A 126,473-nucleotide genomic window follows, 5' to 3' on the forward strand; every position below is an offset into this window, starting at 1 on the left:
AGCTGCAGAAAAGAGGTTTTTCAGGGAATACCGTTAAATGTTCAGTTTCTATGCCATATGTCAGAACAGGATCCAGCGTGTGGGAGAAGCCAATTGAATCTAATAATAGATTAAATGCAGTGTTGAGGCTGCCATTTTCAGCATCTATGGATGTTAAAATCACTACAATTATTTTATCTGAACTAAGTACTAAATCAGATTAAAACCTCTGAGAAATCAGACAGAAACTCTAAATAAGGGCCAGGTGGACATTAGATAACAACAAATAAAACTGTTTTCTGAGTTTTTCCATTGGGGTGATCAAGGCTAAGAGTCAGGCTTTAATTCAAATGAATTAAAACTCTGACTGGGTCTTTGATTGATTAATAAGCTGGAGTGGAAGACCCAGAGTGAGCGCTTCACCCTTTTCTGGTTGAGGACCATGGTTTCAGACCCCCTGGTGGAGTCCAACTCTCACCTGAGCTGAATGGCTTCTCCAGGTACACAAAACACGTGGTCTTCTTGGGCAAACTTCTGCACACCCTCATACAACAATGAAAGGAATCCAAGTTAAAAATCATGGATTCTTCTTTCCAGCACCATGGCATAGACCTTCCTAGATAGGCTAATGAGTGTGAGCCCCTGAAGTTGGAGCACACCCTCCAGTCCTGTTTCTTGAAAAGGGGGACCACTACCCTGGTCTGCTAATCCAGAGGCTCTGTCCCCGACTTCCACCCAATGCTGCAGAGGTATGTCAACCAATACAGCCATGACAGACACCAACTACCTTGCAGCTACAGTGCTGTACAGCTGCTTTGGCAAGGAGGTGAGGAACACGGTCCACTTGGACTCAGTGTCCCCAGCTTCCCTCAGAATGCTGTCAAAGCTCTGCTGGAGGAGGGAATTGAAGCTCTTGCAGACTGGGGCTTCTGCCAGACACTCAGTGCACCCTCGATATGCCCAATTACAAAATCAATCAGTTTACCTGTGACTTATGGCATCCTGGTGCCAAATGCACATATGAACATTCTTATGTTTGAACATGGTGTTCATCATGGACAAGCTGCCGTTAACAGGTTAGCCTCACGCAATTTATCCAGGACTGCTTGTATGTCTGCTGTGTGTTGTTCCAGTGAAAGTAAGTAGATAATTATGTCCAGCAACAAAAGACAGCTCAGTTTCAGATCGGGCAGGTCATTTCTCCCAGTCATACCCTTCCAGGTCACACTGTTGTTGTCAATGTGAGTGTTGAAGTGTCCTAGCCGGACAATGGAGTCACCAGTAGGTGTACCTTCAATCACTCTGCCCAGGGACTCTAAAGTAGAATTTATGTTTCAGCAGGCATAGCATGTTTGCAGTCCAGTGGCAGTCCAGGAATGGCCCATCTACCTGCAGAAAGCAGGTGGATGGATGTAGTGCACAATGTATGTGGTACAGTTGGTCTGTGGGCCACTCATTCATCATCCACATTCAGTGATGTGAACTTTGGATTTTGGAGGACTGCACAGGACCACATCTGCTGCAGGTGAAAAAACCTCTCCATTTGCTGTCTCAATGGAAATGTGCATGCAGATAGATTCATTTGTGGGACCGCAAATTATGCTTGAGATGGCTGGGTACACTGAATTGTCATCCAACAGGCACATAAGCACAAACAACAGCCAGAACTTGTTCCCCAAGCTGACGGTGCAGGGAAGCAATCCTCTCGTTCCCTGGGGAAAACTGCAGTGTACACATACCAAACCAAAGGGACACAAGTATACCCACCCCCGCCCGCCGTCTCTTACCAAGTGCAATTCCAGATTGGAACAGAGTCCGGCTCCTCTCCAGAAGACTGTTTTGTACTGTGTACTGAGGCGAACCCAAATATATCTACTTCTTGACATCACACACTAACTCTTGCTCCTTCCCACCAGAAAGGTGATGCTACATGTTCCATAACCAGATTCATCAACCAGGCATCAGATCACCAGGACCTCCACACCTGACTGCCACCTGATCCACAAAGCACTGAAACTACAGCCTCTCTTGTGAGTGGTGGGTGCACAGGAGGGTGGGCCCATATAGTACTTTCAGGCTTTCAGGCTAACAGGCACTCTCATGCAAGCTGGAGGGGTCTTTCTGTTTGAAGAGTTCTACCATTGGGGTGGCTGTAGCTCAGTAGGTAGAGCAGGTCACCTACTGATCGGAAGGTCAGCGGTTCGATTCCTGGCTACTCCAGGCTACATGCCAATGTATCCTTGGGCAAGATACTTAACCCCAAGTTGCTCTCCGGCCATCCTGTCGGAGTATGAATGTGTGTGAATGCTAGTTAATTAAAAGCACTTAGCTTAGTATAAACATGGAAGTGCTTGTATGAATGTGAGTGCATGGGTAAATGTAAACATGTTGTGTAAGCGCTTTGAGTGCTCTGACTGAGTAGAAAAGCGCTATATAAGAGCTAGTCCATTTACCATCCCATTCCCATTGAGTGCTGCTCACAGGGAACCACCTGATTGTTGGAGTTTTCTCTCTAATATTGTAAGGTCATAAAGCTCCTTGAGGCCACTGTTATTGTGAGTTGGTACTATTTGTAGTTAATAACAATTAAAAATTGCTAATTAAAAATTAGGAAGATTTGAGTAATTAAAATTGAATAAGAATTGAGTTGATGACTACTTTCTTCTGAAACACTGCCGTATAGTCCTCAAACAAAATTAAGTTTTAATTTCAGTGTATTTATTACTGCATTTCTGATTTAAAAATATATTGAGACTAAACTATTTTGCTGTTTATGTCTAATGTGTGGTGAGAGCCACAGTGGAGTCTTTCCCAGTCACTGCTTCAGCCCAGCTTGTTCAGAGCAGTGCAGCGCTGTGGCTCATTAAACTCCATGTGTTTGTCAAAAGGAAGTAACATTCCTCAGATTCAAAATTGGATGGCTTCACTAAGTCCTGACAGCCCCTGGGGTTCCTGCACATCTATTAGTGCTCAGACTATTACAAATCCCTGCCAGGTGGACACTCCAGCAGCAGTGTAACAGAAGGGAAGTGCACATACTTGATGATCTTGGATAGGGCTGAAAAATATTTTAAACTCAGAATGGTTCGAGGAGTATGTTTGGGTGTAACAGTGGGCTTCCTCCTGCTGTGCTGTGTAACAGGCTTGCTGCTGATGGATCAACAGAGAGATGCAGAGGATGGGCAAGAGCTCAACAAAGCGATTTTGGAAATGCTACATATCAAAAAAGTGTCAGCAAGTCACCATGCTAAACCACATCCTTACATGAGGAAGATCTATCAGAACCTGAGCTCACTGGAGGTTCAGGACTTTGGGAAATCAGATGGAACGCTAGTGAAGGGGTTTCGGAGTGTTGATGGTAAGGATTTCAAATTAATCAGTCTTCTTTTGACAATGTAATCCTGCGAATTTTGCTATAACCATAACTACTTCACACAGTTTCATTAAAAGCTGTATAAACACAGGAAACGATCTGCTGTGAAAGAAGAAAAGTTCTCACATTTTGGTGAGGAGGGTGGTTGGCTGGGTTGACAAAACTTTGTTTGTTTTTTTGTTTCAGAATGAGCCCTCCATAGTTAAATTTCTTTTTTCTCTAACCTTAACTGTGTGTTTATTATTGTAACCAAAGTCCTCTAACCTTAACAAACTACACAATTCAACCTGAACCTAACCTTACATGTAACATAGCATTATATAAGGGTTAGTTTCCAGCTGTGATAGTGAGGCTGATGTCACCAACTACAACAAAGGTGCTTTTCAGCTCTTTGGGGCCTGTTTAACTATGTATATATCTGTTTGCCTGTGGACAGATTTTATCTACATGATAGCATTGCAACTAGGGCTGTGCCTTATCTTATTGTCAGCAATTATACCAGAATTGAAATTTTTGTGTGATATAAAAAGTGTCATATCACAATATTGTTAGTATAGCAATGTCACATTTGCATTCCCTAGTGCACACAACAATGAGATAAGCCCAGGCATGTCTGAGAGTCAGCTAGAGACTGAGGTAGAAGCTATTTTTCTGTTTTATTACGTGACTATATTGTGAAGCTCCTGCAGAGTTCCGTGGCCAAGTTACTTTAGTCATTGGTAGTGTTATAGTTTCACTTAAAATTTCCAGGGAAAACACTACATGGGCTACTTATGTGTTTCCATTTGACTTATGCTTTGTCACTGGATATGATCCCGTCATTATGAACTATAATGCTGCTGCTGTTGGCACCTTGTTCCAGAAGATTCACACTTCAAATTAGGAAGTCTGTCATCATTGATGGTAGTTGATTGGAAAAGGATGCAAAAGGTCCTTCAGTGATTTGAGTGCTGCCTGCAAATGCATCTGTTTTATAAGACTATACACCCTAAGACTGCACAACTAATTGCAACCACACAGGATTCAGTCACAAAACTTTACGTGTTTTCTTGTTCAAACTAAAATGAAGGTTGATTTGACAGGTGCAATTTGATCAATAAGTATTGCCTAAAAAAAGGGGGAGGGGATATTATCTGCCTTGTTTATGCCTTTATGTGTCTTTCTTTTTTCCTTGTAATATATTTGTAACTCTTCATATGAGCTATCTTTATCTGTTGTGCAAACAATATTTTTCATAATGTTTATGGTTTCTAGTTTTAGTACCCTTAAGTCTCTACAATAAATACATTTGATATATAAAATAGGACAGAATGCCATTATTTGTCACTATACAGAATATACCAATTTGTACAATGAGATTGGAGGGCCACTTCTGTTTCAATGCCAAACTGTAGAAAGTCCTCACATAAATTTAAAATAAAATAGAATGTATAAAAATAAAATAAATAGATAAATATACACATATAAACGTGATGTACAGTGGATGAGTATTGCATTTTGGTGAATGAATATTGCACATTATAGGAGTGATAAATATTGCTCAGTATGAATAATATAATATTGCACAGTTACAGTGGGTGAGTGTGAGAGTTCAGGGTGGTGATTGCTCTGGTGAAGAAACTCATATTGAGTCTGTTTGTTCTGGCTTTGATGCTCCTGTAGCTCCTGCCAGAGGGCCGCAGGTCAAAGCCAGGGTGTGAGCTGTCCTTGATGATGTTCCTGGCTCTGCTGATGCAGCGGGAGGTGTAGATGTCCATGAGGGAGGGGAGAGGGCAGCCAACAATTCTTTGTGCTGTCTTGACTACCCTCTGAAGCCTCATCCTGTCTGCCTCAGTGCAGCTGCCGTACCATACTGTGATACAGTACGTCAGCACACTCTCAATGGACGAGCGGTAGAAGGTCAGCATCAGCTTTGAGTCCAAGTTGTTCTTCCTGAGGACCCTCAGGAAGTGAAGTTGCTGCTGAGGTTTCTTGATAATGGCTGTGATGTTATCTGTCCGTGTAGGTTCTCAATCATCCAGGTCATAGTAGTCTCTGGAGCTTGAAAAAAGGTGACTGGACTTCTTTTTGTTTCTTGAAGACGTTTCACCTCTCATCCCAAAGGCTTCTTCAGTTCTCAAACCAAATGGTGGACAGACCCAGGTATTTAAACCCCTGTGGGCGTGGGACCTGGAGGTGGATGTGACTCTCTATTGTTCATTTGCATAATCACATGCAGCAAGGTGTGAAAGTAGGCGTGAGTCATTACAATCAGTGGTTTCAGATGAAACCAATTTGGGACTTCTCTCAATTGTTTCATGTGGCCTATTGAGGTCACACCCCAGTACACTATCTCAGCTGGTGGGCTAGACAATGTGAGGGGGGGTGATGTCTAAACTGCATCATGGAATAGGGCACACAAACTACCAAAGCAAAAATTATCAGCCAGGGTGGACAAGCTCCATGTGAGTCATCAACTAAGTGTATGAATAAGGACTTGTGGTTTGTGGACAAGGATTTAAAGGAGGTGGCAGGCCTTTTCAACCTAACACAGCAACGTGCCTAGGAAAGAGACCTTGTTTGTCACCATCCCAGCCTTGCTTGGCCATGGCAGATGAACCTCATGTGTACAGGGTGGGGCTAGTATTGCGTACAATGCACTTCGCCTTAAAGCTACAATGCGCAGGCATATAGCATAAATCTACATCATTCCTTCACCATAACCCTCAAGTCCTGTAGCGATGAAAAAGGGGCAAAATCGTCAGGTGAAAGATGTCACTGGAAGCTGCAGTCTCAATCCTGCATGCAGGCAGCTCAGGACCATGGGTCTGGCACCAACTTGGAGATGACGACCTCACCTGGTAGCATTCTAGGTGACCAAGCAGCCCTCTTCAGGGACAGCAGTGGTTTCCCTGAAGAGGGGACATAGAAAAGACATAGAAAAGGTGGTCTAACTAAAGTTTATCTCCCATCAACCCAGTTTATCTCCCATCAACCCAGTTAGCTTGCTGCAAGCAACAGGCATCTTTCAATGTGATCAAACAAAAACAGTGAGAAAAAAGTGCTCTGCGCTCTCCTATAAAAGTGGGAAAAGTCTCGTGAGAACCATGCTGGATTCAGTAGACAGCAGTCACCCAGAACATCATTCTGCCCTCATCATGCATGAATTAAAGAGACTTGACATTGATATTGCTGCACTCAGTGAAGTTCACCTGTCAGAGTAAGGTAGCTTGAAAAAAAGCATGGAGCAGGATACACACTCTACTGGTCAGGCAGGCTGAAGATGGCGAGGTGACAGTCAGGAATCAGCTTCATGATCTGAGAATTCATTGCCTACTGGCCACTCAGATCACATGATCTTAATGTGCTGCTGTTACAAGGGAAACATGCCATAGTGTGTACGCCCCCACCCTCCAGGTGGAGCACATAGAAAAAGAAACAACTCGTCATCATGAACACCATTTTCCAACATAAGGACAGGTGGAAAACAACATGGATGCACCCTTGCTCCAGTGCAGAGTGTCACACTAACCATCACCTTGTTCGCTTTAAACTTCACTTCCACTTTAAGTTTAGGGCAAGAGCATCCCGAGAAAGAAAGTTAAGGTTGTTATTCTGCAGTCAGCTGAAATAAACACTAGCTTTCAAGCAATGCTTTCCTGAAGCATTTTGGGGATGCCTTAAGACAGACGTTCTCTAAATATTTACCAAAGTACTGGATTATTTGTTTGAGAAGAATGGTGTCAATCATGAGAGATGAGTATGATCCAAGTTTACGTATTTATTAATAACAAGTTGCCAGGAGACAATCAGTATGTGTATTGGGGGAATGCATAGCATACACATCAATAAGAAAACCTTGCGTTCCTTTTCAGATATCGTGGGACTGAATTGTACAGCAACACCATGTAACCAAAACAGTGCATTAACACAACTGTCTACATCCCCCCTTATAGGCCTAACATGCAACATAAACACAAGTGACTGAAAGTAGATCACGTTGGAACTTGTTGTTAGAACTTGAATTGACAATCAAAGTTGAACATATCAAAATAAAACAGAAGACATTTGAGTTAAAGTGGTGCATAAACATTACAGTGTAGAGCAAAAGCAGCCACTCATTCTAACCAACCACTCAAATTCAGTTCAATAACTATAAACTTCATGAGAACAAAATATAACAGTTGTTTATACCATGTGTGCACATGAACTCACTCATATAATGGTGCCTTAATTGAAATTTTATTTTCAGTCTAGGTACTTTCTGTTTGGCTTGGAGACTCTGCCAAATCTGGTGACATATGTAGATGTGGAAGGCTGAGCCACACTTTCTCCCTGACTCTCATGTAGTACCCTGCTGGGACTCTTTTCTGCAGTAGTTGGTGTTTGACATTGTTCTGGATGTACATGTTCCATGTCAGGGTTCGCCGTTTCAGGTTGGTGTGTATATTGAAGTTGTTTCTGTTCGCTTGCATGTGTGAGTGGCTTCGAGGGTCGCGGAGGTTGTGGTTCCATCACTGGTAGGAGGTGCTTTCTGTTACGTCGGTACTCTCTCCCTTCAAACTCGACTACATATGAACATGGTTCATTGCAACTTCTCCTCATGATGCCCATCCTGTCGTACCCTTTTTCTGTTTGGAGTCTTGATTCGGTAGCAGGGGAAGTAATGGTTTGCTGGCTTACGCAGGCTTAGCAGGTTCAGGTAAAAGTCTGTCCCGTCCCTTTTTGTTGTCTCCAACAGCTTCTTTGCACTCCACATAGCCCTTTCACTGAGGCCGTTGGACTGCGGGTAGTCGGGACTGCTCGTCACATGTGTGAAGTCCCAAGATTTGGTGAAATCACGGAATATCTGACTCATTAACTGAGTGCCGTTGTCTGAATACAGTTTCTGTGGTCTGCCATGAACAGAGAAATGGTGTTTTCATTTGTTAGTTAGACTTACGGAGGACACGTTGCTGAGCTGGTCAACTTCAAACCAGCCTGAGTACAAATACATGAGCACAAGGTAGTGGTGGTTCTCCCATTTGAATATATCTGTGGCAATGACAGACCAGGCAGATCGGGAACTGCGTGTAGTTTTAGTGGTTCTCTTTGTTGGTGTGGTTTCAGTCTGTTACAGATACTGCATGTCTGCATAGCAGTCTCCATATCCTCATTTATTGAAGGCCAGAATGTGCATTCTCTTGCCCTCCTCTTTGTAGCTTCCACACCTGAATGACCCTCGTGTAGCACCTTAATATACTCAGAATGCAGGGAAGTAGGGATGACAGCTCTGTGCCTTCGCATGATGATGTTGTCCTCAACAGCAAGTTCATCGTGGAGACTGAAATATGGTTTGGCCTCTACGGGCACTCTCCCTATGCGCCTGGGTCATCCGTTTTTGATAAACTGAGTAACTGTCCAGAGGACTGGGTCCGTAGCTGTGTGTTCGTGCAGTTCAACAAGCCGCCATGGGGATATCAGCTGCACTGACATCATCTCAAACTCGTGCTTTTCCTCTTTTGAAGGACCGACATCATGACTAGGTGCACGTAAGAGGGTATCAGCCAGGTAGAGGTGTTTCTTCAGGTTGAATTTCTGTAGTGTCAACATCATGCGCTGCAGGCGTGCAGGGATTGCATCAAAGGGCTTGTTGTGGATTGTGACCGAGGGCTGGTGGTCAGTTTCGATCACAACGGGCTTGCCATAGATGTAGTGATAAAATTTGTAACAGGCAAAGACTACTGCCAGCAGCTCCTTTTCAATCTGTGCATACCTCTGTTCTGTCTCAGTCAGTGCGCAGGATGCATAAGCCACTGGCATGCCATTCTGAAGGCAGGTGGCAACTAAACCATGTAGGGATGCATCACAGGTGAGAGTCACAGGTTTTGTGATGTCATAGTAATAGAGCACAGGTGGATTTGTGACACACAACTTGAGTCCTTCGAACGCATCCTGTTGGTGTTGCTTCCAGCTCCAAGCCACATCTTTGTGTAGCAGTTGCCGTGGTGGCTGTGTCAGTTCACTCAGGTCCGGGATGAACTTACCCAGGTAAGTAACCATTCCTAAAAACCATTGCAGGGCTGATTTGTCCTTCGTAGGGGACATTTTATTGATTGCTGCTGTTTTTGTAGGATCAGCTTTGAGGTTTGTCTCAGTGAACACGTGTCCTACGTAGCTCACCTCCCTGAGCCCGAATTTGCATTTATTTTTGTTGAGTCTGAGCTTTATTTTTCTGGCCAGGTCCAGAACCATTTTCAGATTTTTCTCATGTTCTTCTGCATCTCTTCCACCAATAATAATGTTGTCTATGATCATAGCGCATGGGTATCCCGCGAATATTTGTTCCATGGCTCTTTGGAAAACCTCAGAGGCGGTATTGACGCCAAAGGGCATCCTGAAGAATTTGAACCTGCCAAAAGGGGTGGTGAACGTGGTGTGGAGACATGAGATATTGTCCAATTTAATCTGCCAAAATGAACTTTTAGCATCAAGGACGGAGAAGACAGTATCACCTGACATTTGCACTGCCACCTCATCTGCTGTGCGCATAGGGTGATGGGGGCACATTGGTGCCTTGTTTAAGTTTTGCGGGTCTATGCATAAATGAACCTCATCTGTGTCTTTCTTATGCCCGATGGCTTTGTATTTATTGAGGGAGATCAAATTACATTTGGCCCCAGTGTCAACTTTTAATTCGAGGCTCTTGTCATTAATCACGACAGTGCAGTGTCCTTCCCCTTTGTAACAGTCCTCAGTGTGTACAGTGTCAATGTTGTTGTCTTGCTGTATCGACAAGCCCTCGACCGTAAAGTATTGGTGTCAGAATCTGTCTCTGTCGATAGCTGATTCACTTGTCTGCTAGATTTGCAAACTCTTGTAGATCTGCACAGCTTTTTGAAATGGTTATAATTCCCACAGCCGTGACACTGCTGACCGAAGGCTGGGTGGCGTTGGGCAGGGTGTGTACCTCCGCAATAGCTGCAGTTTGAGATTGGTGTACTTTCTGATTTGGCTCTAAATTTCAACTGGCCTTTGGGTTTGTTACTGCGTTTTTCTGCATAGTATCCACACAGTTGTTGCATATTTAGGGGCAGAGAGGGTTTTCGTATGTTGTGTCGGTGAGCTCACTTATTTGGCAGATACGTATAGCCTTGGCTAGTGTGAGGTCAGTTTCTTTGAGTAAGGAACGTCTGACACTGTCATTACATATTCCAACGACCAGTCTGTCTCTAACAAGTTCATCCTGCAATGGGCCAAAATTGCACGTTTTGGCAAGGTTTTTCAGTGTGCTCACGTACGATTCGACTGTCTGCTGGTTTTTGGCATCGAGAATTGAAATTGTGTCTCTCCATTATCACGTTTGTTTCCGGATTACATATTTCTCTAAATTTCCGTAGCAGGCAGATGGGATCCTCCCAGGATTCCGCCTGTGTGATGACATTTTCGCTGTCTGTGACTGCAGGTTCATATGTGAATGACTGCTCGTTTTCTATAGCCTCCGGTCCCGCAAGATTGACGAGTATGTATGCTCTCGTCTTGGCAGGCTTATCACTGTGTGCAGTGGCGATGAATATTTCATATTCATGTTCAAACTTACACCAGTTTTCTGCCACATTCCCGTCAACGACGAGGGGATCAGGACATATGAATCCGTCTGCTGTCTGCCGTCTTCCTGCGATTTATTCACCTCTGTTCCTGGTGCCGAGTTGTATGTGACAGCTCAGTCACAGCAAGGGAAATCCCACTTCTGACACCATGTCAATCATGAGCGATTCGTATGATCCAAGGTTTCGTATTTATTAATAACAAGTTGCCAGCAGACAATCAATAAGTGTCGTGGGGGAATGCATAGCATACACGTCAATGAGAAAACCTCGCGTTTCTTTTCAGATATTGCGGGACTGACTTGTACAGCAACACCATGTAATCAAAACAGTGCATTAACACAACTGTCTACAAATGGGGACTGGTTTGACGAAAACGACCAGGAGATCCAAGCATTTCTGGCAAAGAAGAGGACACTTCATCAGGCCCCCATAGCTCAGTCTTGTTGTCTGCAGAGAAAGGCAGTCTTCCATCTTGCAGCAACCTCTAGCGCAACCTTCAGGAGATTCGGATTCCTGCCCAGAGGACTGAGATCTATGCAGACCTTGGTGACAACAAGGGTTTCTATGAAGCCTTGAAAGTTATTTACGGCCCATCTTACCAAGTCCAGAGCCTGCTGCGTAGTGCATATGGTGGGTTGCTTCCTCCGGACAAGGCTTCTAGTTTGGAAAGGTGGGCAGAACATTTTGTGACTCTCTTCAGTGCCAGTCACTCAGTTCAGGATTTGGCTGTCAACCGTATCCCCCAAATACTTATAAAGACTGAACTTGATAACGCCCCCACCCTAAAGGAAGCCATCTCCCAATTTAAATTGGGCAAAGCAGCAGGAATAGATGGTATAACACCTGAAAATTGGAAGAAAGGCAGGCCAAAGCTATACAAACTCTTTTCTGGTTGTTGGGAGCAAGGCAAGATACCACCAGGCCTACGGAGTGCAGTCATCATTACCCTGTGCAAGAACAAAGGGGAAAAATCTAACTGCTCCAACTATAGGGGAATAACCTTGCTCTCAACTGCCGGTAAAATTCCAGTTCACAGACTGATATTTACCATCGCTGAAGAACATCTACCAGCGAGCCAGTGTGGATTTAGGGCAAACAGGTGCACCACCGATATGGTCTTTGTTTTACGCCAGCTCCAGGAGAAGTGCTGTGAACAAAACAAAGGACCATACATGACTTTTTTAGACCTGACCAAGGCCTTTGATACAGTGAGAAGGCAAGGACTCTGAAAAGCGGCTAGGCTGTCCTCTAAGATTCCTGATCATGATCACCCAATTCCACGAAGACCAGTTTGGTCAGGTCAAGAACAACAGCGACCTCCCTGAGCCCTTTCCCATCAACAATGTTGTCAAACAAGGCTGTGCTTTGGTGCCCAACCTCTTTTCCATCTTTTTCAGCATGATACTCAAGCAGGCTATGGAAGACAATGGAGTAAAAATGGAGTTTCCATACACTGTCATTTGGATGGCTGCTTGTTAAACCTGAGGCACCTACAGGCATATACCAAGACCTCAGAACAGCTATTTCGAGACTTGCTGTTCGCAGAAGATTGCACTGGTGAAGCACTGTTTAGTGGGGTCGCTGCCTTTGAGAACATGAGGATAGCCATCCTGGAGGAGCAGCACAGAAAGCGTAAGGAAAAAAAAGCAGCGCAACACCCCAATCATCCTTTCATCTGTGGACTCTGTGGCTGAGCCTGTCAAGGATAGGACTCGTTAGCCACCAGAGGGCATGTAGCAGACCTGGAAAACATCCTTCTTGGTCTTTGTTAAATGAAGTTTTGACTGATGCATTAAATATTCCTTTACTGGATGAGAAAATCATGCCATGTCATAACTGTCTTATGTCAGATGGAAAACATATCAGAGTCTTAAACAGGCTGCTTTTTTGCTAAATGTGTCTAACAGGGCAGATATGATGCAAACATACAACATCCTTATAAAATGTGATGTAATGCTGTAAATGAACTTTCCTCAATATATATAAAGCATATAAACATCTACAGCAATAATAAGCAACAAACACAGACATGCAGTAGCAATATTAATCCAAACTACACAATGTTTCATATAATGGAAAAAAAAACCTGACAGTTTTTTGCTTGACATTTATTTTCAGAAACATTTTGGTACTGTCGCTCACATATTTTAAGTTTGAATTTATAACTTTTCACTGACCTTTATACTTTTTATTTGAAAGACCAGAGTACTTTTTCTACTATTGAAAACATGCCACTTTGATGACAAAATTATTCTATCTTTACATAAAACAATGGATTTTGGACTATTTTAAACTTTTCTGGCAGTCCTTCACAAAGAGAGAACAGCATGTCTATTCTCCCCCTGTTCTCCTCTCCATCTCTCAGCTGGCACTGGCTGGCTCTGCTTCCCCCTCCTCTTTCTCACACACTGCTGAATTTGTTCTGGTGTATCATCAGGGCTGGAGAGCCTAGGTCCCATCACCTCTGCCTTGAAGACACCTCAGATGATCTGCAGCAGTGGGTTTCTCAGTCTGTCCTGACTCTGGACACAAGCAGTCCGCAGAGAATCAAATGTGTGTTAAGTTATAGGATTTAAACACAATTCAAACTTATAAATTCATGCGCATATTTTGTATTTTTCAGACAGGAAAAAATAAGAGAAAGTGGGAAAAGGGCAGGCCAGCCAAATACACAGTAAAGCAGAGAGGTTACTTTATTATTAACAAGTATTTACAATATGCAGTGTGCTGTGTCTCAGTCAAACAGCCAAAATACTGTCAAAATCCATGGACAGGTATCCTTTATGTGTACAGTCATAACTTTCACTGTCATAGTCCTGTTTTCACCTTGTGAGTGTGTGTGTGTGTGTGTATGTCTGTGTGTGTTCAGACATCCCACAGACATGTTTGAGTCACATATTCGCTCTCCTTTTAGCTATATTGTGCATCTGTTCCACCGATTTTAAAGACAAATATCTACCAGTTTATGGCATTTATATAGCACCTTTCTAGTCTCACTGACCACTCCAAACCACATTTAACCATACATTTATACAGCATTTTATTTTATACACTTGATTTAACATGCATGTCTTTGAAATGTGATTGCTGCCTTAGAGTGGGTTCATCCACTCCCTGCTGCTGCTCCTGCTGGAACAAACCAAAAGCATAAAGTTACTAACCATAAAGGAAAAACAATGAGCTTACAAAGACCTGGCATCTGTCATCACTGCACATAGTAACCTGATCCACTCTTGATATGAAGCCCAATATATTTCACAGAATTCATCAGCTTTAACTTATTTTCGATTTTGAAACACATTTAAAAAGTTTTTTTTTTGTTTTAAAGAAACACACTTAAGGCCTTTTTTTTTATAGGTCACCTGTGCTGTCTTTTTTTTTTTTTTTAGCTTTTGTGTTCCTTTTTTTAAAAATTGTATGTTATAGTCAATTTATTTCTTCAAGTACATGTTGATGATTTAAAAAGATTGATAAATGAAAAGTGATTAATGCAGCTTTGGTACTTAAAATCATCTTTCAAAAATGTAATAGACTACACTGATTTTGCGCCTACGTAAAACCTACAATCAAAAGCATTACTGAAAGCCACGGTGCATTACACAGCTTATATGGAGGAGCAACTGAAGAGGAGCAAAATCCTGCATTCGTGATTCCTTATAACAATCATACTTTGCATCATGCAGGTCCACATCATGCGCCTCAGGGATGGATCTGGTTCAATATCACCAGCTTGAACCCCTTCATGACGGGCGCAGAGCTGGTCCTGTTCAGGAAAGCCCTCCATCCTCAGCCGCTCAGCGTCACTGTCACCCTGCACAGTGTCATTGCTTCACAAGGGCGTCTGAACGAAATTCCTGCCCTTGAGGAGCGACAGCTGGCCCTGGACCAGCGACCGCCATCTGGATATGATGTGTTTGATGTGTCAGCTGTGCTGGCTGTGAAGCCTCTGGAGGTTGTGGGCTTCCAGCTGCGATATACGGACGAGAGTGGGAGTCTGGTCCTTCATGAAGCGCTGACGCAGAGTCTGTACTGTCTGAACAGAGGCTCTCTGAGTGAACCCTTACTGGTGCTTTACCAGGCACACCCTCTTCAGATTTAACTCTCTTTTTAATATCAGTCTAATGTAGTTAGATTTTTTTTTTAAAGTGTTGACTAAATTAAAATGATCAGTTTGACCACTTAAACATTCTATTCTCAAAATTTCAAACATGAATGTATAAGCAAACAGCTGTCTGCTCTATAAAAATGATAAAGTGCTGTAATGTCCTTAGCAGAGAGAATACTCCACCTCTGTGTGTGCTGTAATCCAGGCAGCCCTGCTCTATGTTGGTGTTGCTGATGTGGCCACAAGTGCATGTTAGTGAAGGTGAGACAGGCCATAAAGGCAGAGTTCAGTGATGTGAAGTTGTTATACTTTTTTATTTCTTTTTTTTCATATGCGTTGTCATTCCATTAACCAAGAACATCATCTATCACCGCTGCTCACGTTCCATATTAAATGACTCTCTCTCCTCCTCGACCTCTTCTTAGATGATCCTCTTACTCTGAGATCAGTTCCATCCATTGTTGCTATCAACCCCCCTAAGCCCCTCTTGCTAGCTGTGCACTCTGAACTGACATTTATTGATTAAAATAAACCATTAGCAACATGAGTGAATGACTTTGAGTGGTCAGGTTTAAGAAGTGACATAATATGGTATAGCTGTGCTTCATTTCTGCCCTCTGTGGTTACCATTATGGGTCACGTGTTTAGGGTGAAAACTGTATAAGGTCTTGCCAAAGAACTGATTCATTTGATGAATAGGTTTAGGTCACTGCATTCCAGCCACAAAAAAGTGCAACATAGGAGTCGTAGCGAGTTACTTGTTATTTAAGCCAGTCTCAAGTAACCATCTGAGGAGCAAAATTTTTGCAGTGTTGGGCCTCAGCTGACTTGACCTCCAGGAGACACAGTGATTAACTACAGCAAAACATCAATTACAGTTTTGCTGCACTTTGAAAACTGCTGCACCAAAAAAAAAGAAAGAAAAGAAAGAGAAAAGCTACAGCTTTATCTCGTTTTTCAAGATACACACAACTGTAAACAGTATTCATATGTTGTCATGATAAATAGACTGGTTCTTATATTGTGTTTTCTACTTGAGCACTCAAGTGCTCTATACAACATGCCTTATTCACCCATTCATACAAGCACTTTTTTCTGCCCCTAAGTGCTTTCTAACATTCACACACATTCACACTCCGATGAACCCATCAGAGCGCAACTTGGGGTTCAGTATGTTGCCCAAGGCACGCAAACTGGAGCAGCCAGGGATCGAACCACCCTCCAATTTGCAGACAACCTCCTCTACCTATATGGTGTAACAGTTTATGGTGAACTATACACGGAGCAAGCACAACATTATGACCATATTGTGTTGCTCCCCCTTTTCCTGTCAAAAAAGCCCTGACCCATCAAGGCTTGGACTCCACTAGACCCCTGAAGGTGTGTTGTTGTAGCTGACACCAAGTTCTGTTAAGTCCTGTAAGCTGTGAGGTGGGGCCTCCGTGGATCAGACTTGTTTCTCCAGCACTTCCCACAGATCCCACTGTTGTGCTCCTCAAAGCATTCCTGAACCATTTTTGCTTTGTGGCAGGGCGCATCAGGGAATACAGTTCCCATGAAAGGGTGTAGATGATCTGCAACAATGCTTAGGCAGGTGTTAAACAGATTTCGTAATAAATATGACCAAAGATCAAACCAAAATTCCTTTTTCTACTGTCTAAGAGACAGTTATTTGGTTTGTGCTTCTGATTTTGTGTGTCTTGTCTGAGGGCTAACTTTAATTTTGAATTTGAAAGCTACCTTTTGCTGATGTCATGAGCAACATGTGCAGTATTGATAATCATGCAATAAAAACAGGGTTTTCTCAACTTGTCAATATGTGCGGTTAGCTGATGCCATAAACTCAGTCCAGGTGGGAATCAGAAGAATCAGCACCCAACACAAAACATCACGGATCTGCATACACGTACAGTTAGTGCTTTCACAAATAATATGTGTAGTAAGATGACATCTTGCAAAAAAATAGCCATAGAATAAGCTTTTACAATACAACTGGAGAAACGATTAAACTCCCTGCAGCCAAAGCCAGATTGTAATAAACCAATAGCGATCCCATGCTGACCTCTTTGAAGCCAGTAACACAGACCTAGAGGCCATCACAGCTTTGTTCCATTCAATTAAACCGAGCTTTAAAAAATCTGTAGGTTGTTTGGTGAAAAAGTACAACCATTGCCCAGATTATAAATATTGCTTCTGCACCAGCAGCCCTGGTTAGCATGTGTGTGCCATCTACTGTATGTGTGGTACTTTTCAATAGTCCTGATGCTGTTTGATTTCCTTACTATTCCATCCTCCTCAGTGTTTCTTTCTGTCGTGTTCAGTTAGTTTTCCTTGTCTCTATATTTGTTTATTTTTTGTTTTTTCAGTTTTTTTTTATTTTTTTTTGTTTTGTTAGTTGTCTCCTGTAATTTTGAGTTTACTTCCTGCGATTGGCTTAGTTGTTTAAACCATGCAGGGTCATTTTGACCTCAGAGGACAAAAGGTGTATAGTAATGGGGAGGACATTACGAAGAGTTAAAGGTGTTTTTCAGCCCTGAAGTTTTCATATGTTACCTCCTGCTGTGAAGAAGTCATGAGGTCTCAAAAATGTTAGCAAAATACTTCTAGGGCCTGTTACCTGGAACGTTTTCATGTGACCGAAGTAAAAATGTGCATAGCCTCGTTAAATATACGAGTGACTGTACAAAACAATCAGCTGATTCCGACGGGGTCTCGTGCTCGGCACGGGGCTGATATCACTTGGGATGATCGAATACCGTTCAACAGACGACACCGGAAGTGCCTCAGGATTCCTTGGATGCGATTGGTGGAGCTCCCTGTCTTTGACGTGTTTTTCCAGCCAATCACTGACGGCTACCCGTAGCATCGCCACCGTCTCCTGTAGGCTGAAATTGTCCAGAGAAGCGGAGGATCATTGTATTCCGCGGTGTTGAATTGGAGGTCGTGTTTTGTTTGTTTGTTTGTTTGTTTGTTTGTTTGTTTTAGCGCGGCCTGTGTGTGAGCGCGTCCGTCCTTCCGTCATGCCCCCTGTGCGGATCTGAAGGGGACACTTGAAGCAGTGACATGCATCCCCCGAGCGCCGGACCCGTTCCCTCTCGCACAGCGCAGATCCTGTGAAGCAGGCCGTGTTTTTTTTTTCCGTAGCGAAACGCCGCGCTGATGATGCTCAAACATGTCGGGGAATCATTACAAAGGCCACGAAGTCAGCTGCTGCATCAAATACTTTATTTTCGGATTCAACATCCTGTTTTGGGTAAGAAGCTTTTATTCGTTTAGTTATTATCTGCTCTATTGTGTTAGTATCGCTCCAATAACGAGGAAGGCCTGACTCATCATCATCCTCACTGCTTATTCTGGGTCCTTTATCTGTCAGTTTATATTCATACTCAGCTGTTGGGGTCATATTGTCACTGTGCTGGTCCTGCAATGTCCAGATAAAAGCAGCTGCAGCTTAGTCCACAGCACAAAGCTAATCGGCTTTTTGTAGTCAACTAATGACAGCTGAGCGCCTCAAGCTCCAGGCTTCTGCTGGAGCAGACACATTCATAATACATACACACACAAACACACTGCACACCAACAGTAAAAGCACACTGCTTATAGTTGATGAACGACACAGGCCTAGTGTGTTTTAAAAAGTGAAGGCACTCATGCAGGGTTTGGTGTGCGCCTCAGTTTTGGGGTAAGGGTTCAGTAGGTTTTCAGTAACAGAGCAATCTTAGGGGGCTGTTAGGCTATTGTATGTACCAAATTGTCTTTAAATAGATGCTCCTGTGAGATTCCCATTCTGCTTCCATACGTCTTCTCTTTAATAAGATGTGATTGGTGTTTTGCAGCTGCTGGGGATGGCTTTAGTTGGAATTGGACTGTGGGCGTGGAGTGAGAAGGTGAGTAGGTATTAATGTGTGAAATGTTTTAATTAATTGACATCATTAAAGACCAATATGATTCTAATGCCTCTTCAATTCAGTGTCAAATTTACCGTTATAATTTTCATGTTGCTGCCTCTTCCAATTGAGGCTGCAGTATAATTTGTTATTAACAATGGAATAGGCAAGCCTGTGTGATTCAAAAGGTGTAATAATAAATCCAGTGTAATCTTAAGATTCATTTATTTATTCACCAAAAGCAGGAAGGTGTTGTTTGCAAACATGGAGCCTAATAGCAGGAAAACAAAAGTTGTGGGAATGTGGGACTTAAAATCATAATGAATACATAGATAATGTTTGCTTTCTGTTGCCCCTTTGGTTACCACAAATAACTTTTCCATCCATCCAAGCTGGGTGATATGACTGCAAGTCAAAATCATGATTTAGTCAAATAATGAACAATTCTTCTGTGTGTTCCTACCCTCATAGTTCATTAAGTTTGTACTGTAAATGTCCTCAAATAGATGTTAGATTTATTGTCATTGTGCGCACAAGGCACACAACCAAATGACCGTTCCAGATCACTCATCCAGAGATGAGCATCTGCGGTCACGCAGCCAGAGACCGGCGCTACCGTTAGGCAATGTGGTTTAAGTGTCTTGCCCAAGGACACAACGCAGCGCAGGGACAGGGGCTCAAACTGGCAACCCTCTGGCTGCAAGGCGAGCGCCTACCCACTGCCACTGCAAAGCTGAGATCTTTCTTTTGGTAATATGGTTGCGCTCCAAGTCTTGTAACAAATTGGTGGTATTACCTGTGTTTGTGCAAACTATTTTTTGCACAGTTTTCAGCTGTCCTCTTTTTGTTTGATGTTGTCTTTACTGAAGCCAAGAATGTGCCCCAACAACGGGCACTGCATTTTAATTTGGTACAAACTGCTTAAGTTGCACGGTCAGCTCAGTGTCTGACTTTTCCTCCATGATGTTTCCATGTCACAAACTGGATGGGGCAGAGTCACATGACAAAACACATGTAAACCCTGTAAAACCTGTGTAGTACAAATGAATTCTAAATATAAACAGTTCCTATATCTGGTATAATATTTGCTGCTGCATAGACTGTGTTATCCATCAGTCCACGTAAGGCTTCATATTAAAATGGGATGATTATCTTGTCTGCCAAGCCAGTCATGCAAGATTGTAGACTTTAGTTTTACTTCCTTGTCTCCTCTTTTGTGATTACTTTCAGCTGTGCTCCCTCCTGTTGCCTGTTCCCTCATTATCCCTCTGTGTATTTATTGTCTCAGGCTCTTACTGTGTCTTGTCAGAGTCTTGTTTGACATGGCAGTGTATGTCCCTGTGTATGTCCCCAGCTCCAGTGGTCCAAGCTCCCTGTGTTTCTTTGCTTAGAGTCTTCCCAGTTTAGGTCCCTAGTTGTTTAATTTTTCAGTGTCTATATTGTTTTCCATTCATGTTCCGTGTTTATGCTCTCCAGCCATCAGCCACTAAATAAAGGCTTGTTTTTTGTTACCCCTGTCAGCCTGCTTCTGAGTTCAGCTCTTGGGTCCTCGCTCCTCCCACACTCCATACGGTTAGCTATTGCTGACCTTGACATGACCTTTTCCCTAATGGCCAACTCCAGGAACATCTATGAAAGATCATTTGCCAGAATTTTTCAAAGACTTCATAGTTTCCACATCTTGCTGGAAATCCTCAGCCACTGCAGAAAGCCTGCTTCTCGGCCTAACTGCAGCCTACCTGTACATGGCTGTTACTGCATTATGCTCTTCATAATAGGAAGCATGGATCCTGACGGGAGGAGGCCCCGTGGTAGACCCAGGACACGCTGGAGAGATTGTGTATCTCGGCTGGCCTGGGAACGCCTTGGGGTCCCTCCGGATGGGCTGGAGGAGGTGGCTGGGGAGAGGGAAGCTTGGGCTTCTCTGCTTAGGCTTCTGCCCCCGCGACCCGGCCCCGGATAAGCGGAAGAAAATGGATGGATGGATGGATGGATGGATCCTGACAGTGGAATCGGCAGACTCTCACTGCTGACAGTACGAGCCCTGAACAGTCTCAGCTTGTCGACACTGCGTGCCCTGCATTGCCCTATGCTGCCTTCTGTTACCCTGGCTCTCTGAAGCTGTGAGCCCAGCAGAGCCCCAGCCTCTCAATGCTACATGCTCTGTCCATGTGTGCCAGCACTGGGCCATCAGAAAGCACCTCCACGCTGTGTAAGACTGTTTTATTCCCTGCTGCTTATGCTCTGCCTGAACTGGCACCCTCTGAGACTGATTCATTTCTTTTCCTGTGTTACAACCTGGCTCAAAAGCCGCAACATAAGGTAGAGACTGACACCAGAGTTGTAAGAAAAATGGGTTTTATTTTAAATTACTTGATAAAACAGTTGCTACCTAGAGAGAAGAGCAAGAAGTGGTGACTCTCCAGAGCTGACCTCGGGCATGCCTTTATCCCAATCTTAACCTGTAGTCAAAGGCAAAGGCAGCACCTGAAAACTCTTTCCCTGGCATTGCAAAGAGTGTAGAGTTTGCAGAAGGGCGTAACAGGCGGCTTTTGATAAGACCGTTTTCCAAGTTTCAGAGCGGGCTAATAGTAGTAAAGCTCTGTGCTCTGTTTTTGAGATGGCAAAATATAAAACTTGATGTTCTGTTCATGAGCTGGTTAAAAAGGACATTTTGTGTTGCGTTTCGGAGTCGGCTAATAGTGACTTTTCCTGTTGTGCTTCTGAACCTGCAATATGAAACCCTCATGTTGTGTTTCTGAGTCAGTAAACTCAATTCTGTGTTTTGTTTCAATGCCAGCAAACAAGACTGAGTTCACCGTTTCCCCACCGGCAAGTATTGAGACTGTGTTCTCTGTTTTCCCGGCCGGCCAAGTCAGGGACTGTTCTTTGTGACTCTCAGCCCGCCCAGTCAAAGACTGCTAATTGTGCTCCTGGCCCCCAGAACATCTGAATTTAAGCCTGCTTTGGCAAAAACAATTTGTGTTTCTCAGTCTGCCCCATCATAGACCATTTCTTATGTTGTCCAGCCAGTAAAAGCAGAGACTGTTGCTTCAGTGGAGGTCTTCCCTGTGCCTGAGCACCCTGTACCTGTCCTTGTTCCTAGGGTTGGGGAGGGGGTTGGAGCCCAACCTGTCCATGCCCCCATTCCTGTTCCCAGGGTAGTTGTGGTTCAGGCTCAGCCAATCCCGTGACCTGCACTTGTTCCCAGGGTGAGGACAGCCAGGATTCAGCTTCAGTTCCTGGAATTGGCTGCGTTCCCTGCTGAGCAGCCCCAGTCATTAGAGATGGCCACACGTCCTACTGAGCAGCTCTAGTTGCCAGAAGAGTTGCCTGTGAGCCCTGTACGTCCTGAAAATCCTGTTGATCCTGTGTCAGGACTGGTGGTGGTGGGCCTTGCGCATCCCCAGCCAGTGCTGGTAGATCCTGCTGAGCAGCTCTGACATCCTGAGAATCCTGAGCAACTTGCTTCAGAGCTGCAGCATCCCAAGAGTCCGAAGTCAAAGCTGCTGTAGCATCCAAAGTGAGCCTAAGGAGCTGCAGTGTCCCGCTCCGCCTGAAAGTCCAGAGCCTGAACTGCAGCACACTGCCTGAACCAGAGCGTCCGGAGCCCAAGCTGTTTTAACGCAAGCCCAAACTGTCTATACCTGAACTTAAACCTGAGTCTGAGCCTGTGGTCCCCAAGCTGCCTGAACCCGAGTCCAAGGGTCCAGTGTCAGAGGTGTCCCATTGCCTCTGTTGACGTCAGTCCTGAGAAGGATATCGCTGTTGTCAGCCACCCGCAAAGCCACCTGAAGGACTTCTTCTGAGTTGTTGGCCTCCTGCCAAGCAACCTGAGGTTCTCCAAAGCCATGGTTGGCCTCCTGAACTTTTCTGTTTCCATCGTTGGCCAGTCAGCTGACCTCCAGAGCTGCTTTGTCTTCACTGCTGGCCTCTAAGGTGCTTCGCTTCCACCACTGCCCATGCATTCGGCCCCCAGGGTCTCTCCATCTCCACTGCTGACCATGTATTTGGCCCCTAGACCTGCTTCACATCTGCTGCTGGCCATCCAGCCGGCCTCCTGAACTACATTGCTTCCACCGCTGGGGTGGCTGTAGCTCAGTAGGTAGAGCAGGTCACCTACTGATCGGAAGGTCAGCGGTTCAAATCCTGGCTACTCCAGGCTACATGCCAATGTATCCTTGGGCAAGATACTTAACCCCAAGTTGCTCTCCGACCGTTCTGTCGGAGTAAGAATGCGTGTGAATGTTAGTTAATTAAAAAGCACTTAGCTTCATAAAAATGGAAGTGCTTGTATGAATGGGAGTGCATGGGTGAATGCACAGGTTGTATAAGCGCTTTGAGTGCTCATACTGAGTAGAAAAGCGCTATATAAGAACTAGTCCATTTACCATTTACCCAGAACTGTTTCGTATCCTCCGTCTTGTTCCTTGGCTAGGCCAACCCTAGGGCTGTGTAGTTAATCAAATTATGATTTTGATTTTGGCTCCAAACAATCACAAAAACAGTGTAATCGACAAAAAACTATTATTAAAATTATTTTTGTCATATTACGCTCCGTATACTCTAAGCCCTCATTTATGCTGCAGCGCTAAGTCTTTGCGGGGCCTACAATGTAACCTACGTAAGTAGCCAGCGATGTTGCCAGCACTTATGCTTGTGCAGGTGCATTATGTGTTAATTACCGTTAATTATTGAGTGGGAAATACGCCGTAGCCTGACGTGCACCTCCCAAGAAATGTAACTACGTGTTGGGCGACACATCCCACAATGATCATGATTGTTCTGTTCAGCATCATCGGTTCCTCCCATGCATTTTTTTCCATAATTGAGCAGCCCTAGCCAAAGCCCTGGACTATCTTCTTTTATTCTGACTCCAGCGCTCCTTGTGTCTCCTTTTCCTCTGTTTTCTGTCACATCGTCTCTCATATACACTGCTGTGTTCTGTTCCTAGTCTGACTCCTAGTTCCAGTCCAGTTCTGTTTGTGTTCTGTTTGAATCTTCAGTATTAAAGCTGCGTTTTCTGTCATGGATCCTGAGTCCTGCGTTCTTGGTCTGAAGCTTGCCTGTTTTCACTGCACTTTATGACATTGTGGCCCTTTTGGCAAATGTGCTGACTCAGACTGTGTTGTGCTATGTTGCTCCTCTCCAGGGGGTTCTGTCGAACATCTCATCTATCACAGATCTGGGGGGTCTGGACCCCGTCTGGCTCTTCATGGTGGTTGGGGGAGTTATGTTCATTCTGGGCTTTGCCGGATGCATTGGAGCACTGCGAGAAAACACGTTCCTACTCAAGTTTGTAAGTTCCAAAAATGTATGAATGCTAAAAAATTTGTATGCAAAGACCTCTCTGTGTGTGTAAATTTTCTGTCCTTTTATCCTTCCTGCTTTAGTTCTCCGTGTTTCTTGGAATCATCTTCTTCCTGGAGTTGACAACGGGAGTTCTTGCGTTTGTCTTCAAGGACTGGATTAAAGACCAGCTCAATCTGTTCATCAACAACAACATCCGGGCATATCGGGATGACATTGATCTACAGAACCTCATCGATTTCACTCAGGAATATGTAAGTTCAGAGGAATCATTAGGAAACTTGTTCATTTACAGCCGAGACTTTCACAGATATTATTCATCCCAATTCTGCTTACCTGAATCTTTTTCAGTGTATCATATTGTCCACGATAATACCAGTATGAATTTTTACATGATATTAAAATGTCATATTACAGTGTGGTGGACAAAAAGTAAACAATTAACTCCACCAGCTGTTGCTGGAGCACTTTTGAGTTGCACTTGCCATTTGCATTCCATATTACAGGATGACCAAATGATGGATTGGTTCATTTCTGGGTAATGTGTATAATTAACATTTTTGTAAAAAGTTTCTGTCAGTCTAAACCATTGTTGTGTTTTGGCGAGCCAGGCCTTGTACTGCTGAGCAAGTTCAGCACACCCAGGATATTTTTTCTGTATCTGGCTTCACTTACTCAGTCATCAGCAGACAGGCTAAGCTGATTAATTTGGTTATCAAATCAGTGACTCCATCCTGGGTTTTCTGATTTAGCTTTCAGCACATTCACATAGAAGAGGCAGAGTTTGCAGCATGTGACCGATCACTGATATGGACAGGTCTACTGGCAGCAGAGCAGCATATTTTACAAAGGAAGTGAAAACCTGAGAGCAGCGCTGTAGATCCTCCTGCTATTTGTACACTGAACTTAATGGGCTTTTCAAGGAAACATGATACTATTTTCCAGGGAATTGATTGGTCTGTAGGAGTTGGTGTACACCTCAGTAAGAAGTGAACCACCTTTGTGCCAGTGAAACTCAAATCAAGTGTTAAACTTGAAGTTGCCTCATTAATGACCTAATCCTGCTTCATATTATAAGCCTGCGTTCAGGCTGTTTATTGTTCTGTCATTGTAACACTGTCGCTGCATTCATGAATCTCTGCTGTCCATGAACCTGTCTATACAAAAGGACTGAGCTTTAATCCAGTTTACAGCTGTGCACACTGTAAACTGGATTTTTTTTTATTTACAGTGAAGCAGTGAATAGTAAAACAGAAGCCAGAAGTTTGTGTTTCTGTATTTGAAGTTCATCTGATTTACATGAAGTCACATGGTCTCATTGTGGCTGAGGTCATTTAGGGAAGGTGGCCAATAGCGTCCACTTCTTTTATTTCTATTTTTCTGTCCTTACGCTACCTTAAAAAAAGTCTGCAAGTCTAATAACAGAAAATTTGGAATCCTATCAACAGAAGCATGTCACATGTCTCTTCCTGTGCCTGACTGTAGTGGGAGTGTTGCGGTGCCTTTGGAGCAGATGATTGGAACCTGAACATCTATTTTAACTGTACTGATGGAAATCCTAGTCGGGAAAAGTGTGGCGTTCCCTTCTCCTGCTGCACCAAAGACCCAGCGGTACGATTTCCTCACTCTAAAAATATCAGTTTGTTTTTGTTGTTCATCACCTCCAGTATAGTTACACTATCTCTGAATTACACTAGCAGTTGGTTAGTGAGCACCGTGATTTGATACTTCACCAGCAAAGTGGACCTTTTCACTTTTAGACAGGTTTATTCTTTTTGCCTTTAGGAGGATGTAATCAACACTCAGTGTGGCTATGACATTCGAGCCAAACCAGTAAGTAACCACTTGACTCAGTCACTCAGACCCTATATTTTCCTTTCTGCTCCCACTACTTGTTAACAGCTTTCTTCTAAAAATGTACCATCATAGTTAATTTCTCTCTCTGATGCTAATACTTATTATCTGGGAAACATTTTATTTCAGACAGTTTAAAATACCACTGGGTAAAAACTGACAATTTGTTAACCACAGACAAAAGGAAAGCTCTTTAAGCACTGAATCAAAATGACTTCTCATAAAAAAGCCTGAATCTTTGAAATGAAAGTAATGACAGGCATATATATTTTGTGTAGGACTCGGAGCAGAAGGACTACATCAATGTCAAAGGTTGCGTGCCGCAATTTGAGAAGTGGCTACAGGACAATCTGACCTTGGTGGCGGGAATCTTCATTGGAGTTGCACTACTGCAAGTCAGTTCCATGCACATCTTTTTTTATAAAGTGTTGGGGTGTGGAGAAAGCACATCATCCCATTTTATCCTTTTGGTTTCCAACAGGTCTTGTTTTTTTTCTTTCATCCACAGATTTTTGGGATTTGTTTGGCTCAAAACTTAGTGAGTGACATCGAGGCTGTGCGGGCCAGCTGGTGAGAAAATTGTTTTAATTTTTACTGCTTCACTTAAGGAACTTTTAGGGAAAAAAACTTTGAGGCACACTTCAGTTGATTTGCAATTAGACTCCAACCAATATAGGATTTTTAAGACTGATACCAATATTTGATTTAAAAATCTGAGAAGTTGGCCGATATTTATGTATTTTTCTTTCAGACACCAAAAAACTAACATTTGTTATGTGTAGTTATTTATTGTGTCTTTACGAAGATAATATGCCAATGCAGGTTAAAAGTACAATTGTTTTATTGTCATACAAGTTGTGGATTACATATTCATACTCTGCCCAGCTCTGCTTGGATCAGATGGTTGTGTTTGTGGCACTCCAAGCAGGTGTGTTACCAACAGGGTAGTTGCAGAGTGCCATCTGGTGACTAGAATATGCAACACCAATACTAGTAACATGTTTTAGGGGTGTCTCTCCCACATCTTCTTTATTTTTTGAATTTTCATTTATCAGCCAGTAAGTGAAAATTATTTGCAAATAGTTGATATCGGCCAATGTATTGGTTGGGCTTTATTTTGCAATTGAGCAGTGAGTTTATCACAGATACACTATATTGCCAAAAGTATTCTCGAACCACCCTTTGCAACTATAACAGTTCTTCTGGGAAGACCTTCCACAAGTTTAGGAGTGTTTATGGGAATTTTTTACCATTCTTTCAGAAGCACATTTGTGAGGTCAGACACTGATGTTGAACGAGAAGGCCTGGCTCACAGTCTCCACTCTAATTCATCCCAAAGGTGTTCTATCAGGTTGAGGTCAGGACCCTGTGCAGGCTGGACACCAGGGTAGCTCAAGGCGTGAGCAGGCGACCATGTGTGCCCCTTGGCTGTGCGGCCGGCGCAGGTTCAAGTCCCGGCCTGTTGCCATTTGCCGCGTGTCTTCCCCCATTTCTCCTCCCCGCTTTCCTGTCTAGCTCCACTGTTGATCTATTGAATAAGGCCAAAAAAATATCTTAAAAAAAAAAAAAAAAGGACTCTGTGCAGGCTAGGCCAGTTCTTCCACACCAGACTTGCTCACCTGTCTTTATGGACCTGCTTTGTGCACTGGTGTGCAGTCATGTTGGAACAGGAAGGGGCCATCCCCAAACTGTTCCCACAAAGTTGGGAGCATGAAATTGTCCAAAATGTCTTGGTATCCTGAAGCATTAAGAGTTCCTTTCACTGGAACTAAGAGGCCAAGACCAACTCCTGAAGAACAACCCCACACCATAATCTCTATCCAACCATTTTCTTCTGTTTATTCGGGCCGGGTCATGGGAGCAGCAGCCTAAGCAGAGAGAGACTCAGACCTCTCTCTCCTCAGCCACCTTCTCCAGGTTATTTGAGGAAACACTGGGGCATTCCCAGGCCAGCCAAGAGATAAAATCTCTCCAGCATGTTCTGGATCTACCCCAGGGCCTCCTCCCGGTAGGACATGCCCAGAACACCTCACCCAAGAGGCGCTCAGAGGCATCCTAGTCAGATGCCCGAACTACCTCAACTGGCTCGTTTTGATGCGGAGGAGTAGCAGCTCTCGAATGACTGCACTCTTCACCCTATCTCTAAGGGAGAGGCCAGCCACCCTTCAAAGGGAGCTCATTTGCCTTTGATGGGAACTCATGACCATAGGTGAGGTAGGGATGTAGATCAACCTGTAAATCAAGTGCTTCACTTTCACGCTCAGCTCTCTCTTCACCACAACAGCCTGGTCCAGCATCCACGTCACTACAGCTGCAGCTCCAATCTGTCAATCTCTCACTTCCCTCCTTCCCTCACTCGTGAACAAGACCCCGAGATACCACTAACAGTTGACTGTGGAATATTTTGTAGCAAGGAGATTTCATCACTGGACTAGTTGGTCTGTACCACACTGGAATTCACTGAGCTCCTGAGGGTTGCCCATTCATTCACAAAAATCTGTAGAAGCAGTTTCCATGGGTGCTTGATTAGAACACCTGAATTCAATGATTTGGATGGGTGATTGAATACCTTTTGGCAATATAGTGTATGTCAGTATCAGCATGTACAACCCCAATTCCAAAAAAAGTTGGGATGCTGTGTAAAATGCAAATAAAAACAGAATGCAATGATTTGCAAAACTCAGACATATATTTTATTCACAGTAGAACATAGAAAACATATAAAATGTTTACACTGAGAAAATGTACCATTTTTAAGAAGAAAACTTGATGGCAACACATATCAAAAAAGTGGGGCAGGGCCATGCTTTTACCAGTGTGACCAGTTGCTGGGCTTCTGCATAGGAATGTAGTCCCGTTCTTGTATGAACAGGACAAGGATTCTAGCTGCTCAACAGTCCCGGGTCATCTTTGCAGTAATGTTTGTTTCATGAAGTGCCAAAGGTTTTCAGTTGGTGAAGGGTGTGGACTACAGGCAGGGCAATTCATGTAAAAAAAAAAAAAAAAATTCTTCTATTACAAAGCCATGCTCTTTGAATAGTTGCAGTATGTGGTTTATCTTTGTCTTACTGAAATATGCAAATCCTTACCTGAAAAATCTGAATGGGAGCATATGTTGCTCTAAAACCTGGATATACCTTTCAGCATTCATGGTGACTTTCTAGATGTGCAAGCCTCTCTTCTTTAGTCCAGATGATGCAGCGTTTAGATTTTCTTAAAATAATTTCAGATTTTGATCTGTCTGACCACAGAACAGTGTTCCACTTTGCCTAAGTACATGAGCTTTGGACCAGAGAAGATGGGGGCGTTTCTTCTTTGCTTGAGCTTTAACCTGTATTTGTGGATAGCACATCGAGCTCTGTTCACAGATTTCTGGAAGTGTTCCTAATCCCATGCAGTGATTTCCATGGTTGAATAGCGCCTGTTTTTTTTAATGCAGTGCTGCCCGAGGGCCCAGTATTGATTTTTGGCTTTGTCCCTTGCACACAGAGATTTCTCCAGATTCTTAGAATCTTTTCATGATATTTTTTACTGTAGATAAGATGTTAAGTCTTTACAATTTTACCTTGAGGAATGTTATTGTGAAATTCTTCACAGCCTCTGCAGATCTTTACTTCTGAGAAACTTCTCTCGCTAAGCTGCTTTTCTTATACCCAATCATGTTACTGACCTGTCGCCAAGTAATCTAGTTAATTGCTCTTCTAGCTGTTGCTTTTTAATACCACTTACTCTTCCAGGCTTTTGTTGCCCTCATCCCAACTTTGCTGAGATGTGTTGCTGCCATCAAATTTAATATGAGCCAATATTTTTCATGAACTAGTAAACTTTCACAGTTTAAAGATTTGATAGGTTTTTTACGTTCTATTGTGAACAAAATATGGGTTTATGAGATTTGCAAGTCGTATTTTGTTTTTTATTTACATTTTACACAATGTCCCAACTTTTGGAATTGTTATGTTTCTCTACCTCGATTTCCCTTTTAAGTACAACTCGTGTATGTAGTGTATTACTGTATCAATAAAGGAAAATAGAGTACTGGTAGAATAGAATAGAATAGAATACCTTCATTGTCATTATACAAAATGTACAATGAGATTGGGGTTGGGTTCAAATATGAACCCATCTTTTTATATTATTTAATATTTTATATGAAAATACTCTCAATTCTTAAAATAAATCTTTAAAAAAATCAATAAATTTTAAAATTCTTAAAATAAATCATAGCAAGACAATAATCCAAGTTATATTTGGCTCTAAAACAATTATCTGATATAAAGCCTGGACATATACTGCAGGTGTGAATTGTGTCCACACAATGAAAGAGATTTCATGGTTTTGTGTTCACAAGTTATTAACCTGTGCAGCCAATCAGCATCATCATATTTATAAGAACAAAAGGTTAGCACACCTATTTTACTATCTCTAAAACATCTATTGATAATTTTGCAGTGGATCTGTATCTCATGCTGGGTTCAGACTACACTTTGTTGGCGATTATATTCGTAAATTATTGTTGCAGTTTGAAAATTTGAAAGTTGCAGTTGCAATTTGGTCAAGAAAAATGAATGACTATAGGGCAGATTTAATAAGCAGGGCAAATTAGCATAATTAGCGGCAACCTTTGTAAAATGCAGATGTTCTTTGTACAACTTTCTGTACTGGAGTCTAGGATGTGTCTTCTATTTGAATTCTATTCTTCCCTTTACCTCCAGTGTTCCATGTTAAGTTCAGTCTCAGTATTACTGAGACTGAGATTATGTGGAGAAAATAGTTGGTAGAAACACCCACAATGACCACTGAAATAACTTCAAATTGACAAAAGTAATATTAAATAAAAATGTACTGAAAATTAACTAAAGAAAATCAGACATTGCTTTTGAATTATTAACTTCTTATCAGTCAGTCTTCCTAGTTAAAGGGTGAAAAGTTGTCGCTGTGCTGTTTGGTATCATGGTGTGTACCACACTGAACATGGACCACAGAAATATAAGGACAGAGCTGTCTCAGGAGATGGGAAAGACAAGTATTGACAAGCACGTTCAAGGTAAAGGCTACAAGACCATCTCCAAGCAGCTTGATGTTCCTGTGACTACAGATGCACATATTACTCAGAGGTTTAAGGTCCACGGGCCTGTAGCTGACATCTCTGGATGTGGCTGCAAATTGAAGAGATGGATGATACGAATGTAATCAAAGAGCTCAGAACAACTTCCAAGAGGTGAACTCCAAGGTCAAGGTACATCAGCCTCAGATGGCACCATCCGAGCCAAAGTGGACTTACTGGAAGACGACTAAGGCGGACACCACTATTGAAAGGAAATCATAAAAAATGTGCCAAAATGCATATTGACAAGCACAAAACTTCTGGGAGAATGTCCTTGGAACAGATGAGACAAAACTGGAGCTTTGTGGCAAGTCACCTCAGCTTTATGTTCACAGATGCAAAAATGAAGCATACAAAGAAATGAACACTGTGCCTACTGTGAAACATGGAGGAGGCTTGGTTATGTTCTGGAGCTGCTTTGCTGCTTCTGTGCAGGGTGCAATTAAATCTCAAGACTATCGAGGCATTCTGGAGCTAAATGTGCTGCATAAGTTTTGTCTCAGTCACAGATCACGGGACCTCCAACAGGATAATATAAACACCCAGGAATGGCTAAGACCAAAACGCTGGACTATCCTGAATTTTGCTTCTATGAGCCCTGATCTAAACCTTATTGAACATCTGTGAACGGAGCTGAAACATGCAGTCTGGAGAAGGCAGCCTTCAAACCTGAGACAGCTAGAGCAGTTTGCGCACGAGGATTGCAGCAAAATACCTGTTGACAGCTGCAGAGGTTTCATTGAGAGTTACAGAAATTACAGGTTGTGCAGCTAAGGGTGCCATCATTTTTGTCCAGGCCAGTTTTTTAAAAGTTTACTTTTTAAAATAATTCTGTTGAAGCACAATTCAAAAGCAATGTCTGACTTTTATTAATTTTCAGTACATTTTTATTTATTACTTTTGTTAGTTTCAAGTTGTTTCAGTGACCATTGTAGGTTTTTCTTTCTATAACAGAAGGGTAACATTCATATACGCCGTTTCCTTCATTTTTGCAACGTTCATATGTTGGGCATGCTGCTTATCATCTTATCTGTGGCTCAGTAGGTAGAGCAGGTCATCTACTAACCGGAAGGTTGGTGGTTTGATCCCTGGCTGCTCCAGTCTGCATGCCAAAGTATCCTTGGGCCTGATGCTGAACCCCAAGTTGATCCTGATGCTTTCAAAACACTGTGACATGGTGAGGGGACTCTTAAGCTTCAAAACGGTAGAAGATGACATCAGAATAGAAAGTGACAGAATAAAATTATATTCATAAACAATAAAGCTCTGTGGACTGTTGAAACAAGCTGTCCTTACAGAAGGAAAGTCTAACATTGAAGATGAAACAATGCTTTTCCTCATTTTAAGAAGCGTTTTAAGCTTCTGAGTCATTGCCTGGCTGGTGAGGGGAGTTAAGGGTTATTGAGCTTTATCATCGCAATGCTAAAACTCATCTCACACCTCATTCTTCCTCCTCCATGCTTCATCAGGGTGCCCCCCTCTCTCTCCATGCGTCGACTCCCACCATACTCCAGCAAGAAAGCATCGGCTTACTACTCATGAGACAGACACACACACACATACTGCATGTGTGTTTGTCACCGGTGGGTGTGATGGATCCATTTGGTCATTTCTGTTTCTCATTGCTGTGGATGATTTGTTTGGTGTTGTGCTGTTTTCTATTTAAGGTCCATGTGGAGCTGGGGGGGGGGTGTAGTTATTTCACCCTTACAGTGTTGTGTGGAAGCAAGAATGTGCCACTGCAGTTTTTGTTATGGTTACATAATGAACTGGTTTTAAAGAAATATGAAGGTTCAGTGAACCTGGCAGTAGACACTGGTGCTACAAATACCTACAGTACCAGTCTAAAAGTTTGGACATACTCACCTAACCCCCACCAACAGCCAGCAAATCATAGCTTTATTAATTATTTCAACTTAACACTGAAGTGTATGACGTGAGACAGTCCAGTATTTGATATGAACACAAACCTGGCTCCCTTTGCTCTCCATGCAGCGTTTCCTGTTACTTTAGTGTTTGGCTGTGTTAGCTAGCCACTTAGAGCTTGTAGTTAGCAGTAGGTTAGCAAATAAGTTTAATGTAATATGAAATTTCTTTCCAAAATGTAATTAATTTGTGTGCAATGCTCCCTAACGTGATGCTTGTAGCACACTTACTACCTGAGGTTCTGTGCTAACAGAAGTAGCTCTAAATTTGAAAGTGACTGGCAAGCTAATATGTATCAAAGCAGGCAAATAGGAAGAGATATCCCAGTGTTAATAGCTTTAATAGTTCAGAATGAAATACTGATATGCTTTTGACAATACACATAACAACACCATGATTAATCCATTTTTTTCCCTTGAAATTTCAGTAGATGTCTTAATATCATTATCTCTAGCAAGTTTGGCCACAATAATTATGAATAAATATAGAAATAATCCTGATATCATGACAGCCTTTCTTCCATATAACTTTCAGTGTATTTTTGCATAAATACATATTGCAACAGGAAAATCAGGGGTCCTGGACTGCACATGTAGCGTTAGCCAGCAGTCATAGGTGAGTTTCTCCTAAACCTTGGCTGGTGTTGTGCCAAGCTGCACACACCACTTACATACCTACTTCAGAGACCCACAAACTGCTTTTGTAAAAACCTTATAGCTGCATCTGAATGCTGTTTTATTGCTGAGGAATTATGAGAGTGATGTGTTAGTGTACAGGTCTGCACAGTCATTAACCAAAGCTAATATTAAGTTAGGTTTTCATTCAGTGTGGTGCCCACAACATTCAGCAAAGCTTGGGTCGAAGCTCAAATGATGTCGATCTTGCTGTGCGCCATGGACAGCTGCACTGTGTAACAAAAACAATAATTGGGAGTCATCAGCAGTGCAGTCCAGTGAAGCCACATCACTGGATCTCAAACAAAACAGGATTGGCAAATTTTGGCTTGTAAGTGAATGTGCAATATACGTCACAGAGCCAAAATATCCTACGTTCTACACGCAACATCGGACTAGAAGCAGAAATTTGCCTAACATGTCGACGAGCTGTTTGTTTGACACTGAAGTCAGTGGTTCCAACCAGCATGTCTTTTATTGATGGAAATGCATTGAACTGCCTCTAGACTGGGCACAGCAATGGCATAAAAGCCATGTAAAAAAGTTCAAACCAATAAAAACCACTGGAAATAAAATAATAAGCAGAAGTTAAAAAGACTGATAATTGACACCAGGAACTAGACTACTAAAAAGTACAGATACACACAATTTGATTTGGTACGTTGTTCAAGCTGCTTGGAGCATAAAAGCTGGTCCACATGTAAGTGGTGGAGACCCAACCCGGGAATAAACACATAATCTGCTCCAGACGGGCTGAGCAGGTGAGCTGGCTCATAGCTTACTAGCATGTCAAAGAGATATTAAGGTGTGTACAAGAGTCAGTGTACACTGCTTGTACACTGACTCTGTGTATTTGCTCAGACTTAACTTGTAATCCCTGTAAAGTCTCCTCTGTCTGTCTGTTAGTTTAGACCACGACCCTGCAACCTAACCCTCAACTTTCTTATTACCTGCCGTCCTTCCCTGTCCCGTCTAAAATTGATCACCACAGGAGTGCTGGAGCCTTGTTAGTGATCAGAATATTGAATCACAGTTTTTTACTAAATGCCATTTCCTGTCTTCTCTTTTCTAGTTTCTTTACCTAATGCTCGAGCAGCCTTTAAGGTAACCATTTGATTTCAACCAAATTTAAGAAGATTTTAAAAAGATGATATTAAAAACAGAAATGATTCATGATATGTTTTCTCCTTTTTTTTTTTCCCCCCATAATCAGCTCCAACTTTGAACACATCTCCCTGAAAACGCTGTCAGGGAGCTCTGGGAGAACATCACTGATCACTGCACCATTTCCTTCACTGAACCAGCACCTTTTTTTCCCAAGGCACTAATATGTGAAATGCTTTGTACATAAACACTGTGACTACTGTAAAAAGACTGAGAGCATCGTTAAAAACGGACGATATGCAGATTGTTGCAATGCTCCGGTTTTGATAGGTACAGAGTAGGAGTTTTGATAAATCTTTTTGATATTAGATCTGTATTTTTCACTGTGGAAATTAAGGCCCATCACCTAGGACTGAAATAGAAGGAACTGAGCTTCATGGTTCTCACAGTTAAGCCCTTGCTTCAGGCACCTTCCCATAGGTTGTGCGTGACTGAGGCGCTGTAGGTCGCAAAGGAATCTGCATTGTTTTTAAATGAAACAAAAGTTCTTGTTGCTTTGTGGATATTTCTGTATATTGCTGTGATAGGAACAGTGAGCTAAATATACCCCAAATTCAAAACGCATTCAGAATGAAAGAAGGGATCACTTCAACTGTTTAGCACGATGACTTACTTCTCTACTCATGAACTAAAGTAATGGAAGTGTTTGAGAATATTGCTGTTACTTTGTAGCTCTCCTAACATCATGGTTGGATGACCCATGGCATCATACTGATTAACAGACTGCTACATATTTTGTGGTGCTGACTGAATTGTGTCTGTGGCACCAGGTAATGAAACTTCATTATTCTTTGATCAGAACGTCTCTGATGAGATTAGACGACTGAAAACACAGAGTTGACTTTTTCTGTTTAAAGGGGATCTGTTAGTTACACGTTTCCTCATTTTCTTCTACCAGTTACTCTGAAGACTAAGTTTATGTTTTTTTGTTTTCCTCCTTTTTGCTGAGTGGATCAACTTGTTAGAGCAGTGCAGCTCCCAACCACTGGGTGCTAGCTGTCAGCAGCCTTCCAGAAAACAGCCAATAAAAAGGGGGCTTTCAGGAAGGAGGCACTAAGGAGACAGGAGCTCAAAAGTCTGAACTGAGAGACTTTGTTACTGGAGAAACTAAGGTGCAAGCTCTGGAGCTGAAAAATTAAAGGCAGAAGCGGACTGTAGTTTCTCTGAGTGCATCTTGGGGTGTTTTTAAATTACTCATCTACCTGGCGAGTTGAATTATGGGTGTGGCCTCTTTAACAGGTGTGTCGACACTGGCAGCTGGAGCCGATAAGCATCTGCTAGACCTCACCATTGCTAATTTGAGTCAGCGAAATAGATCTCTCCTGTGTTAATGCTTGAACCATTTCTAATAGAACATTTGATTAGTATTAAGGCTTATTGATTGGTACAGAATATGCCAGTTTTGGTAACTGAAATTCTGTTGTTTTATTAGTCTGTTTAAGTGGAAAAAAAAAGGGTCCTCTTTAAAGAATAGATTTAAATACCCACATGGTATAGTACATGCTTAAAGTACAGTAATTACACTAAAATTGTCACAGTTTGACTACACTTGAAAAGATGGGAAATCCGGTCTTTGTAGGACACAAAAATACATTACAGAATTCATCTGAAGCTAAAACGGGGCTCCAGCTACAAGTTCTCTTTGTTGTGGTGTATGTGCGCTGGTGTTGTAACCTACATGTGACTACCAAAACATATCCTGGAGGAGGAGCTCTGTGAAAATTATGATAAAAACAAACAAACTTTTGGGATTACACACTGAGTGTAAACCCAAAATCTGGAATGTAAGAATTACACTTTAACTTGGGGGGGGGAAGTCCACATTAAATCAATTAATTGATCATGAAGTATATTGTAAAGAAATGGACTGTATTTCTCAAAGAGATTTAAAAATAGTTTGAGTTCATCAGTCCTTCTCTCACTGTATCATATGTGAATAAAAACTTTTTTTTTTTTTTGCAGTTATTAGAATCTTGATTGTTTGAATATCACCCTGAAACCCAACTTTTTAAGCCCGCTGTATGTAAAGTTTGTTCATGTCCTGATACGAGTGAACATATTTTATGGAACACTTCTCATTTTAGTGTTTTTTTGCCGAGGGGGTTTCACTCAAAAAGTTCAGTGAAGTTTGGCGTAAAGTTAGAACTCGGGTGAGCAAAGGAGTCACACGGTGTGGATCTGATAAATATAAAGACTTCTTCGTACATGGGGGGGCTTTATAAGCATTTTCAGTATTTCACACCCAGCATTTTTCCACTTGATTGAAAACAAATCTGACACTTGCGCCCCACAGCTCTCATTCACTGTGTGTACTTTAATGCAGATTTAATCAGTTTTCACCATATAGAAAAAAACAAGACTCTAAAAAGTTTACTTTGTTGTGTCTGTGTTTCCTCTGATGATTTAAAGTGATTTTATTTGCTCCAAGCATGTATTTGTAACAAAGTATTTACAATATTCTTTCCATTGTTATGATGGTTAAAGTGTTTCCCCCGGACCTCCACAGTGTTATATTCAGAGAACGTGTTAAGCTACTTAAAAAGGGATCGACACCGTTTGATAGTAAATATTTATTTTACATTTAATTTAGATTTCTAACACTAAAACACGCAGTACTACTGAAGCTGAAGCGACACTTTTGCAGGTTGTAAAATGTTCAGCCGAGGTGTAATACAGTCGTGCTGTAGAGGCCTCGCAGTCACCACTACCTGAAGAACCTTCTCGGACTGTTAAGCGGATCACGCCACAGACACTGTAATGTAACTGCCTCTTACTTCCTTGTCTAAAATCCTGTTCAAATTGGACCGCTTTTAATATCAAGTAAAATTAATAAAGGTGATGAAAACACAGCACTTTTGCATTTGTGAGTCTTTGCATTGTTAATAATTAATAATATAGCTGCTAACATGAGCTCCCAAATGTGTTTATCCATTACACTTCCCACGCGTCGTCTGTCACTCTTAACGGCACATCTTTGGTATCTCACTGCTGATGGAGTAGTCTGCTTATTCCAGACAATATTCCAGAAAGGACTTGTATGCGCAGCAGGATGCAGCAGGAAGCAGATGGACACGAACACCTGATGGTCACAGCTGTCACTGTTTAGTTGAAATACTAAACACGATTTAGATCCGGCCGGGGGTACGACACCTCGAAGGGGCCTCAGTCGTGAACTCAAGAAGGAACCTTCAGTCAAACTGAGCCAGAAAGTCTGACCATTTTAAGCAGGACTTTATCAAACAGCTCTTTGCAGTAAAGCAGCAAGACTGAAGCTACTCTAAGTGAATGACAGCCCACCTGGAGTTTTGCAGACATTTAAAGTTGGTGTGTAAAATTTTCACCAGTAGATTCCCGACTGCAGGCAGCGGTGTTGTTTTCTTACCCCTTCCTGTTCAAGGACGTCATCCTGGCTCCTGTGGCTGCTATAGGACAAACATTTTAGTCAACCAAGAGAGCTCAGAAACGTTAAATTCAGACTGAAACACCACTGAGTACAATCAGGGTACGAAGGAGAAAAAGCAGGGCTTTAAGAAACTTGTTAAAAAGCTCAGCCGACACAGTATCCCAGTTTTGTTATACTTCTACTTACATTTTCCAGGGAAAACACTACCTAGGCTGCTTTTGTGTTTACATTTGACTTATGCTGTGTCACTGGTTATAATGCTGTAACTATTATTGGACTAGAAAGCTTCTGCTGTTAGCGCCTGGTTTCTTAAATTCACTCTTCAAATTAGGAAGTCTGTCATCACTGACAGTAGTTCATTGGAAAAGGATGGAAAATGCCATTCATTGACCTACACTTACAAATGCTGCTGCCTGCAAGCTGTGTGTCCTTTTTTCTACATCATCAGAAATATTTGTACTGTAAATCTTCTTGAAATATCATTTTTGAGGCTATATCGCCCGCCCCTTCATTGAACTGTAACTCTTAATTGACCTAATACGCATGTCTGTGGGAGGAAGCTGCAGTACCCAGAGAAAGGCCACGAAGAACTACACACAGGGCCCGGATGGCTGTTGGATTCAAACCCAGGACCTCCTTGCTTTGCCCCGGTGGTCGATCTGTGTCCAGTGGCTACATTTGGGGCGCCTGGGGCTCCGGGAGTAGAGCTGCTTGTGCCCAAATCAGAAGGTCCCCAGCTCCACCGGTCTGCATCTCAAAGTATTCTCAGGCAAAATACTGAACCCTGAGCTGCTGCTGATGTATGCATGTGTGTGTGAGAATGATGAGGGTGTGTGGTTGGGCGAATGATGCTGTAGCAGAAAGTTACTATATAAGCACAAGTCCATTTAAATTGGCTGTTGCTCATCTTTTGGTAAAAATCAACCAAGTGGAAAAAAAGGTTCTCTTACAGTAACCTTTCCATCACAGCAAAAACAAATTCACTCAAGTGAGTAACCAGACTGTACGTGGAGGTTATGTTCACATACATTTGAAAGAATTTATATTTTCATTTAGTTGTTTTTGCGAACCAAATACAAATATTCTCTTTGACTTCACACCAAGACAGATTTGAGTATATGAACGTCATTTTTACAAAAAAATAAAGGAAAGAAGACATCAGTGATCACCAGCTATCATCTTTTAATTATCTGCATTACAATTATCTGAGTTACGGTCCTCCAAAATATACAACTCATACAATGACATTTACAACAAACATTTATGTTTATAGTATTTTACGCAGTTACTAAGGATAGATCTCTACTGGCATGTGTCTTTAGAAGAGCACAACTCTGATAAATAACCATTCATACCTTTAAAAACTAAACAGACCAAAGTGTGGGCCCAGACCAGGAAACAAAGTGGTTAACAAAGTACAGTGTCAGACATGCTCAGATGTGCATGTTAGAAGAAATCCCTTTAACTAGAAGAACCGACTGTTGTACGTAAACAGAAACTGGTTGCGGGTTGGTGTGGAGGTGGGAGGTGTGGGAGCTGTGCTCAGCAGCACAAACAGTGGCTGTTCTGTTTGCATTCAATTAGCTGTTCTCATGAGAATCCAGACTTCGCTCCACGCTGCCTACCCCAAGCTGTACATTCATAACACACACAAACGCAAACTGTAAGAATGGTGACAAACTGCACTCCCTGGTGTTCGTACAGCAGTGACCCCACTGAGAGTTTTGAGGCACTTTTGCGCATTAAAACCAGATTGGGGACCTTGGTGCTGGACTACAGTACTCTGACTGATCTTCCTGTTGGCTGCTCTACAAATATTCCTCTAGCAGTCTGAAAATATTAAATATATCGCATGGATTTTTTAATTCTCTTCACAACAACACAAGCAAAATTAGTTTGAAGAGGTGACTGTAGTGACAAACACTGATTAGGCAGGAGACAATGCACTGATTGGAATGATGCTATGTAGCCAGAATAAAAATGGCTTCTTGTGCAGTCATTGGTTTTGTCTGGTTTGTTTGACCTGTCTTGGTGAGAGTGAATTGTGTTTGTTACGGTTTATTTCTAAACCTTATTTATTGCCCAGAAGAGGCTAGTGAGTTTGTATAATATTCCAATATAAAAATGGCTCTAAAGCTTCCAGGAGTTGGCAATGCAAGACCACAATCCTCAGTATGATAGTCCAGGATAAAGTCTAGGAGGTCCTGCAGAAGATTATATATATCTATTAAGATAATTTATTAACAAAGGCACACATTCAATTTCCTATTTTGGCCTCTTCTTGATTGCACTTGGCTACATTCTCCTGGTATCTTCTCTGTTCTTACATTCGCACTGTATCTGCTTCTTTGCTTGACTCTCTTTCAGCTATGGGCTGAACATCTGTGGAGCTTCGTTGTACAGCTCCTGGATCAGGGTTTGGACAGCAGAATTTTAAAAGCTGAATAAAAACTCTAGATCAAAGTCTTAAAGAACAAGAGCAAAAAAAATGAGTACAAGACTTGAGGTGTCAGCAGGAGGAGGACTGGCTATACTTTGGAGTGTGCAAGCAGTGGAGAGGTAAAATGACCACGGGCGCACCTTCAACAGGACTAAAACATGCACAGTTTCTAGTCAGTTTATACTCTATCTACATGGGACACAACTGGGCACATCATGGCTGTCTGCTTTAAAAAAAAAAAGAGAGAAAGAAAATTCACAACAGGAAAGCTTTTGTGTGTGTGTTCTTTTGTGCACATTTTCTTTGATGGGTTACTGGCGGATGGTGTCACAGCTATGGTCATAAGAGAGTGTCTTCTTCAATCTATTGCATTAGGCTGTCTATGGTGCCTCAGCTCCCATGGAGCAACTTGTACCAGAGATGCATGCACATGTAGAGGAGGGGGATAGGGTTAGACTAATGTATCAGTTAATTAAAAAAATAAAAAGATACCAGCATTTTAATGGTGGCAAATGACCCCAAACTCCAGCTTAAGGGTTGTGTGTGCGTGTGTGTCTGTGTGCACGCGTGTGTGTGGCCTGAATTGAAGCCTGCCTTATGGACCTGCTAACCCACCTAAATAAATTTTATTAATATGGCTTTCAGAGGAGAGTGTTGGTGTCCCGTGGTAGTCTAAAAAACAGAGGACTTTTCACCCTGACAAGTAAAGAATTATGGGTGAATTCTTGTCATTCAAAATAACAATTCAATACTCAGATTTTATGACTTGTATATAAGCACAAAGTATTGCACATCAGTCTAACCCTAGCGGAGGAGGGGAGGGCAGACAGACATGGATAGAGACATGAATGTATATCTGGCTGGCAGTTCACATGACATGGTACCTTGGCACATGACGATGGGGCACAGGGGCGAGCAGTTGTGAGGAGTCACTGGGTAATTAGGTGGTCAGGCAGGCATTCAGGTGGATAGATGTGGGTGGGGTTAGACTCAGTCATTTAGCTCTGGGCTGTTAGTCGCTGCTCTGTGAGCGACGCCTGGTGTGATACCGTCTTGTTTTCGTGAGCCCTCAGCTTGGAGACGATGCTGATAAACGCCAAGCTCTGGACCTCTTTGTGAAGCGGTTCTGAGGAAAGAGGTAAGAAGAGGTCTATAATGCAATAAAGGCATGTCCCAGTAATTATAATTCATCATTGTAATCTCGAAAACATAGAAAACAGCGCTTGCTTCTACTTGGCTTTTTTCCAGACTGTCAAGTTAGCATAAAAGACACAGCAGTTCCTGCAGGAGTTTAACACTAAGAGCCTGCCAAGACCAACCCACACAGCCAAGAGTGTTGTCACTTTAGGATCTCTGCCAAAATATATTTAATATTAACTCAGAAACAATACCACAGCAAAAACCTAAACAATCAGGAAAAAAAACATAATAATAGATGAGAGAACTTTAAACTTTCATCCATTTATCCCAGGGGTGCCCAAACTCAGCACGCGGGCTGCTCCGGCCCCATCCCCGCCCCCTACTTCCGACTTGATGTGTAAAAACAAAACAAAAAAACCAAAAAAAAAAAAACATACAATTTGGCCCTTTAAGTTACTTTTTTGACATTTCACCTTCCCCTCCAGTTAAGAGGGTTAAGTGAAATGTCAAAAAAGTAACTTAAAGGGCCAAATTGTATGTTTTTTTTTACATCAATTCGTGGATCAGAAGAGGGCGGAGCCGGAAGCGGCCCATGGGCCGCAAGTTTGGGCACCCCTGATTTATCCATTAATTTCCTGCCTCTCTCCATGACCCATAACTCATCTTGAAACAGCTCACCTGTTTCAAGGAGACACTAGTCAGATGCCTCAGCCACGCCAACTCGCCCTTTTCGAAATGAAGGAGCAGATGCTCTACTCTGCGCTCCTCCTGAACAACTGTACAAGTCCAGATATGCTTTACAAGAAACTCATCTCTTTAAGCTGCTAATTCTCATCCCAGCCCCTTCACACTGGGCTGTAAACTGCAACAGGGCCACCAACCTGGAGATCTTATACTCCTTAGCAATGCCTAGAAATGCCATTCATTAATGTTATGAGCCAATTTGTGGCAAAGGGCAGCCCTGGTGGAGTCCAACATCCACCAGACCAAGACTGACTTACTGCCAGAAATGCAAACTAAGCTCTCACTACAGTTGTACAGAGACTGATCAGCCAGTAACTACAGGCCTGATATCCCATACATACTCTCCAAGTACCGGTCATCCAGGACACCCCAAGAAATGTAGTCTTACACATTCTCCACTTGGTCCACTTAGTGGATTTAATTGGCCTCAAGAGGGCAAACAGCTGGTCAGATGTTCCACAACGAGGACAAAAACTGCACTCCTCCACTTCAATCTGACGTTCACATAATATGCAGACTTTAGTCTTCAGGACTTTGAAAACCCTTCCAGGAAGGCAGAGGAGAATAAATTCCTTAAAGATAAAGCACATACTCTAGTCCCCCCGCTTGAGAAAGGAGGGCCTGCCAATCCAAATGCACCATCCCTGTATACATCCCTGTATGCAGTGAGTGCAGAGTGCTGCTTTCCCCTTCCTGAGTCATTTACCATTATCTCTGAGGCCAGCTGGAAGCCTGGCTCCATGGCCCCATTTTGCTTTAGCCACTCCTGCAAAAACCTGTTGGTAATTCAGCTGCCTCCAGAGTCCCAAAAACTAACCAAGCTTGTGGGAGCTCATTAATGGCTCTCTTTACCTGCAATGTCCACTGTGTAATCTCAAGATTGCCACTGGGACAGGGCAAAACAACCTCACGGCTGCAGCTCCATGGAACTGACTCAGCAATGGAAGTGTGAAACCTTGCCCATTCAGACGCAGCGTCCCCAGCCAGCCTCTCAGTACTGTCGTATTTCTAGCATAGGAGCTGAAGATTTCCTAGACTGAGGCCTGTGGTGGATGCTCCCATTGCAATCTATCTACTGTTATGTGGATGACAGTAAATCCAGTGGCCGTCAAATGCAGAGACCGTAACACTCCAGTACTGACCATGTACCTGAGATCCAACCACTGCCTTTTTTTCCCCGTTTTTCCGATACAACATGTTTACTTGCTGCCTAATACACTGTATATCCAACACCTTCTGACAAGTTTCACTATATCGAGACAATCACGGTCATTTACTTCAGCTGGTAGTTTTAATGTTGCACAGAGCTCAAACATATGAGTGGATCACAAAAACAAAAAGCAACTAACTCCTTAACATGTGAGCATATTAGCCTCACCTGAGCCCATGACTGCACAGATGAGGACCATGGAGTTATACTTGATCTCTGGCGCACTCCTCTCATCTGACAACAACTTGTGAAGGACGGACACCAGGCCAGCTCCAACCAGGTCCTTTTCAGCTGCAACTGAAGGAGTCGACTTTAGCATCATATTTCTAGACATGTGTAGCTTCAGAGTCAATGTGTGTTATAGATTACTGCAAGCTTTTGTTTATTATAAGTGATAGGTTTCCTGAAATATTAGTGACATATCAAACAAAAAAAAAATTCAATGACTGGAGCGGACCTTCAAATGTCTACTCCTGAAATGTAATGAGTAGATCACCTGCACTTAACTAACTCCATCATCAGAAACTGAACACTACTGTGCATGCTACACCTCCTAGCAGTGACTGGCTTCTAAAATATTTTCTGTGCCACATTGTGTTAACATATATTATAAATACACCTGTAATTAGTTCTTGATTAGGCGTAAGGTGAGCTCAGAGAAAAGCACATTATTAAAAGCCGGTGTGATAAATATGTATGTATCTACCCTTCATCTTACCCAAATCCAGGGCGGCTATGAGACCCAACGCCACCAGCGCTTCATTCTGCATGATCATATGCTCACTGGTTGCCATGGTAACCAGGTGTTTGACTCCTCCTCCCTGGATGACAGTCCTCACTACTTCCTGAAGACAGATTAAAAACAGCAGTTAAAGTGAAAAACAAAAACATTTTGTTGCTGGTACATATGATTTTTCAGGCCAACATGTTACAGTCATGGTAAAAATAAAGCACACCCTCTTCAAATTACAAGGTTTTTTAAGTTTATGTTATAAAAGTGCGACATCATTGCTATAGCAAAGCCATGCGTTTGTGTTCCCTAGTGCGCACCGAGACAATGAGACAAACCTAGGCCTGTCTGAGCGTCAGAGTCCCATGTTAGCCTCTGATGATGATTTAGTACCTAAAAAAAGGGGTCAACTTCCAACAGCATCCAAGAAAGCACAGTGCTGTGCAAAATATGCAAGAAACCTGGAGACAAAAAAAAAACTGGAGGCAGAAATACCATCAAATGCAACCAGGCTACAAAGGAGGAGATACAAGGAGCTGCTGATGGGCGGCTCAAATGTAAATAAATTATTCCACTGAGCATCACTGGAGTGCTCACTCCATATAACAGGAAGTCCAAATGATGGATGGAAATGACTGACTGGGTTACATGGTGGAAAAGCAGGGTATTGATGGAAGTCTGTCATCACTGAAAGTAGCTCATTGGAAAATACTTAATTTATCAGATGCTGTTTCCACATTTTTGCTTAGTTTTTGTGAAGATATAATTACACTAATGTATCAGGTGTAGGGCTGCATAAAACGATTATTTTAGTAATCGAGTATTCTATCGATTATTCCAGCGATTAATCGAGTAATCGGATAAGAAATACTTTTTTTTATTAACAGTTTATCTGCATATTTTAACTTCCGTAATGCAGTTTCTCGCCATGTGAACAAACAGCGGTGAATGGAGCAGCTACAAAGTTCTCTTTTCTTCACCTTAACACTTGCTGATCAGGTGCTTGATGAAGGACCTCCAGCTGTTTCACAGATTTAATGGTGGTTACTAAAAGAAAAAGCTGCTGTTTTGGACGCTGGAAAAACGTTTCCTGTTTCACTACTTGAGCTCACCGTCACAGCTTCGCCTCTTTGCGCTTGCGCAGTTAAAACCGCTGCCTGCTATGAGTGTTTTGAAAAACTAGTGGCTGCGGGAGCCATGGCGCATGTGTGAGTAATGGTGTAATGCTTTGTATTCACAAGCATTCTCGAAAATACGTTTCTACTGCAGGTCTATATTTAGTCACTAATAAGGGATTAAAGTATAAAAAATATTTTGAAGGAGCCCCTCGGTCCTGGGGGGCGGGCCTTCCGGTACCGAACCATCGCTAGTGCTAATGGCCCGCGCTCGCTAGCAAACCAGTTCTGGTAGCTACAGCTGAAGTAAAGACAAAAATAGCAGCTGAAATTCTCAGCGAGCACAACACACACAGACACACAGAGAGCAGTGGAGGCGTGGAAATGCATGTCAGCGACAGTTGCCACCCGTCCCGTAAAGTACGGAACACGGCATGTTACGGAGCCGTATTCCACGGAGTCCCGTAACATACGGGGTTCTGTATTTTACGAGACAGGTGGCAACTCTAGTGATGATCCACTCTGTGTTAAATGAAATCCATCGCAGCGACGGAGAGCTTTTTAGAATGTGTGCTTGTGTATACGTGAGTGATTCACACTCCAGTCCAGTAGGTGGCGGTAATGCAGTTCTATGTTGGTTTGCCAGCCCCCAAAAAACCCACAAAAAAACGCCAGCACTAATGCTGCTAATGCTAGTGAGGAGCACCGCTTACACCGAGACAGCTGAGCGCTGCAGAGTTTAAACGAAGCATCGACACAGTAAATTTGTGTCGATAAATTTTTAGAATCGATTTAATCGAGTTAATCGATGAATCGTTGCAGCCCTAATCAGGTGTCATTCATCTCAGATTGTATTTACATGATTTAAAAACCTGGTAAACTCTTTCCCACTTTTAGAGTTGTCAAATGCCATCTTTATGGGGGACTGAGATTTTTTTTTTTTTTTAATTGTGTCCTGATATGTACTTCCTTTGCACCATGACTGTAAAGAAAACCACTGAAAGTTCTCCTGTCCAAGCTTCATTAAACTCATCAATAAGTGGGGATGAAGCACCAAATATGCAGCAATGCAACCACACCAATGGCAGGGAAGAGATAAACATACTGAAATGTGCATATAAGCAATGCAGCTTTTAAAATATTTAATAACACTATATTTTATATTCTCTCTCGCTTCCATTCATATTATATATATTCACACACACACACTCACTAAAGAAAAAACAAAAAACATGAGGATTATTTGTAAGTTACAAAGTCCAAAGACTGTGAGAATCTGCATTTATGAAGGACACTGTTATCACGTTAAACTCTCTACTTCCACGCCGCCCCTCAACTCTCCCACACCTCACAGTTTGAAAACCTAAAGTATAGATGAGCTTCCATCAGACTGTGCTGCGGATGTCATCAGTCATCTTCTAACACTGTAGGTGTGCATTAACACTTGATTATTACTGTAAAGTGTGGTGTCTGACCTTGGACTTGCTGTGTCGAATGAGGGCAGAGAGAAGCCTGTTGGACTCGCCCATTACTCCTGCGTGATCCTTAGCTTCACACCACTCCACTAGTCTTTCCACCAGTTTCCCGTTGGTTCCCAGGTGGTCTGCAGCTTCAGCTGAGCCAACATACAGTAGGCAAGTAAGACTGCTGTCATCGACTCTGGTGTGTGCCATCTTGAACAGTTGCTATCGTATTTTTGTGTCCTAATGACTCACAATTAAGGCTGGTAAAAATTGCTCCTGCTTATCACAAATTCAAACAGAGCAGAGCAAACTCAAGAAACTGGATAATTGTTAATTAGATGTTCTAGATGTGTTTTCAGAATGAATAAATTCACATGCTGTGCTGTGATTATTATGAACTGGTGTAAAGATAAAGGCAAAGACAGAATCTGCATTTACCTTGTGTATCGATTAACATGCGTAACGTCCCTAGGAGTTTGAACTGGACCGGAGGCATCTCTGACTGCAAAAATTTCAACACCACATCTGCTACACCAGCTGACAGCATCTTGGATTTGTTTACCACTGGAGAGAGGGAAATAAGAGGACACGATCAAACACTGTTCAAACAAAAAAACTTAAAATTGTTTAAAATTGACAAAGTAAATGAACAAATTAATATTTTTTATTTGTATCTGTTAGATTCAGTCTTTTGTAGTTTGTCAGGTCTAAATCAATTTTTCCAGACTTCGGAAAGAAATTCCTGATGGAGTTTTACCCCTGTCAAAGAAGGCCAAAGAGGTTAAAGGAAAGAGAAATTATTCTGGATGCTTCAGAGCTAAAATTAATGACAAAACATTTATTCATTTACACACAAAACAAACTACCTGCTCCAGCTTTGACTAAAATTATATCTACGCAGTTCACTGTACTGTGTAGAGAATAATCATTAAGTGTAACATACAGTCATGTGAAAAAGAAAGTTTCCAGTTTTCGCAGTCCTGTGAGAAACTTAAGTCCATCCCATGATTCAGTAGCTTGCAGAGCCACCTTTATCAGCAGTAATTAAAATAATGGTTTTCTTTATGACCTCACCAGTTTCTAACCCCATCGTGGAGGAATTTTAGCCTACTCTTCTTTACAATGTTGCTTCAGTTCGTTGAGATTTGAGAGCATTTATTTATGCAAATCTCTTTTCAGGTCCTACCACAACATTTCAGTCTGGTTGAGGTCTGGACTTTGACTGGGTCATTGCAGAACCTTGATTCTCTTCTTTTCAGGGATTCTGTTGTAGATTTGCGGGTGTGCTTGGAATCATGGGCTTTCCTGACTCTATTGAAACCAAGCTTTAGCTGTCAGATAGCCTCACATTTGACTCTACAATGCTCTGGTACACACAGAGGGCTCGTGGTTGACACAATGACTACACAGGGCCCACGTCCCGTGGCTGCAAAACAAACCCGAATCATCAGCCCTGCACCACTGTGCTTGACAGTTGGTATGAGGTGTTTATACTGATATTCTGTCTTTCGGTTTCTCCACATGTGCCACTGCCCATTATGACCAAACAGCTGCACTGGTCTCATCTGTCCAAAGGACGCTGTTCCTGAAGTCTTGTGGTTTGTTCAGATGCAACTCTGTAAAATAAGCTATGCTGCATGTTCTTTTTAGAGAGCAGAGGCTTTTCTCATGACAGTGCTTCAAAACAAGCCCTACTTCTTCAGTCTTTTTCTAACTGGACTGTCATGAATTTTAGCATTTAGTATGTTAACCAACATGTAGAGTAGTGTCGATTTTCTGCAGTTCCTTTGAGCACTGCACGGACTGACCTTGGAGTGAATCTGCTGGGACATCCACTCCTGAATTGTAGACCAGTCTCAAATGTTTTTCACTTGTGAATAATCTTTTTCACTGCAGAATGGTGAACTTCAAATTGTTTCAAAATGGCCTTATAACCCTTCCCAGATTGATGGGCAACAACAACGGCTTCTCTAGACACTCTAGACCAGGGATCCTCACATCCAGGCCTCGAGGGCTGGTGTCCTGCAGGTTTCAGATGTGTCTCTGCTTCAGCACACCTCAGTCAAATATAGAAGTCATTAGCAGGACTCTGGAGAAATTGGCTGCATACTGAGGAGGTAATTCAGCCATTTGATTCAGGTGTGTTGGATCAGGGACACATCTAAAACCTGCAGGACACCGGCTCTCGAGGCCTGGATGTGAGGATCCCTGCTCTAGACTCTAGACACCAAAATACTGATAAATGAATCAAGGTCATTTGATTAGCAGCACCTGGCTGCTACTGTCCCTCTAAATTCCAATGAAAGCAGTAAGGGAATACTGTATTTAGTTTTTCACGACACACACACACACACACACCCCCATACACAGTTATAAGATATACATGCACACACACACACGCGCGCATCTGTAGTGCATGTGCAGAGCAGCCACTGAACTACTCATGTGCAGGAAAACCAAAAAGGCCACTGATTTCAAAGAGAAGCTGTGGAGACCTATATGCATGCAGCTGATCCTTTAATGAATATAAGCTACAGGTGGAAAAAAATATGGGAGAAAACTGGACTTCCTGTGGAGACACCTATGGAAGGCTTTCTCCAAGTGGACTAAGAACAACTATGCGACTACAGTGTCCACAGCTCTCTTTTTGTCAGCGGTTAGGGAGTAAAACCCCAGGCTAAGTCTGACTAATGTATTGACTCACCAGGTATAGCCAGATTCCGCAGGGCGCTCAGTGCAGCATGCTGAACAGTGACGTTGCCTTCCTCAACATGCCGATCCAGCAGCTCCAGAAGCTTCTGCACAATGCCAGTGTCCACCATGTGGATGCAATTCCCATCTACAAACAGCAGGAACAAAACAAGCTGGGTGCACATCTTCAGATTACCAGGCAAACCAGTAACAGGTGCAACAGTTTCACTTTTCAACTGTGATCCAGATGGGCATCAAGGACCTGTATTAAACTGGCACTAGTTCCAGTCATCGGTACCCGAGCATTGGTACAACCTGACAAAGGGTACTGCCCTGTGTATTTACGTAATATTAATTCTAATTCCAATCTAGCTGAGGTTTTCAAGTTCCTGTCACCTTACAGTGATAAAACTGACAGTCTCAAATGTTGCTGGTGGAGATACAGCTGTTCCAACAGTGTGGGATCACTTTATGTCATATTAAAAAAATACAGGCAGTGCTACCCCCTCAACCTCCTGACAGAATCTTTAGGTGGCACGAATCCCCTGGAAGTACGAGCTGTAGAACACATAATTTCAGGTCTCAGTAGATCTTAACAGGATGCATATGAGCCTTAGTGGCTTTATTCACCATATCAATTCAAAAGCAAACGGCTAAGTAAGAACCAGGGATAAGAAACGCTAAAATCATAATAAATATGAACCACCGAGAATATTGTCACTTTCTGTGATTGACATAATTATGGTAAGAACTAACTCCTCAGAGTTTTTAGCAGATGCATCTATGGCATGAATTTGAACATTCTAGGTGGCACTGTTCTCAATGGCCAGTGAGGCGACCACAATAGTCTGTCAGCCTTTCTAGGCTGAGGGGTAAAAATGCAACCGAATGTGACAAACCAGCAAACTTATGAAAAACAAAGCAAAGAGTATGCACTTTTTTCAACAGCTCTGTTACTATAAGCACAGTGTAGCCATCCTTATAAGCCTGATATAAATACAAGAGACCTCTTGGCCTACGGAGCTCTGCTGTCAAATGTTTTACTAACACAATATGTGACACACTGGAACGGAAAGTAATTTGGCTGTAGGTCAACTATCACTGAGCTGATAACTTACTTTTTCACTGTTTACAACCATCACAAATTTGTGAAATAATAGGAAAGTAAAAAATGTCAAATCTGTCTGCAACATTTTGTAGACCTTAGCAAAATGAACACTCATACTAAGAATAAATAAAGAAGTTAAATAAATGGCAACTTCTCCCTTATTTATTGGCTGATTTTTTTAAAATTTGCTACAACTACTCATTGGGCAAATCTATAGAAAATACTGCAGATGAATTGCTGATTTTTTTTTTCTATAATCACCAATCTAGCATGTATCTTCAAATTTGGCAGTTATGTAAACTTAGTTACGGGCTAAGACAACAGTATATATACACAATATAAAATTAGAACTAATTTTCATTGGTCATAGTTGTTATTTATTTAATTTTAATTAACAAACCTCTTGACCCTGGGTGCACATTACTGTATAATCCCCACATCCTTACTGTGAAGTTGAGCTGAAAAACACTGCCAATGTTTCAAAAGTAGCCATAAGAAATGTCAGTCCATCCATCATCACTAATGATAAAATGCTAACAATACAATCCCTAAATCCAGACAAAGTTTTGACTAATCTTACTCAAACAGCATAAAGTGACACAAAGTTTACCATTGCGGGCAAAGTTAGCGATGGCCAGAGCCCCAGCCAGCTGCAGCTGATGGCTGTGAGATGGTATCCAGGACAGGACCCTCTGGAAGACACTGCCCTTTCCTCCCTCAAACAGCTTCTGCATGGACTCATCTACACAAAAGGAAGGAAGAGAGGTTACACCACAGCAATAAAGATAAAAAGGAAAGCACTATTTCAGTCCAGCTACCAGCACTGACTTATTGTTTGGTTACTAATAAGATGTGGAGAGCGCTGCTTTATTAGAAATGAAAGCAAGAAAAGTTGCATGTGGATGGTCTGTTGAGAGAGCAACACATTTAGGTCTATAATGCAAAAGATTAGGTGATTTTCCTATTTATGGTAATATAAACTACTGTGTATATAGGTAAAATTAATTAAACCAGTCTTGTGTTCCTGTTTGGAGTCTGTGCTGCAAAATAATGCAACAGTTTAAAGAAAGAACTTTTTTTTTTATTACTCGCACAAAAAAAATAGCCTAAATTAGAGGTGAGGGATGTAACCTCAAAATGACATCACAATATTTCAAGGAAATTTATGAGAATGATATTTCTGATATTTCAGGTTTTAAAAAATGATGAAAATCTTATTAGTGATTGCAGCTCATAGGCAGCAGCGCTTATTATTGCAAACAAAATAAAGAACATTTTCCATCCATCCCCTCCTTCCAAATGAGCTACTGTGGCTGTACTCCACCATGTGTTGTTGCCTCAAGTGGTGAAGCAAGTTTGCGGTTTCCACGTTTAACGGGAACAGTTTCCTTGCATATTTGGGAAACATACTTTGCTAGAGGATGTCCAAATAACTCCCTTTTAACTAAATCTTCATCGGAGGCAGAAACATGACTCTGGCATGTCTGGGGTTGTCTCAGTATGTGCATTACAACATTAGGCTCATGCACGGAGGTGCAATAATATAAAAATGTATATATTATTGTGGATTATATGATGCAGCACAGCCTTAGTCTGAATATATAATTGGATAAGTGTATTTTTCAACCCCAGTCATACCATTATGAAGCTGTAAATGAACTTAGCATCTAATGGTTACTGTATTACAATTGTATCAAGGTTTCTGCACAACTCTGACATTCAAACCAACAAGCTGGAGCCCCCATTTATTTACCTCCAAGCAGCAGGAGAACCATGAGGTCAGAGGCAGTCTTCAGTTGGGCGATATCCTCCTCCCGCTCTCCATCCACAGTCTGAGCCACCACGTCCAGCAGACACTCCACCAGGCCTGCCTCCACCAGCTGCAGCTTTATGACATCTGTCAGAGAGAGGGGGGGCAGGCATTCAGAGAGAACCACAGTCAACACTAAAGCTTAAAAAAATCTGCTGCTGCAATGCAGAGGAGCAATGTCATGGCTGGCTTAAAACAGCTCTTCAGGAGCCTACATAACCTACATTACCTGTTGTAATCTTCTGGGTCACACCTGCATTAAAACTTTAGTTTTTAGCATGTCCCAATGGAAGAAGAACACTTAATACTAAGAAGGTGTCAGTGCAGAATCTGAACCTGTGTATACCGCTATTTCACTGCTAATGAAATATGTATCTTGTTTCAAAAACTGGAAGTGTCAATCAAAGCTTAAATATGGGAGAATGATATACAATGTGATGCCATCAGCTGATCATCAAGAGAATGAAGTGAGTATAGAGAGCAAGAAAGCAAGTTAATTTTTTCCTCAATGTGAAACCTGAAGAACATTTGAATGAGTATAATGGTTACTGTTTATTTTGGGGACTATACAAATAAACATTCCTACTTATAGATATGCAGTGCACCAGCTATAAAGAAAACTCTGAAAACTATTCAGGAGTACATAATACATTGGTTTCAAAGGGAGCACAAATGTGTGGAAATGGGTGCCATACTGGCAGTTATCAATACCATGATTAATGCCAACCTGAATGGAATTATCAGAATTAAGGAACTGAGGAAATACACTGAACAAGTGTCACAGGCTCAGCTGGGATTCAACAGCCAAGGAGAAGATTGGCAATTTAAAGGATGCAAACTTGAGACAAAGAACAAAACTTAGGACAAACTCGTAGACTTGGAGAGAAGACTGTGAGTAAACACACTGATGACAGAAAGGCTGCCAGATGCAGCTGAATGTGTAGACACTCTTTTTTTTTTTTGAAAAAATGGCTACCTGAGATACTGACAGCACACCAGACTGGGCCACAGAGGGATAGCAATTTCCTGCCAAGAACACTGAGTGTGACGTTCCTTAACCACAGGGACAAACTGAAAATAATCTATGCTGCCTGAGTAAAGACAGGCTGCAAAGCTGTAATTTCCAAAGAGCAAACCAGCATCTGCAACTCCATGGATGACTCAAAGAATTTTGTTGCGACAATTTAGGCAAAAACGGCCGGGAGCACAAAGTGGCAGAAGTGGCAGCAATCACAGCATGGGCCAGTTAGCCTGCAAAATTTTCTGAATATTGTAGTAGAAATAACAATGTAGTAGCAGTAGTAGTAGTAGTAAAACCATGTTATTTGCTTCAAGTTGTCCTTGAAAGAAGGATATAAGTTAAAGTCAACAATATTGATAAATATACTGATTTTGACTGATACAGAGTAAGAATATAAACTTATTTCTATGTTTACATTTGGTTTTCCTCTCCAAGCAGTGCTCCAGTCAAAATATTCTTGGGCAAGAAAGACGAGTTGCTACTGATGCACTCATCGAAGTGCTAGTTGTATGAATGTGTGTAAGAATGGATGAATAAAGACATGCTGTATAAAGCACGTTGAGTGCTCAAGTAAAGTAGAAAAGCACTATTTAAGAACCGGTCCATTTCATCAACTTCTCTCCTCAGAAAGGGTCGATAGGCACTCAAACTCTGATGTTCAGGCTTTCTGCAACTTTATTACAAACCTGTCAACTCACTATTATTAATTTATTTTATATGCCAAGTGTTGTCTCTTAAGAACAGCATGTAGCATGTCAAAAAAAAAAAAAAAAGGTAGCCACAGAGCTTTTTCAGTAGAACGTTGTCCTGGAGCCTGACATTGTGGGAGCACTCAGTGTGCCTGGAATGGTGATAACAGTCAGTGAGATGCTCTGCTATCTGCTGCTGAAACACACACACACACACACACACGCGCGCTAACATGTCTGAAACTGAGCAGCTGAGAAATGCAGGAGCTGTCTGCCATGATGGTGCGGTTAGCAGCAGTCTGAAAAGAATGAGTCACACTGAGTATGATCTATATTTTTAAGAGAAAACAGTTTTTGTGTGTGTCTCTCACTCCTTCTGGAGATTGGTCATATGTACGGTATTGAAATCTGTGTGACTGGAGAGTTTATGTACACATGCGTTTATTGTGCGGAAGAACAAATTAAAATGCTCGAGGAAGGTGATTTTAAGGGCATTTTCAGCCTACGGAGTCCCCAATTTAACCCTCCGTAGCTGACGGACGCAGCAGCACGTCTAAATAACATCACTGATTTAAGAACACAGCTTTTCCTCAGTGTCAAAAGTGCAAACTTCAAACTATTTACAGTTTAAAAAATTGTTGTTAGTCCAAATAAAACCAGATATTATAAATAATTTATGTTGTGCTTTTTCCTGAATGTTATATTTGATATGAAATGATAAAAAATGGGATATTCACTAGCAGAAAGTTCTTGCAAGTAAAAAAAAAAAAATAGATAAATAATAACGACACCCCCTTTCCTATTAATGGAAAAATGCACCACATCAACCAATCAAGAAATTATGCTGCAATGTGCGGCAACAGGTGAAAGCTGTGGAAGTGAGAGTGCTGAAAGATAGACCACGGCATCGAGAGCAAGTTTTGAAATTTGAGAGATTTGTTACATTTAGCGTGTTTGGAGGTTATAGATAGTATGTAGTGTAGTGTGTTTAGTGTATAGTTTGTCTGGCTAGCATCTCCCATGTCAGTTAATAAACAAAAATGTCACATCTCCTGGCGGTGACTCTGCAATGATGCCTTCCCGTTTAAAAAAAAAATGCACTGGGTACTTTGTTAGTTTACTACAATAGTGGGTGAACATGATATTCATCTAAAGGCATGAAAACTGTGCAGCCTACAAAGGATTTAGCCTTATTACAGAGCTTAATAATAATTTAAATAGGAAAATTAATAAAGCAAATAAAAACCATTACCATTTTCTGCAAGTGGAGCCAGAACTTCAAAAATCATTTCCTTCTTCTCGTGCTCTGCCTGCTTCTGGAAAAGATGCACCAGCTCCTCAGCAATATTGGTAGAAGCAAACTGCTCTTTGCTGGACTCTACAAGACACAAGGGGTGTATCACAGGCATCAGAAATCTTATCTCAGTCCGCTAGACTCTGAGAGCATGCACCGATATCTGTAGTCAATAAAGTGACTGAGCTGAATGACCTTTGCAGGTATGTTTTAAGGTGTTTTAAGGTATCATCTTTTGCTTATAAGCTACCTATGAAGGGGCTAAAAAATTTATTTCAGTGGTTCACTTTTAGAATGTTTAAGTGATCATCCAGCAAGTCAGTGTATAACAGTACATAACTACTTTAGCCTATACTATTGCTAGTCAGTGATTGAACAGTGGTACTATGGACTGAGACTAAAAAAACTGGCAGACTGATGAAAGAAAAATGCAACAAAGTGCAACTGTGAAAGACTCAGCAAATGAAGCATGTGGCTTCAATGTCACCTGAAGATTTACTCCACTAGAGAGATGATAATCGATAAAACTGGTGCTATATTATTCATACTGAACAATATCTAACATTCCTATATTGTGTAATATCCAGTATTCATTCACTAGTGCAATATTCATCATCTTCATTATTATATGTATACACTTATTTACTTTTCTTACAATGTACAGATGCACCAATGTATGTATATATTTTTATACATTCTATTTTTTGTATATTTTATACATTGTTTATTTTCTGTATATTTCTTGATTATACTAGATTATAATATTTTTATTTTTATTTTAGAGAGTTTGATTTTCTGTTGCGTGGCACTGAACAGGAGTGGCCCTCCAAATCTCATTGTACATCCTGTGTAATGACAATAAAGGCATTCTATTCTATTCTATTCTGTTCTACATTTGAAAGCACGCCTTGTTATTATTCTTACAATATTCCAAACCCAGCAATGTACTACTATTCAAGTCTGTTAGCTTGGCTAAATATATATGTAAATAAACTCACCAAGCTCAGCCAAATTCCCGAAGGCAATTAGACACATTTCTGTCAGGGCTGTGTTGTGGGAATGGATGCCAAGCAGCTTCACCAGAGTGGGAATCACACCCATATTGATCAGCTGGGCTTGTAAGGAATCTGCAAAAAAACAGAAAAAACAAAACAGAAAGGCGGTTAAGCTGTTGTTCCAAACATAAAGTAGGTCTCTGGAGATCAAGAAAAGGCCTGTGACACACACTTCCTCATTGCTGAGACTGTATACTTTAATAACCAGTGGAGATTTTGTAAACTTTTGTAAACCTACAGGGACTCTTTCCTCCATCCATGAAGGGAGATGATACCAAAGTAAGACCAAAGAGAACTTAACTCCTTAAAGCAACTCCACTCCTGTTTTGTTTGGTGTTCTTTGGTGGTTTTGTTTGGTAAAAGCTTTTGAGAGGGTACAAACAAACCTATCAGGGCTGACGAGCTGAGTAACCATTACTTAGCGAGCCTAGCTTAGTTTGCTGATGCAAAGACCTCACAAAGCTTAAAGATATCTATTCAAAGAACTGCGTTTTCTAAAGCTAAAAGCTTTTTATACTCTGACAGTGAAGATTATAATGTTATGCAGCTAATAGACTATGATAAGTTCCTCAACTTTAGGCTTGCTGGCTCTCAAACTGAGCTTGTCAGACTGATCCAGGGTGGAGCCTAGGCACATTCTTACCTCTGTAATCTCTGAGTCTCTCGAAATTACAATCATTTTCTAAAGGTTACTTGCTCACTTTTGGCCATGCATTAATTATTTATTTTTAAAGTTGGTGAATTGCCACTTTATCATGGTGGAGGGTTTTTGTGTCCCAGTGATCCCAGAAGCTATGTTGTCCTTGGGCTTTTGCCACATGGTAGGTTCTGCAAAGGCAAATTGGTCCTGGGTGAGGGGCCAGATAAAAAAGTGATTCAGACATGGTCCCTCCCTCCTGTAGGCCTGCCACCTGCAGGAGGTGTCATAGAGGTTGGGTGCAGTATGTGTTGGACGGAGGCCCTGACGGAGCGATCCCAGGCTGTCGAGGCTGGCTACTGGGACATGGAATGTTACCTCTCTCGGGGAAGGAGCCTGAGCTCAACTTGGACTCAAGTCCACACACAGCCAAGGCTCTGGAACCAGTCTCCTGGAGAGGGACTGGACTATGTTCCAGTCTGGAGTTGATCAGGCTGGGGTGAATATCCTTGTATCCTCTTGGCTTGCTGTCTGTATATTGGAGTTTTCACCAGTAGATGAGAGGGTCGCTTGTCTGTGCCTTTAGGCCAGGGAACAGGTCCTCACTGTTGTTTGCGCTTATGTGCCAAATAACAGTTTAGAGTACCAAGCCTTCTTGAAGATGCTGGGTGGGGTGCTTGAGGGTTCTCTATCCAGTGACTCCGTTGTCGTACCGGGAGACTTCAACTCTCACATGGGCAACAACAGTTGATTTCATGGAGGGGCACAACTGGAAGGAATGGCCTGCCTGATATGAACTCGAGTGGTATTCTGTTATTGGACTTCTGTGCAAACCACAATTTGTCCATAACGAACACTGTGTTCAAACATAAGGATGTCCATAAGTGCACTTGCCACCAGGACACACTTAATTGCAGATCAATGATCGATTTTGTAATTGTGTCATCAGATCTGCAGCCTGCTGATCTTGATACTCAAGTGAACAGAGGAGCTGAGCTGTCAACTACTCAACACCTGCTGGTGATTTGGATCAGACCTGGTGCACCTAAATGTATAGCGAGAGTGCACTGGGAACACCTGGCTGAGGCCACAGTCTGTGAGACCTTCAACTCGCACCTCTGGCAGACCTTCAATAGCATTCCAAGAGAGGCTGAGGACATTGTGTCCAAATAGACCTCTATTGTTGTGGCTGCTGCATGGCACTGTGGCTGTAACGTGGTTAGTACCTGTCATTGTGGTAATCCCCGAACCAGATGGTGGACACTGGTTGTAAAGGGAGCCATCAAGCTTAAGAAGGAGTCCTAACGGGCTTGATTAGCCTGAGGGACTTTGGAGGCAGCTGATATGTACTGCCATGTCAAGCGTAATGCAGCTTGGGCCGTGGCTGAAGCAAAAGCTCAGGTGTGGGAGGAGTTTGGTGAGGCTATGGAAAAAGACTTTTGGACTGCCTGGAAGCGATTCTGGCAAACAGTCAGGCAACTCAGGAGGGGACAGCAGTGCTCACGGTATCCAGCAGGGGCTGCTGCAGGACATCGGTTTCTGGCCCATTGTTACGGGCCATTCAGTCCCCGTACAACTGCAGCAAGAGCTTAATCTGATTTACCGGTAATAAGTCTGACTTGTTTCTGGTGTGTGTTGACTTTGCCAGGGCTGCCCTTTGTCACCAACTGTATTCATAATTATTATGGACAGAATTTGGGGTGGCTGTAGCTCAGTAGGTAGAGCAGGTCACCTACTGATCGGAAGGTCAGCGGTTCGAATCCTGGCTACTCCAGGCTACATGCCAATGTATCCTTGGGCAAGATACTTAACCCCAAGTTGCTCTCCGACCGTTCTGTCGGAGTATGAATGCGTGTGAATGTTAGTTAATTAAAAAAAAGCACTTAGCTTTGTAAAAATGGAAGTGCTTGTATGAATGGGAGTGCATGGGTGAATGCAAAAACAGGTTGTATAAGCGCTTTGAGTGCTCATACTGAGTAGAAAAGCGCTATATAAGAACTAGTCCAATTTCTAGGTGTAACCAAATGGCAGAAGGCTTCCGCCTTGGTGGCCTCAGAATCTTATCTCTGCTTTTTGTGGATTTTGTGGTCTTGTTGGTGGCTTCCAGCTTGCACTGAAGTGGTTCATAGCTGGTATATGGCCTCTCCCTTAGAGATAGGGTGACAAGTGCAGTCATTCCAGAAGGGATCAGAGTAGAGCCCCTCTACATAAAATGGAGCCAATTGAGGCGGTCTGGGCATCTGACTAGCAGATCCCAGGGTAGACCAAGGACATTGTGGAGTAAGTATATCTCTCGACTGGCCTGGGAACAACTCTCCCTACCCCAGGACATGCTGGAGGAGGAGTTTGGGGAGAGGGAGGATTTCTCTGCTTAGGCAGTTGCCCCCCATGACCTGGCCCCGGATAAGCGAAAGAGGGAGGTAGAGATTGAGGGAGGATGAATGGATAGATGGGAGGATGGATGGATGGATTAAAAGAGAATCAGAATTCAAATAGATAAAAAAAAAGAGAGATAGATGAGCAGAACAGAAGGAAGGAGGAAAAAGCCCAGTCATAATCTTACCAGATTCTCAGTAAATATAAATCAGAATGTGCAAAAGCGGCAGAAGTGGGACTTTCCAAGCTGTTAAGTAGAAAGAAAAATCTTTAATGCCTTACCACTGACTTCATTCAGAAATTATTGACCTATCAAAACTATGTAAACTTTGGTATATATGTTGACTAAAATGTGTTAATATCATTTTTTTTTTTTTAATTTTCATGTCATTATCATTTAAAACAAGAAAAACTAACTAAACCTACCTGGCAGTATGTGAAAAAGTATTGCCCCTAAACCTAACTGGTTGTGCCACCCTCGTAGCAAGAACTGCCATCAAGCACACATTGGAGGATTTTTGAGCATGAAAGGCCATCAAGATGTTTTTTAGCAAATACCTTCTTTAGGTCAATAGTGGTTTTCGCCTTGGAACTCTCCATAGATGCCATTTTTGCCCAGTCTGGTTGTTATTGTTGAATCAGGAACACTGACCTTAACTGAGTGAGGTCTGCAGTGCTTTAGATGCTGTTCTTTGATTTTTCCCCTGGATGAGTCTTTAGTTCGCCAGCCACTCCTGGGAAGTTTCACTACTGTTCCAAGTTTTCTCTATTTGTGGATAATGGCTCTCCCCATGGTTTACTGAAGTCCCAAAGTCTTTGGGACTCCAAAGCCATCTATCAGTCTGACCATTCCAGACCGACAGATGTCTGTTACTGTTTCTCATCTGTTCTTGAGGGTTTTGGTTTTTAGCACGATGTGTTGGCTTTTTGAGTTCTTTCAGCCTATTTCACTTTGTCAGACAGGTTCTACTTAAATCATTTCCTGATTCAACAGGTCTGGTAGTAATCAAGCCAGGTTGTGGATAGTGACATTAAACGCAGATTTCTAAAAAAAAAAAAAAAAAAAAAAAAAAAAAAAAAAAAAAAAAAATGTGGTTAATCAGTTAATTCATAATTTAATAAGGAGGGGCAATAATTTTTTCACACACGGCCAGGTAGGTTTGGATAGCCTTTTTCTTTTAATAACTTAAATCATCATTTAAAAAGTACATTTTTTCATTTACTCAAGTTATCCTTGCCTAATATTAAAATTTATTTCATGATCTGAAACATGCAAGTGTGACAATATGTCAAAATATTGTTTAAAACTAAAAATTATATTATTTCTTAGGCAAATTAATAGAATATTTTAATATAAACTGAATTATTATTTTGTTTGGCATCTTTTGGCCTTGATAAGAGCTTGTATTCTTGCCAATATAGTTTTTTATGTACTTTGACAGTCTCGTTATTGAGTTCCAAAATGTTTGTAGTTATTAGATTAAACTTTTATGTGATCTCTCTTTGAAGCCACTAAATCCCAAATCATAAACTCAAGTGACTTTTATAGAACACATTTAAACTCTATACTCAAAGTGCTTTATACAGCATCTCTCATTCACATACATTCATACAAGCACTTCATATATTTAAAACAAATGTTTCTGTTCAGGAATGCAAGTAAATACCTGTAATTTGGTATCTTAATCAAAAAATAACATGCTTTACTATTCTTTTCTGCTTTTTTTGTGAATCTATAAATTTAAAAAATCATGGATAATTATATTTTAGCATTAAAAATATTATTTTTTTAATATATTTAATCTGCATACCAGCAGATTAACCATTACAGAAACATAAAAAATTATTTTGGTAATTATAAACACTTAATTTTACGCAGCTGTGGCATACACCTTACACTGGGAGATGGTCTTACGGGCCTTTAAGATACCAGTAATTAAAACATTACTTTAAAAGCCATCACTTGACCCAGTTATATTATGGGCCAATCTCCAGTGGACTCATCTCTGTGCTTGCCCTGTTGGACCTCAGTGCAGCATTTGATACTGTTGACCATAACATTTTGTTACAGACGTTAAAGTATAGCATAGGTATTAAAGGTACTGCGCTGCAGTGGTTTGAATCATTTCTATCTAATAGATTCCAATTTGTTCATGTAAATGGGGAATCTTCTTAAGACAGCCTTTAAATTATGGTTCAACAGAATTATTTTAAAAAACAAACTGATGAAACTGGCCTCGACAAAAATGATGGTACCCTTAATATTTTGTTGCACAACCTTTTGAGGCAATCACTGCAATTAATTGATTTCTGTAACTCTCAATGAGACTTCTGCAGCTGTCACCAAGCATTTTGGCACATTCATTGTGAGCAAACTGCTCGAGCTGTCTCAGGTTTGAAGGGTACCTTCTCCAGACTGGATGCTTTAGCTCCATATACAGATGTTCAATAGGATTTAGATCAGGGCTTATAGAAGGCCGCTTCAGGATAGTCCAGTGTTTTGTTCTTAGCCATTCTTGGATGTTTTTAGCGGTGTTGGGTCATTATCCTGTTGGAGGACCAGTGACCTGCACCTGAGACAAAGTTTTCTGACAATGACTCCAGAATGCCTTGATAGTCTTGAGATTACCTTAAGAGTAAACCTGCACAGATTCAAGACACCCTGTGCCAGATGCAGCAAAGCAGCTCCAGAACATAACCGAGCCTCCTCCATGTTTCACAGTAGGCACAGTGTCATTTTCTTTGAATGCTTCATTTTTGTGTGTGTAAACACAGAGCTGCCAAAACGCTCCAGTTTTGTCTCATCTGTCCCAAGGCCCTTTTCTCCAGAAGCTTTGTGACTTGTCAATATGCATTTTGGCAAATTCCAGTCTCACTTTTTTATAATTTGCTTTCACCAAGATGGCTGTAGCTCAGTAGGTAGAGCAGGTCACCTACTGATCGGAAGGTCAGCGGTTCGATTCCTGGCTACTCCAGGCTACATGCCAATGTATCCTTGGGCAAGATACTTAACCCCAAGTTGCTCTCCGACCATCCTGTCGGAGTATGAATGTGTGTGAATGCTAGTTAATTAAAAGCACTTAGCTTAGTATAAACATGGAAGTGCTTGTATGAATGTGAGTGCATGGGTAAATGTAAACATGTTGTGTAAGCGCTATGAGTGCTCTGACTGAGTAGAAAAGCGCTATATAAGAGCTAGTCCATTTACCATTTACCATTAAGTCCACTTTGGCTCAAAGTGTGACGGATGGTGCAATCAGACACTGATGTACCTTTACCCTTGGAGTTCACCTGTAATCTCTTTGAAAGTCATTCTGGGCTCTTTGGTTATCATTTGTATTCTCCATCTCTTCAATTTGTCATCAGTTTTCTTCTTGCGGCCACGTTCAGGAAAGTTAGCTACAGTACAATAATATGTGCAACTGTAGTCACAGGAACATCAAGCTGTTTGGAGATGGTCTTACAGCCTTTACCTTGAACGTGCTTGTCAATAACTGTCTCATATCTGATACAACTCTCTCTGGTCCATGTTCAGTGTGGTACACACCGTGATACCAAACAGCACAGTCACTACTTTTCACCCTTTAAATAGGCAGACTAACTAGATGACACCTGTCATACTAATTATAGGACACACCTTAGTTTTCAATCTTTTCTAGGGGTATCTCCTAGGCCAGTTTCATTAATGTGTTTTTTAAGATGAATCTGTTGAAGCACAATTTAAAACGTCTGATCAAACATCTGATTTTCATTCGTTTATTTACGTTAGTTAATTAGCTACTATTGAAGCTGGAAATCCAGAAGCTACAGTACAATGGAAACTATAGTGAGAAGCATAGAAATGTTGAGCCAGCCCTAGTAGAAGAGACCCGTAGAACTGAACCAGATGATGCCCAGTCACCTGCAATGTCAGGTGCATCTACTGAGCTAAAGACTGTGGCTAGACTCAAGTTACCCAATCAAAAGTATGACTTCCCTGGCTCACTGACAGAATCCCATCAGAGGAGAGGGTTGCAGATGTGAACAGTGCTCTACACACCAGCCCAACTACCAGCATTACTGAAACCAGTGAGCTCATATACACCACTATCACAGTAATCCTAGAGGCACTTGGGTACAAGATCAAGGTTGCAGATAGAGGAAGAAGGTAGGAAGCTAAAAATTAATGAAGCCTGGAAGGATGTTTAGTCAGTTAGCTGAGGTACAGAATGGAGTCATGACAGACAGGTCCTGGATGAAAAAGAGAAACAACAAGGTGTCCATAACTCAGGCTCCAGAAACTGCCAAACAAAAGGTCACAGTTCTGGCAACTAGGCTGCAAAGATATACCAGAGAAACAGAGGCCAAGAGAAAAAAATGGCCTGTTCTCCAAAGATCCATCCAGGGTATTCTGTCAGCTGCAAGGGAACAACAGCACAAGGATTGTTTTTTAGGAGTTGGGCCCCTTAGTTTCAGTGAAAGGAACTCCTAATGTTTCAGCCTTCCAAGACATTTTGGACAATTTCACGCTCCCAGTTTGGGGATGGCTCCTTCCTGTTCTAACATAAATGCACACCAGTTCACAAAACAAGTTCCATAAAGACATGGATGAACAGCTTTGGTGTGAAAGAACTTGACTGGCCTGCACAGAGTCCTGATCCCAACCTGATAAAACACCTTTGGGATGGATTAGAGTGAGGACTGCGAGCCAGGCCTTGTCGTCCAACATTAGTGTCCGATCTAACAAAAGCACTTCTGGAAGAATTGTCAAAAATTCCCATAAACACACTCCTAAACCTTGTGGAAAGCCTTCCCAGAAAAGTTGAATCTGTTATAGCAGCAAGGGGTGGGCCAACATTATATAAGACTGTCGGATGTCACTCAAGTTCATATGCGTGTGAATGCAGATGAGCAAATACTTTTGACAAAGTGTACATCCCAGATTTCAGATGAATTTTTATGAGCTCTGGTTAATGCAAGGTCAGTCTGAAATAAGGCCTTCATTTTAAATGACTTGTTTTTACTTTTTTGTTTTTATAAACTTCTCAAAGCCTGGACTTCTCATTCTTAGTGAAAACCTGGTTTTATTCTCAGATCTATGCCCTGCAGACCATAGCTTTTTAAACCAACCATGGGCTATCTGACGAGGCAGAGGAGTTGAGGTTGTTTTTAAAAATGGATTTAAATGCTTATCTGTCACCACTGAACTCTATACTATGTTTGAATTGTTTATTTTTTAGTATTGACACTACAATCCCACTGTTTTGTGCTCTCATCTACAGGCCACCAAAAATAAACAAAGGCTTTATTATGGGAATTTCAGATCTTTCAGAACCAACTGTGGGAATCTTTACTGTATTTAACATGTAAATGGCCCCACTTATAACCATGGGCATACCCTCAGTCTTGCTTTGAAGCATGGTTTTAATATAAATCATGTTGGCACTATGGAAACTGTTCCTCTCTGACCATAAATCTATCAATTCTAACTCACTTGTACCCTTTCAATCTGTGGTACCTACAACTGCAGAATCTTTCTGTAGGAAATTTGGCCCTTCCACAGTTACTCATTTTGCATTTGCCTCAAGATGATTAAGGTCTGCTTCTTAATCACTTCTGATAATCCCACCTTCAAAGCTTATTTCAAAAGGAGCTTGTGCCTTTGGTACTGCTGAATCAGAAATCTGCAGACATACCATTTCTATCAAGCTTTTGGAACCTGTTGATTTCTAGAACTGTGACTGGAGTATCGATGGCTGTTGGGTTATTTCATGCAAACATTGTGAATGCCTGCTTTAGGAACCTGTTGATTCTGTTTTATTTAAGTGCAAAGCACTTTGGCTTTAAATTTGCTATAGAAATAAAATAAACTTACTATAACTGAGGCTCTAGAAACTTCCAAACAACTCTGGCCACTAGTTTGAAGAGATATACCAGAGAAACAGAGGTCAAGAGAATAAAGGGCCTGTTCTCCAAGGACCAATCCAGGGTGTACTCTCAGCTGCAAAGGGAAAATAGCACAAGGGCAGACCCATCCAGAGCTGAAACTGAGCAATAGTGGAACTCTCAATCAGGGAGGAAGATGTGTCACACAACAACACCACCACCAAGTGTCTGGTGGATCTAAGAGCAGACCACAGCAAACTTACAGAATAAGAACCTGTCAACATCACCAAAACAATGATCCAACAACGAATCTCCAGAATGAACAGCTGGACATTACCAAAACCCGATATGATTGACGCCTACTGGATGAAAAAGCTAGCAACACTCCGTGGACATCATAAATAAGCACAGCACAAATAAGGTTTCTAACAGCAGGTACTCATCCAGACTGGATAACAAAGGGCAGAACAATATTGATCACGAAGGATCCCCACAAGGGTACAACACCATCGAACTAGCAGCTGATTATCTCTCTCCATAACCTGGAAGCTCCTCTTAGGTATCATAGCAACCAAGTTGAGTAGGTGCATGAGTCAATACATGAGGACAGCTCAAAAGGGTACTGGAAACAATACTAGAGGGTCAAAGCACCAGCTTGTGGTTGATAGAGCAGTACACCAGGACTCTAAGTCCAGGTGGACCAACTTGAACACCCCCCCTGGATTGACTACAAGAAAATCTATGACAGTGCCCCACACATGGATACTGGAGTGCTTGTCATTGTACCAGACTAATAACGCTGATCAGAAACTCAAGACAATTACACAAGTTACCATCAGGGTAATCCACTCCCTGCTGCTGTTCTGCATAAACCTCAACCCTCTGGGTCAGCTCATCACAAAGAGTGGATCCAGATATAGATTCAGGAGTGGAATGACCGGCAGCACGGTGGTTAGCACTGCTGCCTCATAGTTAGAATACCATCTGGAAGGCCTGGGTTTGATTCCACCTTGGCCCAGGGCCCTCCCTCTCTGTCTGTGTGGAGTTTGCATGTTCTTCCCGTGTCTGTGTGGGTTTTCTCTGGGTACTCTGGTTTTCTCCCATAGTCCAAAGACATGCACTTACTGGGGTTAGGTTAATTGGAAACTCTAAATTGCCCATAGGTGTGAATGAAAGCATGAGTGTGAATGGTTGTCTGTGTCTCTGTGGTCGCCCTGCGACAAGCTGGCGACCTGTACAGGGTGTACCCTGCCTCTCGCCCTGTGTTAGTTGGGATAGGTTCCCCCCCCCCCCGCGACCCTGAACAGGATAAGTGGAAGAGAATGGATGGGTGGAGTGGAATGACTATCTGCCACCTCCTGTCAATAGACTGGTATATACTTATTTAGAGTTTTTCTACTCAAATTGAGCCCTTAAAGCGCTTTCTTACTACAAGCCTGATTCACCCATTCACATACACATACATACAAGTGCTTGTATGAATTTTCTTGTCTGGAATTTGCAGCTGCCCACATGGATAAGCCAAATGCATTCTGGAGAATGTTTTATCTGACCATAAAACCCAAGATTGAGCTATTTGGTCACAATGAAAAGAGGTATATTTGGAGGAGTCAAGGTAAGAACACTAGCATCATGCTCCCGGGCTGTTTTGCTGCCAGTGGTATTGGTACACCGGACAAAGTGGATGGAATAATAAAAAGGAGGACTACCTCCAAATTCTTCCAACTTCACCTCAAATCACCAGCTGGATGGTTGAAACACAAGCGGGGGGTTCCAGCAAAATAATGATACCAAACACACATAAAACTAGTTTTGGAATAGATAAAGTAGGCTAACATTAAGCTTCTGAATGGCCTTCTCAGAGTTCTGACCTCAAGCCTATTGAAAATATGTGGACTAAGCTAAAAAGCCAGGTCTTAAATAAATAAATAACCACCTATCTATCTAAAAGGTGAGACACTTAAGGATACAAGAAAAAGGATGCACATGTGGAGGGATACACTGGAGGTAAATATCACTTAAATGATGACTCTTAACTGTGTATATTTAGAGTAAATAGCATAGTAATTTAAATAGGTTCAAGTATTGCAGATATGCTGACCAGCAGAACTACAAACATAAATATATTTCACTGGAATTTAATGTGAAAGACCAACACAAAGTGGTATACAATTGTGAAGTGGAAAGAAAATTATACATGATTCAAAACATTTTTTACAAATAAAAAACTGAAAAGTGTGGTGTGCAAAAGTATTCAGCCCCCTTTTCTCTGAGTGCAACCAATTGCATTCAGAAGTTACCTGATGACTGCTAATGACTAAAAAGAGTCCACCTGTGTGTAATCTTATCTCAGTACAAATACAGCTGCTCCGTGACGGCCTCAGAGGTTGGTTAAGAGAATATTGGGGAGTAAACAGCATCATGAAGTCCAAAGAACACAGCAGACAGGTCAGGAATAAGGTTGTGGAGAAGTTTAAAGCAGGCTTAGGCTATAAAAAGATTTCCCAAGCTTTGAACATCTCACGGAGCACTGTTCAATCCATTATCCGGAAATGGAAAGAGAATGGCACAACTAAACCTACCAAGACAAGGCCGTCCACCTAAACTTACAGGCCGAACAAGGAGAGCACTGATCAGAGATGCAGCGAAGAGGCCCATGATGACTCTGGACAAAATGCAGAGATCCACAGCTCAGGTGGGGGAATCTGTCCACAGGACAGCTATTAGTCTGCACTGCACAAATGTGGTCTTTATGGAAGAGTGGCAAGAAGAAAGACATTGTTAAAAGAAAACCATAAAAAAGTCCCGTTTGCCAGAAGCCATGTTGGGCACACAGCAAACATGTGGAACAAGGTGGAACATGTGGAACAGATGAGACCAAAATTTAACTTTTGGGCGAAAATGCAAAACGCTATGTGTGGCAGAGAATTAACACTGCACAACACTCTGAACACACCATCCCACCGTCAAATATGATGGTGGCAGCATCATGCTCTGGGGCTGCTTCTCTTCAGCAGGGACAGGGAAGTTGGTCAGAGTTGATGGGAAGATGGATGGAGCCAAATACAGGGCAATCTTGGAAGAAAACCTGTTGGAGTCTGCAAAAGACTTGAGACTGGGGCAGAGGTTCACATTCCAGCAGGACAACAACCCTAAACATAAAGCCAGGGCTACAATGGAATGGTTTAAAACCAAACATATTCATGTGTTAGAATGGCCCAGTCAAAGTCCAGACCTAAACCCAATCGAGAATTTGTGGCAAGATCTGAAAACTGCTGTTCACAAACACTCCATATAATCTGACTGAGCTTGAGCTATTTTACAAATAAGAATGGGCAAAAATTTCAGTCACTAGATGTGCAAAACTGGTGGAGACAAACCCTAAAGGACTTGCAGCTGTAATTGCAGCAAAAGGTGGTTCCACAAAGTATTGACTCAGGGGGGCTGGATACTTTTGCACACCGCACTTTTCAGTTTATTTGTAAAAAATGTTTTGAATCATGTATAATTTTCTTTCCACTTCACAATTGCATACCACTTTGTGTTGGTCTGTCACAATAAATTCCAGTTTAATATATTTATGTTTGTGGTTGTAATGTGACAAAATATGGAAAAGTTCAAGGGGTATGAATACTTTTGAAGTCACTGTGTGTGTGTGTGTGTGTGTGTGTGTGTGTGTGTGTGTGTGTGTGTGTGTGTGTGTGTGTGTGTGTGTGTAATTTTTTTCTTTTTAATTAAACTGTTGGGGTGGCTGTAGCTCAGGAGGTAAGGCAGGTCACCTTCTACTCATAATATTGGTAGTTTGCTCCCTGGCACTCCCTAAAATTATTGTAGGGTATTTAACTTACAATATAAAGCACCTTGAGGAGACTGTTTGTTGTGATATGGCGCTATATAAATAAATAAGTTGAACTGAATTGGCTGCTCCAGTCCTTGGACAAGAACCTCAAGTTTCTCTCTGATGCATTCATTGGAGTGTGAATGTGTGTGAATGTTAGACAGAAAGCCCTTAAGTAGAAGAAGTGTAGAAGAAAGTGCCTGTGTCAAGGGGTGAATGAGACATGTTGTATAAAGCACTTTGAGTGCTCAAGTAGAGTAGGAAAGTGCTATATAAGACCAGTTGAAAATGATTAGCCTGCGCCCAAGTGGAACACTTCAGCAAGTACAGAGACGGGGTTTGGACTAAGTTAGACTAGCTTAGCATAAAGAATGAAAGGAGATGAAAGCAGCTAGCTACTAACATCACCACAACTAAATCCTATAAATCAAAGAAGCTGTAACAGCAGCCTATTTATCTGATTCCATTTAACATTGCATAATAAACCAAAATATAGTAAATTTTGATTTTTCCCAAGGATGATGCCAGTATGAAAAATGGACGTAGCTACCATGATATCACCTATTGGCTTGTGAAGTTCCATTATGAAGCCTGCTACGATGATGATGATGATGGGTATTCCAATACAGGAAGTGCCATGAGCAGCTAATTGGATTGGTAAAACACCTGGATTATAACGTTTTTGTTGTGTGCATTTTTTTTACATGATTTCTGCAAACCCAGCACTAGAGGAAAGAAACAGCACTGTGGGACATGTTGAATGCATGATCTAAGTGTAACTCCTCTGGTTTTATATGCAAAAAGAATTAATGCCCTCTTATTTGACTGCACTTCTACTGGCATTAAAAAAAAATACGCTCCAGCCAATCATAAAGGGTTAAAACACAGACAACTTCAATTTTAGATTTTTATTTTTTGTTTGTTTTTTTTTTTTTTGTTTTTTTTTGGGGTACAATAACTAGTGAACCGAACCGTGGCTTTTTTACTGCGGTTAACTGTTAACCGTTACAGTTACTCCTCTATATGTCACCAGAAGCAACCAAAAAATATCACTTCCTAATTGGCCATTAAAAAGATTTCATGTTTAAGACACCTCTGCACTTCACTTTTGAGAAAGCTACGTCCATCTTTTATACCAACTATGATCAGCGACCATGCCTGCTTCGAAATAAAAGCAATCCATCAAACACATTTATGCTATATTGTAATACGACCCAGAAAACCAGAAAGGTCAGCCTCGTGGCATCACTAAAAAAAAGTCTGAGGATACCTAAAGTCATCAGGCAGGTAATCTGGCAGGAATACATGTCAAATCTTATATAAAGTCTTGTCTTTATTGCTACTGAAATATTTCAGTGGACAAATGACAATTTTCTGGTATTAGGATTCATCCCAAAGGGGAACATGATAGCCTGTGCAAAAGGTCAAAAACAAAACTCAAAGTCGAGCTATTACAGTCTGGACGACAGTTACTGACCGACAGGCACACTCCCCTAGAGGCATGGCACTAGCATGGCAAAAAAGCAAAGAGAAATACAAGTTTCTGATTACATTCTATCTGCTGAGTCTATTAACAGCGCAAACTGGGGCAAAGAGATGGGAGGAATTGACTGCTAGGCTTAAAGGGTGGCTCATAGCAAGTAATAATGGCACATTACCTTAGAGGTGAAGTTGGAAAAGCAACAAAGAAGATGGTGGAAAGCACAAGAGAAAGGCCAGTTAAAACCAGAGAGGAAAAGAATCTTCTGGTTAAGTCAAATGCTACTATCTGTGTATTAAAAATAGCACATCCACTGATTAGTTGAGATGAATTAACAGTGGTTCTTTGGGGAAGATGGTCATTACCATTATCATTGCTATAGTTCATCAGCATGCCACAAAAGACAGTCAAGAGCTTCTCATTTTCCGGCTCAGTATTTTGGGAGAGGGATTTAATGTGTTCAGCTACTATCTGAGCCCCTCCTGCCAGGTCAACTGCACTCCTGCCCTCATCTGCAAAACAAAGAGGCCAGGACACAAATCAACCACAAAGAAAAGAATTAAAGTCAAGCAAAAACAACCATAACCTGAATATTACATATAAAAGCAATGTTAAGTAAGCAGCAGAACATATACAAACTAATGTAAACCAAGGTTGTAAAAGGATACAGTGCTGAACGGAACAACTAGAAAGGAAAGAAATTATGACAGCTAGATGAAATTAAGCAAATAAAAGTCCAGAGTGGACTTTGAGATACTCTGTAGGTCTCTGGAGCTTAAAAAAAGGTGACAGAACTTCTTTTTGTTTCTTGAAGATGTTTCACCTCTAATCCGAAAGACTTCTTCAGTTCTCTGTAGGTACAGTGTTTCTTTGTATGCTTCATTTTTGCATGTGTGAACATAGAGCTGATGTGACTTGCCAAAAAGCTCCAGTTTTGTCTCCTCTGTCGAAAGGACATTCTCCCAGAAGCTTTGTGGCTTGTCAATATGCATTTTGGTAAATTCCAGTCTCGCTTTTTTTATGATTTGCTGTCAACAGCGGTGTCTTCCCCGGTCGTCTTTCATTAAGTCCACTTTGGCTCAAAGAGTGAAAGATGGTACAATATGACACTGATGTACCTAGATCTTGGAGTTCGCCTATAATCTCTTTGAAAGTTGTTCCGGGCTCTTTGATTACCATTCATATTATCTGTCTCTTCAATTTATCATCAATTTTCCTCTTGCAGCCACATCCTGGGAGGTTAGCTACAGGCCCGTGGACCCTGAACCACCACTGAATAATATGCGCAACCATAGTCACAGGAACATCAAACTGCTTGGAGATGGTCTTACAACCTTTACCTTGAATATGCTTGTCAATAACTGTCTCTCTCATATCTGAGACAACTCTCTCTGGTCCATGTTCAGTGTGGTACACACCATGACACCAAACAACACAGTAACTACTTTTCACCCTTTAAATAGGCAGACTAACTGTCTTTATTATTACTTTTCCAGTTTCAAGTTATTTCAGTGGCCACTGTGGGTTTTTCCCTTCTTTAACAGAAGGATACCAGCAATTTTGTCCACATCTGTAACATTCTCCACAGCTTTTACAAGCCCTTTCACATCTGTCACATGTGCTCAGGCTGAACCTGCTTTCATCTGTGAAAAGCACAGGGCGCCAATGGTGGGCTACCAATTCTGGTATTCAAGGGCAAATGCCAATCAGGCTCCATGGTGCCAGACAGTGAGCACAGGCCCCCTAGAGGACATCGGGCCCTCAGGCCACCCTCATGAAGTCTGTTTCTCATTGTTTGGTCAGAGACATTCATACCAGTGGCCTTTTTGAGGTCATTCTGTAGCTCTGGCAGTGCTTATCCTGTTCCTCCTTGCACAAAGGAGAGGATACCGGTCTTGCTGATGGGTTAAGGACCTATGGCCCTGTCCAGCTCTCCTAAAGTAACTGCGTATCTCCTGGAATGTGGGGTGGCTGTAGCTCAGAAGGTAGAGCAGGTCTCCGGGCTGCATGCCAAAGTATCTTTGGGCAAGATACTGAACCCCAAGTTGCTCTCCAAGGCAAGCGTTGGAATATGAATGTGTATGAATGGTAGACGATAAAAAGCACCTAGCTTAGTTACACATGGAAGTGCTTGTGTGAATGGGTGAATGTAAACGTGTTGTATAAGCGCTTTGAGTGTTTGGTGAGAGTAGAAAAGCACTATATAAGAACTAGTCCATTTACCATCCATGTTATTGAGACTGTGCTGGGAGACACAGCAAACCTACTGGCAATGCCACATATTGATATGCCATCCTGGAGGAGTTGGACTACCTGTGCAACCTTTGTAGGGTTGTAGGTATCAACTCATGTTACCAGTAGTGACACTGACACTAGCCAAATGCAAAACTAGTGAAAACCATTCCTGTTTCACTCTAGTGCACCTGTTGGTAATTTCATTAACGCCAAAGCAGCTGAAACTGATTAACAACCCTCTCTGCTACTTATCTGATATACAGTGGTGTGAAAAAGTGTTTGCCCCCTGCCTCATTTCCTGTTTTTTTGCATGTTTGTCACACTTAAGTGTTTCGGAACATCAAACCAATTTAAACAATAGTCAAGGACAACACAAGTAAACACAAAATGCAAGTTGTAAATGAAGGTGTTTATTAGTAAAGGTGAAAAAAAATCCAAACCATCATGGCCCTGTGTGAAAAAGTGATTGCCCCCTAAACCTAATAACTGGTTGGGCCACCCTTAGCAGCTACAACTGCAACCAAGCGTCTGCGATAACTTGCAATGAGGCTTTTACAGCGTTCTGGAGGAATTTTGGCCCACTCATCTTTGCAGAATTGTCCTAATTCAGTTACATTAGAGAGTTTTCGAGCATGAACAGCCTTTTTAAGGTCATACCACAACATCTCAATAGGATTCAGGTCAGGACTTTGGCTAGGCCACTCCAAAGTCTTCATTTTGTTTTTCTTCAGCCATTCAGTGGTGGACTTGCTGGTGTGTTTAGGATCATTGTCCTGCTGCAGAACCCAAGTACGTTTAAGCTTGAGTACACGAACAGATGGTCTGACATTCTCCCTCAGGATCTCTTGGTAGACAGCAGAATTCATTGTTCCATTTATCACAGCAAGTCTTCCAGGTCCTGACGCAGCAAAACAGCCCCAGACCATGACACTACCACCACCGTATTTTACTGTTGGTATAATGTTCTTTTTCTAAAATGCAGTGTTCCTTTTACGCCAGATGTAATGGGACACACACCTTCCAAAGAGTTCCACTTTTGTCTCATCGGTCCACAGAATGTTGTCCCAAAAGTCTTGGGGATCATCAAGATGCGTTTTGGAAAAATTGAGACGAGCTTTAATGTTCTTTTTGCTCAGCAGTGGTTTTCTTCTTGGAACTCTGCCATGCAGGCCATTTTTGCTCAGTCTTTTTCTGATGGTGGAGGCTTGAACGCTGACCTTAACTGAGGCAAGTGAGGCCTGCAGTTCTTTGGACGTTGTTGTGGGGTCTTTTGTGACCTCTTGGATGAGTCGTCGCTGCGCCCTTGGGGTAATTTTGGGCGGCCGGCCACTCCTGGGAAGGTTCACCACTGTTCCATGTCTTCGCCATTTGTGGATAATGGCTCTCACTGTGGTTCGCTGGATTCCCAAAGCTTTGGAAATGGCTTTATAACCCTTTCCAGACTGATAGATCTCAATTACTTTCTTTCTCAATTGCTCCTGAATTTCTTTGGATCTCGGCATGATGTGTAGCTTTCAAGGATCTTCTGGTGGACCTTACTGTGTCAGGCAGCTCCTATTTAAGTGATGTCTTGATTGGAAACAGGTGTGGCAATAATCAGGCCTAGGTGTGGCTAGGGAAATTGAACTCAGGTGTGAAAAACCACAGTTATAGTATGTTTTAACAAGGGGGGCAATCACTTTTTCACACAGGGCCATGATGGTTTGGATTTTTTTTCACCTTTACTAATAAACACCTTCATTTACAACTTGCATTTTGTGTTTACTTGTGTTGTCCTTGACTATTGTTTAAATTGGTTTGATGTTCCGAAACACTTAAGTGTGACAAACATGCAAAAAAACAGAAAATGAGGCAGGGGGCAAACACTTTTTCACACCACTGTATATCCCAGAAGTTTAACTGACTTGCTTGAACAGCATTCCTTTAGTTTAGTTTTTTTAGGGGTGTATAAGAAGCATGACAGGAATGACTACTTGGCCATCAGGTCTGCAAAGTAGTATAATTGAGGCCCAAAGCCTCAAGGCTTACTGCAAAATCAGCCTTAAACCCAGCTGTTCAAACTGTTCAAATACTCTACCGGTTCACTCTCTAATAAAACATTTTAAAGAGGACGTTTTAGAAATGCTATATGAAACGGTTTCAAACACAATCTGAGATAACTAAACCTTTGTTTTTAGTTTCCATGTCACATGGATGGTTGTGATTTATTTCACACATTTATGGAAAATGTGGCACTACACTACATTTTTCATAAATCCACCCTTCAATCTTCTGGGGTCTAGGGTATAATTGCTGTTTTTGACTACTTTTGATTTTACATTTTTATTTCATCTTAAACTGTTCTGCCTTGCCTCGTTTGGTATCATTTTTTACAGCACAACCTCACATGTTTGAATGTATATTTTATTTTGACCTACGGCATTAACACAAGGGACCTAAAAATCACACAAAAATTCTAAAATCCGAGTAGAAAAAGTTAAATTATTTTCCTGTGAAAAGTACAAACATGTTAACAAACAATTTTTACAACTTAAAATACAAATATAAATTGTAAATTTCAAAAACTTACGTAAAAATGTATCCAACAACAAAGTCATCTACAAGTATTTACATTAAAATGCAGGCAATGCCTCAGGCATTTTTTTGTACAACTACTAACAATCAGATGTCACAATAAGATACCACACAAATTATGTGTGCCAAAAAAACAGTTCCTGTCCACCTCAAGACATGAGGGGCCCATCACAGGCCTGAAACTTGCAGAGTGTGTCACTCTTGCTGCTGTCCACCTGGAGACAGCATTTACATTTGAGTCTGCCTTTGATGGCTTTTTGGCTAGTTTCTGCCTTGTCCATGACTACACAACACAATAAACACACTACATTATTCATACATACACCAAGTACACGCTAAATGTCACAAATCTCTTGATTTTCAAAATTCATCATCACCGGCTTTCGCCGCCATCACACCTGTATTTAGCAACTAGATACCCTGTGCTGCCATATAATCATTTGAGTGGTTGATGCGGTGCATTTTTCCACCAGTAGTAAAGGGGATTTCATGTTTTTTTTGTGTATGGGGGTTGGGGGTTTTTTTGTTTGGTTTGGGTTTTTTTTTAAATGTGTTTGTATTTTCTTTTTAATGACCAGTCCACTACTTTACCATTTCTTCCTGCGCCTAACACGCATCAAACTTGACGGCCATATTTAAGAAAAATACCATCGGCCGCCAGTGCTACCCCTCAACCTCCTGGCAGTAGAATCTTTAGGTGTCACAAATCCCATGGAAGTACAAGTTCTGGAACACATAATTACCAGATCTCAGTGAGATAATGAGATGCATATGAGCCTTAGTAACTTTATTCACCATATGAATTCAAAGGCAAATGGCGGTGTAAGAACCAGGAACAAGAAATGCTAGAATCATAATAAATTTAAACCACCAAGAGTACTGTCACTTTCTGTGAGTGGCATTATTATGGTAAGAACTAACTAATTCGAGATTTTTAGAACATGCATCTATGCAACATGAAAATCCTAGGTGATATTGTTTTGAAGTTAACGTGTTCACAAGATTTCAGAAAAACTTGACCTGTGACCTTGAACTTGATGTCAGGGTTACTGAGATTCAAACTTGTCCGAGACTTTTAGTAGATGCATTTATGGTATGAATTTGAACATTTGGCCATCCGCCCGCCTGGTGGAGTGACTGTAATACCCAATTAGCATTTTTAGGGTGAGGGGTAAAAAGCAAGACATAAATTAGTTATCATGAGTCTGGTTTTACTTGGCCTATCAGCACATCAGGGCTTTCAAATTATGCCGGCGCGAGGCGCATTTTCCACCTACTCCACCACTCTGCGCCGTCTACTTTTTAATTTTCCTAAAAAAAAAATTTTGCGCCGTCCACCGTCTCCATTTCCAGCGCCATGTGGATGCACGTGGCAATATTTACGTTCTTTCAATCTGAGCCATTTGATTGGTTCACGACTGCCATGTGACTGCCATGTGACTATTCATATCATCTGCTACTACGCCAAAACAATTTGAAAGCCCTGTATATGGTTTGAAGTCTGTCTTAACTACATTTACACTAAGAAAGAAGTACAGCTACTACTTTACCATGTTTAATTACTTATTCATTTTTGTAACTAGACACCATTTAGCTGCAATAGAGCATTTCATTCAAGGTTCAGAGGGCAAGACAGTTATATATTTAGTCCAGTTAGAAATAGTATGGCAAGTTGTCAACAGAATTAGTATTCTTCATTTCATGAACAAAGTAAATACACTAAATTGCTGTAGTGATAATAAGTGGCTTATCTTCAGAATATAAACATTGTGACTGTGGCTGCAGCACCACCAAAGAAAATTACCTTTTGTAACATTAAAGAGGAATTTGCCCCAAGTAGAGCAATAATACAGATGAGATTAAAGTAAAAAAAAACAAGCAAACAAACAAAAAAGACAAATCTGATCCAAGTTAGATAGTTTATAGTATATATTATGGCTATAATGTCAAAATCAAATGTTCATGTATATTTATGATTACCCCCCAGTGGCCTTAACATCCCATGTTATGGAGACCCTGGAGCGTCTGGTCCTCCATCTCATGAGGCCTGAGGTCATTCGTGTACTGGACCCCCTTCAGTTTGCCTACCAGGTGCACATTGGAGTGAAGGGTGTGGTTTACATGCTGCACAGGACCTACACATACTTGGAGGAGCCAGGATGCTTCGTGAGATTTTTTTTAAATTTCTCAACTGGATTCAATACAATCCAGCCCCTCATATTGAGAGACAAGACGGAGAGGATGGGTGTGGATCCCCTCCCTGACGTCCTGGGTAACCTCACCGAAAGATCTCAATTTGTTATAGGCTGGGGAACTGTGTCTCTGGAGCAGCACAGGGGCTCCACAAGAGATCATTTTAGTCTTGTTCACACTCTATACGGGAGATTTTAAATATATCTCAAAACCCTGCCACATGCAAAATTATTATGATGATACTGCTATTGTGGCGTGTATCAAGAATGCACAGGCGCAGGAATACATGGACCTTGTGGAGGCCTTCAGGGACTGGTGCAATAAGAGTTGCCTGAGTCTCAACACAGATTTACTGTTGAGCTCTGCATCACTGAATTGATATTTATTGTACATTACTTTTCACCTCAGTCCAAATCTGAACAACTCTTTCAGCTCGATGCTGTAATATGAGCATTAATGAGTACTTTGTGAGCTGCCAAAATACGATGCCGGCAAAAATGCCGAGAACTTGAACAAGGCTAAGCTGGCTATGGCACCACCTGTGTAGCTAATTGCTAATCCAAGTGCACTTGAGCCAAGCAATTCAAGAAGTGATGGTAAAGGTAATTGACAAAAAGCTGAATCATTTCCACCATTTGCACTGGGGTTGAAAGTTTTCAGTCAGAGAACCAGAAAGTTCCAAGAGAGAGTTCTGCCACTGAGAAGGTGTCAGATCAGGCTATTTCCCAGATACGCATACCGAACCAGCGTCCCCGAACCATAGGCATCAAGATTCCACAACTTCAATGACTAACAATGGGTCCTTGAGGCTTTAAGGCACCAAAGTCTTGATGGACAGGGACTGAAATGTGAAGGAGCCAAAATGATGTTTTTCCAAGATTTCTCCATGGATATCATCCACAGATGGAAGAGATAAGACAAGGTTAAGAAGAGATTGTGGGATGTCAGCATTCAGTATTCATTTATCTACCCAGCCTCACTAAGGATCTTCCATCAGGGAAGCATCAAGGACTCCCCCAACAATGCCACGGAATACCCTAAACAGCGCAACTTCGATCCAACATACATTTTGGTAATCTCAGAGGACAACGATCTGCTGGACTGAATGAAAGTAACAACTACATTGTTGAAATCATAGTTCCATAATATCCGTTCAGATGTTCATGTGTTGTATCTCTAAGGATGCAAGCTTTCTTTGGCAGTAATAGACACTCTGCCTCTCCCTTTATAGTTATTTTTTTTCTTTTCTGCTTTAAGTCTTCAGGACTGGGAAAGGAAATTAACAATCTATAACAGATCTAAATCATTGCAGCTTAAGATTCTGCTCAAAGTGTATTTATCCCCCCCAACACCTTTCAAAATTTAAATCCGACACATCTTCAGTAAGTGCAAAACCAACACTGGCAGTCTCACACATTGTCTATAGTTCTGCTTGGACCCCTTATCCCTTCTACCATGTCTGCTTAATTTGAATATCAAGAATCTACATTGCAGAAAACGGTTTAATGTCTTGACATATCGTGCAAGAAAACACAATTTATTCCAGTGGATTTCTGGAAAGGCCACCACAATATCAGAATGGAACGGAATAATAATGGAACATCTCTCACTGAACTTTAACTGATTCAAAACTTGACAGTTTTTATAGAATATGGAAGCCTTTCTTAGACCATAATGATGTGAACATATCTGCTACTCTATCCAGGACTTTTGATTGATGGAGCAAATACAAAACAAATTTTGGATGCATATTTTCTTTATTACTGCCTGTTGAGCAACTGTTTAGCATTCTTCCTGCAGAGGCTAAGGTCCTGTGGTGTGTGTGTGTGATGAGAAGCTGCATATAATTTAATCACACTGTGGTGGCCAGTGCTTTTTTTTTTTTTCCATGCTGCTGTGTGTTGGGAATGCAGCCTGACACACAAAAACACCACGTGGCTGGACACACATGAAACAAAAAGCCAGCTCAGTGCTTGGCAGGAGGCTGGACTCGAGACTGTAGTGGAGAGGGGCACAGTGAACAAAGTGAAAGCTATAATGGACAACAGCAGATACCTGCAGTTCAGGAAGTCCTTCGGGAACACCCTCGAACCACCCCCACCCAACATCATCATCTTTAACTCATGCACTTTTCACTGTCTGCTACAATCTTTTATCCTGTTTATCCACTTTTATTGCATTTTTAAAATTATTTTATTTATTTGTAGTTATGACTGGAGGGATGTTTGTTTTTAAAATGATTGTTTTGTAAAGTTACTATGCACGTATATAAATAAGACTAATAAAATTTTTTAAATAAAATGGCTAAACTTTGTCTACTGATGCCCAAACCTGTATCACTTTTGTGCCCTTATCCCCTATTAGCAAACGCCTACTTACGGCTGTCATAACATATGTTGCCAAGAGCTCGGCCAGTCTGCAGCAAAACCTCCTGATCGGTGGAGTTTAACAGTTGGACTAGCGGAGGGATGAGTCCGGCTTCAACACAGGGACTCCGCATGAACTCTAGAAAGAAGGAAAGGTATCGGATAACAGGTCAGCATCTAACTGTTTGAAATTATCAAGCAAGTTAAGAGCATCAACTCTGGAAAGAAACCCAGTGTTCATCTGCACATAGTTCTGCACAAAGAAGAAATCAAGGTGAGCTCAATACTTAATGTATGTTTAGTTTTATTTTGTTTCTTTTTTTAAGCAATTCTTCTCCCAGACCTGAGAAATCAGGGGACACAAAAAAAAAAAATTCTACCTGACACATCAAAAACTATTCTTTCAAAATTAGCCCTTTTTTGCTTTTCTCCTTAGGGCTCTAACACACGGTGAATTGTCAGTCAGGTCAGAGTTACTGAGTAATGAAAGCCATATTTATACATGTGCACTCAGTGGTCTGCAAGGTTCTGAGCTATCAGGAGTATCCAAACTACCCAGGGTGATACACACCCAAAACCTTTTTATATTTCAATAAACTACATAAAAACAAAGTATTTAGAAAAATAATACAACAACAAATACATTACATAATACTTTCGTGCTTAGCTTGATTGCACGCAACCATTTTTTAAGTCTGTAATCTGACAATAACTAAAAGTGATTCAGTGCAAAGACCCCAACCTGACCACATGCCTGTTAGTGGTTACTGGGGTTCAGTGGCTGTTCTACTATTATTTCGCGTTATTACTCTATCCTACCTGCTGAAGTGATCTGCCAGGCTTTGTAACAATGCTTATAATTGTTATGATACAGAAAGAAATTAAACTGAGGAAGGTTTCCATTTACTTGGTAGAGGATTACTAACTGCTGCTGAATGGACAGTTGACATTTCCTACTAACAGTAAGGTCAGTCATTATATCCTGTTGGTGGGGAGGAGGCCTCATCAGTCACCATGGATCATCTAGGCTTTCATGAGGATAAAAGACTACAGAAGTGACATAAGCAAATAAGTCACATCCATTTTTACATTAAAGGCTCAATTATGCAGCTTTACACAATCAAATCAAACTGTCAGACAGGGAGAGAGTTGTCTTTAGCCCAGCAGTCACTTGGCTGATTGCAGGCATTTCTAGAAGCAGATAAATGCCAGCGGGTCGTTGCCAAGCTTGGCAAACTGCTGGGGAGTGCTCATTAGCTGCAGTCTTGCAAGATGCTAGAAACGCATTCATTATCCTAACCTTTTCTTGCCCCGTGCTCTAATCATTTCTGTCATTTTCAACTTTAAAACCTTCTCCTGTGCTCACACTGAGAAAACGTGGAAAATGGAAGCAGTCTGACACTGCAGTTATGCAAGCAATTTGTGCTTACACAATAACCTGCACAGACAATTTGGCTCTGAAATGCAAACATTGTGCATTTTTATATATATATATATATATATATATATATATATATATATATATATAAAAAACAGCCTTTATCTATCTATCTGGGATGACAGTCAGAGCCTCACCATTTTTCGCCACCTCAGCTATGATGTTGGCTACTTTGGGGGTGCAGGACGACTGGGGGTTTAACAAGGTGGGGAAGAGGGGAAGAATGCCCATCTCCTGGATCTTCATGCTGGCTTCAGTGCCTGAGGGAAGAAAAACAGAATTTATTTTGATTATGTTAATGCAAAGCTATCTTAAAGCCCACTACTTTATTCATATCAAGCCTTGATTCATTAAAAAAGTAACAATTGATACAGCTTTATATTTAGCTTCATGTTACTTCCTGTGACACTTGCTTAGGTTTGTACAAATTACACAAGAACCCTTCTTTTCCCCTTTTCATGTCAGCAGTACTAGAGAGTACTTGTGAAGGTGAACTGGGTCAAAGACCCCGAGCAATATGGAAAGGAAGACGGTTGCAGGCAACTGAGAATCCTTCCACAAGTTTAATTGCAGAACCTTCACTCAGAAGTTCTCCAGACTGGCCTTTTTGCTCAAAGGCTCTCTTTTAGTCATCTTGGATCAAGCTGCACTAAACTGTGAATTTGAGGTTTTAGGGAGGGGTGAAAGCATTCCACTGTGATTTGTAACAGAAAATCTCAATGGCAAAAAAAAAAAAAATCATGCTGGATGCGCTATATTGCCAAAAGTATTCACTCACTCATCCAAATCATTGGACTCAGGTGTTCCAATCACTTCCACAGCCACAGGTGTATAAATCAAGCACCTGGGCATGCAGACTGCTTCTACAAACATTAGTGAAAGAATGGGTCGCTCTCATGAGCTCAGTGAACTCCAGTGTGGTACCGTGATAGGATGCCATCAAGTCCAGTCATGAAATTTCATCGCTACTTAATATTCCACAGTCACTGCTAGTGGTAGTATAACAAAGTGGAAGCGATTGGGAATGATGGCACCTCAGCCATGAAGTGGTAGGTCACATAAAATGACAGAGTGGGATCATGAGGATCAGTATGTAGAGGCCACCAACTTTCTGTAGAGTCAATCGCTGCAGCTCTCCAAATTTCACATGACCTTCAGATTAGCTCAGACTGGACCCTAGAGCAGTCGAGATGTGTTCTCTGGAGTGATAAAAATCACACTCCTCCATCTGGCACGGTACTTGTCTGACTGCATTGTGCCGAGTATAAAGTTTGGTAGAGGGAGGATTATGGTGTGAGGCTGTTTTTCAGGAGTAGGTTGTTTGATGGAAATGAAAATGATCAACCTAGGGGCTGAATTCAATGAAACCCTGAAAACAATGCGGCAGGCTTATTCATTTTGCCGAAATTTCATTGCAGCCACTCAAAATCGTACTCCATAGTTTGTATGTCCACCATGTGCTTGTAAGCATGTCTGACAATGTCGGGGCATGCTGCTGACTGATGGTGTCCTGGGTGATCTCCTCCCAGATCTGGACCAGGATATCACTGAGCTCCAGGCCAGTCTGAGGTGCAACCAGGCATTATCGGATGGACTGAGACATAATGTCCCAGAGTTGTTCTGTTGGATTTAGGTCAGGCAAGTGTGGGGCCACTCAATGGTATCAATCCCTTCATCCTCCAGGAACTGCTTGCATACTCTCACCACATAAGGCCGGGGATTATTGTGCACCAGGAGGAACCCAGGACCCATGGCACTAGTGTAGGATCTGACAATCGTTGTGTCACACAATTTATGCGTCACTTGACATGTCGTAGGGCCGCTTACATCGCCTGCAGAGCTTTATAAATGCTGGCTAAGAAGATTAATAAAAAAAAAAAAAAAAAAAAAAAAAAAAAAAACCTCAACCCGCAGCGTGAGCTGAACGGAGCGAGGTGGAGAAGGTAACCTCAAATAAACTAAAAAGAAAGTAAATAAATTCTACAAATGAAACACGACCGATGTGGAGAACAAGTGTAGGAGCCCTTTATGCTTCACAGAACTAAAAAATGTGTAACATGCAAGCTTTGCAAAAGTGAGTCACCCTGCTGGGAGCACCACAGTGATGATACAGCACCTGAAACATGATGAAGTCACTGATGAAGATGAACAGCAGGTAAGTCACTACAAACACTGACAGTGACAGCGTACGTGTATGTTACTTTTTATTTCACTTCAATTAGCTTAGGCAATGCTCAGATGTGTTTTATAAATAAATCTAACTTGTACATAATAATGGTAATAGTTTAGTGATTAAGCTTCAAGTTTGAATTTTCTGACAAAGTATGAGTGAAGACAGTGAGGAGTGAGGGAGGAGCTGTATTCAGATTTTTACTTGTGCTAATATGTGTATCTTCTGTTTAACTGGTCTTTGGGCTACTTACTTTCCTTAACATGACACTGCAAATAAAACATTTATTGAGCTGTTTATTGTGCTATAATGCATACTTATACTATATCACATGTCAAACTCAAGGCCCACATGATAATTTAATATGACCTGCTGGTAAATAGCGCTCACACCACTTGCACTACAAATCCCACTATTCACTGCAACACCTCTCCCGCAGCTCAAGACCTGTGCACTAACCCATTTTCCCACATTGCCAATGACACACTGATCAGTGGTCAGCGGATAAAAACATCGGTCACTACTTTTTACAGTGACATTTAACCTAGTCTGACCCCCAAAAAATGGCCAAACGAAAGGACCTGACATCAGAGGTAAACCTGTGTGACTCTTTTCCCCGCCTGCGACGTGCAGGGAAAAGAAAGAAATTGTTGGACGGATGCGGAAGAATATGTAGAGGGAGACCTGCACAGGTGAGCTGACAGTGTATCACTGCATCACACAGCAGGAAACACTGCGCTATCCTGAAGACTGAACGCGTCATTAGCACCATAACACAAACAGTGAACTTTATAAGAGGCAAAGGTTTAAATCGCCGGCAGTTTCAGTCGTTTCGAAATTTTCCCTGATGTTATTTTTGAAGAAAAATATTATATTTTATTTAATGTGCTGAGGAAAAAGTTGCTGTGTTATGGCCATTCAAATTCATATTGCTGATTAAAATATTTTCAGTTTTAGATGTTCAATAAAGGTTAATCCTGTTTGGCCCACGACTAAGACTGTGTTTTCAATTTTTGGCCCGTTCTGTGATTGAGTTTGACACCCCTGAACTTATTTGCTGTTATTCCAAATAATCTATTTCTGAATAAAGAGGTGTAAATTAATTTTTAATCCGATTCATCAATTTATCAAAAAAATAATTGACTGATTACCAGATTATGAAAATAATCATTAGTTGCAGCCCTAGTCCAAGGTTTTCATCTGAATACCTAATAGCAGTCAGGGTGCTGTTGCCTAGCCCATAGAGGTCTGTGCGTCCCTCCATGGATATGCTCCCCAGACATCACTAACCCACCACCAAACCAGGCATGCTGAATGATGTTACAGGCAGCACAACATTTCCCACGGCTTCTTCACACCCTTTCACGCCTGTCACGTGTGCTTAGTGTGAACCTGCTCTCATCTAAAGGCATAAGGTGCCCACCAGTCTTCCACTGTGGGTAAAATAACACACTGTCACTTGATGTTGGCTCTCACTGTGATATTGTCTCTTCGTGTTTCTGTTTAGCCCATTTAATTACAAAACCTTTAGATAAGCCTCCATTTGTAATAATATTTGTAAACAAACAAAACAAAAATGTAACCGGTACAGGCGAAGGTAGCTTAGCCACTGTTAGCTCTGCCCCAGCAAACTGTCCTGAGCAGCCAGGAAATTGAGGCAACTATGAGGAGGACGTGAAGCCCCGTGTACACCACCAACCTGTTCACGTTTCAAATCATTTTCTCCACTCTGCAACTCACCAGCCGAGCAAAACACTTTACAGATAATTGAGAAGCTTTCAGGGGAAAACCTGGTCTTGATAAGAGAGACAGAATCCATCCTACTTTGGATGAAACAGACGTCAAAACGTGACTATCCAGAGCTGAGACCAGGAAGCAGAGCTGCAGCTTTATAGGCCTCTCTGCAGCCTCTCTCCCCCATCACCCTCCCAAAACCCCATCCTCATACAACCGTGTCTACTCCCAGACAACCAAAGATTTAAGCATAAAAATTCACAAGAAAGAACAACATAATACCCTCAACTGCACCAAAGAGTACACAAGCTAAATGTTAAATTAGGTCTCTCTCTTCTAAGTCCCAGTTAGTAAATGATTTAATAATTGATCAACATTGATTTATTCTCCCTTAAAGAGACCTGGTTACAGCATGATGGATATGTTTGATGAATCAACATTCCCAAGTCATACTAACTGTAAGTGTAATTGAGTGTTTTTACACAAATAGAACATCCTTGAAGAGTTACTGGAGATATAAAGTAATAGAAAATATATATATATATATTTTTAATAGAATACTTCTGACATTATACCGTGTTAACCATCAGATGTTCAGTGAATATGCATCCACTTAACTTTAGTAATTACTGCAGGGTAAATAACCCATTGCTGGAAATAAACAAGGCTTGATTCCCTACTCTCTCACAAGCAGAAAATGCCAATACACTGTATGTGCTACTAGCTGCTGGTGAAATCCTATTACAAGTCTCAAGCTGATCTTTTTTATAGTTCCCATCCTGGGGTTTTGAAACAATGAGCATGTCCTGGATAATTCTCTCTCTTTTTTGACTCTTAGAACGCTCTATTGAATATGACCTGAAACAACTATGAAGTTGCAAACATAACAGAAGAATACAGCATGGGAACCCTGATTGAACATGTCCTGTTCATCTTTTTTGCACTTGGTCCACAAGAACTCCAGGTCATTCCTGCTTTGGAGCTTGGATCCACTAGATATGCTGTGTTCAGGTTTCTGACACCTAATTGCACAGAGGCTTCTTTGGTGAAGCTGCACAGAAACCAGTTTATCATTCGGATGGTAAAGAATTGCTTATTCAATAGGAAGATATCTTTCCTTACACATTAGTCATGTGGCTGGCAAACACTGTCTTGCTGTCCAAAACATACAAAACTGCAGACTGGAACAAAATAATGTACAGTACATATACAGCTCATTTCTGAATACATGTTGATATGATCTTAAATCTGAATATGATGACTGATATTTAGTTGAGGTTCTGAAACTAGGTCTACAGACAAACATGGTTTCTAGTGCGCATCAAGTGTAAATCTATATCTGTACTCACCGCTGTTGGCAAGTGCTTTGAGCAGGCAGTCGAGACAGCTTTCCACGCTGTCAGTGGCGCTGTCTGTAGACGCTATCTTCAGTTTCTCCAGGGCTTCACTCAAGTTGTCTGAAAACAAAGACATTTCATCACCAAAAGCCTGACGGCCAACGACAAAATTATCTTCAGCCACACTGGACCCCACTGTGGAATTGTGGGGAAAAGCAGTTAAATTCTTATTATTCCAACTAAGATCAAAGACTTGTTTGATTGGTGAAGTAATTATTGTACCTGCTGATTGCATGTCTCTGAGACAGCTGCAGGCACAGTGTACACAGGAAATTTCATTTTTAATTTTACATAGGTTCCTGTGAAATTATGTCTGTATAATTTGTGTTGAATTTCTGTCTTTGGAATCCACCGAACATTTGTGGGATGAGCTTGGGCATGCTGTTTGTGCCAGAGTGACCAACACGACCACACTGGCTGACTTGAAGAACAGGAATGCCATCCCACAGGAATGTGTGACCATCCTGGTGGCCGGAATGAGAGGGAGGTGCCAGGCTGTTGTGGCTGTGTATGGTTCTTCCACATGCTACTGAGGCTCCTGTTTGTTAAATAAATGGTTACATTGCCAATATGTCTTGTTTCTTCAACTGTCAATCATCCAATCCAATGAACGACACCAAATAAGAGTAGACAGCAGAATAAGCTGTTTGGCAACTCACATACTCAACTCTGTTGCTCAGTCCACAAATCCATTTTCCTTACGAATGTGGCTCCATTTAAGGGGAAATAAACAGGCTTTCCAACAGTATGAGATTTATTGCCAGGAAGCAACAGAGAAATAATCAACCAAACACAAATTTCCTTACTTTTTGTGCTAAGTGAGAGAATCCAAAGCATCACCCTCATGGATGCTTTCCAGTTGTGTCAACTGACCTTGGCCCACAAAATAAAATCTACTGTAAGCATACATATTTCTGGTGTAGCTATCAAAATACTTCCAAACTGGTGTTAGCTACCTTTGTGCTACATTAGCGCTCCCACTAGCAACAACTGCACTGCTGCTGAAGCACGTTACAGTAAACATACATCTGAATTAAACTGACTGGCTGTTGACTGATTTATTGTCATAACCACTCTTTTCACATCACGACCAGACCAGTTTTCAATCCAAATATCAGATCGGTGCATCCCTAACTTCTTTTGTAACTCTTTCAGAATTGACCGATTCAATACCATTTGTTTCTCTGTTCATATGTACCGTATTTTTCGGACTATACGTCGCTCCGGAGTATAGGTCGCACCAGCCAAAAAATGCATAATAAAGAAGAAAAAAACATATATAGGTCGCACTGGACTATAAGTCGCACTTTTTTTTGGGGGGGGGGGGGGGGGGGTGATAGAATCCGAGACCCAGAGCAGAAATTCCATCTTGAACGGCAATTTAAAATAATAATGGATTAAAGAACAGGACGAACACGGTTACACCTACGTTATGCTAACGTAGCACATTCAGCTACATGACGCACAACGAACACGTGTTCGGTATTGTAACGTTGTAAACACACTTCCAAAGTCGGCGATATTCACAACAAAGGTCGTCTTTATTAACAGAAAAACGGCTGCTGTAGGCCACAGCCACGCCAACCACAACTACAACAGCGGAACAGCAACACACACACAGGCAAGCTCTCGGTCTTTTCTCTCTCTCCATGCTGCCTTCACGAACCTCCCGAACAGTCCGAAATCCCACAACATCAACACGCTCTCTAACTAAGAGAATCGCTACAGTATGTTAACGTAACATTAAGTTATTCAGATAACCATAGCATAAAGAACATACTAACAAGTTAAACAAACCATCAAACCATTGAATTCTTCATCCTCAGTGTCACTTCTAAACAACTCCGTACACTCCGTAGACGAAGCGCCGCTTCCTCTTCTGTGTCGCGTTAGTCAGACTCGTCGTCAGCTGCAGTTCCAATTATTCCAGCCTTTCTGAATCCCAACAGGATGGTTTGTCACTGAAGCCCATGTTTTCTTGATCCATCCAATGACTTCCAGGAAAGTTGGGTGGCGCATTCTCCCAGTTGCCGTTAAGCTGTGCTCTCCATCCATCATCCACTGCGCCCACAGGTTACGCAAGACTGCCTTAAAGCTGCAGTTCACGGAGATGTCAAGTGGCTGGAGTATTTTGGTTCATGTGTTATAAATGTCACATATACGTCGCTCCGGAGTATAGGTCGCACCCCCAGCCAAACTATGAAAAAAAGTGCGACTTATACTCCGGAAAATACGGTATGTCTCTCAGCAAGATTACACAAAAACTATTGAGCTGAATTTTTTTTTTTTTTAAGCATCTTTTGTGCTTGCTGTGCTGAGAATTTCAGCTGTTAGCTACCAGAACGGATTGCTATGACCACAGTTTGCTAACTAACACCGCCATTAACACTAGCGATCATTCAGTAACGACGGGAACCCCATTCCCCGATCACCCGTTCGGTATCAAGGGGTTCCATCAAAATATTGTTTATGCTTTAATCCCTGAACTAAAGCAACTAAAAATAGACCTGCAATAGAAACATATTCAGCAGGATGCTTGTAAATACAAAGCATTACAACATTTAGCTCATGCAGCAACAAAAATACTCATAACACAACAGCAGCAGTTGTTTTAGATACAGTCTGTCTGCACACACACAAAGAGGCGGAGCCGTTACTGAGACGGTGAGCTCAGGTGGAGGGAAAGGAGACGTTTTTCTAACGTCTAAAGCAGCAGCGCTTGTTCCTGTAACTGCCATTAAAACCTTTACTGGGAAACAGCTGGAGGAGCCCTTCATCAACAAGTGCCAATGTGAAGAAAAGAGAACTTTGTAGCTGCTCCATCCACCACTGTTTGTTTCACACAGTGAAAAACTGCAGTAAATCTATGGAACTTAAAATATGCAGATGAACTGTTAATAAGACAAAACAATTTCTTACTCAATTAATCGATGTACTAATCAATAGAATACTCGATTACTAAAATAATCGATAGTTGCAGTCCTAGTTGATATACAAACTAAAAAGTTTATCATCTTGAAGCTCCTTTAGAAGCAATTCAGTTGCCGAATAAGGTGATTTGTTTGGGTGATTAAACTCTCGATCTTATAGCTGTGTACAGTGGATGACCAAAGTCTGCAGGCACATGCAGTGTTCTTATGAGAGCAGGGAACACTGAAAGCTTCAGTTACAAATATTTACAGGTTGAAAGCCATATTTTTGCCATATTATTCCAATAGAGTATTTTCGTTCTCAGTGTGTAGGTTTCCTCCTTGCCTATGGAGCCAGCTCCCAGTTTGGAGCTAATGGAGAGCTAAACTACAATTTACCATGATGTCTGTGTAGATTCTCAGTTATCCAGGTCATAGTAGTCTCTGGAGCTTGAAAAAGGCGACTGGACTTCTTTTTGTTTCTTGAAGACGTTTCACCTCTCATCCGAAAGGCTTCTTCAGAATGTGTTCCAGCACATGATCAATAGAGGGTCATAACCACCTCCAGGGGACTACGCCCACAGGGGTTTAAATACCTGGGTCTCTCCACCATTTGGTTGAGAACTGAAGAAGCCTTTCGGATGAGAGGTGAAACGTCTTCAAGAAACATAAAGAAGTCCAGTCGCCTTTTTCAAGCTCCAGAGAATTTACCATGATCACTCCTCTTATTTGATATGAAACAAAGAAGTACAGAAACACCAAACTAGGACTGAAGTCAACTGTACCAGTACTTTTCATTTAAGTTTTGTTTTAATTCTAACAACCCCCCTTTAGGGATTGCCACAACAGATGATCAGCCTCTGCCTCACCCTATTCCTAGCAACCCTTTTCTGTCACACCAACACTCCCCATGTCCTTCAGTACATCCATAACACTCCTTCCCCCTCTCTTCTGCCTTTGTCTTTGTTCAACAGCAGCATAGCTTCCCAGGCCTCAACCAATCTGGGATGCAAGTCTCATTCTTGATGAGCCACACATTTGATTTGGCAAAGATTTTACGCCGAATGCCCTTCCCGATGCAAACCTCCCCTTCAAATCTGGGCTTGAGACCGGCACTTGTACACTGGCTTGTGGCACCAGTTAATGTGATCTTTAAAATACCATTTCATGACAAATAATTATCTAATTGCTTGAACTACCAAATAAGGCTCTATAGTCCAGTATTGATTGAACAGAGTGCAATATGTCAGGAAAACAGAATTAGAGCCTAAAACTGAGAATCAGAAAGAGTGGAATGAGCAATAGCTAGTAAAAAACAGCAGTAGGCTGTTCTGACAGCAGACCACTAGTCAACATGACATACCACTGAAGATGTGGTCAGTTTCTCTACATCAACAGCCGCCTTCTTTTGTCCGTATTTTTTTCTAATCTCGTGATCTGTGTAATCTGCTTGTAATTTGCCGCCTATCTGCCAGAGATATGAAGCATAACAACAGTCAGAACAAGAGCCTGTGTTGACCTGCTTTAGTGTTTTTTTTTTCCCTTATCCTCTTTACTCCATTATGAGCACTACAAGTCATCAATCTGTTGCACTGCTCACCACACGAGTTCAATCACATGAACAAACTACTTGTTATCTGATTTAACATATGAAAAAATACAAGATTTTCCTCATTACATCATGTAGTAGTGACTATGGACTTTATTAACCTTTCCCTTCTGGGATTTTCTCTTTTTTCTTTTTTTTGTCTTTTTTGTTGCTTTAACAGCAGTGGCTACCTTTTATGCAAGCATCTTTGATACAATACCTGTGTTACATTGTCTCAACACAGACCACATTCTCAGCTAAAACATGATTAGGCCTGCCCTCAGCTTTTCAATCCAGTATGCACTCCAATTGCTCTTGACGCTAACACTACTTTACTCGCACATTTTACACATCATTTTCCGTGAAGATTTAAGTATTGTACCCAAAAATCCAGGTACTGAAAAGCTGCATAAGTGTTACAAGTGATGTTGCAATGACCTGGTTGCTGCCGTGAGCTGCTAATGCACGGCACAACCCACACACATTTATCCCTGTATCACTGGGTGCCTTCTGTGAACAGACATGATGGATTAGATCTGGCCAAATATCCAGTTCATGGAGTATTTTGCTTGCTCTAGATGCCAATCATTGATGCCTCTTCATCAAAGGGGTGCTGCTTTTGAAATCTGATAGATGAGAAGTAATATGCAGTGAATTTACAGCATGCTTTAAAGTCAGTTTATACCCAGACCTACGAAGATGCAGTAGTACATTAATCACAGCTCTGTGCTCAATCTGTGCACAAACAAGACGCAGAAACAGTAAGATCACAGTGAGCAGCGCAGTATATCCACCAGCACAAAGTGGGCTGCTGGATCGTATTGCATAACAGCTGTGAACATGGAAGAGTGCCATCAACACCATCAGCAGCAGTACACTGCCATTTCAGAGGATGTGCATTCATTCAACAAAGGGGACCTTCGAGTAATTTTAAGTCCCAGCTACATGACACTGTGGCGACAGGAAAGCAGTGATAAACCGTAATAATTGTACAGTTGCACCGTTATTACAAAGGAAAGGGGGGAAAAAAAAATCACAATCACTCAGAGCTGACAGTGGATCGAGAGTCAGGGAAGCTACCCCACCCACCCAAGGACTGGACAGACACGCGCATACGATATAGCTACAGTCAGCTTTTCATAAAACAAACGTCAAAATTACAGTGAAAGCAGAAAACTAAACTAAGTGTGTCCAAACGAAGTGGCTGCAACGCGCGACACACACCAGTCGTCATACACACGTCGCATGTTGCAGGCGTTTTGATGATAACCATCTTCAACTGAGTCTCAACTAAATGGGGAAAGCAGTGCTTGTTAGCAAACCCGGCAGAGAGGGAGCTGGCCAGCTAGCAGTCTACTCACCCATTTTGCCAGGACGTTTCTATGACGTGTTAAGCTCCGTAAACAGAGTCGTACAAGCCCGAGGCCCCACCGCTTCCCGCACCGTTCGTCTCGTAAGATGCCTCAAAATCGTGAAGTTAACGAGCTGAGGTTAGCTAGCTTGCTAGCACTTTAAATAGCAGCCACAGGGGTAGTGAGTCGGGCTAATGCATCTGACTTCCTCTCACATCCACATCAACAGTCGTGTAAGGCTGTCTTTCACGCGAGCGACTGGCTCTGACGCGCCACGGTCAAGTTAGGCGGACGGGCTTAAAACGAACGCTTCCGGTCGTAGCCTTCAAATTAAAACATTCAGCAGAGTTTTCAGAAACGTCGCCAGTAGGCAGCACTGATTAAAAATGCCACGAAAAACGTTGCAGAAAAGGACGTACAACCAAACGCAATTTCTTTCAATTCCTTTACGAAGAATCGTCATTACTAAAGGAAAAAAAATCACATTTCTAGCAAAAGCTAAAATGTTTTTCAGTCATTTAAACTAGCAACTTAAATTATTTTCTCTCTCTGCTCTCTTAAAATAGTCCACATATGGACTTACCACACGTTCCGCATTTATTTGTATTTATAAAACACTTGTGTGCATAAAGCCTAATACAAAATAATATGCTGCTTTAGCATGTGTACTGACTCAAAATAGTAAACAAAGACCAGATCAAAGGCCCGATTCAGACCGGGTGGGAAGGGTAGTGCCCCAGGACCCAGAAATATATATATATATATATATATATATATATATATATATATATATATATATATATATATATATATATATATATATATATATATATATATATATATATATATATGTATATACTGCAGTTTATCTTCTCACCAGCAAAGGGCAACAATTCAGCTTCAATGGAGCACCAAACTCCTTCACAGTTAATGTCCACTACATGTTAGTTATATTAGAGCTCTGCTGAGCTTCATCAATAATCCATCTTTAAACATCATTACCAGTGTTTGTCCAGTTAGATCAATGACAAACTCATCACATGTGACACTATTAAAGATGTTTGCAGCCCTTCAATGATCCTGTAATCAGCTCTAAATGTTCACATGATAAAAACATTGATCAGAAGGAGCTGAACTTTACATAGAATGGATTTTTCTTCTCTTTATCACTCACAGCCATCTGCAGTCACTCTGAGAAATTTCTCACTCACTAAAATCTCTTTGCGTTTCAGATCCCTGCTGTTTCCCACTTGTCCTGTAGGTGGCCTCAGTGTGTTTGCTCCCAGTCAGCTGATTTCCTCTTCCAGCAGAACAGCCATTCCCCGATCTTTCATCACTTCCTGTGATGATTGGAAATTGTCCCTAAAAAGTAAATGCAGTGATCTGCAGTCACTTGCGTCCACATTTCAGGTCAAATCCTGCAGAGACAACAGATCAAAGCTGAAACTGGAAACTTTCCTGTTTTTAACACACATTTGAAATTTGGTGCCAGTGAGACATTTGAAATGAGCAGGGGCAGGAAAGGCTCCAAATCATCTCCAGCTGATGACCTCTGTTCTTTGTGTTAGTCAGCAGTGTTAAAAATGTGAGTGGATTACAAAGACATCAGAGGCTGTGCAGCACTCCCAGTGTGTCATTACAGAGGACGCGCACACATCAACAGACTCACACTGAAGTTTCCTCCAGATTTGAGCTCAAATGCAGGAAAATGTTTCAGTAACACAGCGTATCATTGAATCTGAGCACTGAAGCAACACAAAGAGCAGGTTGATGAAGCTGGAACTGAACCTGCAACCTTCCATTTCTAGTTTCTCACTGAGCCTACTGAGGTATTCAGCTGCTCTGCACCACCAGCATCCACCACATCATTGTGGAGGTGTGACTGTGTGAGTGACAGCAACTATTAAAAAGTGCCTTTCTACAAACAAGAAGCTGAAAGCTGGATTTGAACCTGCAACCTCTCTATTTGGATCCACACACTGAAGCCTGGGAGCTGTCCAGCAGCTGCTCCCCTGATGATGAATCTGACTGAAGGAGGCGCCAAATAAAAGGTGCAAACGTTCCCAATGAGAAAGAAAAGAAATGCCAAACTCACTGAAATCAAAGGTGCAAAAACCAAAACAATGGGGCAAAAATGGCAAAAAGAAACAAATAGAAAGGTTGTTGGATCCAAATGAAGGCGAATCCACATGAATTTGCTGCGTTTGATAGAAACATGAAGCTGTGCTTGTGTGTCTGTGTGCTGACAGCTGTAACACACTCACATCCTGACCTCTGACAGCAACATAAAGAGCAGAGCCTCCATCTGAAGCTGCATTTACACTAAATCATCATCATTTCTTCTTCAGGAACTTGAAGCTGTTTCTCACATTAGACAAAGTGAGAGTGTTTCTATCAGAGCTGCATTTGAATTCTCATTAGCAGCATGTCATCTTTGTGAGGCACATTTCCACTAAACTCACTAAAGATGCTAAATGTTCCCTCAGGAGTCAGCAGCTGAATGAAGACGTGATGCTGATCCAGCTTTAAACAAACCAGAGCACTGAAAACATTTGAAGCTTTAGACACTTTGTTACCAGCAGCCCGTTACAAACACACATCATTTGTTCCCATTTCTTTGGTTGGATCCATGAAAAATGCCAAAGATAACACAGTTTGACACACATCAAATAGTATTTGTGCAGCAACAAGGTAATCACCACAGAGATATTAGCTGCAGACTTGGAGGAGCAAAGAAGAAGAAGAGCTTTGAATGGCTGATGTTGATTCCAGATGTGTCTCTGGTAACTGTGAGCAGCACACAGTTTATCCACTGCAGCAGGAGCTCGTTTTACTGGGACAAACTGGATGCTGCGACGTGTCGCTCATTTCAAAACACTTCATGTCAACTGTGTTCATTAAAGTGACATCATGCAGTTTGTGTTTGCACCTCCAGAGGGCGACAAATCAGCACAGACAGAGAGCTCCATTCAAACTTTGCTGCCATCAGTAATAATTCTTCAAATATGATCATCAGTGTTTGATCAGTTATGATATCAGGGACAATCTAGACATGTGTGACAATACTGAACATGTTTGACACTCCTTCAAAATCATGTGATCCACTCTCAGTCTGCACTTTCATTGATGAGCTCAACATGTTCAAATGTGCTTTGAAGAAGCTTCAATCAAATAAAGCTTTGATCACAGGATTCATGTGAGCAGCAGATGAACTTTACAAAGAATCAGTGGATATATCTTCTGTTTGGCATCAACTTTGATCTCTTTAATGAAATACTTTCAACATGAGCTTGTAAATAAGTAAAACCTTCTGTTGATTACATTTTTGTTCATATTTTCCTGTGTTTATATGTGTGAGCAGGAAAAGAATCTCTGATGTGTCTAAAAGTCAGATTCTTGCAGAGAGTGCCTCAGGCATTCATACAACTATTTACAGACAATCAGGTGCTACAATAAGATGTTACACAAATTATTTGTGCCTCTCCAAAAACAGTTCCTGTCCCCCACAGGCAGAGGGCGCCATCACAGGCCTGACACTTGCAGGTGTGTCACTCCTCCTGTTGTACAACTGGAGACAGCGTTTACATTTGCGACAACACTAAATTCTTCATGTGGCTTCTTTTTGGCCCTTTTTATCTTTCACAAATAGTGTGGTATCATCAGGAAGCTCACGCTGCCATTACTGGCATTAGACCTTTGCAGAGATCAGGGCAGAGATCCTTTTGCATCATTATTTAATAAACTAACTGACCTCCAGTTATCCAGATACAATTGATCTTTGCAAACACAACGAAGTCTGGTTCCAACTGTAAATCTGTTTGACTTCACTGAGTTACACAAATAAAAAAACACGTCCTTTGTTAGCTTTGAGAATAACGCAGGGAGGGAATGGCAGGCAGTGGACCAAACCACTGTCAGAGATATAGGGGGAGTCCATTTTCCAAAACTCATACACTCAACAGCAACTTTATTAGGTCAAAACATATATATGGAAACATGAAACATTTTAAGGCCTTATTTTTCTTCACATTAATGTCAGAGTTTTCAATAAGCTGCAGGAAGCCTGTTCAGTGTGAGTGGAGAGCAGCCAAGTCTCCTCCTCTGATAAAACTCCATCTGTGCCACTGAAAACAGTTCATCTGACTGCAAACATGTTTCCATTTGGCACTTCAGTCTTTACTCTGAAATTCAGCCTTCTTACCACAACCTGTAAAACAGAACATCTCTCCTCTGTTCTGGGCTCCCTTCACTGGCTTCCTGTGTTTTAGGATTAATTTTAAGATTTCATTGTATGTTTTTAAATCTCTGAATGGGTTGGCTCCATCATATCTGGCTGAACTAACACCTTATGACCCCTCAGGGTCACTGAGATCAGCTGACCTGCTCCTCCTCAGTGTTCCTAAAGCTACATTTAAGAAGGGGGGGTCGAGCTTTCTTTTTACAATTTTTTGTGATTTCTTATTTATTGCTGTGTGTGTGTTAAATTTATTTTATTGTGTTATCCTGTTTTCATGTCCATGACTTTGGTCAACCTTGTTGTTTAAAATGTGCTTCATAAATAAATTTGGATTGGAAGTGACATCACGGCTCAAATGATTCATTATTAAACCGTTTCTTTAACATTTTTAAATATTTTTATTTAAACTTTGTAAGATTTGCAACACAAACAAAAACAGCAACAACATGAAGATAAAACAGATTCAATACAAACTAACATATAAGAACTGATTTTAAATCTACACATTTAAACACACATTTCTGAAACTTTATCATACAAATACTAAAACTAAACACAAATAACTACATATTACTAAATTCTAGAAAAAGATTTAACTATGTAACATTTCCTTTCACAGCTCCCTCATCAGATCTTTACAGGAGATCCACTGGAATTCTGTGGAGCCGGATCTCAAGGTTTTTAAGTTTGAGCCTGCAGCCAGAAGAGGATCTTTGTGTGTGTGCAGATTCATTGTGATCCAATGACTGGAATGATGTCAGGTCTGCATGATCACGCTGATGTTTGCACAGAGCAGATAATGAAGTGAATGTTTTTGCACATTGGTAACAGTGAAACAGTTTCTTTGCAGCGTGGGATCGTTTGTGTTGGGAGTATGAAGTGAGATTCCTGAAGCTCTTGTCACACTGGTCACAGCTGTAGTTCCCTTCAGTGTGTTCAGTGTGTGTACTTTCATGAAGGTTACGAGTATCTGATCTTGAGAAGCTTTTGTCACAGTGTCTGCACTTGTATGGTTTCTCTCCTGTGTGGACTCGTTTATGCACTTTAAGGTCACCTGCAGTGATAAAGGATGACCCACACTGGTCACAGAGGTGCTTTTTAACCCCACTGTGGATGAGTTCATGGTGTTTTAATGCACCTGTTGTGGTGAAGCTTCTCCCACATTCTTTGCAGTCCTTCAGTTTGTGTCCAGTGTGTCTACGCTGATGTCTTTTTAGGCTCTGTTGCTGATTGAAAGTTTTCCCACAAAGGTCACAGAGAAACGCTTTCCCACCACCACAGCGATGACAGGGCTGAGAACTGGATCCATCTGTGTGGCTCTGCTTCTAAACAAAGACACAAAGACAGTGTAAGTCAGGGAATTCCTTCAACATTTTTATCCTGTACGTCGCCTGGAATAAAGAGCATCTCTGCCAACGTCCAATTACATTTTACTGTTTACATTACAACACTCAGCTTACTGGGATACAACAACTACAATACTGTAATATTACTCATTTAATACTATGATAACTTTAATGTTATACTGAAGTACTACCACTGTGACACTGCAATAATACCACCATAATACTGCAATATCACTGTCCTAATATAAATTGCTACCCACATAGTGCTGCAATAATAATGTCACACTAAAATACTACAATATTATCACTGTAATACTGCAGTACCAACACGGTAAATGTCTAAAACTATAATTGCTTATATCGTACCAGAATACCACAGTAATACTACAATACTGCTAATGTAATACTATATAACCCCACCATGCTATACAGAGTACATTCATAGAGCACAACAAACTGTGGGACTCACTATAAGTGAGCAGTGAGTGATTTTGGACACAGCTGTGTCTGTTCATTTTTCATACGGCTCATTTCATACAGACTTTCTCCTGCAGCCTTCAAACAAGTCACACTTTGACTCTGTGAGCTGGAGAACGGTGGAACAAAGAGAGGACATGAGAGGAAGATGAGACTCTTTCTAAGGTAAAGACTGCTCAGCAAGTGTCCTTTGATAAACTACTAATTTAAAGCTTACAGGTAACGTTATCATTCATTTTAGAGTTTTAGTCAGATATTGGATCTGAACATGATGTTTCATCTTCTAGAAAGTTTTCTCAAAGCAAATGAAATGATAATTCCATGTTATTCAAAGTTTATAGTGAACAGTAAGTGCAGGCTAAACTGGGTAGTTTGCAGTGTTGTGGTTCAGTTTACAGTGATGAACTCTGTTGGACTGCTGCAGGGCAGACTGTGGGATCCTTGGTCACTGCTAGGTTAGGTCCTGGTAGCAGCAGAGACATTATGAGAGAGAGACATGGAGCTCAACTCTGAACTGAAATTTCTGACTAAATATTAGATAGAAAGATGGTGGAAGTATAACTACCAGGAGAGAAGCTGTTAAAATGTTATTTGTGTACAAAGTCAGAAAACTTTTAGCTGATTTTATCACATCTGACTGAATATTCTGTGCATGAAGTTTTTATGTCCCGTTGATCTTTGAAATGAAAGTTAATTTAGATAATGCTTCAAAATAACTGTAAGTGCTCCAGTGTGTTTCAATATGGCTGCAAAGTAACAGGACTCACTTCTAGAAGGAGTCATCAGTTTGAATTTAAGCTGATTGTGTTCTTTAGGGACACTTGCCAAACTCCAGCAGCCATAATGGCAAATGTAACATGGACCTATATATGGTAGGAAGAGGTGACACCACCCAGGAAGCTCCGCCCACACAGCAACAGGAAACCAGGTGAGTCAAAGACAAACAATGTAAATGGTTTTAAAGGCCCACTTCCAGCTCTGCTGTGGAAACATTAATGTAAACGAGCCAAATATACGACAAAAAGTGGCATCATAAGCAAACAGCAGAGCAGGCAGCCTGTTAAGGACCGACTCCCTGTGACAAATATTTAAACTGTTTGTAGTTTGGCTCTGTTTACTCTGTGCTAACAAAGCTTACAGGTGTTTTTACCTGCAGACAGAAGAATTTGGGCTTCAAAGTAAAGAATTAAACAGAAATGTTTTGATAATTTGTTCTATGGTTGTATTTTATAATTTATTTTTTATGACAGTAAAATTACTTTTATTGTATATACACCTGACTGAAGAAGGAGCCACTGTAAACCAACATAAAGACCCATATATGCAGAAATAATAATACCATGATATACCAGGAAACTGGTGTATCATAAATAATACAGTGATATAAATGTTTGTCACTACAAAAAGTAATAATTTATGATCATAGAAGCAAAAATCATAACTGAACAGTTGTTCCCAACAGTCAGGCTAAAGTTACAAGATCAAAATAAAAACACATACCTCACAGTAACTGCACTTGTAGAGTCTCTTTCTGCTGTGGATCTGTTGGTGTGCTCTCAGGTGCTGTGGAGCTTTAAAAGTCTTATCACACAGGTCACATTTATGAGGTCTCTCCTCAGTGTGGGTAAACATGTGGGATTGTAATTGTTGGTCTGTTCCAAACTTTTTGCCACACTGATCACAGCTGTACACATCATGTCCAGTGTGAATGCGTAGGTGTGTATTTCTGTTCCTTAGCCGACTGAAAGTTTTTTCACAATAGTCACAGCTGTATGCCTTAATTCCAGAGTGGGCAGAGGTGGGAAGTAACGAAGTACAGTACAGTACTTCGTTACTGTACTTAAGTAGATTTTTCAGGTATCTGTACTTAACTTAAGTATTTATTTTTCTGACTACTTTTTACTTTTACTCCCTACATTTTTACACAAGTATCTGTACTTTCTACTTCTTACATTTTCAAACAGACTCGTTACTTTTTAACACGTCAGAGAGAAGTTTGCATTTCCGGTCAGTGCGCCGTCAAACATCAAACGCTCTGAGCCTAAACGGAGGAATAATAACACATAAGAGACAATCGTACTGGCGGATCCTCCATCACCGGGGCTTATCAGTTACAAAGGGATAAAATACACAAACCCATATAATTAATGTCTCATTTATAGCTCTATAATCAGGAGTCACAGCGGGCCGGACCGAATCCGTAAGTTATGCTCGCGGGACATAAACAGCTTAGCTAGCGCTACTGAAGAGGAGCGAGCATGAAGGGAGTAACGTGTGGCAGGTAAATGCAACGTTTCTAAATGCTCAACAAATATCTGCAAACACACAAAGTGTGTGCAGTTTGTCACACAGTGTGTCTGCTAGCTAAAAGAAGAGCTGCTGTATTTCAGGGAGAGCAAAGAGAGAGAAGTTCACTCAGATGGAGAAAGAGGACAGGAGAGGAAGAAGAGGTTAGAATTAAAGGTAAGGACTGGAAAATAAACTGAAGTATACTGACTTTGTGTTATTCAAAGATTGTATGAAAATACTGCAGTTTAGTACGTGATAAACAGGTCAGCTTGTTGTACTGTATTTAAAGTAAAGCTCTGTGTTGGTGCACAGTGTTTGTGTTCATGGTCAGAGTTACAGGTTACATCAGTGCAGCAGAGATGAGTTTGAATCAAAGCTGCTGATGCTGAGATTCATTCACTGAATCCAACATTTCTACAGCCTGTATGCGGTCAGTGTAGGGGATGGAGATCAGCTCAGATAGCTGTGAAATACTGGGTTACATCTTTGTGAGTTCAGTTCATCCACACAGAGCAGTAAACCTCAGAGCAGCAGCAGCAGGTCAGCTGATCACAGCCTGCACACCAACATCATTCACTGGAGCTACAATAGAAAGCTGTGATTCTTCTCCCCATGCAGAGCCACTACAGCTGATCTTAGGGTTCCTCCACCTTCTGAATCCCACTGTAACCCCTGAGTATCCTCATGTTGGTGTTTAGGTGGAGGCACAGTCACCCTCTGCTATGGAGGACACAGAGAATAGAGCTGTGTTTAAATTCCCTTTCACAGTTTGTGATTCAAGCTGAGTACATTCATTAGAATTAAAATTTAGATTGGAATAACGTTTGTGTTCTCATGTATTATTTTATATTATTACAATAATATATAATGAGGTTCAGTTAGCTTTACACAAAAATAGCAGGTAGAAACGTCCTCCAAAGAGCTACTTTTACTTTCTTACTTTGAGTACATTTCAGAGCCTGTACTTTTTTACTTTTACTTAAGTAAAGAAGTTGAACCAGTACTTTGACTTTTACCAAAGTATTTTTTAACACAAGTACTTGTACTTCTACTTAAGTACAGAATGTCAGTACTTTTGCCACCTCTGAGAGTGGGTAACTTGATGCCTCTTAAGCTGCTACTCTGAGTGAAAGCTCTGCCACACTGATCACAGCTGTACGGCTTCTCTCCACTGTGGATCACTTGATGATTTTTTAATGAACCCTTCCTAGTAAAATCCGTCCCACACTGATCACAGGTGTATTTTTTTCCTCCCTTCCTTCTGTGAGGTTTGTCAGCCTCCTGGCTTCTCGCTCCATGTTGGTCCTGCAGTAACAGAGATACAAACAGAGGCAGTGAGTGAAATGCAGTCGTGGAACAAACTTCAAACTCCCTTAACATTGGAGTTTTTTTGGTAGCCTCCAAAGATCTACTAGGTCTATTACCTCCACGTACTGGTGAAAGTAGCACATTACATGCAGCCATGTACAAGGAAAAAAAAGAGGAAATGTAAATTTATGTAAAATGATTTCAAAGCATTAATTGGACATCCTGGTTATAAAGAATCATAACATGCCAAAATGCCAAAGGATGGGACAACACTGCAAATGGATGAAAGCCATCCTGGAAACTTGTTTTATCTGTGAGCTAACAGACACATCCTGGTCAAAGATGAATCCAAGATTCCTCACAGGACTACTGCAGGCCACATGAATGCCATAAAAGGACAGCAAACACACACTCTTTCAAGTACTGTATGCATATATTTTCTAATAAATAACAAAGCAAATATGAGCTCTCTCTCACTGAGTTTCTGATCACACTGACAGACAAACTCCACAGAGTTGAACTGCAGTTTGTGATGGTAGTTGTTGTTCTGCTCTGCAGCCTCTGTGAGTTTGGTGTAGCAGCACATGAAGCAGCTCTCCACCTTCTGCAGCTTCTGCTTAGAGTGACCCTAAAGCTTGAAGCAGATCTTCAGAGCAGAACAAGGACTACTGCCACCAGCTGTAGTCCAACACAGTGGAGTTGGAGTGTGTTGAACCACGGGATGAGAGACTCTGGGGATCACCACAACAGCAACATCAACAGCTACTGGTACAGCATTTCCAAACCAGTAAGAACTGGAATCAAACTGGTTGGAAAAACAATGAGATCTAATGAGGAGTGAGTGGAAAAGTGCTATGAAAATATGAAATGTGTAATTATAACAGTAATGAAAATGACATTATAGATCAAATACTGCTGAATGAAAATGATGTATTGTATGATAAATTGTGGGTTTGATCTGAATCTTGATTATTAATGTCTTTGTTTCAGTGTCCTGTTAAAATGTGACCTTTTTATTTTGTCTTGTTGTAACGTCAGTGCTAATTGGGACCATAATAAAGCAAACCAACAGCAGCTGATGAAGTCACACAGTTTCAATAATAGTGTAACACTGATATTTTTTTCACCTGTTGTGTTGAACTCATTGTTTCCTCTGTAGAGGCTGAAAATGTTCCTCTGCTGCTCCGTCAGACTCTCCTCCTCCTGATAATCAGCTGCAGGAGAACAGATCTTTATTAGAAGCTACCACACTGCACTGTTTGGGGGAATGAGCCCTTTAAGGCTGGATTTGGATTTATACACTTGTGGGATACGGCCGGTTCTAGTCGGCTATGTTAGGGTGGACATCTAGAAACAGTAGGTGGGAAACTTGTTTGAAACAAAGACAGAAGGTCTGAACAGCCGACTAGTAACCCACAGGTTTGTGGTTGGAGTCCCTGTTGGATCTGGACTGCAGCGACTGGGAGGTTTTCAGGACCGCTCCAACAGTTTGATGAGTGTACAGATGCTGTGACGTCCTACATCAGCTTCTGTGAGGACAGCTGCACACCATCACACACCAGGGTGACTTATAGTAATGACGAGCCCTGGTTCACAGCTAAGCTGAGGAGGCTGAGGCTGGAAAAGGAGGAAGTGTTTCAGAGTGGAGACAGAGGCAGTTTCAAAGTTCAGGTTTAGCAAAGCAGTGAGAGGCTAAACAGGTGAACTGAAAGAAACTCCAAAACCAGTTTTCAGTGAACGACTCTGCTTCTGTCTGGAAAGTTCTCAGTGACCCAACCACAAGCCTAAAGCCCCCCCACTGCACCAGCAGTTCACACCTCACCAACAGCCTGAACAGCTTCTCCTGTAGCTTCAACAATGGGACAGACCTGTTACTCCCACACCCCAGTCCTACCACCTCCACCATTCATACTACAACAGGGACCTGCTCACTACCTCACAAGTCTCTCCACCCCCCCATGACGCCTCTCTCCATAGTTGAGAGAGATTGTGACAAAGTGCTGCGTGGTGGGTGGGATTGGACTCAGTATGCAGGACTGACAGGCAAACTAAACTGAAAGGTTGTTTATTGAGGGGAATGACCGGAGACATAAAATACAAAATAAACTGGGCTGGACAGGTGCCAGGTAGTGCTGTTATGTCTTGTACCGAAGCTCTGAGGAACGTGCCGAGCAAAAGGGGGCGTGTCCACTGCACCACCGTATTAACTGAAGGACAAATCCTGGTCAAAAATGACTCCAAGATTTCTCACAGTGTTACTGGAGGCCAAAGTAATGCCATCCAGAGTAAGTATCTGGTTAGACACCATGTTTCTAAGATTTGTGGGGCCGAGAACAAGAATTTCAGTTTTATCTGAATTTAGAAGCAGGAAATTAGAGGTCATCCAGGCCTTGATGTCTTTAAGACATTCCTGCAGTTTAACTATTTGATGTGTGTCATCTGGCTTCATTGATAGGTAAAGCTGAGTATCATCTGCATTACAATGAAAGTTTATGCAATGCTTTCTAATAATACTGCCTAAGGGAAGCATGTATAATGTAAATAGAATTGTCCTAGCACAGAACCCTGTGGAACTCCATGATTAACCTTAGTGTGTGAAGAAGACTCCCCATTTACATGAACAAATTGGAGTCTATTAGATAAATATGATTCAAACCACGGCACTGAGGTCCAACAGGACAAGAACAGAGATGAGTCCACTGTCAGAGGCTGGAAGAAGATCATTTGTAACCTTCACTAATGCTGTTTCTGTACTGTGATGAATTCTGAAACCTGACTGAAACTCTTCAAATAAACCGTTCCTCTGCAGATGATCAGTTAGCTGTTTTACAACTACTCTTTCAAGGATCTTTGAGAGAAAAGGAAGGTTGGAGATTGGCCTATAAATAGTTAAGACAGCTGGGTCAAGTGACAGCTGCATGAAGCTGACACCCCACCCATGTGAAAAATTTCAGCAAAGAGACTGAGCGGTTAGATTCAACTCATTGTCATTGTGCGCACAACGAAATGAACGTTCCAGATCACTCATCCAGAGACGAGGATCTGCGGTAATGCAGACAGAGATCGGTGCTACCGTTAGGCAATGTGGTTTAACTGTCTTGCCCAAGGACACAACACAGCGCAGGGACAGGCAAACCGGCAACCCTCCGGCTGCAAGGCAAACACTTACCCACTGCGCCACTGCCACTTTCCTGCCAGTGCTCTGTTTGTTCTGCTTTGTGCCGTTAAAATTTTTATTTGTGCTGCTTTAGTTTCTGAGTTATTAAAGATTATTTTTTAGGTCATCCAAAGGTCATCATCCCCCCATCCTGCTCCAAAACAAACCACAGTGGTCTACTTTTTTTAGTGCTCCGTTTATGCCTCTTTTATTTATGAGATATAATTTTCATTCAGGTCATCACTGATGACTTCAATTGATGACGTCTATGGTCTGCACTGGACATCAACACCACAAAGCAATCAGTTATAAATTTTGCATTTTTCTTTTATCATGCAAGTTAAATTCTGTTTTAGCTGCTGTTGTAAAATGTGTGCTGTCTTACATTGTTTTGCACTTTAATCCTTACTAAAGATTATAATTTTTTTTGTCTCATTTAAAGAAATGAAATCAAGAGAAACCAAAGCAGCACAAACAAAAATTTAAACAGCACAAACTATTTGCTGGAATTTCTCACGTGGGTAGGGTGTCAAGAGACGGCTTTTTTTTTTTTTTTGGGCCACAGCAGCTTTTATGGGCAGTGGAGGGAGACAGGAAATGGGGGAAAGATACAGGGGAAGACACATGGGCAAAGCGGCAACAGGCCGGGACTCAAACCCGCACCACACCGCAGCATATGTATGTGGTCGCTGGCTTCACCACTAAACCACCCGGGCACCCGAGAGATGGCTTTTTAAGTAGCAGTTTAATTACAGCCACCTTGAAGGTCTGTGGTACATAGCCAACTAATAAAGACAGATTGATCATTTTTAAGATTGAAGCATCAATAATTGGAAAGACTTCTTTGAACAGTCTAGTAGGAATGGGATCTAATAAACATGTTGCTGGTTTGGAGGAAGTAACTATTGAAGTTAACTCTGAAAGATCAACTGGAGAGAAAGAGTCTAAACAAATACCAGCAGTGCTGAAAGCAGCCGAACATGAAGAGAATTCTTTGAGATGGTTATGAATAATTTTTTCTCTAATGTCTAAAATGTTGTTTGTAAAGAAATCCATGAAGTCACTACAGTGAAAGTGAAAGGAATACTCGGCTCTACAGAGCTCTGACTCTGTCAGCCTGGCTACAGTGCTGAAAACAAACCTGGGGTTGTTCTTATTTTCTTCAATTAATGATGAGTAGTAAGATGTCCTAGCTTTATGGGGGGCTTTTTATAGAGCAACAAACTCTTTTTCCAGGCTAAATGAGCATCTTCTAATTTAGTGAGACACCATTCCCTCTCTAGCTTACGGGTTTATCTGCTTTAAGCTGTGCGTTTGTGAACTTCCTGTAACTGTTTATCCGCAAACACACCACACACTGTCTATATACAATACTGTATATAGTGTTTTGATGTGCATGTGTGTATATGTATATGTGTATTGATATATATTTTTGTATATATTGTTTTCTATTTTATTTAATTGTATTTTATCCTTCTTCTCTGTACTTGAGCTGCTGTAATATGCAAATTTCCCCATCGTGGGATCATTAAAGTTTGTCTTATCTTATTCCATCTTATACTTTAATTATTATTAATATAGCGCTTAGATCAGGGCTGTCAAACTCAATCATAGGACGGGCCAAAATGGAATAAAACAGGAGAACATCTGAATTCACTCTGTGCTAAACATTCATTTGATAGAAGGAACAATTGTAATCATAGTCAGATCTACCTGAGCTTTAATGATGGGGCTTTTTAACTCACACATTCAACACTTTCTACCAGCTTTCCTTCCTGGCTTTGACTGCTGCAGCTGTGTTTGACACTGCAAGACATTTTTAAATTATTCTTCACTCTTCATGATTATAGTTTACTCTTTTTGGAGGAAATGCAGCTTTAAACATTCACATTAGTGATGAGAGTGTGAAACCGAAGCTTCCATACGTGCTTCGAACCCTGGGCTTACAACTGCAGAGAACCACTGCTTCAAGCTTGTTTCAGGACCAAAAAAATCACGTGACAAATGACGTCCGAAGCAGCAACTGCTTCGTTCTCGGACTGAATCACGTGACTGGTTCAGGTGATTCGCTGGTTAGGAGTGAAGGAGCGAGAGCGAGACAGTCAGCCAGGTTCATACTCACACAGTTTTAGCGTTGTTATAACAACAGTTACTGCTGAGTTATGAATCATCCTTTGAACGTGATGACGGACACTGTCGTAACAAGACTAACGCAAAAGCGGTAGTTACACAAGCACACCCAGTTAATGCCATGTTTCCATTGCCATTGGGGTGGCTGTAGCTCAGTAGGTAGAGCAGGTCACCAACTGATCGGAAGGTCAGCGGTTCGATTCCTGGCTACTCCAGGCTGCATGCCAATGTATCCTTGGACAAGATACTTAACCCCAAGTTGCTCTCCGACCGTCCCGTTGGAGTATGAATGTGTGTGAATGTTAGCTAATTAAAAGCACTTAGCTTAGTAAACATGGAAGTGCTTGTATGAATGGGAGTGCATGGGTGAATGTAAAACATGTTGTATAAGTGCTTTGAGTGCTCTGACTGAGTAGAAAAGCTATATAAGAACTAGTCCATTTACCATGTTTCCTCAACACTGCTCGGTACTTTGTTTCCTAAAGCACACCCTCTCTCAATCCCAGATACTAGTCAGCATGAATCAGCTGAACATATACAGTAATCCCTCACTTATCACGGGGGTTATGTTCCAGGACCACCCGCGATAAGTGAAAATCCGGACGCTATATTTATTTTAATACTTATACATTATTTTAGTAGTTATACACTATTTTAAGTGTTTATAAACCCTCCCCACACACTTATACACCAAACATATACATTACTGTACAACACGTACTACACATGTGAAGAGTACCGCAAAAACCTGCGAAACAGCGAAAATACCACAATAAATATTTTACACTAATACTGATTGAAAACCCGCGAAACAGCAAGTCCGCGAAAAGCGGGATTACTGTATTGACAGTGTTTGTGGTCTACTATTTCACCACTACATGTCACTGAAATGAACCTTTGACTGAATAACCCATGTTTAATACAAAGTGGTTCAATACTGCTTTGCTTCATTTGAGCATCACTAATTCAAATGGTTCAAGTGAATCCAACCAACACACAAGAAAAATCAATCAATCACATTGATCACAAGTGGACAAACTTCTGGCTTCTGTAGCCAAAATAAAATCCATCATTTAATCTAAACTGTTAAAATCTAAAACCGCTCAAGCTAAAGTTAGCTCGATGCTTACCTTTACCGCGGTCAAGTGAGCCCTCATTTTCGAAGACGCAGTCAAGCTAGCCGCACATAGAATTACGTTGCCCATTTACACCGCATATTACGGTACGGCTTCCAGTCGCCCTAAATAACACATCGGAAGTGTTGTTATCCTTCAATATACACCATTGCAATGCATTTTTCATAAAAAAAAATACTGTCAAGCCTCTAAATACTCAGCTTTGTAAAGGTGTAATTTATTTATCATCTCAATCTTTTAAAACAAAAATGAATTAATGTATACTCCACTTTTTTACTCAAAGTGACATTTTTGAGGTGTATTCATAGGAGGACTGTTCGAGGTGACGCAGAGCTTTCACCTGATTCTTGCTCACCTTGACCCCCACTGTATATGGACTGACTTTCATATCAAATAACTGTACGGTTTTCGAGAAAATTGCATGCAAAATCCCAAGTACAGTAATGTATTATATTGGTATATTTCAACTGTATTCATAGGAGCGCTGTTCGAGGTGACGCAGAGCTTTCGCCTGATTCTTGCTCACCTTGACCCCCACTGTATATGGACTGACTTTCATATCAAATAACTGTACGGTTTTCGAGAAAATTGCATGCAAAATCCCAAGTACAGTAATGTATTATATTGGTATTTTTCAACTGTATCCATAGGAGCGCTGGTCAAGGTGACGCAGAGCTTTCACCTGATTCTTGCTCACCTTGACCCCCACTGTATATGGACTGACTTTCATATCAAATAACTGTACGGTTTTCGAGAAAATTGCTTTCAAAATCCCAAGTACAGTAATGTATTATATTGGTATATTTCAACTGTATTCATAGGAGCGCTGGTCAAGGTGACGCAGAGCTTTCACCTGATTCTTGCTCACCTTGACCCCCACTGTATATGGACTGACTTTCATATCAAATAACTGTACGGTTTTCGAGAAAATTGCTTTCAAAATTCCACTCAAAGTACAGTAATGTAGCTGTAGCATATAGGCAATTTTGAACTGTATTCATAGGAGCGCTGTTCGAGGTGACGCAGAGCTTTCGCCTGATTCTTGCTCACCTTGACCCCCACTGTATATGGACTGACTTTCATATCAAATAACTGTACGGTTTTCGAGAAAATTGCTTTCAAAATCCCATGTACAGTAATGTATTATATTGGTATTTTTCAACTGTATTCATAGGAGCACTGTTCGAGGTGACGCAGAGCTTTCACCTGATTCTTGCTCACCTTGACCCCCACTGTATATGGACTGACTTTCATATCAAATAACTGTACGGTTTTTGAGAAAATTGCTTTCAAAATCCCATGTACAGTAATGTATTATATTGGTATATTTCAACTGTATCCATAGGAGCGCTGGTCAAGGTGACGCAGAGCTTTCACCTGATTCTTGCTCACCTTGACCCCCACTGTATATGGACTGACTTTCATATCAAATAACTGTACGGTTTTCAAGAAAATTGCATGCAAAATCCCAAGTACAGTAATGTATTATATTGGTATTTTTCAACTGTATTCATAGGAGCTCTGTTCGAGGTGACGCAGAGCTTTCACCTGATTCTTGCTCACCTTGACCCCCACTGTATATGGACTGACTTTCATATCAAATAACTGTACGGTTTTCGAGAAAATTGCATGCAAAATCCCAAGTACAGTAATGTAGCTGTAGCATATAGGCAATTTTGAACTGTATTCATAGGAGCGCTGTTCGAGGTGACGCAGAGCTTTCACCTGATTCTTGCTCACCTTGACCCCCACTGTATATGGACTGACTTTCATATCAAATAACTGTACGGTTTTCGAGAAAATTGCTTTCAAAATCCCAAGTACAGTAATGTATTATATTGGTATTTTTCAACTGTATTCATAGGAGCGCTGGTCAAGGTGACGCAGAGCTTTCACCTGATTCTTGCTCACCTTGACCCCCACTGTATATGGACTGACTTTCATATCAAATAACTGTACGGTTTTCGAGAAAATTGCTTTCAAAATCCCAAGTACAGTAATGTATTATATTGGTATATTTCAACTGTATTCATAGGAGCGCTGTTCGAGGTGACGCAGAGCTTTCACCTGATTCTTGCTCACCTTGACCCCCACTGTATATGGACTGACTTTCATATCAAATAACTGTACGGTTTTCGAGAAAATTGCTTTCAAAATCCCAAGTACAGTAATGTATTATATTGGTATTTTTCAACTGTATTCATAGGAGCGCTGGTCAAGGTGACGCAGAGCTTTCACCTGATTCTTGCTCACCTTGACCCCCACTGTATATGGACTGACTTTCATATCAAATAACTGTACGGTTTTCGAGAAAATTGCTTTCAAAATCCCAAGTACAGTAATGTATTATATTGGTATATTTCAACTGTATTCATAGGAGCGCTGTTCGAGGTGACGCAGAGCTTTCACCTGATTCTTGCTCACCTTGACCCCCACTGTATATGGACTGACTTTCATATCAAATAACTGTACAGTTTTCGAGAAAATTGTATGCAAAATCCCAAGTACAGTAATGTATTATATTGGTATTTTTCAACTGTATCCATAGGAGCGCTGGTCAAGGTGACGCAGAGCTTTCACCTGATTCTTGCTCACCTTGACCCCCACTGTATATGGACTGACTTTCATATCAAATAACTGTACGGTTTTCGAGAAAATTGCTTTCAAAATCCCAAGTACAGTAATGTATTATATTGGTATATTTCAACTGTATTCATAGGAGCGCTGTTCGAGGTGACGCAGAGCTTTCACCTGATTCTTGCTCACCTTGACCCCCACTGTATATGGACTGAGTTTCATTTCAAATAACTGTACGGTTTTCAAGAAAATTGCTTTCAAAATTCCACTCAAAGTACAGTAATGTAGCTGTAGCATATAGGCAATTTTGAACTGTATCCATAGGAGCGCTGGTCAAGGTGACGCAGAGCTTTCACCTGATTCTTGCTCACCTTGACCCCCACTGTATATGGACTGACTTTCATCTCAAATAACTGTACGGTTTTCGAGAAAATTGCTTTAAAAAACCAGTTACATTTCTGTACTTCATTTGTTTCTAAAATTGGTGTACTCTTTGGGACCCACAATAATAAGACAAAATCAGTTTTAATCTATTCAAATATATGCATAGTTTCAAGGTTTTATAAAGTTTCTACCAAATGTGATACTGCTAATAAGTGGTTAGTTTGTGATATTACCGGACCTTAGTGCTTGTGTATTGAAATTGGAGTCCCAGTCAAGACAGTGAATGACAATTTCAGAATGATAGAAAGGACAAAGATGAATTCCAACTATGTATTTGAAAAAGATTTTGAAAAAGATTTCAGATTAAACACACTGGCAATATAGAACATTCATGCATGAACAGTGATAATTAAATCTAGAAAGTCATGTTCAAAAAAAAAAAAAAACAATTAATATTTAAAACATCTTGCTTTTATAAAGCAGTAACAACACATTTTTATCATGGGGACTTATTTCAGACACAGAACGCAATTCCAGTCTGTGCTGCGTGCTTGGACGAGCTGGGCTTTTTCCATATCCAGGCATTCTGAGTGGAACCAGCGCATACAGCTATCACACTGTATCTGTAACAAATAACTGGGCGTTATAACTGTCCAAGTAGATGAGTTTGACATAAATACATCAATGTTCTCCTAAACAGGAAAATACTTTGTCCTAGAGAACAATGTACTTAAGAAATGAATGAATGAAAAGGAAATTATATATAAAGGACTACTGTACCCAGTCAGTGGTGGATGGCCCTGCACATGGTGGCTTACTTGATGCACACATGGCACAGTTGTTGTCGCTGTCAAATACTAAAACCAAATCTAAGACTAATAATATTGCTTAATATTCAGACTTGAATTTAACAATAAAATCTTATCCACCTGAGGCATCAATGATTGTCTGGGCCAAAGACCTTCGTGCTTGGGCCATCTCTTTTTTAGTGGTCCCAAATTTCATCTTTGGTTTCTCTGGGAAGGCTTTCATTACTGCTTTGGCCATCTAAAGTCAAGCACTATGATTATTCTATGCATTTTCATTTTAATTACAAATATAACGAACAAAACAAAAAAGATCAATTAAATATTGTCTCAATTTGCAGTACTTTTTTTCCCCTTAATTCAACTCATGTGTTAACATACCATTATGACCAGTACCCCGCAGCTAGATCCATCACGTTGACAGGGATGTGGCATCACTCCTCCTCTGAGTTTAACATCCACCCAGTCTGTTTTGTTGTGGCATGTCCTCCTCATTTTGAAGTATTCACTGTGACCATAACATTTTTTTTATATGATAGTTAATTTACATGCGTTTCTAAAATGTAGACAAATCAGATAATTGATTTTGTAATGATGATTTTGATGTCACTAAGCCATTACTGTTTAGAACAAACATGTGCTCCTTGTCTCATTTTATACAAATTTAGCATGAATTTGAACATGTTCTTAAAGCTGCAGATTTGTATTCCTTTAAAAACAAAAAAAAACAAAAACCTTTTCCCACAACTGATGACCATTGAATTTGGTAGTCTATCATGACCTCCACAGCTCCCTTCCATAAGGAAGTAAAAGCCCTATACAGCTACCAATTCATTATTGATATTCCCAATCAGTGTTCTGAAATTCTTATTTCTGTTTATTAACCGCAGTCTCCAAAGACACATAACCTATGAGTGCTAGTATTTAAGACAGAAATTTTAATGTATTGAGAACTATTTAAAAATCATATGAGCATTTCCAGTGACAGTGAAATGCTATGGTGCTGTCACCGTGTCACCTTTTCTATTACATTGCAGATTAAGTGATGTATTGTCAGGGATGTATAGGTAATACAGACTAATTACCGGAATCTTTCGGCTGCATCGTCGGACTCGTCCTTTTCGGCTGAATTTTTTGTTGGATCCACCAAATACAGACAACTGTCTGCTGCATTGATGTACTGTGATAGAACAATTTTAAAAAGCACATAAATTATGCAGGCTGCAACTTTTAAAATGTATTTATTAAATGTTTTTTTTACTAATCAGAAACTTCCAGTGTATGTTTCCGATATTTACAAATGACACGATCGCTTTGTAGTTGTCAAAGTTTACCTGTTACAAATTTAACAGGCATAAATTTTAAAAATCATTACCATATTTTTGTTTAACTGCACAAACAATGTCAAACCATTAAAAATGACAAAAAGCACCAAATTAGCTCATTTAAAAAAATAAATAAATTACCTTTGACAAACTGTGTCTCCGGATCATTTCTCTCTTGCCAAAGAGGATCACGCCGCTTGTGTAGTGGTTCATCACATAAACTGTGTTTCCCAAATTAAGTTGAATTGCGCATTGGTGCAATAGACACTCAATTACCTTGATAACATAAGAAATAACAAATTAATACTCATCTAGAGTGCATAACATTTTGAACTAAGAAGGACAAGCCATTTTTGTAATGACCTATGTCTTGTGGATATGTCAATACTTTACAGAAAAGCAATACATATTGAACCAAAAAAAATAATAATTTGCGTTTTTGCAGCAGGTTTGATGTGAATATCAAGGTATTTTTGGAGCAGAGTGTTTCAGGAATACATACCTCTCCTACAAGCCAACTATGTGGCTGAAGAGACAGGAGCTCACTGTGACGTATCACGAGGTTGTTCCCTCGAATTTGAGATGGCACCACTGAAACAACCACTTCTGTTGTCTTCTTTTTCCACAGAGTAGAGACCTGTGTGTAAAATATTCAGTAGTGCATTCTTAAGTTACAAATAACATAATTCCCAGGAAAAAACAAAACAAAACAAAACTTAATTTTGGTTGCATCTAAAGTCACCTGTAATGCAGTCCCCTCTGACAATCCTGCTGGGTTTTCCTCAAGATGCTGTGTCCTTTCAGGTGGAGCTGGTGATTCTTGTGCCACCTTCTGGTGTTTTGTATTCAAGAGAAAACTAGGATTAGTGATCTATTAAGGTTACATTTTCAATGACAGAAAAAATGTGCACTAATTTGATTGCACTTCAAATTGAGGACTTGCGGGATTCTTCTCCTCAATGTAGTTTTTAAAAATTGTGCACCCCTGTGTGAAAGACTGATTTGCTTGGTTTATAACATCTACTATGAATCCCTTTCTAAACTGACATACATTAGCCATGTATGTTGCCATTTTCTTCTACCTACTTCTCCCTTGCGGTCATTCTAGAAACAGACTTGAAGTACTACTTTGATTTAAAAAAAAATAAATAAATACATATATATATATATATATATATATATATATATATATATATATATATTAGGGGTGGGACTCGATTAAAAAATTAATCGAATTAATTACAAGCTTTGTGATTAATTAATCGAAATTAATCGCATTTTAATCGCATTTCAATATTTGACATGAGAAATATTAATTTAAGTTTAGTTGATGAATAAATCAATATACATTAGCTTAAACTTCAAAATGTTGTTTATTTTCCCACCAGTCTACTACACAGACCAATGAAGGGTGGAAGTGCTCCTGTGATAAGCAAACTCCTGAAATTAAAGTTAAGCATCATAACTGGATAGTTTTATTCAACATTAATGTCTCACTTAATATATTTGGAAATTAATCATTCTCTCAGCTGTATTCCTTGATGTTGAAATGTGTTATGCTTGTTTTAACAGCTTATTTTGACTTAAGACTAAACCACAAAAGACTTAAAAAAAAAAGACTTAAAATTAAACCACAAAAAGGAGAAAAAGTTCGTTCTCCGTTTAACAGCTGCTTTACACAGCTGTGCTTCGCAATCACGGTTGCTAGGCGACATGAGCTACGCAGAGGTGACGGCAGGTGATATGAAGGCTAGCTGCTCACTTCCGGCCTTTGTGGTGTTCGTGGGCTGCGAAAGACGTGGGCCGGGTCCTTCGCAGGATGCGGCCCCTAATTTGGACATTGTGCGTCGATATAATCTGTATGCCGGGAACTCGCGCACTGAGAAACGTTCCACGGTGCAAAGTGCGATTAAAATGCGTTAAAATTTTTAACGTGTTAATTTCCCCGTAATTAATTAATCGAAATTAACGCGTTAAAGTCCCAGCCCTAATATATATATATATATATATATATATATATGTATATATATATAATATGGAAAGCTATGAATTGTTAAATGCAATGACCAAGCATGTACCACATAAAGGTAAACAAAGTTATTTTAGGGGATGAGAACATGTTCAAGCTCTTCCTGTGCTGACACATTATGTGTGGGCAGCTTTCTCTGTTCAGTGTGGACATATTGAACATATTCAGCATGCTCTATGCCATTTTAAATTTACAGCTCAATATATCAAAATTGTGATCTGAATATAAGCTAGGTTTAAAAGTAATTACTGGAACCATGAAGACATACCTCTGACTTCTTTTTCTTCAGTGGCAGGCCAGTCACTAATGGTGATACATACACACCTTTCCTTTTGCTCCGTTTGTTTTTCCATTTCTCAGTTTCCACTCGAAAAGACTGTTGAACACACAAACACATTGGAATGTTTTCATATATCAGCAGTTATTCAATTTGTTTAATATCTTTTTTTTAAAAAATACTTTGTGTTCTCACTATGCTTTACTAAAAGCATTTGTACAGAGTATTTCTTTCATGAACAGGGAGGTTTTCAAACCTTCTTTCTTGTCTTCTCTGTGTCTGCATATTCAAGGAGAAGGGCATCATGCATTTTTTGATATATTCTAACAAAGTCGTCAAGCCTTGTCAGTCTCCTCTTTTGAAAACGAATTTTTTTCAGGTCCCACTGGCTTTTCTCCATGATTCCCTGTGTTCTGTTGTCTTGTGTGTAATTCTGAAAGTTTTAGTGCAGTGGTTACTGGGGTATATTTCAAACTTGCTATACAATTTAATTTTCCTTTCCACTTATGTTCTTGATACCTGGTTCTTTGACATTCTAATGTTGCCATGGGTTTTACTGAGCTGCTCGTAAGCTGGGCCAGTACCATGACGTCCAAGATCCCCTAAAGCGTCCAAAAATGAAAAAGTGTATTAACTGTTCAAAAATTAGTGAAAAGTTAGTACATTTTATTAAAAATTTAATTTAAAAGTTGTATACTTTACCGAGCATAAGTGATGACCGCAAAGTTGCATGTGGCAAAAGGTGATTTGCCAAACCCAATATGAATTTTGGGGCATGTAAGGTGTTTTTTTCACCCTCAGAGTCTAGTGGTGCATTTTCAATGGTAGTGAGGAAGTGAGTCTTCAGTGGTGAATTCCCAACATCAAGCTGCAAGTAATTTCAGTTATGTTTAAAGGTAGGAAAGCAATTTAACAAAGTGGTCAGTAATACAATTAAGTGCATCTAATTCGCTACAAACAAACAAACGCACTTACTATACAAATGTTATTTAAAACCTACCTTGTAGTCTTCAGGAATCACATTCGTGTCATCAATATCCAGGCTCCCTCGTTGTTGCATTAGTACTTTCAGGTTACTATAGTGCTTTGAGACATTAATTCCTGTGCAAGGACTGCAAAACACCACTGCAGCACTGTGGACAACTTCATCCATGTCTTTCAAAGTCGTGCAACATGCCAGCAGGCCGAAGACATGCATTGCAAGCCTGTAGTGCTCTGGAATGCTGGGAAATAAGTGACATGGAAAAAAAATTATATAAGTAATGCTAAAAACAAAATCAATTATAATGCAATTTAGATAGTTACATACTGTTTTTTACAAAGATCCTTTGCATTTTTCATGATGTGGCTCAAACATCTATGAAGAATCGGAATGTCAAATGTTGATGGATGCTGACCAGTAACCAAAAGAAAGTACTTCTGCAGCAGATCTTCAAGACTTGTCCTGCAGAATGTCATTGAAATGGAACGGAGGAGTACCAGTGATCCATCACACCTCTGCATGTGCTCCTTCAATACATCCATGAGTTTCCTTTGTGTTATTCCTCTATTCCTCCTGCCTGACAGCTCCATCTGCAATGTCCTTATCTAATGTACTTGGAATTCCTCCACTGTAAATCTCCTATGAATACAGTTGAAAAATACCAATATAATACATTACTGTACTTGGGATTTTGCATGCAATTTTCTCGAAAACCGTACAGTTATTTGAAATGAAAGTCAGTCCATATACAGTGGGGGTCAAGGTGAGCAAGAATCAGGCGAAAGCTCTGCGTCACCTCGAACAGCGCTCCTATGAATACAGTTGAAAAATACCAATATAATACATTACTGTACTTGGGATTTTGAAAGCAATTTTCTCGAAAACCGTACAGTTATTTGATATGAAAGTCAGTCCATATACAGTGGGGGTCAAGGTGAGCAAGAATCAGGTGAAAGCTCTGCGTCACCTCGAACAGCGCTCCTATGAATACAGTTGAAATATACCAATATAATACATTACTTTTCTTGGTATTTTGAAAGCAATTTTCTCGAAAACCGTACAGTTATTTGAAATGAAAGTCAGTCCATATACAGTGGGGGTCAAGGTGAGCAAGAATCAGGTGAAAGCTCTGCGTCACCTTGACCAGCGCTCCTATGGATACAGTTGAAAAATACCAATATAATACATTACTGTACTTGGGATTTTGCATGCAATTTTCTCGAAAACCGTACAGTTATTTGATATGAAAGTCAGTCCATATACAGTGGGGGTCAAGGTGAGCAAGAATCAGGCGAAAGCTCTGCGTCACCTCGAACAGCGCTCCTATGAATACAGTTCAAAATTGCCTATATGCTACAGCTACATTACTGTACTTTGAGTGGAATTTTGAAAGCAATTTTCTTGAAAACCGTACAGTTATTTGAAATGAAAGTCAGTCCATATACAGTGGGGGTCAAGGTGAGCAAGAATCAGGTGAAAGCTCTGCGTCACCTTGACCAGCGCTCCTATGGATACAGTTGAAAAATACCAATATAATACATTACTGTACTTGGGATTTTGCATGCAATTTTCTCGAAAACCGTACAGTTATTTGATATGAAAGTCAGTCCATATACAGTGGGGGTCAAGGTGAGCAAGAATCAGGTGAAAGCTCTGCGTCACCTTGACCAGCGCTCCTATGAATACAGTTGAAATACACCAATATAATACATTACTGTACTTGGGATTTTGAAAGCAATTTTCTCGAAAACCGTACAGTTATTTGATATGAAAGTCAGTCCATATACAGTGGGGGTCAAGGTGAGCAAGAATCAGGTGAAAGCTCTGCGTCACCTCGAACAGCGCTCCTATGAATACAGTTGAAATATACCAATATAATACATTACTGTACTTGGGATTTTGAAAGCAATTTTCTCGAAAACCGTACAGTTATTTGATATGAAAGTCAGTCCATATACAGTGGGGGTCAAGGTGAGCAAGAATCAGGTGAAAGCTCTGCGTCACCTTGACCAGCACTCCTATGGATACAGTTGAAAAATACCAATATAATACATTACTGTACTTGGGATTTTGCATGCAATTTTCTCGAAAACCGTACAGTTATTTGATATGAAAGTCAGTCCATATACAGTGGGGGTCAAGGTGAGCAAGAATCAGGCGAAAGCTCTGCGTCACCTCGAACAGTCCTCCTATGAATACAGTTGAAATATACCAATATAATACATTACTGTACTTGGGATTTTGAAAGCAATTTTCTCGAAAACCGTACAGTTATTTGATATGAAAGTCAGTCCATATACAGTGGGGGTCAAGGTGAGCAAGAATCAGGTGAAAGCTCTGCGTCACCTTGACCAGCCCTCCTATGCATACAGTTGAAAAATACCAATATAATACATTACTGTACTTGGGATTTTGAAAGCAATTTTCTCGAAAACCGTACAGTTATTTGATATGAAAGTCAGTCCATATACAGTGGGGGTCAAGGTGAGCAAGAATCAGGTGAAAGCTCTGCGTCACCTCGAACAGCGCTCCTATGAATACAGTTGAAATATACCAATATAATACATTACTGTACTTGGGATTTTGAAAGCAATTTTCTCGAAAACCGTACAGTTATTTGATATGAAAGTCAGTCCATATACAGTGGGGGTCAAGGTGAGCAAGAATCAGGCGAAAGCTCTGCGTCACCTCGAACAGCGCTCCTATGAATACAGTTCAAAATTGCCTATATGCTACAGCTACATTACTGTACTTTGAGTGGAATTTTGAAAGCAATTTTCTTGAAAACCGTACAGTTATTTGAAATGAAAGTCAGTCCATATACAGTGGGGGTCAAGGTGAGCAAGAATCAGGTGAAAGCTCTGCGTCACCTCGAACAGCGCTCCTATGAATACAGTTGAAAAATACCAATATAATACATTACTGTACTTGGGATTTTGAAAGCAATTTTCTCGAAAACCGTACAGTTATTTGATATGAAAGTCAGTCCATATACAGTGGGGGTCAAGGTGAGCAAGAATCAGGTGAAAGCTCTGCGTCACCTCGAACAGTCCTCCTATGAATACACCTCAAAAATGTCACTTTGAGTAAAAAAGTGGAGTATACATTAATTCATTTTTGTTTTAAAAGATTGAGATGATAAATAAATTACACCTTTACAAAGCTGAGTATTTAGAGGCTTGACAGTATTTTTTTTATGAAAAATGCATTGCAATGGTGTATATTGAAGGATAACAACACTTCCGATGTGTTATTTAGGGCGACTGGCAGCCGTACCGTAATATGCGGTGTAAATGGGCAACGTAATTCTATGTGCGGCTAGCTTGACTGCGTCTTCGAAAATGAGGGCTCACTTGACCGCGGTTTACCTTTAGCTGAGCCCACAGACGGGACCTGACAATGCTGTCCTCAGGTCAGGAGCTAATTCAGGAGATCGATTCAAGTACAAATACAAATCGATACAGCCTTTGATACTGATGTTGAATCGATGCTTTAGTTTTTCTTCTCGGTTCTTCTCCACGAAAAAAGCAGCGCCTTCAGCTACACCTCGCCCCGCCCCCTCTTTCCCGCTCTGCTGTGGTTTGTTGCTGCGCGATCACGTGGTCAGCGCGTCCGCCATTTTGGATGTGTCAGATCTGAAGCGCCTTTCTACAAAGCTCTTTAAGTTAATGTGTTTCATTCACGCATTCAAATATGCACTAATATATACTGGAAAACTGACAGGCACCAAAAATAATGTAACTTTCTGTGATAATTATAAATGTTAAATAATCCAAGTGTGTGTGCTGTGCCAAAAAGTGATTTATTTGCCAAAAAAAAAAATGATTTCCTGTATTTAAACGGCTGTAAATTATTTGTTGCCCTATAATCTGTGAAACGTGTCAAACATATCTCTCATGAATAATATCAGGTCATTTTGCGGAGAAACAGCATTTCTATCACAAGGTAGACGCTGCAATCAGTGACTTATTTTTTTATCAATGTAAAAACTGTCAGTGACATTAAAAATGACTTTTAAAACAGAAATCTGGCTCAGAAGGCTGCATAGCTTGTAACAAATATAACATCACAGTTCTATAAAGATATTTTAAGTGGCCAAAAAGCACCGGATTGATTGTAATGTAGGTACAAGAACACAGACTCCTAAAGATTCTAGCAAAACAGGTTATTTCTTCATTTTATATATATGTCACGTGATCAATATGCCACAATGCTGTGTCCCTGGTTGTTTTGATTTGGTTGCTGTGATTTTACCGATGAGAAAGAGGAGCAGAAATGGCTGCAGTTGATAAGGTACGTTACAATCATCTTTAATAGTGAACAGTTATTGGTTATGCCATTGCTGTTTATTTAGGAGCATCTGGACCCGGAAATGACGTCAGACTTAAAGACCGGATAGGATTATAATGTGTATGCTGTGTGCACATTTCAGATTGCTCTCATGTTGCAAAACTACTGCTGCAAACTGTTGGTCTGGGCATTCAGTCGGTGCTTGGCGTGCCTCCATTTTCTGGCTGTTGGGTTTTTAAAAAAATGGCGCAGTTGATACTTTTGAAGGAGTCGCTCTCATGACTCAAGTAGTGAGGACACTCCATGGCCAATCAATGGCATGCTGTTCTTCACTTGAAACTCCTGATTTCTCCTGAGAAAGAGACCTGAGAGTTATTCTGTTTCCCAGGTCCAGCAGGCAGAGAAATGAACTCACTGGAGCCTCACTATTTTATACCAACCAGATAGTCCTGTGCAAAAGTCATGACCCCCTCATTTCTTTGTGTGAGCCAGACTTTCTTGTAATTTTCACAGGGATCTTGAACAACAGTTCTTCTGGGTTTCTTTTTCTTTCTTCGGGGTTTCTGAAGGTCTTTCAAAGCTTTCCTTTGAACATTGGCTGCTTGTTCATTTTCAGTCCATCTACCTGAGCATTTTCGGGGAAATCAAATTTGTTTGTATGCTTGTTGAGCCACTTTCCCCTGGCTTGTGAATCATTCAAACATAAAAAAAAAAGACATCTAACTCAAGGATGAACCTGTGCTCTGCCTACACATAACTGACAACAGAGCAAAGCAACAATTTGAAATTGTATCTTTAGACACTTTGTTACCAGCAGCCTGTCACAGAAACATATCAACTTGCTCATAGAAGGGCTCACACTTACAGATCAAAAAAAGAATCAACAGCTGCTCCTTACCCTCCTCTTTGTTGTGTAATACATATACATGTCTGCTTTTAAGAAAAACAACATTCATTTATTTATTATTTATTTAGTTTGAATTTGGTGATGATTAAGTTCCAGGAGTGACTGTCAGAGTTACCTGTCATCCTGCCAGCTTTCTTCTTATTTTGGAAGATCACCTGACCATAGGTGACTTCGGCAGGCCCTGATCAATCAAATTTCCAGAATTGCTTCTGTCATTGATGACCCCATCCCACGCCTGATGTTTTTGGAGAAAAGCAAAAAGAACCTTTTCTGCCGTGCTGATTGTCTCTTTATGACCCGAATTATTGTGAATTTAGTAAAAGCCACATGACTGAAAAAGAGGAGGACACATTTGGGTAAAGTGTGCTATAACAGCATATCGTGAAGTTTCATGTGTATTGGTTCAGAAAAGACAAATATATTACAAACTCCTCTCTGAACTCATACAGACATTATATGTTAAATAGATGAGCTTAACGATTAATGTAAGGTCCTCACACACCCTGTACTCACTCTGTCCTCCGTGTAAGAGGACTGGAAAAACAAAACAAACCCTTATAAAATAAAGGCAGAAATGTTATTGAGTCATTTCATTTATTCTAAGCTGGAAAATTATTTTCTGTCCACCATTTTGGTGAATAACATTCTCACTTTAAGGTGTCACAGGTGAGGCGACTGTTGTTGTGATTTGGTGCTACACAAACAACACTGAAATGAACTGAACCTTATGCTGTACAGCGTATCATGGGTTCCTGTCACGGGTAGCATGCAGCGACACAACAAGAACAACTCAAATTTCACCACAACTCTTACTAGAGAAGGCCTGCTTAGACAGTTTAATGAGGCACTGCAATAGTTGTAGATTAAATTCAGCGCTACGAAGGTGCTTGTTAGAGCATAAGAACCTGATTTAAAACAGTGTCTAATGTCAAGATTCTTGTCCCAAGAAAACAGCTCTATGATATTAAGAGAATATGCAAAATTAGATCACAGCATGTAGGTGCTTTAAAATGAGTGTTTCTCATTTCATTAGAGCAGCAAAGTAGCACAGCAAAGAATAATGAAAAATTATGAAAGAACAAGCAGCACTGCATGCCACAGAACTGAATCGTCTGTCATGCTGACACCGGTCAGGGCTGCTGCTCTCCTCTTATTCAAACTTTGGTGTCTTGGAGCCTCAAATTTTAGCATCCAAATCAACTTTATTTTCATCATGCATCCCTCAGCCATCTGTGCTTATTCAATAGTGACAAAGAAAGGTACACAAATACAAGTTTTCATATTTTATTGATAGTTGACACAAAATTCTCAGTGGATTAATCTTCTGTTTCATCTCAAGCTGCTACAGGATTCCACAGAAATTAAGGGACAAAACTGCTTACATTCAGCAAGGTTAACGCAGGATAATATTACATTTAAAAAATCTACTGTGATAGCTGATGTGAGATTCTCTGGTACCTGTTTGCTGACATGTTCATTTTCTGATCTCAAACCGCTGCAGGATTCCCCAGAAATTGAAGGACAATTCTGCTCAAATTCAGAACGGTCCATATGATAGTTGACGTGAAATTCTCAACACATTCCTCTTCTACATCATCCAGGGAAAATGTGTGCAGAGTTTCACTGCAAAGTGGTGCAGAATGCCACAGAAATTAAGTGATAGTTATGCTCAAGTTCAGCAAAATTAAAGGATTAAATATCGTACTTTTAAAAAAATCAGCCTTGATAGTTGACATGAAGTTGTCAGTGGATTCCTCTTCTGTGTTATCCACTTTAAATGTGTCCAGAGTGATATCTCAAAACAACGACAATTATGCTCATATTATAACGGAGATCAACTTTATTTGTGTACAATGGCTCTCACCATGGTTTGCTGGAGTTTAACATGGGGCCAGGCAGGTTTGGATAAATACAAAACTCAATTTTGTATTAATTTGGATTATCATTGTCAAATATAAAAGTTTGTTTGATGATCCAACACATGAAAATGTGACAAATATGCAAAGAAAGAAAGAAGCAAACATTTTTCACAGCACTTTACATTTCTGCTGCTCTTCTTTAGAACAAAATCCTTCTTGCAAATTTATCTGTTAGAAATAGAAACATGAGCAAAGCACGTTTGGATTTTTGATCAGAACGGCTGTCCTTTATTTTCTGTGGAACATCACAGCGAGATGAAACTTTGCAGACAGGTAGAGCAGGTGAGCCAGAAGAGGAACGTGTTGAGAATTCCATGTCAACTATCAAGATTGATTTCTTATGAATTTTTTAATATGATGTTATCATATTGCGCCAACTATCGTCACTCATTTTTCAAAGATTTTTTTATGGTGTTAAGATATTTACGTTGTACTTTGTAGAATTTGAGAATTTACCATTTAATTTCTCAGGAATATGTCAGCAGTTTGAGATGAAACTCTGTACACACACACACACAGAGCAGGTGAGCCACAAGAGGAATCCACAGAGAATTTCATGTCAGCGATCAAGGATGATTTTTTTTTTTTTTAATGAATGTTTAATATCCAGAGATGGCAAAAGTACAGACATTCTGTACTTAAGTAGAAGTACAGATACTTGTATTAAAAAAAATCTCTGGTAAAAGTTGAAGTACTGATTCAACTCAATTAAAAGTGAAAAATTTACAGGCTCTGAAATGTATTCAAAGCAAGAAAGTAAAAAGTAGATCTTTGGAAGAACCTCCCAGGGGGCTGATTTCCGTCCCCTACACTGACGGTATACTATTTCTGCTGTCTTTTTACTAGACAGTTGGTATAAAGGTTGAATTGAGTGAATGAATCTAAGCATCATCAGCTTAAATTCAAACTTATCTCTGCTACACTTGGTGTAACCTAGCAATGAGCATGAACACCACAGCTGCTGTGCACCAGTCCGTCACAGGACAGTAAATTCACTACAGTACAGCAGAGTAACCTGTTTATCCTGCACTAAACTGCAGTATTTTCATGCAACCTTTGAATAACATAAAGTTAGTTTACCTCAGATTGTTTTGCAGGAAATGAGGTTTTTTGCTCACAAAATCACTGAGGGAGAACCAAAAAAGTGAGATGTCTGTCGGCTCAACAATGAAACAAAAAAAGTTACTGACACAAACTGATCAACCACAACAGTGTTGATCGTAATCAGATTTGTGGTCAGCTTTTCATTTAAAAAAAAAATCCCAATATATATGACTGGGCATTTCATTAGTTACACCTTGTTAGTACCAGGTTGACCCCTTTTTGACTTCAGAACCACCTTAACTCTTCAAGGCATAGATTCAAGAAGGTGGACATATTCCTCAGAGATTTTGGTCCATATTGATATAATGGTGTCACACAGTTGCTGCAGATTTCAGTTGCACATCCACGATGTGAATCTCCCGTTCAACCACGTCCCAAAGGTGCTCTGCGGGATTGTGATCTGGTGAGAGTGGAGGCCGGTTGAGTGCAGTGAACTCACTGTAACGTTCAAGAAACCAGTTTGAGATGATCTGAATTGTGTGACATGGTGTGTTATCCTGCTGGAAGTAGCCAACAGGGGATGGGTACACTGTGGTCAGCAGCCTGCACTGCTGACACCAGGCAAGATGGATCCATGCTTTCAAGTGTCACAGACTCATCAGACCAATCAATGTTTTTCTCACCTCTGTTCAATTTTGGTGCTTCAAGGTTTGACATGTGCGCTCAGAGATACTCCTCTGCATATCTACATACTAGATACAGTACCAGTCAAAGGTTTGGACACACTTGACTGGTCATACTGATTAGATATATCCATTTAGGAGCGGTTGAACAGGTGTACCTA

General features: G+C 41.0%; 3 protein-coding genes across 5 annotated transcripts; 1 reads left to right on the top strand and 2 right to left on the bottom strand.

Moving 5' to 3' along the window:
- Positions 1-17,916: 17,916 nt before the first annotated feature.
- Positions 17,917-37,793, top strand: tspan5a (tetraspanin 5a). Of its 2 annotated transcripts, XM_030723172.1 has the most exons (11): positions 17,917-18,278; positions 18,862-18,912; positions 24,065-24,211; positions 24,306-24,476; positions 25,708-25,833; positions 26,008-26,055; positions 26,355-26,471; positions 26,585-26,646; positions 32,650-32,763; positions 34,853-34,884; positions 34,994-37,793. In XM_030723172.1, the coding sequence occupies exons 1-9, from the start codon at positions 18,198-18,200 to the stop codon at positions 32,720-32,722; spliced, it is 876 nt and encodes a 291-aa protein (XP_030579032.1). In that variant the 5' UTR covers positions 17,917-18,197; the 3' UTR covers positions 32,723-32,763; positions 34,853-34,884; positions 34,994-37,793. The 2 variants fall into 2 exon arrangements, with proteins under 2 accessions (XP_030579032.1, XP_030579033.1); XM_030723173.1 differs by lacking the exon at positions 32,650-32,763 and having other exon boundaries at positions 17,918-18,278.
- Positions 37,794-39,505: 1,712 nt separating this feature from the next.
- On the bottom strand, positions 39,506-93,292 carry rap1gds1 (RAP1, GTP-GDP dissociation stimulator 1). 2 transcript variants are annotated; one of them, XM_030723251.1, is made up of 15 exons: positions 93,019-93,292; positions 87,113-87,220; positions 81,997-82,119; positions 80,435-80,560; positions 71,419-71,565; positions 56,801-56,929; positions 55,761-55,886; positions 52,742-52,885; positions 51,599-51,730; positions 49,894-50,028; positions 47,628-47,753; positions 47,202-47,341; positions 44,600-44,726; positions 44,050-44,178; positions 39,506-41,913 (listed from the first exon to the last, which is right to left on the bottom strand). In XM_030723251.1, the coding sequence occupies exons 1-15, from the start codon at positions 93,020-93,022 to the stop codon at positions 41,786-41,788; spliced, it is 1,824 nt and encodes a 607-aa protein (XP_030579111.1). In that variant the 5' UTR covers positions 93,023-93,292; the 3' UTR covers positions 39,506-41,785. The 2 variants fall into 2 exon arrangements, with proteins under 2 accessions (XP_030579111.1, XP_030579112.1); XM_030723252.1 differs by lacking the exon at positions 71,419-71,565.
- Positions 93,293-112,554: 19,262 nt separating this feature from the next.
- On the bottom strand, positions 112,555-117,084 carry LOC115775615 (uncharacterized). The gene is made up of 10 exons (XM_030723083.1): positions 117,007-117,084; positions 116,744-116,920; positions 116,479-116,586; positions 114,924-115,013; positions 114,684-114,818; positions 114,323-114,457; positions 113,942-114,036; positions 113,238-113,364; positions 112,831-113,097; positions 112,555-112,673 (listed from the first exon to the last, which is right to left on the bottom strand). Exons 1-9 carry the CDS (start codon positions 117,019-117,021, stop codon positions 112,972-112,974), a joined length of 1,008 nt encoding a protein of 335 aa, XP_030578943.1. The 5' UTR covers positions 117,022-117,084; the 3' UTR covers positions 112,555-112,673; positions 112,831-112,971.
- Positions 117,085-126,473: the final 9,389 nt, after the last annotated feature.

The sequence above is a fragment of the Archocentrus centrarchus genome, unplaced genomic scaffold (assembly GCF_007364275.1).
Source record: "Archocentrus centrarchus isolate MPI-CPG fArcCen1 unplaced genomic scaffold, fArcCen1 scaffold_24_ctg1, whole genome shotgun sequence".
In the NCBI taxonomy this organism is placed as follows: Eukaryota; Metazoa; Chordata; class Actinopteri; order Cichliformes; family Cichlidae; genus Archocentrus; species Archocentrus centrarchus.

What these genes read in the sequence shown, in the direction of transcription:
- LOC115775615 (XM_030723083.1), bottom strand. An exon ending in GATGCAGCCGAAAGATTCCG is followed by an intron (nt 113,365 to 113,941) that starts GTAATTAGTCTG and finishes TTATGGTCACAG; the next exon opens with TGAATACTTCAAAATGAGGA. An exon ending in GCGGGGTACTGGTCATAATG is followed by an intron (nt 113,098 to 113,237) that starts GTATGTTAACAC and finishes GCTTGACTTTAG; the next exon opens with ATGGCCAAAGCAGTAATGAA.
- rap1gds1 (XM_030723251.1), bottom strand. An exon ending in CAACATATGTTATGACAGCC is followed by an intron (nt 71,566 to 80,434) that starts GTAAGTAGGCGT and finishes TTTGTTTTGCAG; the next exon opens with ATGAGGGCAGGAGTGCAGTT. An exon ending in CGCTAACTTTGCCCGCAATG is followed by an intron (nt 50,029 to 51,598) that starts GTAAACTTTGTG and finishes TGCTGTTTGTAG; the next exon opens with ATGGGAATTGCATCCACATG.
- tspan5a (XM_030723172.1), top strand. Translation starts at nt 18,198, where the DNA reads ATGTCGGGGAATCATTACAAAGGCCACGAAGTCAGCTGCTGCATCAAA. An exon ending in GATTCAACATCCTGTTTTGG is followed by an intron (nt 18,279 to 18,861) that starts GTAAGAAGCTTT and finishes GGTGTTTTGCAG; the next exon opens with CTGCTGGGGATGGCTTTAGT. An exon ending in TTGGAGTTGCACTACTGCAA is followed by an intron (nt 26,472 to 26,584) that starts GTCAGTTCCATG and finishes TTTCATCCACAG; the next exon opens with ATTTTTGGGATTTGTTTGGC.